Here is a 128,656-nt window from a genome sequence, read left to right as displayed (position 1 = left end):
ATATACTACGTATTATGGCTTTCCACTAAGGTAAATAATTTGTCTTTATTTATTGGTGAGGTTCGGATATTTAAATCAATATTGCATACAACGTAGCAGTCTTATAGTAATCCATATGAATGCTCTTACAATCTGCGGAAGCATTAGATTCAATATTTATTTTAATCATATCTTACATAGAAGCCAATCTGTAGTCGAGCTAATGACCATAGTAGTCCACTCCATGCGGACGTAAGACATCTCGAATCCTATCCGATTCCGTTTATTTTACCGCCATACCAATTTATAACAGATGGCATCAATGATATAAACATGCATACAACTTAGCAATTTCATGAATTGATTTATAAGTTTTAACCTGATTCTCGCCAGCGGGTCACAAACGTAGCAAACTTGTCTACCTGAGCTTGCCATTGACAAAGGCTGTTTGTCGATTACAATGAAGAATATGGTGAAAAATACCCATGGGACTTGGCATGATGTTTAGTTTTTATTATATCTTACCTTCCGTCTAGTGTGATTGCATCTTACCTATGAAACGAAAATGTTCATATGACTGGAAGTAGCCAACCCAAGCTTCTCCTTTCAAAGCGATGTTGTCTATAACTCTCATTCTTGTTAAATTTACAGGAGGGACGGCAACAGTAAAATTGATTCTGCTATTGTTACAATGGTGTAAGGCTGTCTTCCAGGATAATTGGTTTGGGGACTCGATGACTTCAAATACCGATTGAACTTGATCTGTAATGGATAGACGTATAGTTAGATGCAAAAATATCCCACTACTTTGTGTCGTTCCTCCTCTCAGCCCTGGTAAGATTTGAATCCTTGTGTTACGGCTCCCATCGCCCTGCTAGCACTCTCCAATCCACTTATCTACTAAACCATGCACCCGTGCGTATCCGACATGCCTACACAGTCATTAACTCTTCTAAGAATATGTCTTCACTCGAACGTACTCTTACTTCGACCAATTGAAACTATATTTTAAACAAAAGGCCTTAAAAGTGTTGGTATCCAGCAATTTGATATACCAGTACTGTTGGTGCATCAAAATATGATCCGCCCATAGCGCATTAAGAATCCAATGCCGCCCTTACGTACAAAAGGTAGTAAATAACATCGTCTGAATAATACTGAATTTTGACATATATCGGTCCTACACATAGTCGTGTTCCATGAGGAGCAGTCAATATCAAAGTTTCATCACATTGTGAGCCAGGAGCTGTCTCATCGAACAGAGATTCTCAGCTATTCTCCACATCTGCACGAATTAAACCGATTTGTCGAATCGTGTTCACCCCAAGTTCAGCCGTCGGTGTATATTCTAGAGCAGCATCTGATTGCTAATTTTAATATGAGTCTTAACTGTATCTAATTTATGTTTTTTCGTCTCAGATCTCCTTACGAAAAATTGACATGCCTCTCCTAATTCCATATCGAATCAATCTGTGCTAATGTTGTTAGTGATTAGCGGAATTTATGGAATGTACCACGTCAACTACATATGGATCACTGCAGAATAGGAGCGGAATAACAAGTAACTTCATTGGCTGAATTCAGTGGAGCCACTTCTTAATTCTAAACTGAATATATGAAAGTCGTTTAAACCTTACAGTCTAATTACTTCTAAGAACGCTTTGTTTTAACAAATCATTTCCTTAATTCCAAACCTTAGTTAGATTGTAAGAATTGTGAAATGTATGTTAATTGGCGGCATTGGGGCTTTAATACATATATATAAATATTGTTTCACCTGTAGGTTATTATCAAATATTGTTTCTATACTCTCTAAATGAGTAACTAATTTTTACTGAATAATCATTAGAGACGTAATAAAAAAAGGGGAAAATATAAACAAGACCCCTTTTGTAAATGACATAAACACGGTACACAAGTTCGTCGAAATCCGCTCTACTTTCCTTTCGAGATCTCTCTTTAATGAATAACGGACAAAATACGGGAAAATATGAGGAATGAGAGAGAAAGAGAAAACCAAGTAACCTACAAGAACACGGGTCTTCGTAACGGTTATGTGTATACATTAGAGTGTTCTCGATACCACTAATACAAAGTTGCTATCGCTAGATATTCCTTGGTTAGAAGGAACACACATACTGTACTATGTAATACTTATGTGTTAATCTTCTTTTTTATCAAACACATTAATAAGGTTCTACAAACATAATTTAACATTAAATTATCCAAAGGACTGTCAACCCATCAGACATTCTCTCCCAATATTTGGTGAGACAGCAGGCTAATCGACCAACAAAGAAACGTAAGGACGGGGTGAGAAATAAATACATGCCTTTATGGTAAGTCTCCCAACCCCCATCCCCATCCCACCACATCTCTCTCTGTCTCTCTGTCTCTCTCTCTCTGTGTCTGTCAGTATATCAGTTTTACCATTGTGCTATACAGAGGTTGAATTATGGTAGAGCGCACTTCCAACTTTTTATTATGAACAAATATGCATTTAGATCCATATTAAAGTTTACTATATAAATTGGCGTCCATGATGACACTGATTGGACCAAGTGTACCATTGCTGAAACTTAAGCCATTTGTCTCTAAGATGAAACAAAATATATTAAAATTGGCGTCCATGATGACACTGATTGAACCAAGTGTACCATTAAAGTTAAAGCCATTTGTATCTAGGATAAAAAAAAATATAATACCTTTGAGCACTAAAATAGGGATAAGCGCATACTCTTATGCATAATGTCATACTGTTGCACATGAAGTGATCAAGTGTTTTAAATCAAACTCCGAAAATTAATTAAGGAAGTAATGCCTCAAGTTTACTTATAAAGGGTTAAAATATTGCTCAAGTAAACGACACACACATAAACACACACACACACATATATATATATATATGTGTGTGTGTATGTATATATATATATTATATATATATATATATATATATATATATATATATATATATATATATATATATATATATATATATATATATATATATATGCGCATATAACACATTCTGATAGAGACTACTAGTATACAGAGATGTTGATAGGTATAAAACTTGTACGTAACTTTTAGCATTCACTCACTGGGGAAGCCTTCATGCACGTGGTGCATTGATCCATATTTACAAATTATAATCACTCTGTGTCTGTGGAAGATAAAATTGTATATGTTAATACGTACCATTTAAAAGAAGACTAATCGTGATGTACAGTAATCCCAAAGTCATTTTCGTTCCACTTTGTTGTGTACCAAACAACTGCCATGTAATGTTAATGCATGTTAGAGCTATGTACTTAACAACATTGCATGTATATGTCATCTTTTCCTGTACAATTACTGGTAGTCCTTACATGTCTCATGTCCGGCTGTGTTATTACTCAGATTTAAGCAAGAAGTAAAGAGCTCATAACTTTCTGGTGTTGTCTTCCGTTTTGTAGCTATACCTAAATACGACGTAGGGTTGTCTTTATATATGTGACAATGATTAGAAAAGTTCAATCCGGATTGTGGTAATGGAATGTTGTACTGGTATATGTATAATTGTATCAGTGTTTTCATGCTTAGATTTGCTCATGATGATGATAGAAATAATGATGATATTGTTGTTGTTGACGAAAATGATAATGAAGAAAACGATAGGACCAACGACGAAGACGATTATGAAAAAGTTTATCATTTACCTCAGAATGCGGCGAATGATATCAATATAGGTTTCTCACTCCATTTACAAAGCTGATAGTGATGCGTAAATACATAACGTACGTTTATGTATGTTTGTATTTGTATGTCTTGGGTAGTCTATCACCAGGTGGTGGATCGAGTGACCAATTCCAGATACGTAAATTATATTCCAGTGAGCCGTTGATATAGTATTATTCTCTTTTTTTTTTTTTAGAGATTATATTGAGGAGTTATAATCTCAGCGAAGTACAAGATTGTTAGGTACTGCTCTTATTTATTTAAATACTTGCATTGGGAAGTACCACAAAATTGTGTGGAGAAAAGATGGATAACGATTCAAGTGGGTGGATCTTTTAAAAAGGGTGAAGATGAAATTGCACATAAATAAGAGCTGCTCAAATATAAGAATGGTAAACAAGAAATTGTCATGGATTGAAACGTACATTATTTGTTAAACAAACATTTGGTCTCCAGTGTGCATGATAGTTTGTCACTCCTCCAGTTTATATTTGGTAAAAGGAACTCATTGTCGCAAATGTAAGAGAGAGCGAAAAATAAAAAACTTGATGGCGATGCGAATCTATTTGAATGTTAAGTACGATAAGGGCCGTTAAGTATCAGACCATTATACTTGCAAATTATTAATGTAATAAAGCTATTTCAAACACACCAGCACATCCTCTAATTTATTTTAGCAAGTACAATAATCATTCTGACATCATTTTCACATCGGCTTAATATATTTTGTTTTCTTTCATCAGTTTCTTAGTTTTCATCAGAAGATAATATTTACCGGCTTACAGCCATGATTGATTCCATTTGTTACATAATGATTTAGATGACTCACCTTAGTATACGACTCGTGCGGGAATTCTATTATGGAATCAACAAGCCTTTCAGATGAAATTCACCAGGCAAGACAATTCCAAATGTTACTACAACTGTCTGTGTTAAAGGGTTTTGTCAAGTCAATAAATATGACTACAAGGTGATTCAGCATAATTATGGTTAGAATTTATAGGTTACTGACGGCTAGGACATGGTCTAATGGTTATCGCAGGATTTCTGTGTTGCCCCTTCCACTTGTACAAGTGGACAATGGATTATACACCCAGTGTCCACATTGACTGGTACAGTCAGGAAATGTATGTGCCATGTGCGAGCTTTGTAGATAGTTGCTGGCATAAATTCCTCTCCAGGTACTCTGCCATTTGACAGCAGAGTTACTTTCTGTTTTATTATGCTTCCTCGGATTAGCAAGTGATTTGGCGTTTTTCATTTTTATAGAGTCGATCGATTACCTCTCCCCTGACAGATAGTTGCAACTTGGCTGTATGAAAGTGTTCTGCTCATCTTTGTAACATCTGTCTTTTTCAGTGAGCATTGTGTCCTTCTCAGTATTCAGCAATTGAGATGTTCCTCGGTTGTATAACCCGAAGAAGATTGCCCTCAAAGCATCAGAGAGTCATAGACGTATGCTCTGTTAGTCATTCATGTCTGACTTCTCGTTCAGCGACGATTCTGTATGATCTCTAAATTAGACTGGTCATTCATACTGAGGTTGCTGTATTCTGCCCATTTAGTTTGATGAAATAAGTCTTCTGAAAAATCCGTTTGGAGCTGATTTTTTTTTTTACAGTAATCACTGCATATGAACATCATTCTCATCAGAGCAATGTTTTTGTTAGCAAACCGAGGGTTTGGATGCGGCTGATCACAACGAATCTTTAAAGAATGATACGTTTTTTTGACATCCTCAGAGTTGCCGTCAATTCTTCTTTTTAGTGCAAAGTGCTTCGATAAATGCCTCTATTATTTCACGTTTGCAATATTGAGTTTTCTGAGCACTTTCTTCCTCTGTGTGTGTGTGCGTGTATACGTCCTAAATGTCTATCAAATATTATTCATATTTTTTCATATTATATACTTTTTTCACCCTTGGTGAATATTAACATATACATATTTTGTAAATCCATAATAAAATCACCCTTAATGATTATTAAGCATTCTTTTAGTTGCTTAATTTCTTAACATCCATCATCGTATTTTATACATTCATAAGCAGTCTTATTTGTTCAATGTCCATTCATTAGGTCTTATTGATTACTTGTTTCAGTTTCCAGTTAGTGACACTATCATTTCCTTCATATCAGATGTTTAATTCAGTGCGCATCATTTTGTAAAACCCATTATCGGAATTCATGCGCACCTTTTTGGTGTCAGATTTAATCAGTTTTCAATCAGATTATAAATTAACATCTCATTCGCGAGTTTGCTTTTAGTGTGTAGGTTATGATCAAATCCCAATTATCATCATCAATTTACCAATGACATCTGGCCATGTACGGTTGTATAATCTAGATCTAATATGTTGAAGTGACCAAGTTTGATGAGCTTATTTGCTTTTGGTAAGTCTGCGGTAAGAGATTCTATGTCTTGATGACGTTCGTCCTTGATCTCATTAGGATTCTTACTCTATGATGATTGTTGGATTTGTCCAGTCTTTGGAGACTGATATGCAGTAGCTGTTATTCACGACCATTGGGATATTTATGAGCATGCTAATTAACATCCCACCCCAACCTACGCGACCTTTACACTAACTGAGAGTGATTCACTTTACTTTACCCAGTATATCCGTGCATAGAGTAGAGGCCATATGAGATTCCAATCAAACATTTAAAGTGTGTATGAACAAGCCATTACCACTAAAGAAGCTGAATCGAATTTTTGTCTACTAGCAGATGTGAAAATCATGTATTGCAATCGTACTATTGACGGCCTTTAGAACCCATACATGATTGTTTGCAGACAAATAGTGCCAAACCCATGAAGGGCGCGGGCTTACAATCAAATATCACTCCCCTAATGATGCGTGTAGGTCAGCAGTCAAACTTGCCTACACGCAGCTGTGTGGTGCAGCATTTATAAGTATAATTTGCCCAGCCTGTGGATGAAAATGTTAAGCATGAAGCCGGATGTGAAAGTTGCAATTCGGCCGATGCTCCCGGTCAAACTGAGATCGATCTAAACATACTTAAACAATTTATGTTACTCCGTTTCATGATGGAGATGGCAAATACATTTCATCTTTCAGCGTGACGCAACTAGTATATGTGGACGCATACTTCAATATACCGCTTCAGACGGCATCACCCAAGTATGTTATGTATCGCATATTAGGGATATTATACCATTTACACGACCTTTCATTAGGCCCATTCGTAGTTTTAGGTCATGACTAAGAGGCAGAGACATCCTCGCTTCATTATGTGATGAAGATTCAGAACAGAGAAGTAGGTACTCAGCATTATGTCAGTCTAGGCATGTAATCATTATCGCGTATCAACATAACGTTTTCATTTAACATGCATGCTAAATAGGGTTAATGCGTTGGATCAGGCTTCAATCAAGAAGTTGGCGTTGGAAATTAATTAAGAAGCTAGGTGACGTATTATGCCAGTTACAGACGTCCGCCGAGGAGAACCCAGAGGTCCTCGACGAAGGTAAAGATAAAGACCTGAAGAAACTTACTTTTTTCGTTTAATGTGGATAATCAGTGTAGTGGGCGCAACGCATGCAAGGAAACACGTGTAGCAAAAACGTCAGACAATTCGGTTTGTGAGTCACATTTCGACTATGCGAGAATGGGTGACGAATCACCGAACCTCTAGGTGGGTACCTTTATTGATGCTTCCAGAATCAAAAAATATTCAAGCCGGACACCTTCCTTACCTGGACATTTTCCTGGCCAATGAGTATAAACGTGACGAAAACTGAATTGTCTATTCTGAACCTTCCATTGTGTCTGTACCCTATAGGGCATTCCGTCTCTTCACCTTGTTCCTAACCTAGGAGCATGTGCCGTCGATATGATTCAACCACTAGGAGGCAATGAGGCATACGCCTTAACGTCATCAGTCTTGATGATGAAAATAATTCAGGAAATAAGGACATAGACTGACAAATAGTTCTCATTTTCCTACGAACATGAAATAAAAATCTAGGATTAACGTGCGGCTTGAATGATGGACAGACGTACCTGAACAAGTAGTAGCGACCAACACAACTTTCAAAACGTCGAGATCGGCACTAGTGCATCTACGCCCAGATAATCCGGTTCTTCACACCTGGTCCATTTCAGGCATATTCCGAAAAGGCGTTTGTAGTTTTAGAGAGGGTCACAAGAACTAAAGATCCTCCACTTTGAAGACATATATGGGGAGACAGTTTGTTGAAAATGACTGGTGTCATCTCCATTACTTCACACCGCTCTCAGCTTGTATTATCCGTCAAATAACGTCTTTTTATTTCTCTATAAAGACACGAATGTATCCCCTATCACAATCGTGGCAGATAAATAATAGCTCCGCAATGTAATCACATACCTGCTGACCAATTTCGATATATCCACGTTTTCTCATATTCTTGTTAAATATAATCTCTCATGTCGTTTGACGTGGCTAAAGCCCTTTACGTTTGAATCTGAGTTGAATTAGTTTTTCATCTCACATAAACAGTTATCATTAAATCCTTTCCCAAGTTATTATAACGCTAGTTCAAAATGCAGAGTGAATGAGCTACATACAATACCAGTAGGTCCGCAACACATGGGTCTCCATTCTGGAAGTTTAGTCGTTATAGTTACGCAATATTGTTTCCTTTTGAAGAAAATGTTGCATTTGCCAACCAACAAATGAATATTCTCGATCTCTGCTCAATCGATCTATTGGGAGAAGTTCACCTGCATTACCTCACCAGTTTGCGCCCTAATATGTACCCCAGTTGCTTAGACAATATCTACAGCAGCACTACAAAGATCAGTTACGCTACTGAAGGCATGAAGAAAAACATAACCCAGAAGTGTAGGTCGCATGGTTAAGTTATTAAATCAATGTGCTTGGACCTCTCAAAAGATTAGGTACGACCAATGGAGACTTCAGCACACAAAACCACACAGCCACAGATATTCTGAAGTAGTTTACTAATGAAATTAAATGTCTTGATCTAATAATTTTATTGGCCTTCACAACCAATGGTTGCACAACATTACCTCATTTACTGGATCATACGTTATCCAGCACTTTCTGAATCTCTTCCATTTAATATATTTAGGATTGAGCTATGTCTTGTAATCATTTAATTTAGAACTTGTCGTTGGCAACTGTGCACCTTGGAGGAATTTGTCATTGTTATTCGAAATTTCCCATTCGATATAAGTATAAAGCAAGCATGGTGCTGGATGATTTAAACGATGCATATTATCTCGAATATATGGTCTCAAACAAGACAATAGGTTTTGTACAAATTAACACATAGAAGAATTATCTAACTTGAAACAAGAATATTTAAGAGGAACTACAGTATTGTTAACTAAAGGCACATTTATCCGAATGTTTTTATCACAATTCCCATTTAATAGAGTATTTCCAATGAATTAGAGAACATGATTATGAGAATGTACCCTGAATATTTTGAAATATAAACAAATGTTTAATCTCAATGGCATTATTCAAGGCACAATAATGAAATTGTTGCTTTTCTCAAGTAATATGAGCATTTGTACATTCAATACATAATTGAAATAAAGGTTTAAGCTGAAGGTAAACATAAATAATATTTAACAATCTGGAGATTGCTATTATAAGAAAATCAATATTTGGAAATCGGAAGTTAGGTATGAATATAAGTCTACATTTCTCTCAAATTATATCCATGCTCACAGCTCAACTATGAGGTGAAGACGCAGTTTAACCCGACAAGACAAACCTGATTACTTATCCTACGTGACGTAAACCGCAGTGGTTAATCACATGATTCAATTATCAAAAAAGAAAAAAAAAGGATTCTCCAAACTCGTAAACAGGTTTATTCTTGATACTGAAATTAAAGTTCTGGTCACCTTATTAAAAACCGTACCAAACATAGATCCTACAGATACGTGTCAAACGTCAAACATGAAAAATGGACATACATACACAAATACATACATACTTACATACAAACATACATACATACATACATACATACATACATATAGACGAGTACAACAAATGTGGATATAATAATAATAATGATAATAATAATAATAATAATTTAAAAGTATGGCAATAATAAATATATTATTATTGGCCTTATGGTATCGATGGAATTAACTTAACAATACGCCTTATAAAGACTAAGGCTTTCGTCATAATTGTTGTGCAGTCTTAGACAGCATAATGGGTTGGAATTGTTATGTGAATAAAATCCTCCCCGGTTATATTTGTATATTCAATACACCTTTGAAATTCCGCACATTTATTGGAAAAGTTAACGCATTTTAAGGCGAAAATATAACACACGCACTAACGTGAAACGAACCAACTTGATTAAAACGAAACATGAAAGCCTTTATCAAATCTTTTATTAAGTGGAAATTTGCGGATGTGAATCATCATACACCTACAGAGTTTAACAAGCTTAGCTGTATTCTGTTATATATGCAGGTAAACCTTTTTAAATATTTTTATTTTGGTTGTGTGCGTGCCAAAAATAAGGGAAATTTCTGCCTGTAATAAGGAAATTGATAATGTCATTGTTATAAAAATTAATTGCTAGATCCCCCCTTATTTAGTATGTAATTGTTTAGAACGAGGGTAAACAAGATAGAGGTCAAATCTATCCAAACATTGGTAGTTTATTTAGATCAATATACATCACCGCAGTGAGATGAATACGTGTTATTCATCTAGCACGCGTGCATCGTGTTACGACATACATCCTAGTAAATGAGCAATGTGCATTCCTGACCCTAATGTTTGATTGGTACATTTATTTTTAACACTGAAAATAATGTATGAAAGTACAAACATAGTTATGCCAAGAAGAAGAGAGTTACAAGACAACATGTTAAAAATACTTTCTGTAACAAGAGGAAAGTGTTTGGCCCAATAGGCTCATGGCATAATACAATTTTCACATGTAAGATCAAGGTGCTGCTAAGAGTGTATTTATATTTGAGGAATATAAGGGTATAAAATACTACTTTTACATCGGGAAGGATATATAAAGACCAACACAATAACTGGAATGTAAGGCCGTTTTATCACTGTTTAGATCAAACATCGTAGAAGCCTGAACGATGTTCAGTAAACCTTGTTTTAATTCCAGAGATGACTCCTCGCAGCGTGCCGTCCCAACCCCCAGTTCTAGCTCCTGACACTCTATCAAAATCAGACAAAAGCAGCCTTAATCGCGTGCTGTTGATATTTGCATCTGGTAGTACACTCGCTCGCAAAATGTAGGAATAGAAAAGGTAGCAGAGGCTGCTCTACTGGGAAGAAGTGCCATATATTCTGGACGGAAAATAACAATCAAGATGTTGCGAGAAAACGCCATCGACGCATGCGATATTGTACAAGTGACATATCATACAAATTTACACAGAGACGAATAGGCCCAGCTACGTATCTATCAAACAACTAAAGCAAATATCTGACATACTGGAATATAGAAGCATTGCTATGTCTGATCCAGTGACTGATGTCTGAAAAGAAAATACTATCATCAGATCGTGGAAATATGAACTTTCTGCTAGAGCAACCCTACACATTAAATATGACTCATAATATCCATGGACGGTGATATTTCTATAAATTTACAAGTCTTCGAGAAATGACATTAAAATGTTTTGGACATGTTTTAGCCTTGATTATAATTCATAACCAAACTAAATCAAGACATACTGAAGTGTAGTTAGAATATGTAATATCAACATCATGATACAGCGATCCGTATATCGTGGATCTGCATTGTTCATGCTCATGATATATTACAAAATTGCAATTAAATATACATCTAGTTTTCTATGATATTTTATTAGCAAAATCACACTTATTCGGACAAGCACCACTTATACTGTTTCAGTGAACTAAAATATAAACTAAGTACTTCTGCATTTATTTTGACATCAGGTGTGTAGATTTTATCTAAACATTATTTTGTGATTTTTATTTCCAGAATAGGTATATAATGATGCTTGTGTTGGCGCTTCTGTTTATATCATTAGTTTCTCGGCCCTGTATTATACGTGTTACGACCTGGGATTATGAACAGGTGACCTAAACGCCACATACTCAAAATGCGTAATCTGGATTATAAATAGTTCTGTTTTGTGTAATAAGCCATTTAACAGAAATTGTTGATATGTGAAAGCATGATAAAAAATGCAGAGGTTAAATTTACTGCATTCTGCGAATCCAAATGACAGCCTATCCCTGTATACGTCTCTTCTTTAATATCTTTATTAAATTTGCCTTCCCTTTAGGTTTATGATGTACTCGATACAAGTTGAACTCCAAAGCATTAATATTTGTTCGCATACAACACACACACACACACACACACACACACACACACACGCTATGCTAAAATGGTATGGTTTATGGACTGGCAATTTTGTATTAAGTTGTGATGCTATATGAGGCGAATCACATTTGTAAAATCTTTGCTTTGTAACTCATTATACCGACTCGATTTCTCTATTCCCAGACGTATATCATTGCTGTATATAACTTGTTCTTCTCCCATTTGTAAACGTTAAACGCCTTAACAATACAAATGACTGAATTTAGAGTTCCGTTGCTGAAACATTAGTCATTTACCTCTACAAGCTTTCTCTGAAAGATTAAGATTTGTGTAGTTGTAAAAAAAGATCGCATACTGCTTGAAATCTAATATTTAAAAAACAGAAAAGAAAGCAATGCCTAACGCAGCATTATGAATACATACATTCATGTATACATACATTCATGTATACATGCACAAATCAATCAATCAATACATACATACATAAATACATACATACATACATACATACATTGGCCGATTGGTCTAAAGCGCTTTCCGTTACGTATCACTGCCTTCTCACCTCTGTCTGCGTGGGTTCGAGTCTCGGATTCGGCTAATGTGGGTATGTGAGAAAGCTTGTCAGTAGCTTCTCTTGGGTCGGTGATCCTTTCCGGGGTTTTCCCGAGTTCTTCCTCCACAATTAATACTGGCCGCCATGTATAGCCTAACGTGTGCTGAAAAATGGATTTAAACCCTACAACAACATACATACATACATACATACATACATACATGCAAACAAACATACATACATACATACATACAAAAAAAAAACATATATACCTACATACAGGAGCCCCGAGTGGCCAAGTGGTCTAAAGCGCTCTCCGTTCCGGATCACTGCCATCCCATCTCTGTCTGCGTGGGTTCGAGTCTCGGATTCGGCCAATGTGGGTCTGTGAGAAAGCTTGCCAGTAGCTTCAAGAGGGTGGGTGGTTCTTTCTGGGGATTTCCCGGGTTGTTCCTCCAACATTAATACTGGCCGCCATGTATAGCCTATCGTTGCTGAAAAATGGCGTTAAAATCTACAACAACAACATACATACATACATACATACATACATACATACATAACATAACATACATACATACATATACTGATAGGCAGAGAGAGAGGGAGATGCTGCTTGTTACTTTCTCAGGTCAAGGCCACATCATTGCAGCCGACCTGACTTGCCTGTTTCTTGTATGGTATCCACAAGGCAGATTGATAGGCACATTTAACTAGGAAGGGTCGCAGTAATAAAATGCCGCATACATGTACATGCATATATGTGCTTTAATCCACGTGTGAAAACAAAATGAAAATCAGTCGGTGTCTATGAAGATGAAGTTTTAAAGATACCTATTTACTATTTAACGGAAGACCAATGGTGCTCTTAAAAACATTCCCTAGTCCTTTTCGTCCTACATAGTTGTGTAACAAACACGTCATACTGACTCAAGTAAAGTTAATGTGCTAAACAAAGGAGCGTGTGTATGTCGCAGTTTATTGGATAATAACCGTTATCACTTTCATTTAACATTTCCGCAGTGTTGTTACTCATCTTTAAACAAGGAAGAAAAGCGCTTTCGATGATTTAATCTGTATTAAGCGTATGGATATCTTATTGTCATTCTATGTATGGTCTTGTTCCATCCATTTCTCTGTATCGTGCATGACAGAGTAGATTAGGATGCATGAGCACATGAGAGGAAGGCAACATGCGCATTTGTTTTCATATACAAATGTATTAAAACATATAAAATCCAAGCCAAAGATCAATATTTTCCATTCTGTGTGATGTGATATGATCAGATCAGCCAAATCTGCTGCACTAGTGATTATACACTTGGATGTGTTGCCCTATGTTGCATATATAAATTTAATTCATAACAATGTTTAGTTGTGTTTTGTTCTATATGCGTGTGACTCTCAAGATCAAGCGAGAAAACTCCCCATTTCTTATCTGTTGACACCTCTCAGTCCCGTGCAAGCAAATTTAACTATAGGAAACCTTAGAGATCAAACTAATCTTTCCGAAATATCAAAGGTTTTATTGCTTATATACATTGCCATTTGTGTACTGGCAATTCCCGAAAAACAAAACATTACTTTCACTAGGATTACTGTATTATTGTCATTATACTGAGGTTGAATTATCTGCTGTTCTTTGTTTTGCCAAAGTGTGCATGTTTGACTAATTTTCCCATCTCCCACTAAGAAGTTATGATCCCAGTGGGAGTGTTTCCTTTCCCTTTATTATTGTGTACTTCAAGCCACACATTCGGTTACTCTGCCATGCTGCCATGCTGCAATCTCCCTCATCCTGTACGGCACATTCCGCTACCATCTTTTTTCCAAACTTGAGATCTTTACTCTACCGGTTTATTACGCTGTCTTCATGTACATTTCGTGCTATGATGCATGCCTGTTTTCATATTTGTGAGGCACAAAAGCCGATACAGTTGAAAATTTCCAAATGCCTCTCTTTAAGAAGGTAAAAAAACGGACTGTTTTCCCCAAGGCGAAACGGAATGAAAAAATAAATCGTTATTGGTACCCTACACCAGCCACGTACCTTATCACGAAAGATGTATTGAACTCCACAAAACTTTATAGAAAGAATAGGAATGAAAATCTCGATTGAAAATATACCTAACTGTAACAATTAAGACAATATTTTCAACAACATTTATGTAAAGCAGTGGATTCAGTTCGTGCCTAATGCATAGCTAGCTCAATCAGTTTGAGTCTCACATGCAGCGTGAATGGACTGATGGCTACCTCAGTGTCGTCCAAGTATCTTTCATTGAAATTTTGGTTTCAGAAATAGGTAAAAAAAATGGGAAAGATAAAAAAGATATAGTGTGTGACTACATATATCACGTTTCTACGTTATACGTATGTATTAAATTCACAAAGATATGTAGATGAAAGCGATCTATAACTTAATTTTTCCCAACACACGGTGTCCATAATATTTCAGTATGTTATCTTTCCAAATGTGCCTTTACTCAGCATCTACAACGATCACTTATCCATCTGAAAATAGCCCGCATACAATACCCTAGGTAGTACTGAAGGATACGTGACAAGGAAACCAACTCATACATACCCCACCCTCACCCACACAAAACCATTTTCTTCGCAACTGGACAATGCACATAAGCAAATCATCACTGAGCATCGAAGCAGGTAGTACAAGAAGATTCATTACGATTATCCAAATAGTGTTGGAGAAGGACATCTGAAGCTTAGTCAGAGAAGGATGGTCTGCCAAATCTACGTACGAGGGCAGCAACATTATCCCAGCGCTTCGCAGATGTTTGGCAGGGATTGTAAAAACGAAATACGCCCCACTGCCATGATTTGTATCGATTGTTTAATAAAAATCTCACTCCACAAATTAGGCCCTTAAGGATGATGATGGATGAACCAACTTTTTACACTTATGCTACGATTTATCGCCCCATCTGTGTCATCCAGAGAAGAACAGCGTATATTGAACAAGTTAAAACAAAACACCTTTGGAGTTATTGATACAAAAAGAAGTGAAAACTCTAAGTCATTGGAGTTATTAAAGACACACACTACCTTAATAAAACAAACTACCTTAATAAAACTACATACAAACGCAGGCAATATCAAGCACATTTTTAACATATCCAGATGAATTCCTTACAGCCAATTAGAATGCTACATCAAGAAAGCACGCACCAGCGATGTTCAAAAGTTTAGCACAATTATCATATCAAGATACTATCTAAATATAGTCTTAGTACTGTTCAGAGAGTAAAACTACCAGCGATGAATACATTAACAATGTTAATTCGGTGAAAATGGCATCAAATAAAGAAACATTAGAAATAAAAACATCCTAGTTCCCAAATTCGTTCCTTTAGATTGTGTGGTCATCACTCATTAACGATAGCAGATTTTATTCTTCATCCATATATATAGTACCAATAAAACGTTTTTCAGGATATTTTACAATTTTATTTGCAATACGTTCATTTGTTACATACCAATAGTTAGCATACTCCCTTAACTAAAACGTACCCAATAAAGATAAAAATAGCACTGTTTTATAATGCAACACATAAATAATTATAGATGCATGACATCAATAATATAAATCAATAATCCATATCACTTGTCACTATTTTAATTAGGGGCGAGAACATTCTTTTAATATTTTTATAAGAAATAATAAACATAAACAGGTTATCTAGCATACATGACCATACATGTATTTTACCCCATTAGTAACATTGCAGTCATTAATTATACTTGTTGTTAATTTGTACTCAGAAACGATAATGAATAAAGGAACATCGCACTTGATACTGAAAATGTGGAAAGAATGCAATATTAAACTAAAAGGACAAGCATCAGGAAAGTTCTCACTGTACATATTCCTGTCAAGGCGAAAAACACACACACATACACATACACAGACACACACACATAATCTCTCTCTCCCTCTCTCTCTCTCTCTCTCTCTCTCTCTCTCTCTCTCTGGAATGATTCTACATAATCGTATTCAGCATTAGCTCCAGCTGTAACAGGTGTTAAGTATCCACCCTGGTCATTTCCCGGTTATCTATACAATGCCGTGGAGGTGGAGATCTTACGGTGTGTATCTCGTATACTTCTGATTTGAATGCTGAGCGCAGCGGATATAATGTCATATATATATATATATATATATATATATATATATATATATATATATATATATCAACTTCATGTGCCATCTGATTTGCATGCGATAGTTCGGTAGTACTTTCCTTTTGTATAATGAGAGAGACGGTGCACATGATTCTGTATATACTCAAATATGCATTCTTCTAAATTATTATCATCATACTAAACGATTACAAATTTATCATACATGAACATTTAGTGTTGTGAAATATATGGTCTTTACAATTCATGCTCAGCTATCAGCTTTTTGAACAAGACAATTTCTTTTTAAAAAAATGCTACATATCGGGAAGTGTAGATTATAAAGTGCAAAAAACATGTAATCATAACATTATTCTTCCTGATCTAATACTCTAAATGTATTTCACCCGGTCATAGCATGAAATTTATTATAGCATGTACACATTGATATAGTGTATTTATTTGCAGCATATCTACATTAACTTTATGATCACCAGAATATCTGATGATGAATCTAAATGTTTAATGCGATATCATCATATATATTATAAGATCTAATACTGTTCGACTATCATGTGTTGTATTTTATTGCGTTAATACAACATATGCATTTGTTCATAATATGTAAAAAATAAAGTGATAGCATGGATATATTTACTGTCAATTGTTTCACCTTTTTGGCAGAAGATAGGAAAAAGCTTATATATTTAATAAATTATATATACAACTATATCAAAGTTCATCAATTTAGATCAGTTAAAGTGAAATAAAATGCTCCAATATCATGAATCCACTTAGATAATGTAATTGGTATAGTGTGTCAAGCTGCCAACAAGTGCAGGGTCTTGATTTTTCTAGCTGTTTTTGATATAACAAATGTAATATGTATTAATGTATTAGAGGTCAACCGTGTGACATGTACTACACGGCGCAGTAATTATATTTTTTTAGCTTGTTTGAATGGGAATCATTGAGCTCGGCGAAGTATCGTGTAAAACGGATTCTGGAGTCGATGGTGACGTTATCTCCGATAAATGAGTTGGTGTACTCGCAATGAGGCTCAAAGGTACCGAGACAACGGGTTTATACGAATAAGAAGGCTTTCAAAATCCTTTCTAGCAGCCATGCGTTGTCGCTATTTGACGAACACAGCGTAACTGGAAATTCGTCGTGTTTATCAAATGAACGCCACAAGATACACATGTTCAAATATATAGCCAATATGTTCAATGTCACTATATAACTTAATTCTACAATGCGATGTCGCTATTCGACGTAAAATTAATAAGACATAAATGTGACTTGTGGATGAAACAAATATTAGTCTTATCACGATTCGAGATACAATCATACATTGTTCATATCTGTGTATACATCTGTATATTAATTATCCATGGTGATCGATCAACATATTAATCATTAATTTATTGCTAGAATGTGAATCAAGTCTCACAGATTGCCACCAACGTTTACCGCTTTTCATAAGTTTTTCATAAGTATTCAGTTTTTCCTTACTTTTATATATCAATGTAGTCTTCACACACATCTTGATGATCATACCCGATACAGTTTTATATCACCCTTTGTTATAGTTAAAAACTATTTTACAAATTTAACAATATCGTAACATAAGCCATGTTTCGTATCCTTTATGCTCAGACTTGGGTGCGAGTGTCGGTGCATGCATACTTTTATGAAGCTTCTACTTAACCTTTAGAAATATATACTTCGAGCCCTGCAAAATGATGAAGCGTAGTATCCCAGGGATGCCCATAGTTGTTACGAAATATATATATGTCGTATGAGTTATACATCACACAGTCGAAATATAGAGCTGGAAATACTTTATATTATATACCTAAATATCTATTCAATATTCCTCTGATATTGTAATAAGAGTCTGAATAAAACAAGTTTCCAATATAGTACTAACATTTTGGCCATTCAATCAATGCACGATTCATAACCTCACCACCACAAAAAGTCAGTTAGTTTCAATTCTCCATGTTGCCTGTATATACGATTGTGCTTTAGAGGGGAATATGGTAGAGTTTCCTTTTTGTTCTACCTGTGATTGCGGTTAGATCCAGTGTGTTCTCATTGTCTTTTTGTATCATATTTTTGTGTAACTGGCGTTTTCTAGATTAATGCTAGACCTGCATTCCCCTTCTGGAACTGATAATGATTTTCTCAGATATAAATCTTATTATTTCACCTAAATGTATAACCTATAAACATGTTATGTTATCTTTTGTAAAGTGCATAAATTCAGAGAAAAGAATACGTATTTAAGGAAAGTGCTATGTTAATTAGTACACCTGATTGACTTATTCGTTTGATTCGTTTAGTTATAGGCCTGGACTGGAAGAACTTTGGGAGATAATATGGTAAATAAGAAACGCAATTAGAACAACACTAACCACGTTTCGGGATCAATCGAACAATAAAAGCAGCCACTGAGGTGTTCCCAGGCCCCACATTTAAATTAATTAGAAACATTATAATATCACGTGTAACAAAAAGGCATTTCCAACTAGGCTTATATCATCCTGCTGTGACAAATAAAATAATTCTTACAGATGGAATATATTAACCAATAGTTAGCCGACACGTTTATCGATTGGGTTTACCATAAAATAGTCAGAATTTGATAGTGTTTATTTGGCCCATACAGGGTGGTTCTCGCATATCGAGTTCGTGTGTCTTTAAATCTCAAGGAGTTATCAACATTTGTTAGATTCGCTATGTCTTTAAATTTCAAAGAGGAGAATCAAAGTGGAGTCGACCTCCACAAATGGTATTCTACGGCCCGATTGACCACAAAACAGATCGTACAAAATAAAAAGATTTACCGTTACTGTGTCCAAGGTATAGAAACATAAACCGCGGTACGAGATTTTTTCAAAGACGATACGACCCCAACTCAATCAAACAATAAAACGACTATTGAGGGGACACACCCGACGCCGTAATTATTTCGAAACATAATAATAAGAATGCATATGATAGGAAAGAATACATGCAAATGGTTTCTCATGGGGAATTACTGGAAATATGGCAGGCGGCATTAATGGAAATTGTTAGATACACGCCGAAAGTGTACGAGAGGTGGCGGTCCTGATCCATGTAACCCATGAGGGTTAGTGTGCGTGGAGAAAACTCCATTGTGTAACGTGCAGGGGTGGGGGTACGTGGGCGAACTACGATGGAAACCCTGGCATGAAAATCCAAACTGGCGATTCATCGATTGGGGGAATGCTGTTAGAGAAATTGATATGGACAAGAAAGTCCCTCATGAGGTAAAATTTCTAAAAGACTTTTTCAGACCTGCCTCAATATTTTCTTGATGCAAAAGGCGCATTTAAAGTTGATGGCTCTTCCAACAGTGAAGGCGACGTTGTACATTGACCAGCGGACGCCAAGTCGAATCGATGTCGGTCCTATGAACGATGCACGGGCTTGCGGTATTACTGATTTGGTGCCTTCCACAGTAGACCCATTCCCAAAATTAACTTTTATCGCTAGCATCTGCGACGAATAGGCGAAAACATACGAGATGACTCCAGTACGTGAAGAAGGAAAAAAATGTTATTATGTTGACGTCGTGGTCGTCACCTGCGGTTTTCAATGGCACCGATGATGTTTAATACAACAATGAAATTCACTCGCCGCGGATTTTTATTGAAACTACGTGGTGAATTAAACTGAACTTATGATGTACTAGCCCAAATGTTCGCTGGTACAATTAACTGCGTGGCCTCGTGTATTTCTGAGCATTTCTAGTGCAGTACATCGGAGTGGATAACGAAAACAGCGCAGCGCAAATATATCGCAATAGGAAGCTTATGTGAGGCACGATGGCGCTAAGCTCAGCGACGTTGCCGCGTTGGAGCTCTCATTGGAAACTCCAATTGTTCGTAAGATAAAAACCGGAGAAGTTATTCATGATTCTGACATACGTCGGAATAATAGGGGGTTATAAAACTTATCGAACATAAGGCACATGCGTGGTCTTCTGATCTAAAATACTAGTTACGATGCAAGGTTACCTTTTAGGCCGGTGAAGTTTACGAGGCAAAAACAGAGGTCATAAACGCAATCCAGTATCCCGACTGGCTGTCTGAAAGTGGAAAACCAGAAATAAAAGTGCATATATATAACAACGAAAAACAAGATGGCCGCTATCGCTTAACCGGCTTGAAGCAGCTGTTCCGTTTTTTAGTGCCGTTTTCATGATATTTCTGCTTGTTGCATGTTTTTATCTACGTTATTTTGTTCACTATGTATTGGCTGTTAAATTCGTATGTGTTTCTTCATCTCCTTGTTTTGGAAATGAGAACAATTATAATTTTTCTCAGCTGTCTTGCTCCACTGTTTTTGAACAAACCGAAATCACGTGATACTCGCCAGTCAACCCGTTTAAGCTACGACGGACCCTCATTAACTGCTTTAAATGATCACTCCTTGGCTCTCCATACCACATTGTGTTATAGACTAAACGACCTAGGACTACATTCATCATTACCTAAATGTAAGCAGAAGCGGAAAAAGAAACGTTGTTTCAAAGCTGAACAGGAAGAAGAAATCCAGTTATCTCCCTTATTTCGGCTCAACAATTTTAAAAAGTTCGACCGTTAATTTAGATAACTTAATTCAAATCCAAATTAATTTGTCAACCTTTGTGTCAACTATCCAAGAGATACCTCTGCGTATTGCTTATTTCAATGCCCATTCAGTAGGACCACCGGAAAAGCGCACAGAAATAGTTAATTTTATCAACGACCACACTATTGACATAGTTTTTCTGACATAAACATGGCTAAAAGCATCAGGCGATGAGCCCAAGTGTGTGTATCTAACACCCACTGGTTACTCCATCAAGTCGTTCCCCCGTATTTCTCGCTGAGGTGGAATTGCTCTCATCACAAAGAATTCCATGATAAAACGTCTTAACCACACCACAACATTCAAGTTCGACCACACATCGTTCTAACTAGTCCAAACCACACTCACACTGGAGCAAATGTCAGTTCATTTTTTCTGCTTATACCGCCCTCCTCCTAGTAGAAAAAACAAGCTGGTTGATTCTCTCTTTTTTGATCAGTTTCCGAATCTCCTGGACTATGGGAATTCGACAGGTGGCAACCTGATTATTCTTGGAGATTTCAACTTTCACTTTGACTGTCCCGGAAACCCAAATACATAAAAACTCATAGATTCCATTCATGTTTTCAACCTGAATCAATCAGTTAACCAACTCACCCAGAAACATGGTCACAATTTAGATTGGATTCTTCACAGACCTAATGATAACATTATAAGGTCATCCCTGATATCCCATGACCTTGGATCATATCACCTCTGCATTATATGCCATCTTGACGTATCAGTCCCTAACCCTATAAACAGAACCAAATTAATGCACGACATCCAAGCTAACCTAACAACTTGCTTACCACCTACCGCAGAACAACATGATACCTGCCTGCGTTCATTGCTTGACAAATATGCCCCAGCTACGAAGTCCAGAGTATCAATTCAAAAGTGTTCGCCATGGTATTGCATTGCTAGGAACCAGCTTCGCACTGCTAAAAGAGACCGCCGTAAAGCTGAAAGGCTTTGGCTTTCCACCAGACTCACTATTCATAAGCAAATATATGAAGCCGCTAAGAAGAATATCACAAATATAGTCAATGCAGCAAAATCAGCCCACTATACTACTAAGGTCATAGAAAGTTCCAGCTGCAAAGAGCGCTTCGAGATTACTAACAAGCGAATGTCAAGGAACAAATCTAAACTACTTCCAACTGCCTTCTCTCCAGTCGACCTTCCGGACATGTTTGCAAATTTCTTCCGTGACAAAGTACAAACCATTAGAGATAAGCTTGACACCACAATTTCAATTGACTCGTCGTAACCATACAGTTGGGATACAAAATTTGAGCGGCAATCATTAGCAGCATTTGAACAAGTCCATATGGACTTCGTACGTACAATCCTGATGAAGAGTGCACCAAAGTCATGTGCACTTGATCCAGTTTCAACATCACTGCTGCCTGAGTGCTTTGATCAAGTATTGTCTTCACTAACTGATGTTATTAATAACTTTCTCTTATCAGGGGAATTCACATCATTTTTCAAAACTGCCATTGTAAAGCCTCTGCTGAAGAAACCGACACTAGACCATAACGATTTAAACAACTACGACCCCGTTTTTAATCTCCCATTCATATAAAAAATCTTAGAAAAGGTTGTTCTATCTTAGCTTATCTTTCATCTAAATTCAAACTGTCTTTTCAACAGTGTACAATCTGTATATCGCCTTTGCCACAGTACTGAAACTACTCTTCTAAAAGTAGAAATGACATTCTCTCTGCGTTGGATAGCGGAAAGATTATAGTCCTCACCCTCCTTGATTTGTCTGCAGCATTTGACACAATAGACCATGATATATTACTTCACCGTCTCCATCATGTTTTTGGCATTCATGATACAGCCTTACTGAGGTTCAAGTCCTACTTGGTCAACAAAAAGCAAATGGAATACACTCCAGCCCAGTTGATCTATGTTGTGATGTTCCACAGGGGTCTGTTCTTGGACCTGTTCTCTTCATTCTTTACACTCAGTCGTTCTCAAGTGTCACATATTATCCAGTATCTCACCAATTGTACGCTGATGACACTCAAATATACAAATCTAGCCACCCAACTGAAGTTGATGCTACCATCCATGGTATAGAGATGAATTTATGATGTGAAATAATGGATGACATGTAACAAGCTGCAGATGAATGATAAAACTCAGGCCATTCTGATCAGAACCCAAAGACTTTCTCATTCATATCTTTTACCTCAAGAACACTAAATATCAGCAACATCAACATTAAATTTACACAATCACTACGATACCTAGGTGTTACTCTAGACAGTACTCTCAGATTGCACCAACATGTCATGAACATATGCAAGGCTGCATATCTTAAGCTGATACGCATCAGCTCAATTCGCAAATATCTTTCAGTTGATGCCACTATAACACTTGTGTGCTCATTAGTACTTTCAAGACTGGACTATTGTAACTCAGTTATGTCTGGTTCATCTCAATATCTGCACCAGAAACTTCAAAAAGTTCAAAACACAGCTGCTCAGATCATACTTAGAGTACCACGATCAGAGGACACCTGTCCGCTGCTCGGTACCCTACACTGGCTATCCATTCGATCCAGAATCAAACACAAAATATGTTCTCTCTGCTACGTTTCACTGTCGGAATCTAGTCCAGCATACATATCCGACCTCTTCCATGTACACACCAGAAAGAAACTTACGCTCCTCTTCTGAAAATCGTATACTCATTATTCCCACTATGAAAACAAAGTCATCTGGACAGCGTGCTTTTGCATACCAGGGCTCAGCAACGTATAATGAATTGCCAACCGAACTTAGACACAAATATACAGAGATCACATTCAAGATGGCTCTCAGAACTCACTTATCTCGACTGCAAGATGAAACTTAAAGACCTAATAATGTTTCCTACCTTAAATATTCTCAGCATGTTTTTTAATGTTTTCTTATTTCATGATGTTTGTTTTTGTAATCATATCATTATATGTTTTTTATTTATTTTATAGGTGTTGTCTAATGTTGTAAAGCGCTTAGTACTTCTAAAGATTATGCGCTATACAAAGTCCTCATTATTGTTGTTGTTATTATTATTATTATTATTATTATCATTATTATTATTATCATTATTATCATTATTATTTAAAAATATTTTAACCTATTTGGACGTCTCAAAGGAGATTGTTACAAAAACGAAGGAAATTAACAATAAGTATATGCGATCTCATTGGCTGCACGGATTATGTAATTCGCGATCTTTGTAATACTGATTACTGCCCCGACGACGTTTCCGTCGACATTGGTGAGTGTTCCTATGACAGTCTTGTTGGTCGTGGTGAATTTCTACCATACTTCGGAAAGTTCGGTCACTCAGCACATGAAAGTACGCTCGTGCGGGTCATCATCATATTAATCCAGTATGGTTCAGAAGGTATTTTAAGGCGCCCAGTGTCGATAAATATCCACAGGGTACAATTTAAAAATATAAACATGGATGGGCTTTTTATTGTCATCTGAAGATTTATGTTCGTCGCTCATGGTAACAGGTTTAATCGTGTCTGAATCATTTATCACATACAAGCCATAACATCAAGTCCGGTTTCCTGAGTCACCCGAGTATATAAGTTACAGACGCCAGGGATCTCGGGAGTAGAATCAAAGGCACATTTCGTCCAGATGTATCATTGTATTACAAATGTCAGAGTAACCGGCTTGTCATCATCTCACCTTTGACTATATACACTCTAGAACACTTTTTCTCGAAAATCACTGCAAACACTGAATACTTCAATGGTGATATGTATATATGTAATTTTGTAATCCCTGGTACATGATTGTATTTAAATTTTGTAATCGAGAGGAAAGACGTGTGTTTTGACTGCTCAGTGGAAGTAGAAAGTGCACATTATTTGACCAACAATAGTATGCTGAAACTATTATGTATTATACAAAGGAGGTATAGACAACGCCATATTGAAAAAGTCACGATTCTTGGCGGACCAGTACATTTCCGGTTTTGAAATTTATTCTGACATTTTCTTTTATTTGGACCTTCATAGAACTTTAGCAGGATTATATTAGGAAGTAATAAACCGGTGATTTAAGACTATATCCTATTTTTTATTATTCCGGCGTACATAAAACCATCAATGATATATATATATATATATATGATACAATGCTGCACGTATATTCTCAAAGTGATCTGGGTCAGCGCCAAGGTTATTTGTCCTCAAGTGGTAGGCTCAACACGCTTATACATATTCATACGACATAGTGTTCCGGCGACAAGAATTTTAAAACTAGTTTAAAAAATTTATTTTACCATGCACAAGCAGCAATACTGGTGTTTTGTTTCCATATCAATGTCGACGCCGGGCAATACCAGGTTCTCCTCTTTAAGATATATTCTACGAGATAACGGCGACCACGTGAAATGATATCTATAACAGGACTTCTACCGAGCTATGAATCGCCACGATGCCGTTGAGAGGTTTCCTACATAATTTCCATCGTAGCTCGCCCACCACATCCGCTTTGAATTGCTCACAACCCCACATTGATTACGTGGAAGAGGACATAAACACCATCTCGGCATTTATCCAAGAATATTCATTAAAACATTGATGAACAAAAAACGTGAATTCCCTATGTACAACAATTTTTTTATTCTTTCCAATCGTATGCATTAATATTGTAATGTTTGCAATTTATTAAAATGTTGCGACGTAGACCCCTCAGTGTATGCTTTTATCGTTTGATTGATGTATGCACGGTTAATGCTCTAAAAGATTTATCCGATATATATATATATATATATATATATATATATATATATATATATATATATATATATATATATATATATATATATATATATATATATATTTATATATATATAGGAACAGAGGGGGCGAATCCCACAACATTTAGAAGCCTCCAAACGCCGAAATAAACCCTTTACAAAAACGCGTTGACGCTGTAAACGTAATTGTCGCGGAGTTTTTGTTGTCGTCGTCGTCAGAAGGGGCGCCGCCTACAACTTTCAAACGCCGAAATAAAACCGCGAGGGTGCTTCGCTGTAAACGTAATTGTCGCCGTTGTTGCTGCGTGCTGTTGTCGTCGCCCCCTCTGCTGCTGTGAATTAAAAATTTAATTTAACAATAATGGCCAACACCGGAGAAGCACATTCCGCTAGACTAGGTCGAGAGCGACTAGAAGCAATAAAAAAATTCTTCCTATGAGAGATTCTGTAAGACAAAAATTACAAGCGCGGCAAGAAGCACAAGTTGAATTTGCGACATGTGTGGAACAGTTATTTAAACCCGTTACAACAGCTACTGAGAAAGCTGCGGCGGTCACTGAAAGAGCTTTACTGGGAGATCCTAGCGACGAAACAAAAGGTATTCTTCCAGTTCTAAAACAAACTGTCGCGCAGACTGAAAAAATTGCTAGAAGAACTAAAAAAACAAAAACACTTTTACAAGACGTTCCAACTGACATAGCTGCAGCTCAACCCGGCGAATAAATACTTGAAAGTATTGAACAAATTCGTACTGGACTCGCGTTTAAACCAATAAAGGAAAATATTGTACTGATTGCAAAATTTAAGAAGAATTTTATTGAAGATATTAAAAATACTAAAAGAGAAGAATTGCCTGAAAAAATGTTAATTAGTATATTTGATAAATTTAATATCTTAAAACCCGGTTCTGAGAAAGTAACCGACGACAATCTTATTAAGTGAATATATCGCATATATTAAAACAAAAATCAGGCCAGAGATGATGATTTAGAATACAGAATTCTTGATGAAGAAATAAAGAGCCTTTATAAACAAACACTGAAACACTCCAGCAGGAACCTTCATATCAATTTCCTCCACCTTTGCAACAGATAGAACAACAACAGTCTTCTTCGCCGGAACTTAGAAAAGAGGAGTTTCTTAAAAAAGCAAGATCCTTATCTAAGAAAAGCACAGCAGAAGAAGGAGCAACTGGCAGTGGTTTGGGAATTACTTGTCCTGATAATATCATCAATGATGTATCACGGTTAGAAGTTCTCATAGGAGGAGCGCGGGCTGGAAATAACTCGCCAGAAATAATTAATGAAGCAGCTGATGTCTGTCAGCGATTATTTCAACTTGTTGACAGCGATTAGATAAATAACAATTAAATAAGATGATCATACATGACTCTCATCATATGTCTCAACTAGTCAGAGTGGTAAATTCGCGGTGTCCTGTTTACAGTGCATATTATGGAGATGGACTTGGAAATGTTATTCAAGGATTGTTTACAAGAATAGCTCCAAAGGCGGGGCCAATTGCAAAACAATTATCATCAAAAGCTATTGATATTATTAAAGATACAGCTCCTGGAGTAATCAGTGATGCTGCCGGCAAACCGTTCTTGGCAATCAAAGATAGACTAGCACGACTAATACGCAGAAAACCTCAGATGGTAAAATTACCAAGCACCGCGGACATGTCCGCAGATGTTAGCAAAATAATGAACGAAAATGCAAATCGAAAACAAGCGCCGCTGATACCTTCCAAAGAAATAGAAAAAATATAGCTTCAAGTTTAATAGCGGGAAGTGGTCTTCGTTTTAGATAATAATACATTACAATAAGATGTTTCAACGCGTATCCAACGTAGCATTTGATATGGATAAAGCAGTCTGAAAGGATGAATCCTTGCGCGATTATCAATATTATTCCTATGACGCAAAGACACCCAACGCGCAGGGGAGAATTGAATTTCAAATTCATGATACAAGTATATAGTTTCTGCCCAGTGAAGCTTATATTGAAATTGTAGGTAGAATCGTAAAAGCGGATGATGCTGAACATGGGATAGGCGATCGTGTTGGTTTTGTTAATAATGGTGTGATGGCGTTATTTAACAAAGCCACATATTCGATTGATGGAAAAGATACTGAGTCGTGTTTGGACAATGTCGATGTTGCCACGACGATACTTGGTCTTGCAAGATATTCTGATGATTACACAAGATCATCTTGTCCAACAATGATGTTTGTGAAGGATACATCTGATCATCCCGAAAATAGAAATGTAACGATGAACGCGGCTGGGGATACAGTTGCGTCCATGAACGAAAATTTCAACTTGGGTTTTGCCGCGCGTCGAGCAATGCTGAACGGCAACGAAGAGTTTTCCTGCGCTATTCCACTATCTCATATTTTTGGATTTTGTAGAAATGTCCAAAGGGTTATATTTGGTGCCAAGCATACAGTAGTGCTCGTCAGAAAAAAACTCTGATAATGATGCAATATGGCGAGCTGATGGAGTTGATCCTGGTAAAGTAGTGTTAACAAAACTGTCTCTGTGGATGCCAACAATGACTCCATCAGTCACTGAAGAACAACGGTTACTTTCTTTTATGGATCAAGGTGGAAAATTGTTGTTATCATGGTTAGCAATGACAACAGATAGCACTTCTTTTAACGCTGCTGGATTGTTTACGTGGCAACTGGGATCACAAAAGGGAATATCAGCAGCGCGACATATATTTATCGCGTTTCAGGCAAATTCTAGAACAAATAACCAAGAAGCAAGTCCAATGATATTTGACACATTTGGAGTTTCTGAAGTTTCATTAAGAATAAACGGACATCAAGAACCTGCTGAGAACATTAATCTAAATTGTGAACAAAATGATGTTGTACGGGCATATTATCGATTGATGTCTTATGATGGGCGTGATCAAAACGTTGACACTGGGTTGCAGATATCCTACAGTGATTTTACAACGTTGTATCCGATCTGTTACTTTTCGCTAGAGTATTTGGATTTATTCAGAAAATCTGTCGTTGATATAGTTATTCGGGCTCGCCTGGCTCGAGTTCCAGCAGCAGTAGTTGGTCCACCAGCAGTTCCTGGAGGTGCTAGAGCAATCGCGGTCATCCTCAGTGACAAAGCAATGTTACTTGAAGGTGCTGGTGGTCGAATGAGAGTCGTTGATGCACCAGTGGAAAACATGTAGACAATTAGATCAATCGCAAAGTTGTAAGAAATGTCATACAGTCACATTAATGTCACTCTGACTCCTGGTCAGGCCAAGAAATTACTCGAAGAACGCGAGCACATGTGGGACAAAAATAACAGTAAAACATGATCAAATCGCTAATGGCGGTCCAAACAAGTTGTCGCTGACTAAAACACAACTTAATCTTTCAATAAGGCAAAGAAAGCAGCGACTGGAACTCAACTTGATTTCTCTCCTGCAGCTGTCATGAAAATGGTTAAAACTGGCGGTATATTTTCTCTTCTCGCGGCAATACCAGCGTTGATAGCCGCTGATGCCCCAGGTGTTGCCAAAGCCGCCGCTTTAGGAGCTGTTGGAACCGCTGCGGCAATATCACTAAAGAAAGCCACAGGGAAAGGATACAAAAAAAGGGACGCGGGCTAAGACTTCCAGGAACTCCACCATCATGGTACCCAAAACGTTCTAAGTGTTTTTACTCCAATTTTGATTTGCCTGATGCTGTTAAACAATTAAATATAAACAAATTCAGAGGCGTCTTTATGCGAGATGAGCTACGACGACAACCGAATAATCCAGAAACCGGAATTATTAATCTTGATAACAGCGATGGTCCAGGAACTCACTGGGTTGCTTACGCGATCGATCCACGTGGAATTATCTATTTTGATTCGTATGGGTTAGCGCCGCCAGTTGAATTTCTCCGATATACAAAAGACGTCCCCACGAAAGTGTGGTACTCAACTCTACCAACACAAACACTGACCAATCCTCCGATATGTGGCCAACAAGTATTGAATGTCCTCGATGCGATATCAGCGTCAACCAAACCACCTCACAAAGTTGTTCACAAGTATACCACGGGTCGATTTGAACAGTTTCCTATCAAGTAATGGTTGATATTTACGGAAGATCTCTTCTCAACAGAAAAGTGAAGCGCACCGACGTGGATTTTTCAAAATATGCCACCAAAGATGTAATCGATAATCTGTTAAGTCTGACCGGGATAGACCCAGATGAGGTTGTTATTTTTCAGGACCGACACGGAAAACTAAAAACCAGTGATATCAAATGGCATGAAATAATTCGTAGGGTTATTGGAGCTACTCCGAGTAACATCCCTGTGTTCACTGACAGCGGAAAAATCAGAGATTCGCTGATATCAATTGTGGCGCTGCGAGATGATATGCAGAAAGTTTCAGTAAAAAAGACCGGTGATACATTGACAGGTGAACTCAGCATGAACGGCAACAAAATAACCGTTTTAAGAGATCCAACATACCCCTAAGATGCCGCAAACAAACAATATGTTGACGCGCAATTTACAACCGTCAGAGACATACTCAATATTCGTTTAAGAAATACCGGCGACACAATGACAGGTGAACTCAATCTCAACGGAAATAAAATAACCGTGTTAGCGGATCCAACATCCCCGAAAGATGCCGCAAATTAACAATTTGTTTACACAGGCGCTATCTCCATTGACGGTCAACTAACAACGTTGCGGGCCGAGTATGATGTTCATGTAAACGCGTTCACAAGATTTCGAAGAAACTTTCAAAAAACTAATGAAACCGCAGAGGAATTCTTTGGTACTCCGCACACCGTTGACATAAAACTTTCTGATATCAAGACCAAACAAACACAGCAGGATATCGTAGCGGGGATTCCTGATATCGTTAACAAAACCAGTTTGATTAAAATACCATCTGGAGTTGCCCCCAGGCATGTTACCAACATAGTATACGAGGTATCATCTGGATTTGCAACATGGTCTAAACAAAATAATACTATCAAATATACCGCAACAGTCACTGGAGTGTATAGGCTGTCTGTGTTCAGTGCCGCTAAATTTGAAATCTGCACAACATATCCCTGGCGACATTCCACCGACAAGTATTCCGAGGTTGTAACTATCATACCATTGGTTACTGCGTAAAATAATAAAATGGCATCGGATGCGCAACAATACAGATATGATCAAGTACGCGAATGGCAGAGTTAAAAAATACCATCAACGAATGCACAGCAGAGGTAAAAAAATACAAGCGGTGCGTAACCATGTTAGATACAATAATGTATTCAGTGTCAGCGTTAGTTGCATCTACGGGAGTATTATTATCAGCGCTAACACCAGTGACAACTGCAATCACGGTCACAATTACAGTTTCAACATCAGCGACAATTGCAGGAGTTGCTAATATTATCGAGAAAAAGATATCCTCGTGTGCGCTAACAAAATTGCACGAATATGAAAAGTTAAACAACGCGGCCACGAGCACCTACTCGAAATTGTCGCCGCTGATATCATCCAGTCTTGACGATACAACAATATCATATTCTGAATTCGCCGAAATGGCAAAGATGTATGAAGACTACACTCAGCATTTGAAACGACAGCAGATAAATAATGACGGAATTACTTCAGCAGATAGTCGCAAATACAAGCCCAGCGCGAACATCTTTGTTAACAGTAACCTCAACTAAGCCAGAATTCAGTATTAATTTTCCAATTGCGATTCCAGTAAGCGAGATCGCGTTAGCACAATTACGAGAATATCACAGTTGGCCCAATATCAGATCAAAATCGTTTGGTGTTTGCATATAAAAATAATCCTGGTGCCGATGGCACTAATGGCACACCAGACTGGAACGTCATTGGGTTACCAACCGGGTCTTATCAAATCGAAGAAGTCAATGAGGAATTACAAAGTCGAATAAAAAATATCACAACAAAGGAATCCAAAATAGCAATAACTGTTCATGAGCCAACGCTGTCTTCTGCCATTGAAATAAACACCCCAGACTACGCCGTGGATATATACAAGAGTTCAATCAGAACTGTGTTAGGATGGCCGGAAGTTGCTCCACCAACGCCACCAATACCACCAACGCCGATAAAGTCTGAATATATCACTGACAATAAGTCATATCATGAAATTACACCATTATACAAACAACGTCTGGAAGGTATAAACAATGCAACGTTGGGGAGTGATTTTGGCTTCTACCGTGAGGACCATATTCGGTGTAGTTTTATTTATGAACAACTTCTCACAGGAGGAACTAAATCCGTTTTTATTGACCTAAAAGATATTATTGACTATTTTAAAATCATTAATAAAACACAACTACAGCAACTACGGCAGCGCTTCCAAAAACATCTTTTTGATGTAACATGTTCACGCAGCGAAATCATCACGGGGATTGAAATATTAAATCAGCTAGTATCCGACATGGAATATATTAACAGGCAAGTAATCGAGGCAACAATTGATCACACTGATAACATAAATCGCTATAAACAACGATTTCTAACCAATTACTCGCTAACAGAAACCACGCTGCCGAATTTTAAATTTCCCGGATACAACGTGCCGGAGCTGAAGAAATCTGTCAATGATCTAATCAATGAGTTCTTTGATGACATACTTGCAAAACACAGGCGATCACTGCCCGTGCCAGCTATCCTCAGACACAACAATGACCCTGAAGGGCAAGGCCGGCATGAATCCCCGGGCATCGTAAATATAACCGAAGTGGTCGCGGTCAATCTTGTGTGTGATGTCATTGATGGCAGTTACAGCACGGACACGACATTATCAAATCAAGCCCATCAAGGATTTATTCTTTATTCATTTACTCCGAAAGATGTACCAACTGGATTTCTGATTGTGCAAGAGCCGATCAATTCGGTCTATCTACGATGTCATAATCCGTGTCTGACCAGATTAATTTTCGCGCTGACAGACCAGCGTGACCATGTTCTTGATTTTCGAGGTGAAACACTACATATTAGTCTGCTAGTGAAATCGTAAACAATTTTCAGTCTTAGGACTTTCAATCGTAAAACGATTTTCAGTGAAAAAATATATTTCATATATATTTTGTGCACACTGTCCGATTTGCTAGGTGTTTACTAGTAAAAGGCAAAAAATTATACTTTTTTACTGAAAAATCGTTTACGATTTCACAATTAATCAAGCAAGTATTATATAATGTATCACCGCGTGAAATGTTTCATACATAACAAAGAACTTCTTGATGAAGCTGTCAAAACCGGAAAAGTTACCCCGGAAAAAATAATTGTTGATGAATACGGCAACGACGATTTTATACTGACTGATACGCAACTACAGCAACTAGCAAAAGATCATATTGTGATCGCGCATTCTGTATACATCAAATCCTCGAATATATACACGTATTTAGATCTTAGATTAGATTTATATGTACCACCACACAGACGTTTTCGTGTATGACAAACAAGCGCGCGAGCAAGCCGTTAGGGCTGCATTTGCACAAGAAGAAATTAACGTTAAATTCATTATTGACGAATACGGAGACGAAGATTTCTTACTAACACAGCAACAGCTAGATAGTCTCACACGCGAGCATATTATTTCAATTATATGCGACATAGATCAAATTCTCAATTATGCACACTCCTGCATTAAACCCCACCGACTCAGGAAAATACTATCTCCTTGATGAAATCAAGGCTGATGCAAGTAAAAAATATATGTCACGTTTTTTTACTTTCAATTTCATTTCCAAGTCCTTGATTTAATCAAGGTGACTTAACCAAAGTGAGATATTTACTTCCTTGATGCTTGGCTTTGTCAAGGTGAGGTATTTACTTCCTTGATTTCGTCAGCCTTGATTTCGTCGGCCTTGATTTCGTCTGCGGACATACAATCCTTTAATCTTCTCGCACGAGTATTTATTATCTTTTTTATTTCATACTCTTGAGCTAATTTCAACCTAATCTTTTCAATAGCACGAGACAATGAAACAAATTCATTTATTTGTGCTTCTTCTACTGTAGCCAGCGAACAAAATTTTCTGAATTCTTTTTATAAATCGATACTGAGCAGGAAGAATATAATGCCCTGCGCATTTAGCTTCATGTAGTGATTCAAAATCAGACATAACTGTTTCAGGATTTAGTGATATATTAAATCCGCGCTCTTCTAATTTTTTTAATGGCAACAATCACATCATTGATATTTTCGTAATTCATATATATAATATTATATATTTAAAAGAAAACAAAAATGGACACCACATCTCCTTGAGTCTTTAGCTTATCAAATGATAAGCTACCAAACTCAGGATCGGAAACACGACCCCCATGTGAGCCCCTAACCTGTCAAATAACAGTCTAGAGAGCCCAGAGGGTGTGTTTTCGAAAGACAAGACATTCCCCGTGTTCAGCCCCTAGCTTACCTAAATGATATGCTAGCAGGTTCATATAGGGACAGTACAACATATAGTATTTACACGTATTTACACTATTATACATAATATTTACATGTATTTACATTTGTAAAGCTTCTAAAGTGCCACCGCATTTTAGCAAGCTTACAGTAGGACAGCACAACATATAATATTAACACTATTTACAGTAGGATATAGTATAGTAACTAAGGACAGCACAACATATAGTATTGACACTATTTACAGTAGGATATAGTAGAGTAACTAAGGACGGCACAGACAGATACGGTGTTATATTCTATGCCCAACAAAGTTGCACACCCTCCCCCAAAATCAATCCCGCGGAGTGGCAAAATGTCACCCTGTCAGGGTGATAACGCGGAAAGTTGTGCAACTTTGTTGGGTTTCGAAACCCCGTGCATAATTCGGACGCTATAGTATATAAACCGACTGATACTTGGAAGTTCAAAAATAGCTCACTTTGTTTTTTGTATTTGTTTTCTTAAATCTAATCGCAGAAAAAATACAGATGAACCAGAAAACAGAACAAATGTAATAAAATAAGGATTTTTTCTCTGAAAAAGAATATTATTTATTGTAGACCCGCCCGTGCCGACAGTTTTTGACGAAGTCACCTTGACGAAGTCAAAGGGGAAGTAATTGGAGACCGTGTTGTGATTGTATAGGTAACACGGAGAACTGTTTACCTGTTTGTAGTATATATCGTTAACAAGTTCTGAACTAAATTTAAGTTCTGAACTGGATTTTAACACAGAATTTGAAAAATACCTATACTTGTAAACGCGGAAGTGTTATAGACTGTGACGCAATTGTTATACCGCTCTGGGTATTACACAATCTCAAGGAGTGTTGCACAATCACCTTGACAAAGGGAGGGAACTAATTCCATGAGATATGCTTAACGGAGTTATCTCCCATTTACATTAAAAATGTTCGGATTTTAGGAAAGTAAATAATGAAAAATAATTTTCTGCTTATATGTTTTTCAGATGGCAGACTTGTATATTTTATCTGCGACTTTTCGTAATGAGGGTTCACAAATATCAAAATATTTGCAAGCTGAGTTCATCGATTGAAATATTATTTCTTCATTCGTATCTAAGTTTATGGATACAACTCTCTTGGCGCCCTTATTACTACAGCCATTATTACCAGACCTACAATTCTGGCTTTGTGTGACAACCCTCAGATTGGATAAACTATTGTCGGTTGTCACACCATTCATGTGATGTATCACAAGATCGTCTTGGATCTTTCCAAAGGAACACTCGAACACAAACTTGTGATTATGATACTTCTTTTTTCCAGCAGTAAATCTAAGATAACCAGTATTACTAACAACACCAACTGGTTCTTTCAATCTACAGTGTCTGACTATTCCAGTACGATTCGCTTCGTAATTCTTAATGATAGGATGTGGGACAAATTCTAGGTTCATTTATATAATAATGTATTTGCCTAATTTATAATTTGTCTGAAAACTTTGTTAAATAATCACGCTCACATTTCAGCGCAACGTCGTTATTTTTTTTTTTTTGTTATAATATCGCTTGAGTTCACGGTATCTCTTTCCTTCGCAACTTGCACATTATTGTGTTTTACCCCTGACCCCAACACCACATCGCAGGCAGGATATTGATCCTAAACTCCCCCTTCGGACGCTTTGGGAATGGTTCCCGCAGAATTCTTTTCTGCAGGATTTATTACAAGGAATTACGGATCCAACTTGAAGCCACTTCAATTATTCATTATATATAATATTTTCTTGTTTAAATGTTTGTCTTAAATATAATATGGAGGAGTTTGAAATATTATCTGCCATTGGCACCGGGAAAGCTTCCAGATTCGATCTTGACAGACTAACCCCTGACTCGCGGAGACGGGCCCTGACAGATCTGTTTGATATTATCAGGAATGCCAAAAAAGAATTTCGCGACGACGGTGCATCTCACGTGTGTTCGTCATTTAAAATTATACCCAACATTGACGAAGTCAATGTCGCTGAGTCTATCAAGGACGCTACAATGAATGACGCACTAGCGAAAACAATTATCGATTATCTCTTTTATAATCCGAAATAATTTTTCAGAATAAAATTTATTGTGCAAGCAGATTCCGATATGCGGATTATCCGTGATAAACGTGATCCTGTTCTTGCTAGCGGAAAAACCATTCTGTTAAGTAAAGATTCCAAACCAGGAATGCTGACTGGGATTGATAAACCATATTACGCTCGAGCGTATCCTGTGACCGCAGTCATTTATGGAATCTATCCGATAAAAAAAAACAAAAATCAATAAACTCACCTTGATGAGATTGTCAAGGCTGAATTGTGTAGCCAAGCGAGTAATGTGACATTCTAAAAATGCGATGCGCGGAAACGGTCTAACTGCGTTAAGACAGGTCAAGATAGCAGCGTGGGCTGAGCAAGTCAAACACACAGGAGCATCAATAAACGATGTCGCCGAGCTAGAAAAAACATTAAGATTTCCCATAACCGTAACAACGATAACAGAGGAAGTATTATACAAATCGAAATGTAATCGATACGGAGCTCCAGTAAATATCATTGATCATAACGCTCACGCTTGGACTAGCGCAGTTACGATATTTGCGCGGGATCGTGTTGTGAAATATTTTCAGGGGAATATATTTGATTTTATTTATCAAATAAGTTAAAATGATCCCGTGTCTATGTTACTGTTTACAAGTTCCGAAGATGGCCAGTATGATCAATTTGTAAGATCTAACGGTGAATTATACCGGACGGAGTCCCTGCAACAACAAATGAAAAAACTCGGAGAGAAATATGTGAAAATCGAAGATTTTAAAAACACTGAGCAGTTATTAACTAATTGTTTTACAGTTCCGAGTGTTGCCGCTCATACCGCCGGAGAAAGAAATTTGTGGAGGCCAACCCGAAGTGAGTTTCTCGAGGATATACAACTGAGTTGTGTCGAGTATGGACACGGCAGTTTGTGGAATACAAGTATGATTACAGCGAGATGATTTCCGTGGACATGATTGCGTGTTATCCGGGAAGCTTTCTCGGGATGGGCGAGTGTAACGAATACTTTAAAAGATTTGGACATCCCACGAACTCGATGACATAGTTGCTATAAACGATCCTTTACCCGATTTTTCCCTGACAGGATTTGCTCGTGTAACATCGTTAGAATTTGCTGAAAAACTTCATTCGTGCTGTTATGTTTGGTTTGGCAGACATTTTAGTGAAAAGCGTTGGGGACCAATAGTGTTATTGCGATATATGCTTGACAGCCGAATACTGGTATCGTTGACGGTCAGTGAAGCAATCATATCATATCGACCGCAGACTTCAGTTTGGTTGCCAACACCGGAGCGTATCAGTCTCGATGAAGTCATTGAAGAATATGCACGAGAGAATCCAAATACTCCCATGGATGTCATTATTAAAGAAGCTCCTAAAGTTCTTAAGATTAAACACAGCAATAGTGAAAAAACAGCAAAAGATCTTGGAAGAAGAATAATCAGTAAATTTCCTCAAGGTGGTGCATATAATTATAAACTACATCACTCACGATTGATTATCGATGACGCTGAATTGACTTTTATAACTACTAATGCCACTGCGAGAAATATATTTTGTAATCGGGAGGACGCGCTCTTGTCCGACGGGAAAACGTTAGGCACAATTGCAAGTTATATTAGCGGAGAGTCACATCAATACACACATTTAAGATCTTCGATGCTGGCTTATGTTTCTATAAACTTGCTTTCAATGATAAATCGATTTCCTGACACTGCAGTTAGAGTTGCAACGGATTCATTTTATATCAGTAAAATATATTCAGAATCATTGGCTCGTTTTACAAGCAACGCTGAATCTTGGAGTTCGTGGAGAACAAAAAAGGAAATGTTACATGGATATTGTGAATCCGCTGATGTTGAAATTAAGGATGATTATTGTAAATCAGAATTATCAGAAATGTCGAACGTACCATCTGTGTATGATCCAATCACTACATACAAAACCGTTTATTTGAGCGGACCGGGTGGGTCTGGTAAGACAACTCGAGTGATTGAATTATTTCGAAATTCAGATATGATTGTGCTAACACCTACTCACAGACCAGCTAGGGAAATGAAACAACGAGGAGTCAATTCTTGTACTTATCACAGCTTTTTCAAATGCAGCGGCGGTGTATGGACTCCAGATCGAATGGGAACAAAATATATTCCTGGGAAAATAATTTGGGATGAGATAAGTACGGTACCTTTAGATATATTAAAATTGTTCCCGGATTGGCTGCTAACAAAAAATACTGCAGTGATAATGTGCGGCGATCACGGTCAGCCACCACCCTTTGTTGGTTCATCTCCGCATTTATTGTTAAAAGATTTTGTTGATTATTATGAAGAAGTGTCTGATGATCATAGAGCACTTGATGCAATGTTGAAGGAATTTAAAACATTAATCAGATTACAACCGAATAAAATTCAATGCAAAATTATGCGCGAAATGATTCCTGAAACTTCAATGAGCGACTTTTGGAAAACATGGAAACCAGACGATTTGATAGTGGCAAGTAGAAAGATAGTCAGAGACACTTCAACAGCAGTTATTTCAATTACAGCGGGAGAAATTTCCAATGTTGGAAACGCCGCTGTGTTATAGACCAGCTGATACGCGGTTACAGAATATAGATGTTGATATTCCTGGGACAGAGTCAAGGAAACAGAATTTAGTATTGAATGATATTGTGCTAGTTGACATTGATGCTGTCAAAGACGCACTAAAAATGAACAAATCCCCGTGGACGCTAGGATACGGAATGACGATACATTCATCTCAAGGACTGACTATCAGTGATACAACTGTCTGGATCGTTGATGATCGAATCGAGTGGTCAAACTTGGTTTACTTGGATGTGTCCAGAGTCAGAAGAATATCTCAACTGCGAAGAATTGTCTTGGAAGAGTCAATAGCTGATAGCGACGAGAACAACAGTGACATAATAAGAAAAAAATTAGCCGGTTACAAACAGATAAATAAATGCGATTTCGACCTTGATGTTGAATTTATTAACGCGTTAAAACAAGAGCAGAATAATCACTGCGCGAGCTGTAATTGTATAATGTTATGGCAGTATTCGAGTAAACACCCAAAACAATTTACCGTAGATAGAAAAGATAACAATCTTGGTCATACACGACAAAATGTGATTCTGACCTGTCTTGAATCTAATCGATGTAGAGGTGCCGGTGCTAGTTAAGTGATCGGGGTGGTAATTGTGTGTCCTCGGGAATTACTTGTAATTGCTCACGTGTGAATCCACGTTGAGGAGCAGTCGAATCCAGCCTGTAGATTGCTGGTCTACCGGTGGATCTAGTTATGTTAGATATCTTGTGTGCGGTAATACTCCAGATAGGATCAGTCGCTCTTTTTTTGCCACCTTCAAGTTCACCTGGTTCATATAAATATCTCACAGTGACATCACCCAGCGCTGGCTGCGCTGAAATACCACGTCGTTGCACAGGTATATGTTTTTTAGTGACCGCGATGGCAGGTTTCATGTTGGTTGTTCGAGTAATTTCATTATTTAGCGCAGCTATCACGCTTGGTAATCTTGCGTGATCTTTTATCTTGAATAAATTCCTTCGCGTACTGATATCCAAATAACCACTCAGCAAGTGTTCGATTAAATCGCTCAACAATTGCCTGATCACGGTGAATTGCAGTATGTCCCCGCCTGATGGCGACATTATGTTGCTTCATCAACGACGATACTGCGCCTTGTAATTCTTTACCAGGATCAACTTGTAGCAGCTGTGGCCATGGCAGACCACCTTGTGGTCCAGGTCCTCGTTGATAAATTCGTTGAAACGCAGAAGCAACCTCAGATGCTGTTTTGGTCGTTAACGGCTCCGCATCTTTGTATCTACTTGCAATATCAAATACAATTAACGCGTACTTGTATGTTCGACGTCGAATGGTATCATGTGGCAGAAATAATATATCAGCCTGGTGAACTTCATTTGGCACACTAACATCAAAATGTGCAAAGTTAATTTGTTTAGGCGGTGGTTGGTAAATGTGCCATATTGCCTGCTTGGATAACCAATTTTTAGCAGTATCACGTGTAACCGCTGCTGCACTGGCAAGTTTACTAATTGCTGCGCTACCTCTCCAGTATCCTCTTGGGGAATAATAAATTGACTCCATTATAATTAATTGCCAGTGCCTAATACAAGCTTAGATTTCATCGCAGATTTTATTAACCAGCTAGCTAACTTTTCTTTGAAAGATTTATCAGTGATGCCATTTAACGCGTGAATTAATTTCACATCCGTGAGATGGCGCTGTTGCAAATCCTTACTTCGGTAAGCTACATCATGAACATGGCATGTTTTATCGATAGCATTTATCGGATACTAACCTGGATTGGGTTGATCTAAGGCATCAAGTCTGATATCAAGTCGGGTTCCAGGACCACAATAATTATATCCTGGAAGATGTTTTTCTCCTGGGTATTTCGCCCACGGAGCTCCTGGTAATTTTCCTAACTTGGCTGTGATATCACCCCCTTTTTTATAGCTGACTTTGATTTTAGCACTGACTTTGGTTTCGACACTCCACCTGACGAAATAAATTTAAACTTTTTTGTGCCGCATCGTTCACATTTGCCTGTAAGCGCTTGTCGATTATTTTTTGTTGTAGTGGTTGTTATGTCTGCAGTTGGGGTACTTGTTCTACATTTCACACAATATAAATCCATGTTATTTTATAATATATCTAATGGAGATCACTGACTTTTCTGCTACAAAACGACGAGTGCCAATCAAACATAACTTAGTGTTACCAAATTCAATTCGAATGATAATGATAGGCCCATCTGGGAGCGGTAAGACACTGTTGTTACTTAATTTAATAATGAAGTGGATGAAGTGGGATAAGTTGTATTTGGTGGCTCCATCTGTGGACGATCAGCGATGCTGCAGCTTTTTAAAGATTTTAACGAGAATGCAAAATCGATACGTGGCGGCGATGATGTTGTTGAATTTTTCACTGACATCGATGAAGCACCAAGTATTGATGATATTGACGGGAGCATCAAGAATTTAGTCGTGTACGATGATGTGATGTTGGATAAACAATCAAACCCTGCCAGGATATTTTCACGCGGGAGACATAAAAACGCTGATGTGATTTATGTAACCCAGCGATATACAAAAATCTGAAAAGTGATCAGGGACAACTGTAACATTCTTGCGCTGTTCAGCGGCGTTGACACACACACGTTACGAAATATACATCAGACTTGGTGCAGTGGTGATATGGATGTAAATAAGTTTAAACATTTCTTTAGTCGTGCTCAGGCAAAACCACATGGATTTGTAGCGATAAATTTACATGATCCTCGAACACGGTATCGAGTTGGGTTAGATACAGTTTTCAGCTAGAGAGCAGCAGACGGGGCGACGACAACAGCACGCAGCAACAGCGGCGACAATTACGTTTACAACGAAGCATCCTCGCGTTTTTATTTCGGCGTTTGGAAGTTGTAGGCGGCGCCCCTTCTTACGACGACGACAACAAAAACGGCGGACAATTACGTTTACAGCGTCAACGCGTTTTTATAAAGGGTGTCACGGAATGGTGTAAATGTTGTTAATTAAATACATGTACTCGGTTTTCGTTTCTTTTCGCTGTAGAACGATACCAGAGGGTGATTATTTATATATGGTCTATTGTATTTCGAAATCGTGAGTACGATTTGTCCTATGCCACACGTACAAGGTGCTTTCGATACGGCAAAACGAAAAGTCTAAAGGTATATATAAGTTACTGCATGTAAAGGGTCTTTACAATACTAATGGTTTTGTCATCAAGCGGCCTGATTAAAGGATTCGCACAACTCCAGCTGTAGGGGTAGGTAATTTTTCGCTCTTAAGTGATAACTAGTGTATTACCATATTTACCTTTGCATGTTTGTTATATAGTTTTCTTTATACAGCATAATGCGTGCATTTTTTTTATTCTTGTTGCAACGTAGTACAGGATTTATGTTGGTAATGTAAAGCTACATCTTTTATAAAGAATTGTTTTACTATAGTCTCATCGAGCAGGGTTAGGTTTACTATCGAACTTACCATTTTGTAATTACCATAATAATATAAACTTTATAACTTACCATGTATGACGTCCTTACGTTATTATGTCTGTATCAAGTTTAGTACACTGTATCGGGTATATTTTCAGCTGTTCTGAGGGTAGGAATATCCGGGGATGTCCGGTGTTGTCTGAGGGTAGAAACGTCCGTTTGTCCGCAGCGTTTAAGGTGCAGGAATGTCTAATGTTTAGTGTCCGGAGTGTCTAATGTCAAGAGTGACTAAGGTGACCCAGCTGTAGAGCCATCAAAGGACCAGGGTGTCCGCAGGGTCTAATATTTGGAGTGTCAGGAGGGTCTAATGTTCCGAGTGATAATAGTATTCCGAGGGTCCGGAGTCTGTGGCAGTTGTGAAATTGATTCGTAGGAGCTGTGGAGCGGATATGGTGCACGGGTAACGGAGTGTATCTCCATACATGTATTTTATTAGCTGTATGCTAATTTTGGGTTAGTAAGACCCAGTGTATCATTCAGGACTGGAAAGATAGATGGTATATCCGTTCTTGTGTTTAGCAACATAATTTCGCTACCTGAGCGAATACCATTTTGCTATGAGTAAAAAACTTACATCGTTTACTATTTGAGTGAACTATATTCATCTTTCCATTATTGAATCATTTGTGAATCATTTATCCTGTGCTTTTTTGTGTTACTGAGCTAATTTATTCGTATTTTTATTTCCATCTTTGAATCTGTGCGTTTTATGTTAAATAAATCCAATATTTGGATTATAAATACGCACACATCTTCATAATCTACTGCTCATATAAATCACCACATTAAACCATATATACGTGTCTTCAAAACGTGTTTTGTTGTCAATCCGAAATATCCCACCCGGTTATCTTGTTACAAATGGTGTCAGAAGTGGGATCATTTCATATATAACAGAGCACTGAAATTGTTTTGTTATATTTGTATGCTTTTTCTGTGTTTCAGACGCGCTTGACAAAGCATCGAGGTTAGGTAGATACCTAATATTACTTTAACTTTTTGTATTTATTTAATATTTATGTTGCATTTCGAGAAAGAAAGTACGGTTTGTGGTAATTACGTGTTTTGTTTAAAACTGCATTTTAAGGTTGGTCACCACCAAACTTTTGAAATGTCTTCTATGAAAGAACTAGTAGAACTGGGGAAACAGTTTGGTTATGAGGGGGAGTCCCTTAGAAATTTCGTTCGTGAAGAACAAACCCGGGAGAGGGACCAAAGACTAAAGGAGAGGGAATTAGAAAAGGAAAAATTTGAAAGGGAACAAAAAATAGAAAGGGAAAAAAGGGAAACCAAGAAGGAAATGATAGAATTAGAGAAACAGGCTTAGAGGGAAAGGATAGAATTAGAGAAGGGTAAGATTGAACTAGAGAAACAGGCTGAGAGGGAAAGGATAGGATGGGAAAGGGAAGCAGGGAGAAGTTAGAAGGGGAAAAACAGGTAAGGTTAGAAACTTTGGAGATGTAAGATAGAAATCGGCAGAGGGAATATCTAAGAAATTCTGAGCTATTGCAAGCTAAAAGAGGGGGAACACGATGTTAAACTGAGAGGTCCAAAATTGCCCCCATTTGAAGACGATAAAGATAATATGGATAGTTATCTAAATAGGTTTGAGAGGTATGCTACGGTACAAAAATGGAAGAAAGACGATTGGCCGTTCCATCTTAGCGCGTTATTGAAAGGTAAAGCGTTAGACGTGTATTCGCGTTTATCCACAGCCGATTCGCTCAGTTACCTCTTGTTGAAAGAGGCACTTCTCAAGAAATATGAACTAACCGAGCAAGGGTTTCGCAAGAAGTTTAAGTATAGCAAACCCGAGAGAGACGAAACTATCACCCAGTTCGTCAATAGGACTTGCAATTATTTGCAGCGATGGGTGGAATGTGGTAAAGTCGTCAAGACATGTGAGGGTCTTATCGATTTTTTACTTCGTGACTAATTGTTAACAACTTGTGGCAAGGAGTTATATTTATTCTTGAAGGAGAGGTCCTTCACAAATATACATGAAATGGCCACACAGGCGGATTTGTTCGCTGAAGCTCGGGGAGGTTCACAGAATGTCATCACGCGAGATGTCAAAGGTGGGAATCGGGTCAAAGACAGAAAACCCAGGGAACCTGATAAATCTGGTAGAAGTAACCATTGGAAGCGGAGTGACACGCAATGTTTCATTTGCAAGGAAGTGGGTCATATCTCCCACTATTGTCCTAAGCGGAAGGGACCAGTCCAGAAAGTCGCGGTAGCCATTAGAGGCAGAAGATCGGTAAATGGAAAACTCAGTGTTTCCAGCAAGTTAAGCGGGAAGAGGTGCGTGAACCGGTGGTCCGTTCAGAGACCAGGCGCGATGTGATCCAATCAATCGGCACGTGTATTTTTCCAGAGGCACGGGTGCCGACCGCAAACGGCACTGTAAACGGACAAGAAGTCACCGTTCTACGAGACACGAGATGCACTACTGTAGTCGTGAAACGGAGCCTAGTCCGCGATGATCAATTGCTTGGGTTTAAATCACCTTGCATGTTGCTTGACCAGAAAATCGATCACGTTCCAGTTGCAAGGATAATGATAGATACACCTTTTTTGACTGGGACTGTGGAAGCTTTATGCATAGACAATCCGATCTATGAACTTACGATTGGAAATGTACCGGGTTATAGACTCCCAACCATAGCAGATTTCCGATTCCCTATCATCCAAGCAGTGCAAACTAGGGCTCAGGTAAAAGAGGAAAATAAACCTTTGCGTAAGTTAAAAGTAACGGAAGCCATTACTGATATACCCCGCGAAGAATTTTAAAATGAGCAAAAACCTGACACGACTTTACGTGCAACCTCTGAGAAAGCATTAACCGGTACCGTGAGAAAATGTAAGAACGGGGGTTCCTCTAAATTCCTTACTCGAAAGGGTTTAATGTACAGGGAATACTCTACATCGGATAGGAAGTTCTTGCAGCAAGTGGTTCCCCAGAAATTCAGATCACATGTACTAAAGGTCGCGCACGAATCGAGTATGGCAGGTCATTTAGGCGTAAAGAAAACAACGGATAGGGTATTAAGAAAATTCTATTGGCCTGGCGTCAATAGCGCCGTGGCGCGGTTCTGTCGCTCGTGCGACGTTTGCCAGAAGATGATCTCTAAGGGTAGGGTAACTAGCGTACCGTTAGGTCAGATGCCCTTGATAGATACTCCATTCAAAAGAGTAGCCATCGACATTGTAGGACTAATATTTCCACATACAGATCGGAAAAACCGATACATCTTGACACTGGTAGATTACGCTACCAGATATCCTGAAGCCATAGCTTTGCCATCAATTGAAACCGAACGTGCAGCCGAAGCGCTCGTAGACATGTTCAGCAGGGTCGGTGTGCACGATGAGGTTCTTACGGATTGTGGAGCGCAATTCACCTCAGATCTCATGGCAGAAATTAGTAGGTTGTTGTCCCTTAAACAGTTACGCACAACACCTTACCATCCTATGTGCAATGGATTGGTCGAGAAATTCAATGGGACATTGAAGCAAATGTTGCGGAGGATGTGTGCGGAAAGACCGAAGGATTGGGATAGATATCTAAACGCCCTTCTGTTCGCATATCGTGAGGTTCCTCAGGAAAGCTTGGGTTTCTCCCCGTTTGAACTATTGTACGGTAGGACAGTTCGTGGTCCTATGCGCATTCTTCGCGAACTGTGTGTGGTTAGACGAGGTCGCGGACGAAGAAGTTAAGGCCACATACCATTACGTAGTTGATTTGCGCGAAAGATTAGAAAGTACTTGTCGAATGGCGCAAGACGAACTCTCGAAATCTAGTCGTAGGTACGCCAAGTACTACAACCAAGGAACTCGGAGTAAAAAGTTTGATGCAGGCGATCAAGTGTTGGTGCTTCTCCCAACGAATAACAACAAGCTGCTAGTCCAATGGAAAGGGCCATATGAAGTCAGACAGGTGATAGGCGAAATGGATTATATCACTGATGTGGAGGGGAAGTCCAAGACATTTCATGCCAATATGCTTAAACTCTACGTAGCGAGACCTGGACAAACGATTGATAAAGGGATTTTGAATGTAGTATGCGTAGCGGTGATAGAGGATAGGTCTGGTGACGAAGCGGAATTCGTCTCCAGCACAGAAATGCCCCTTGAATACCCCATGGACGTTGGTAAAGAAAGTATTGACCAGATAAATGTATGCCCTGATTTATCGGAGGATCAACGTACACAGATTATGGAAGTTTTGTCCAAATATCCAGATGTGTTCACGGACAGACCAGGCCGTACGGGTCTAATTCGACACGAGATCAAATTGAATACCACTGAGCCTATCAGGATTAAAGGATATCCGACACCCTTTAATGCACGGGAGACAATCAGCGAAGAAGTGATGAAAATGTTAGACCAGGGAGTGATCGAACCTTCAAATTCCCATACTCGTCCCCCGTGGTGTTAGTCAGAAAGAAAGACGGGACCAGCCGGTTTTGCATCGACTTTCGGCAATTAAACAAGATCACCGTACTTGACGCAGAACCAATGCCAGATATGGAAAGTGTATTTTCAAAATTGGCAGGTCATAAATACATTTCCAAATTAGATCTAAGCAAGGGATATTGGCAGATACCCATCGCCGATAATGTCCGCGAGTTAACGGCATTCTCGACTCCCAAAGGACTTTTTCAATGTAAAGTTATGCCTTTCGGTTTAGTCAAAGCCGGTGCGTCGTGCGTTCGTCTCATGCGCAAACTGTTAAATGGAACGGAAAACGTCGACAGCTTTGTAGATGACATCTTTGTTTACACGCATACATGGGATGAACATGTTAAGGTATTACGGGATCTGTTCGATAGACTTCACACTGCAAATCTTTCAGTTAGGCCTACTAAGTGTAGCATAGGGTATTCCAGTCTGGAATGTTTGGGACATCTGGGTAAGTGGACTAGGCCGGTTGCAACCTGATCCAGATAAAATAGGAGCAATCAGGGATGCCCCTAGACCAGAGACAAAAATCAAGTAAGATCTTTCCTAGGTCTAATCGGGTTTTACAGGAAATTCGTGCCCAACTTTTTTGCTATTGCTAGCCCATTAACAGATTTGACTAGGAAGGGGCAACCGAATAAAGTTTCATGGGGTGTATGCCAGGAAAAAGCGTTTAACGCTCTAAAACGCAAACTGGTAAGTGCACCAATTTTAAAGTTGCCGGAAATAGATAAACCTTTTGTACTGAGGACTGATGCATCCGATACGGGTCTTGGGGCTGTTTTGCTACAGGAGCAAGGGGGGATGAAATTGCCCATTGCTTATGCAGGTAGGAAATTGCTCCCTAGAGAGAAAAAGTACTCCGTGATTGAAAAGGAGTGCCGAGGTTTAGTATGCGGAATATGAAAATTCCATACGTATCTTTTTGGGAGGGAGTTTACCTTGCAAACGGACCATCAACCGCTTTTATACTGAATAAAGCAAAGGTCACCAATGCAAGATTGATGCGTTGGGCGTTGTCTTTGCAACCATACAGTTTCCGAATCGAGGCAATTCGAGGGTCAGAAAATGTGGGAGCTGATTTTTTAAGTAGGGTGTAATTATCAGATCATTTCGTTCGGTCTGAAAATTTGGATTTTTAATAATGATTCATTGTTCACCTTCCATGATTGTTCTAAAAGTGATACCACTTTTTTTGGGGGGGGGGGTGGGGGGTGGAGGAATTGTCACGGAATGGTGTAAATGTTGTTCATTAAATACATGTACTCGGGTTTCGTTTCTTTTCGCTGTAGAACGATAACCGAGGGTGATTATAAATATGGTCTATTGTATTTCGAAATCGTGAGTACGATTTGTCCTATGCCACACGTGCAAGGTGCTTTCGATACGGCAAAACGAAAAGTCTAAAGGTATATATAAGTTACTGCATGTAAAGGGTCTTTACAATACTAATGGTTTTGTCATCAAGCGGCCTGCTTAAAGGATTCGCATAACTGCAGCTGTAGGGGTAGGTAATTTTTCGCTCTTAAGTGATAACTAGTGTATTACCATATTTACCTTTGCATGTTTGTTATATAGTTTTCTTTATACAGCATAATGCGTGCATTTTTTTTTATTCTTGTTGCAACGTAGTACAGAATTTATGTTGGCAATGTAAAGCTACATTTTTTATAAAGAATTGTTTACTATAGTCTTATCGAGCAGGGTTAGGTTTACTATTGAACTTACCATTTTGTAATTGCCATAATAATATAATCTTTATAACTTACCATGTATGACGCCCTTACGTTATTATGTCTGTATCAAAGTTTAGTACACTGTATCGGGTATATTTTCAGCTGTTCTGAGGGTAGGAATATCAGGGGGTGTCCGGTGTTGTCTGAGGGTAGAAACATCCGGGATGTCCGGTGTTGTCTGAGTGTAGAAACGTCCGTTTGTCCGGAGCGTTTAAGGTGCCGGAATGTCTAATATTTAGTGTCCGGAGTGTCTAATGTCAAGAGTGACTGAGGTGACCCAGCTGTAGGGCCGTGAAAGGACCAGGGTGTCCGGAGGGTCTAATATTTGGAGTGTCAAGAGGGTCTAATGTTCCGAGTGATCATAGTATTCCTAGGGTCCGGAGTCTGTGGCAGTTGTGAAATTGATTCGTAGGAGCTGTGGAGCGGATATGATGCACGGGTAACGGAGTGTATCTCCATACATGTATTTTATTAGCTGTATGCTAATTTTGGGTTAGTAAGACCCAGTGTATCATTCAGGACTGGAAAGATAGATGGTATATCCGTTCTTGTGTTTAGCAACATAATTTCGCTACCTGAGCGAATACCTTTTTGCTATGAGTAAAAAACTTACATCGTTTACTATTTGAGTGAACTATATTCATCTTTCCATTATTGAATCATTTGTGAATCATTTATCCTGTGTTTTGTGTTACTGAACTAATTTATTCGTATTTTTATTTCCATCTTTTAATCTGTGAGTTTTTGGTTAAATAAATCCAATATTTGGATTATAAATACGCACACATCTTCATAATCTACTGCTCATATAAATCACCACATTAAACCATATATGTGTCTTCAAAACGTGTTCTGTTGTCAATCCGAAATATCCCACCCGGTTATCTTGTTACAAAGGGTTTATTTCGGCGTTTGGAGGCTTCTAAAAGTTGTGGGATTCGCCCCCCCCCCCCCCCGCTGCTTATATGTATATGTATATGTATATGTATATATATATATATATATATATATATATATATATATATATCGGATAAATCTTGGAGCATGAACCGTGCATACATCAATCAAACGATAACAACATGCACTGAGGTGTGTCGACATCGAAACATTTTAATAAATTGCAAACATTACAATATTAATACATATGATTGGAAAGAATGAAAAAAAATGGTTATACATAGGGAATTCACGGTCTTTGTTCAACGATGTGTTAATGAATATTCTTGGATAAATGCCGAGAATGTATGATGGTGTTTATGTCCTCTTCCACGTAATAAATGTGGGGTTGTGCGCAATACAAAGCGGATGTGGTGGGTGAGGTACGATGGAAATTACGGTAGGAAACCTCTCAACTGCATCGTGGCGATTCATAGCTCGGTAGAAGTCCTGTTATAGATATCAATTCATATGGTCGCCGTTATCTCGTCGGATATATTTTAAAGAGGCGAACCCGGTTTTGCCCGGCGTTGACATTGTCATGGTAACAAACACCATTATTGCTGCTTGTGCATGGTAAAACTTTTTTAAATCTATTCCTAAAATCCGTGTCGCCGGAACTTTTTGTCCTATGAATATGTCTGAGCGTGTTGAGCCTACCACTTGAGGACAAATAACCTTGGCGTTGACCCTGATCACTTTGAGAGTAGACGTGTAGCATTGTATCATCTAGATATCATTGATGGTTTTATGTATGCCGCAATAATAAAAAATAGGATATAGTCTTAAATCACCAGTTTATTACTTCCTAATATAATCCTGCTAAAGTTCTATGAAAGTCCAAAGAAAAGAAAATGTCAGAATAAATTTCAAAACCGGAAATGTACTGGTTCGCCAAGAATCGTGACTTTTTCAATATGGTGTTGTCTATACCTCCTTTGTATAATACATAACAGTTTCAGCATACTATTATTGTTCAAATAATGTGCATTTTCTACTTCCACTGAGCAGTCAAAACACACGTCTTTCTTCTCGATTACAAAAATTAAATACAATCATGTACCAGGGATTACAAAATTACATATATACATATCACCATTAAAGTATTCAGTGTTTGCAGTTCCTGAATAAATAAACTCATGTAATGTGATCTTCTGTAATGTATCCTATATATATATATATATATATATATATATATATATATATATATATATATATATATATATATATATATTCCGGATACAGATAATGCAATTGTTGCTTTAGATGTTGTATGCGTCCGCATAGTCTTTGCTGGCACTAATGAAGTTATTTCAGGTGACGTACCCTTCTTCTCTGATACCGAGTTCTACATTTTCTTTCCTGCCTGAGAACAAAAGCAAATCGAAATAATTTATGTGCATGTACTGCAGTTGAGTTATATGAATAAGCTGAATACATTCCATGAGAAATCTACATTATGGGGATTTGGTCTCGTCTGTTGTATCTGCTACAATTCAGGATACATTTCAGAACACATTACATGAGTTTATTTATTCAGGAACTATCTCGTTTTGGTGTAGAAGAGATAAAGGTAGACAATTGCTTTTATGGAGATTGTGAATCTTAAAGAACTGTGAGTTATGTAACTTTTACAAGTTTGAATAAGTTCTAATTTTTATTTTGCCTTGCTTGAAGTGATCTTATGTGAGGATTGAAATTCTAAAATATATCGATAACATATCTACATACCCGGTAATCAATATAATATTGCGTTTAATACATGTTTGCTACACGGGTTAGTTTTTAGTTCATGCAATGTCTCTAGATGGAGTACGTTACCACAAACTTGCATTGCTCTCTGTTGTGGGACAATCATTATTGCACGTTTAGTAAGGGTCTATATAAGCTAGTATTACGCCGTATATCAGGTACAATACCTAACTGGTTATCATGTCTTCTATTAAAATACGTATTATTCAGTGCAGAGAACGTTATAATGTTGTGCACGTTTCGCGCATGAGTTATATATGCAAGATAGCTTGTAAACTATAAGCACTTCTCCAATATAAGGACAATCTTATAGTTTGTGTTAATTTTGAAATATATGAGGAACAACATAATTTAGAAAATATGTACAATACAGAACTTATCTTGCACATTTAGCAAATACATATTATGGCTGCGTAATTCGTTGCGGACCACACTTACAAAGAAACACGCTGCAAGCGTGTGGACTACATATGAAGTTTCCTATCATTTGTACTACATTGTCACCCAGCGAGTCTGGCGCACGAATGACAATAGCTCACTTTCATGTACACTGGGCCACGTCCACTTTTGACTCAATAGATATTAGACTAGGTCTCTCTACCTGAGTATAAATATGAATAATTCACTTAGTTTTATATTTTGGTCTCAGTAAAAAGAAACTGTAAAGATAACACCAATTCTGGTAATGAAGAAGAAGAAGAGGAAGAAGAATATCTACCAAAACACAAAACGCAAAAGCAAACGATTACAAATAAAGTTGACAAGACTTGATAAATGAGCACCATTAATGGAATAATTTAGCCTTTTTCGTTTATTGTCGTCTGGGAAAAACTTCATGAGGTAATGTGTTTGATGGAATATAATGTGTTCGAAATACTTCGTAACATTTGATAGCCACTACTGGAGCAAATATGAATACATTGAATTAAGTCTATGGTACAAAGATAAGTATCAAATTAATATAATGAATATATAATTTGCTGACGGCACACAAATATGTTGCATCTGGAAATTGGGAGAAATGCATATCTGTCATCATTTATCTATATCTACATTATTTAACAGAGACATGACTGTTAAGTGCTATCATGTATTTAGTCAAAGAATATATATATATATATATATATATATATATATATATATATATATATATATATATATATATATATATATCGAGACAGAGAGAAAAAAAATGAGCAATGAGATTCATTTCTGATTTAGATTCCCTGTTTTTTTTATAATTGTATTATCATTCTGAAGATTTATTTCATGTTGTCTTTGAATTTTGTTTCCGAGATGTTATTTTTTGACCTATTGGAATTACGAAGTGCTCATACGACTAAGAAAACATTTTGAGACTATTGCGAATTGATTCAAAGAGTTTCTTGACAATGCCATTGTGAGATATCAAGACTCTTTGCACTTCGGTACGATGAAGGCCTTTTGCACTTCTTTTAAACTTGTGACATAACTTCACCATTTTCAAATATATTGATATAGCAGCACATTCAATACTTTAGATTGATTGGGAGCACTCTACTGTTTTGGACTTGTGATAGAAATTTTGTGATTATTTGCCTTAGTTCATAGTATCGTAATTTTTAAAATTTAGATGATTACATTTTTGTTAAGTGTTACAAAGCGTGTCAAGTTTGCTTTTTTCTGTTAATTAGTTTCAGACCATATGGTTGTAACATGCATACATACATACATACATACATATGGTGACAGACGGACTGTTAATATCCCCTTTTGGTCAGTCAATAATGCAACTATACTATTTTTCGACCTAAAACATAATCTGTCGGAGATTTTTACAATAATATTATTTTACATACAAATGCATTCCTAATAGTTTTACTAGCAATGTCATTCACATCAATATTAGCTAAACTTACACGAAACCAAATTAGTCAAAATGTATCATAATTTTGAAGGGGTCGCATAATATATTTCAACGGTGTAGGATATATATATATATATATATATATATATATATATATATATATATATATATATATATATATCAGCGGATCGACCCTCACGCAACCAAATTCACTGGAATCATTTATATGATCTGAACCCATTGTTAGATAATGGGACAAAAGCTTCGCTTTTTTATACTGATTTCATTATCAGGGATTCCTACTGCTTAAGCATTTATACTGTATATTTGTCATTATATTTAGAGGCCATCCGAACCTTGATGCGCATATTGCAATAAATCATATGACAGGAATAGTTCACACAAAACCTGTTTACCGATATATCCCTGTAATATACAAATGGAATAGCACAGCTCTGGTCGGTTTTTTTTCTTCCGATGCTGAACTGGGTATATACGGAGGATTCTGATACTTTTAGAAGGACACAAACTGAAAATCAAAATACAAGTTGTATGCATTTTTTATGTTCAGTAAACAATCTCAATCGGGAAAAATGGACAATATCCAACTGGTTATAAAACAACAATGCAAACTATCGAATAAATCTTATACATTCGGAAACTACTACAAAAAGTTACCACTAGATTATTTTACGTTCAGGTGCGTGTGATACAATAGGTGATCCCAACACCTGATAACATAATGACAACATTATCAAGCAACAAGTGTATTTATTTACGGTCATTTCATCAACTAAACCGCGTACTAACACTTTCATGTGCACAAACAACGAAGAAGAGACACGGCAAAAGATGCATATACGACTTGACATGATTTATAATATTTATTATATCGTTCCTTCTCGAAGAGATAGTATCTTACCTATGAAAAGAAAATGTTCATATGACTGGAAGTAACTACCCAAGCATCCCCTTTCAAAGCGATTTCTTCTTTTACTGTCACTGTTGTTAAATGTACAGCTGGGACGGCAAATTTCCAATTGCTTCTGCTACTAGAACACTGTTGTAAGCCTCTATCCCAGGAGAGTGGGTTTATCGACTCCATGACTTTAATACTGAGGGAACTTCATGTATACACATGCATACATACATACATACATACATACATACATACATACATACATACATACACACATACATACATACATACATACATACATACATACATACACAGATAAATGGATGCAGAAATATCCCACTATTATGTATCTTTTCTCGCCTTGAGTTGTGTTCAGTGCCCACCTTCACGGACCACAGCGATCTCAATTCTATCTTTGTCGTTCGATTATCAAGCTAGGCCTATAAGGATGTGTCAGAATGTTTGCCAGCAGCTTCCCGTGGATTAGATTGTTTTCCGGTGATGTTTCCATATTCTTCATCCAACAGTTATATTGGCCGCCATGTGTAGCCAGTCATGTGCTGAGAAATGGTATAAGCCTACAACAGCAAAATCGTGAACATCAACAACATAAAGGCAAACAATTGATTGCCGAGGGTCACAGACACACATCAACATATTACAAACAATTAAAGGCGTGTGCGGCTCTTTTATAAATGAAGATGCCTTGAATTATACGCATACACTCGCTTTTCACTTATTTATCTAAAAAAAAGTTCAGAAAATATCTGGGAACACATGTTTACTTATGTTGTAAAATCCAGATTCAATGTGTATTTGTCAGCTAGTACAGTTGCATATGATTGTATATGGGTAATGCTGTAATTGCAAATTTGTATCTGAGATTTCAGTATCTTGCTCGTAATTTATAAGAAGGCTAAGAGTGAACAACCCCATGCTCTATATAAGATAGTACTTCTTCTTATAGCGAAATAAATTTGACAGCGGGGTATGAGAACATGTTAGAACTTTCAAGGCACAACATGAGTTCATATGGGAGATCTTAGCTAGGATTTACATCTTGTAGAGAGTCGTTCTCTGTGTAATGGCATGGTTCACAATGCACATCACCTAAGGCATGTATTCAGTATTTGCAGCAGGGAGTCTCTAAAGCCTGACATTGTATTGTTTAGCAATGTTCGCCCATTGATAGTGTTGTATTAGTGATGACTCAATACTGACGAATTTTATTTTGGAACAGCTTTTTCTGTTTGTCATTCTATATACTCCATTTCTATATTTTCATTGACCTGGAATATCGTTATATAAATTAATCCTCTCATTCGGTTCTTGATTTTTCTGACAAAATTCAAAATGTCACTACTTCAGTAACAGTCGTGTTGTCTCTGACGGCAGTCCACCGTCACCACCCACGGGTAGAAAACAGGGACTTCACTGAGGGTGGAAAAAATTGTTGTAGCCTAAATAAGAAAATTTACAAGCCCGTTAACATTTGCCCCACCCCCAATCAAGTTTTGCCCCCTCCCATCAGGTTTTGCCCCCCCCGAAAAAAGTTGAAATGACGTCCATGGCTACTTAGAAATATATAAATACTAATTAGGCTTGACATAGTCAAATTTTACATCTGAAATTAATTGATAACCCTGATACAGAAATGTGTGGCCTCATTTGCGTGGTTGAATATTTTTTAAATGTATAACTCTTCCATTTGTAATGTGTGGTATACTCGTGGACACGCTCGTTCTGGTCTGAACACTATATTGGTTCCAAAACGACTATGGTTTTAAACATATTTCGGGCATTTTATATAGACCCTCGATATTTGTAGGTTTCGTTCTCTATATAAACCGTATATTTAAAATCGCATGTTGTTGGAAAAATAAGACACCTTCATCAATCCACGTAATTAAACATGAACAAAATATATTTCTAACCCAAAGCATAAAATTACTTATGAAGAATAAATGATAAAATTGAGGTACATTGAAAAGTAAATATTATTTAAGATATATGTACTGGTTCTAATATGTTCTTATCAAAGAGTAAGTCATTTTTTTGGGGTGGTCTTCTTCCTGGAACTTTATGCTGTTATACTAATGTGGAAATGAGTATTAACTCATAATAAATCTCCAAGGAAGAGGAAGAACAACAGTATGGTTATGTTCGCACTGGTATATATACATATGGGTCCATTACATGTATCTGCTTAATCAGATTTAGGAATTTGTATAGGTATTAATCTACGCTGACTTCAACGATCATTTCGCTGTCTTCTTTCTTTTTTTCTGCCAGACTTCACCTCTGCGCTCTTTCTCTCAATATTTGTTTCATATATTTGCTAATGTTTACCAGCTAAAAGTAGAAGTATCGTTCCAAGATCCAACAGAGACATCCGTTGAGATTCGTTTCCGGGTCCACTTGTTACAGTACCCATCGCGTGACTTGCACTTTCCAATCCACTCTCCAATCCACTTATCTTTTGAACCCAGCGCACGAGCGTAGCAGACATGCCTACGTTGTAATTAACGCTTTAACTGTTCTCAAATGATTTTTCAATCAAACTTGCTTATACTTCTATCATATATATAAATGACGTTTATTTTAACGTGTTCGTATACAGCAATTTTATATAGGAATGCTACTACTGGTGAATCAAAAGGTGACTGGCCGATGGCACGTTACTGACCCAACCAGTTTGTTAAGTGCAAATGTCATATGTGCCAACTAAGCTGAATACAATCAAAACTTAGAAGACATTGGTCGTACTCATCGTTGTGGTCCAATAAAACCAGATAATTCGTACGCTTCATCATATCATGAGCCATGTAATATCTCCCTTAAACAGATATACCCTCCCATTTTCCTCGTGTGTACGAATTAACCCGATGTTCATCAGCGACAATCTTAGCTCAACCAATCTTAATTGAAAGGTTGAAGACAAAAAATTGTTAACGTCAACTTTGTAAACACAAGATTGTCTTCAGCCTATGTTTGCCCTTCAATGTACATTCCAGCATATGAACTGATCCCCTATATTAACATGGGACTTATTTGTATCTAATGCATGCTTTTTCCTTCCCAGATCCGCTTTGACAAGGGGTCTGTCGCTCTCTCTCTCTCTCTCTCTCTCTCTTAGTCAGTTTTACAACATTAGTATATACAGGCAGACGAATGGAAGACGGATGGAAGAGTGGTCGTCCGAAATTGTAAAATGACAAAATATTCATTGAGACCCATATTAATAGTATTTTAATATAAAAAATGAGGCAAGATATACTATCAAACAAACAATTAATTAAATATATTACAATATGAGTATTCTTCCTTACAAATAAACTGAGCAGCTCTATTTAGGTCAGCACTGCTCATCCCAGAAAGGAAAGATGCTAGATAAGGTGGCCTAAACATCTCCTCTCCTATAAACTAACTGGCTGGCTAGCCGCGGTTGGCAGTTAACCCTTAATGCGACCGACACCATAAGCATAAACAAACGAAACTCAATATCGGTACATGGAACGTTCGCACACTCATAGACAAAGAAGATACACCCATGCATCAGAGAACAACAGAACTCATAGCCGGAGAGTTGGACCGATACAAGATTGACAGCTCTTAGCGAGACACGTCTAGCAAATACATGATCTGCGAAACCGACGGTGGTTAGACCATCTTCTGGAAGGAGAAAACAGAAGATGAACAAAGAATCCACGGACTCGGATTTGTCATTCGTACTACACTTTTGCGTCAATTCCCAGTGGTTTCTACGCAGGTGAACGAACGCTTGATACAACTACGCGCCCCCCTCTCTAATTCAAGGTATATCACCATCAACAGTTCGTATGCAAAGAAGAATATGAGGCCTTCTACGAATGTATCGATGCTCTCGTAAGAGCTACCCTAGCTTGCGCCAAACTCGTCGTACATGGCTTTTTCGTCGCCCGAGTGGTCCACGACTACGAAAGCTTGATTGAACGGACCTCTGAATCAAAGTCGAACCATCTCAAGGACATGTTGAGTGTGTCTGCGAAGCTCACCATAGGACCCAAAAGAAAAGTTCACCAACACAGGTTTGATGAAAATAACGAGGCCAGTTTAGAATGGCAGAAGGACGTTGAGTAAGTCTCATAAGGTCATCACTTCAAACACATGCAGAGCAAAGCACAGAGAGAATTCCGTAGCATGCTAAATAGCTGGTGTGACCGCAAAGCAGATGAGGTTCAGCATTATACAGACACTAACAACTCGAAAGAATTTTTCAGGCCCCTAAAAGATGTCTATGGACCGTCGAAATACCGCAGCACCCCACTAATCTCTCTGACCGGACCACTCTTCTAAAAGACAAAGAGAGTATCATCGAAAGGTGCAAGGATCACTTCTTCAACCTACTGTACATGCCCTTCACCGTAGACGCAATAATCCTGAAGAGAACTTTCACTGACCTGGACATGACCCCTACCACGGAAAAAGTTGAGCGTGCCATTAAAAGGATCAGCTCTGGCAAGGAACAAAGCGCGGATGGTATTCCTGTTAAAAATTTCAAAACAGCTGGCCCTAAGGTACTTGAGGAACTGCACAGAATCCCGATCCGCATTTTGCAGGAGCAATCCATGCCACAGGAGTTCAAAGAGGCAATGATTGCCACCATATACAGAAACAAAGGGAACACAGCTGACTTCGGCTACTATCGAGACATATCACTCCTGTCGATTGCAGGCAAGGTTGTAGCGCGCGTCCTTCTCAACCGTCTGATCGCTAATGTTTCAGAAGCCATACTGCCGGAGGATAAATGTGGCTTCAGACCAGATCGGAGCACAATCGACATAATCTTCACAGTGAGACAGATACAGGAATAGTGCCAGGAACAAAACATAAATGGAGTCGTCATAGACTTCACACAGGCCTTCGATACGCTCAACACATATGCACTATAGGTCATCTTAGCACCACTCGGTTGCCCTATGAAGTTCATTATGATGATTTAACGTTTCCATGACGGCATGACAGGACTTTTTCTGTACAACAGGGATGTCGCAAAGCTATTCAACATTTCTAACGGCGTGAAGCAAGGTTGCGTTTTCGCCCCAGTATTATTCAACTTATTCTACAAATGTGTCTTGAACCCTGCTACACGTGATCTCCAGAAAGAAGTGTACATAAAGTACAGACTGGATGGCTCTCTCTTCGACCTACTCCAACTGAATAACCGGTCCAAAAATATGGAGAAACTTATTCTTGACGCACTTTTCGCGGATGACTGTGCTCTCATGGCACAGACGGAAGCATCATCTTTATATGTGTGTGTGTGTGTGTGTGTGTGCACACACAAAATGCATTATGAGAGAAGCTTCTAGGATACAAGAGAGGGAGATATTGATGCATTTATCTAACGTAACTTTTAACATTACCCACTGATGTAGCCTTCATAAATGTAGTGCTTTTATCCATGTTTACAAATTACGATCACCTTGTATCTGTGAAAGATGAACTTGAACAAGTTAATACGTATTGTTTAAAAGAAGAGAATTAGCATGTACAGTAACCCCATGATCCTTTTTGTTGCCATGTGTTGTGTACCAAACGACCGCCATATCATGTTAATTCAACTTAGGTACACGCCCTTAACATCAGAGAATGTGTATGTCGTCTTTGTCTGAGATTACCGGTAGTACTTTCATGATTATGTCCGGTTGTGTTATTACTCATATTTAAAAAAGAAAAGAAAACTAATAATTTTCTGGTGTGTATGTGGGGCAATCATGAGCGACCAGTTCCAGATACGGAAACAGGATTTCGGTCAGTCGTCAATAGAGTAATATTCTCTGCGTGTGAGATCTTCGCCTAACCAATATTATTCATAGTGTTATTCACTGCTTGCTATATTTACTTTCATTCAATGCTGCTAATAATATGTGCAATTTAATGGTTTTGTTTATATTGACCTATTCGTTTCTTTTAGAAATTATTTTTAGAAGTTGTTATCTAAACGAAATAAAGGATTGCAAGGTATTGTTCTTATTGAAAAACTGACATGGCGAAGCATTACAAAATTATGTCTTAAAAAGAATGATCAATAAACCAGTGAGTGAGTATTTACCAAAGAACAAAGAGGAAAGTTTGAATAAATATGAGCTTCTAAAAAAATTAAGAAAGGAAGCTGTCAAATTGGATTGAAACGCACAGTCTGTTAAACAATTCATTTGTATGAGTTGATTTAAGACACATTTTTTAAAACAATGAACCAGCCGATGTAATCAAATATCCCCAACGATATGTTGAGAAGGAAAAGAGGTGATTTAAAAAACACAATATCGAGTAGAATCTATAAAGTGAACTCAAACAGTGTATGCCGTTTCCAAAAAGTAATTTCAGTTTATATAAACGAGCTAATTGTTTTAGTTATTTTAACTACGAAGGGGAATTACTCACTCCAATAGAAATAAATTTAGTCTCTATTGGTCATGATTACTTGTCACTCTTTCGGTGCATAACTGGTGACAGGAACTAATTGTCAGAGCGGCTACTAAGCGAGAACAATGCATACCTTTCTGCAGTTCGAATCTATTAGAATACTAAGTACGCTAAGGAAAGTTATTCGCGCAAATTATAAAAGAAGAAAGGAAAAACAGTATTTTCAACACACGCACAGCCATGAACGATTTTTTTAAAACAAATATTCTAATGCTTTTGACTCCATTGTCACATCTGAATTAATTGTGTTGGCTTTCTGTCAACTAATGCATGTACTTAATTTACGCGCATAATAATACTGAATACTTCCACTCAAACACATTTTCAAAATTAATCAAATGCGATAATGAATATTCCTTATCCAATGTAAGTAGCAATAACTACACTGTGGGTAATGTGAACATTTACTATGTATATGGCACCTTGAAATAAATTGTTCAAATGGTAATTGCTCCATTCAAACTAATATAATAGTACCCGTTATGTGGTCACAAATGTCTCCATTCCAAATGCTGGTGAAACACAATGAGTTCATCACTGCCGAGAGTATATATAGAAAAAACAAATAACATATGCTCTCCAGTACGAAGAACCATCATATCATCAAATGCAAGTTAAACGATCAATGTAAACTCGGGTACTGTTATAAAGTTCTCTGTTCAATTATTCAATTGACCATAAGTATTTTACACATTTCTCCATCAAATACATTGACATTGGACTCTGCAGCTCTTGGATAAAGTATAGGCTGAAAGACGAACAACATCACTCGCTATTATAGTATATATATATATATATATATATATATATATATATATATATATATATATATATATATATATATATATATATATATATATATATATATATATATATAAGAGCATACAAATGGAAGCAACGCTTTTAGGTTTACTACATTATCATCTCGCTAGTTTACTACCCATTTACTGAAATGTAACACGTTTTCAACTTTAGACGTATACACCAACAATTTGAAAGTATTGCCTTTATAGGTTGAACTATCCATTTGTTCTTTTAGTGGCATGGTACGAAAACACTTTATTTTATATAGTGCATATAACTTATTGGTGAAATTATTCAGTTTTAATTTTCTTGTTGCAATCATCGAAAAACTCGTTAATGTCAAGTGTGATTTCATTTCCTAGAATACTTTTTCACCATTGAAACTTTTCGGGCGCCATATCTTTTTAATATGCAGACTTCTAAATGGTTTCATTAACGCAAATTATATTTATTAAAACAATATTATGCACACACCTGTTTATTTGACTTCTTCTGCTCGTTTTAAGAATAATCTGACATTCAAGGCAATATGGTCTGTGATGTTATCAGAAGAGTGTGAATGCCTTGGACTGTCTGTTTTTAGGAGTACCTCTGAGCTTGTGGCCTTTTTCGTGCCATGTTATTCCTCAGTTTTCTCAGGCAATCCATGTGAAAATTGTTAAGATTCTCTTTATGTCGTCTGTACATTGTTCAGGTTAAGGTTGAACACAGCATGTTTGACAAACACATTGCTTTGTAAACTTTTAAATTTTCTTGCAGACTAATGACGCTGAGCTTCCAAACATGTACGTCTAGTCTGCCAAATGTCACGCTTGTTTTAACAGTTCGTGACACCGTCTTCAAGAAATTATCGAAATTGCCCACAACAATAGAACATTTACCGTGATGGGAGATTCCACGTAATGCTTTCTTGTGCTGGTTGTTGCATCACATCTGCCCTTTTGGTACTGAGTGTAAGACCAGAATTATCTCAAGTTGACGAGATATCGTCTAGACCCTGTTACATCTCACACTCAGATTTGACATTTTGGGAACATTCTTTTTCAAGCAGGAGATGACGCAAAATCATTTCCTGTAACGTTGCCTTTATATCTAGTCTCACGAAATTTAAGATCTGTGATTGATCTATGATGTATTGTCACCCTCGGTATCATAGCACTGAATGTACCAGTACACATACTTGAGACCATCATACGTGAATTTGGTACGGTTTACAGCCTTGTTTGACTCCATTTCTGGATGAGAATGATTCAGATGACTCACCTTATAGTACGCTTCGTGCTTGTATAACATGATGAAATTAAACAAGTACTAAAATGAAATGCCCTGGCAAGAAAATTTCAAAGGTCTGTTTGTCATTCATTCGTTCCTTCTTGCTCAACCATAAGTCTTGCAACTCCATGAATTTGCATTGGGCATTTCTTATTAAAGTTGCTGTGTTCTGCCTTCTTAGATGACGAAACGCAATCTTCTGAACAAGCTGTTTGGAGCTGAAGTTTCTTATTCATTATAGCCTCTGCATATGGAAATTGTTCACATCTGACCAATTTTGGTGTTTACTTATGGTGGAGCCGATGCCTTTGGATGTCGTTCGTTAAACGGAGCCTCTAAATAACGCTAAGATGTCCTAACCATCAGAAGAGTTCCCGTCCGTGCTTTTAGTTGGGTGCAACGTTCTTCAGTAAAGGCTTCTACTATTGCAAAATTGACATATTAAAATTTCGGGGTACATTTATCCTTTTGGCGATCTACTAGACATAATCTGGATATGGAGTCTACTCCTGCGGTCAGATAACTATTCCTATATACGTAATTCGCCCTTGATAAATATTCACGGATTCATAATTGTGTAAATCCATAATTTGATAGCCCTTGTTTGTTTAAGTCTTGTTTATTGTGCTTACTTTCTGAACATTGATCATCAATGGAGAGAGATTCATTAAGTCAGTCATATTTGTTCAATTTCCATTCATCAGTTTTGTTGATTACTCGTTAAAATTATATAATTTGTTCCAGTTAGTAACACAATGATTTTCTTTATATCAGTTGCTTCATTCAGTTAAATCTATTGTAGGAGTAACGACCAGATCTTTGGTCTCAGATTTAATCGGTTTTGAATCACATAATTAATAAACGCCTCATTCTAGAAATTGCTTTTGTGTCTTCGTCAGAACCTATTCCCAACCCGCATCATCAAGTTAAAAATGGCTACTGACGATGTTTGGTTGTCTGTGCATAGACACTGATGATTGTAGTCCTTGGAGTATTGGTTGGGACATTTGTGAGACTATTAACTAGCAGTGAATTACCTTACCTTTTTCCGATGTATCCATGGCCAGAGTAGAAACCACAGGTGATTCCAAATCAAACATTGGAATCGTGTACAACCAGATCTCTAAATATGCTTCATCACAGATTTTCTATTAATAGACATAATTATTATATTGCAATCCTATTTGCAATAAGAATTAGAACCCCAAAATGATGCGTGATCATCGTAAAACAAATAGTACTACACCCATGAGGCGTGGGGGCTTGCAATCAAATATTAATCCGGCAATGAGGCGCGTAGGTTCGCAGTCAAACGTGCTTACTCCAGCTGTGAGGTGTGGCTTTTAAAAGTATCACGTAACCAGCCTGTGGAAGAAAATATTATGTAGCAAGCTGAGTGTGAATGTTGCAATTTGCAGATCTAACTAATTTTAGACAATTTATACTTCTCATTTTCAAGATGGAGTTGGAAAGAACATGTTGCCTTTCAGTGTGACACCAACAGTAAGCGATTAGACTCAACATGTACGACTCGTACATGCGTGTACCGATTCATACAGCAACATCTAAATAGGTTTTGTATTGCATAATAGTGATACTATGCCATTTACACACTCTTTCTTTAGGCTCATTCTAATGATTAGGGCTTGAATAAAATATATAAACGTCTTCCTCATTCAAGACAACGTCTCTTGAAGACGCACTACAAATAAATACAAAGATAGTTTGCTTTGCCATGAACGGTCATGCTTAGCATATTATGTGGTACATAATCAACACGGATAAGTCGGTCTTCTCGCTTCTCAGCATGTTGTCCATTTAAGCATGGAGCAATTATTATGCAACAACATAACGTCCTTGTCCAGTATGTACTGAAATTGTTTTATCGGTAAGGTTTCAATTTAGATGTTGGCGTTGGACGTTCAGTAAAAACGAGAAGAAGTCATATCCATGTTACAGACCTCCCCGGTGTAGAATGCAACTTTCCTCGACGATATGAAACACAAACTTTCGGAAAGTATGCTTTTGGATAATTATTTCGATTGAGTAGATAATGTAGTTGGCGCAATGCATGCAAGGAAATATGTGTCCTGATCATGTCCCATAATTCGAGCGATACACGTGGACAATGGGTGTATGGATGACGAATCACCGGACCTATACCGGACGCCATGTTGTTTGCGTTATTGATGCTTCCAGAAACAGGTAATATTTAAGTCATTGTTCTAATTGTCTGTAAATACAGACAGATCGACGCCTGTATTCTTTACGAAAGATATGAATTCCGAGGTAGTAGAGAGTACTCATAGTGTTCACGCACTCAGATAACTATTACGGAAGGAACAAAAATTATAAAAACAAAATTGCTTTGCTATGTATACATATAATACAAATGCACGAACAACACATTTATATTCGAATAAAAGAGTCACATTACCGTTAACAAGATGGATAGCTAAACCCGAATCAAATTATAGTGCGATGGTGAATTGCATACGGTCTTGTATGAGTTACACAGAAGTGAGAAAAATTTAGCAAATATCGTATGGCAATGAACACGCTGACATGTAATGCAATAGTTAGTATTATATATATATATATATATATATATATATATATATATATATATATATATATATATATATATATATAAACATATTATATATATACATATATTTAGTGTTCCCTCATGTATAAATAGTTTTGCGCACTGAAAAACTCAAAATATAAGACCACTTAAGATAACATTTTGATCCTGATAACTTCTTACATATATATATATATATATATATATATATATATATATATATATATACATTTATATCAAGCTTGTATGATGTCCCGTCTATAGGCTTAAAGTAAGTAGAAATAAAAGGTTAAAGGCTACAAGATTAAATTTACCTATATTATACATTTATATCCCCAAAATACAAAAGAAAGTGAAAGAATTGAAACGAACTTACAATGTATAAATGTCTAGATTACCATAAATTGTTTTAAGAATTTCACATTATTCGATAAACGATCAATTTAACAGAAAGGCAAATTGACTTTCGCACCGATTTTGTAACTCTTTATTTGGGAGAGACGAATCATTCACATGTAATTTTCATTTTCATTATGTTTATGTAATTAATTAAATTGTTGCATTTTGCATCCGGGAGACGGTGTTATTCTATTCTACATATCTGCCTCGCTATATGTTATTCCATCCATTTATTGCATATCTTATTTCATTGTTTGCTCGAAACGGTCAGTAACACCATGGCTGATCATTTCCTAGATAATGATAAACAAAACCATAAAGAAAGGGGGCGATAATTAATCACCACCGCCTCTTGACATATATTCGCTGATGTATACATATTACCTCATCACTCACAATGTAAATAAACTCCAAACGACATTATGTTAACTTTTTGAGTGATCAGGTAACACATAGCACATCGATTCATACCTAACCGTGATAATTTAATCCATTTTTAGATCCATTCTGAAATCATATTAATAAATTTCATCAACACATCATTTATTTTATCGTAGCTTGAAGTCTTATTTCATTACTTTCTTCACTGCGACGGAATACGTAGCTCTATCTTCGCAACACAAACTGTATAGGATGGATCATAATGGCAATATCGATTAACAATATACCTTATTTTCAACAATTAAGACAATATTTTCTCCAATATACCTGGAGAGGAGTGGATTGAATCCGTACCTATAGCATACAATCAGTTCAAGTCCTACAATCAGCTTGCATGCAGTGATGATTACCTCAGTATCCAAGTATCTCTCTTTCAAATGTATGTTTACAAATATTTAGTAAAATGAGGAAGCTGATAAAGTCAATATATTTGTCTATACATCACATGTCTACATTTTATACATGCATTTAATGGTCGAAATGTGCAGACTAAAGCGAATTAGAACATAATTCTCCCCAAAATACGTTGTCCAATATATTTCAGTAAAATATATATTAAGATACGATCTTACTTGGCATCTACACCAATCATTTTTCCATCATGAAAAGTCCAAATGAAATAAAGCAGGTTGTATTAAAGGAGAACCGACAAACTACTCAAAACCATCAAAAAGGCTTTCTGCACGACTGGAAGTGTTAACAGAAACAAAACCTTAATGAGCATCGAAGCAGTTAATACGAGAAGCATCATTACAATCGTCCAAACAGTGTTGGAGAAGGACATCAGAAGCTTTGTTCACATAATGACTGTAAGCAAAATTTACGCGCGTAGGCAAATAGAATATCTCCGCTCTTCGTAAATGTCTTTCAAGGATTAAAAATGAAGTGCGTTCGTGTGTCATGCTTTTTTCAATGTATTAATCGAAATCTCACTACACAGATGACATCAATCCGGATGATGATGGGTGAACAAAGTGATTACTTATAGACTTAGATTTATCGCACCATGTGATGAAATATGTGTTGAAAAAATAGCATGTACTCAGAAAGTTAAAACAAAACGCCTTTGTAATTATTAGATACACAAACTATCGTAATACCAAGATATAATGCAGGCAATATCACACAGTTTTAAACATATCAAACTTAGTTCTTTATACATAGTTAGAAAACTAAACAGAAAAGAAAATACTAGCGATGACGAAATAATCAACACGATTATTCAATTAGGAAATTATTTAAATATAAAGTCTACATATTGTTTAGCGAGTAAATATCTAAGCAATGCATACATTATTAAAGGTAATAAGGTAAAAACAACATTAAATGTAGAAAATATAAAAACATATAATCCCAATTCCCAAATTCATTCCTTTTGATGTTGATGTGGGCATCACACATTTACAATATCATGTTATATTCCCATTAGATGTGTATAGTACCAATTCAACGTTTTCAGGATCGAGTAAAGTGTTAATAACCGCTCCGGTGACCTAGTGGTTAGAGCGTCCGCCTAGGATGCGTGAGGTCGTGGGTTCGTTCCCCGACCGAGTCATACCAGAGACTTACAAAAATGGTACTAACAATTGCCTCTCTTGGCGTTCAGCATTAAGAGGTTAGCGTTAGGACTGGTCGGCCTGGAATCAGGATAATGTGACTGGGTGGGTCATCATGCTACATGTCTGCGGCATGATGATCCAGTGCTAGACATCACTATAAACTGCCACATTGCAGACATCGTAGCGATATGACTGAAAAATTGTTAAACCTACCTAAAAAATCAAAATCACATCACACGTATAATGGTATGTGCAATATGTTATTATTTTGAGTAACAATAAAAAGCAATAATTTCAGGCCTACAACATTTCCATCCAAATAATCTTATCACAGTTGTTATAATGGAAGAATAAGATAATTGTTCAAACATGGCATCTGTAATGTATTAATCATCTATGTGACATGGCACCATTTGTATTAGCGGCGAGGAGACTTCACTTTGAAAAGAACAATACCAAACAATACAATCTTATTAGGCATGCATGACCATACTTACTTCTAACCTCATTAGTAGCATTACAGCACATAATTAGATTTATCGTAAACGGGTATTTATGACAATCTTGAATGGTCCTGAAAAGTTGGAAACTATGAAATATTAAGCCCAATGGTCAAGCATAAGATTAAATCTCTATGTTCGGATTTCCATTAAGGCAAAACTCTCTCTTTCTCTGTTTGGAATCATTCAAAATAATCGTATTCAACATTAGCTCCAGCTGTAACGGGTGTTAAGTATCCATCATGGTCTTGGCCCGGCAATGTGTACGATGCCGTAGAGGTGGAGATATTACTGTGTATCTCTGGTATACTTCTGATTTCAGTGCTGAGTGCCACGGATATAGTGTCATATCTCTGTCCTTCAACTTCATGTGTCATAGGAGTTACATACTGTATTTCATTTGTGGTCTCAATTTGCATGCTAAAAACGACAGACACATTATATATATATATATATATATATATATATATATATATATATATATATATATATATATATATATATATATATATATCGGTATTTGTGTCAAACAATTCCAGTGAATTAGTTCATAATTTCTCCCCAAATATGTTGTCATTATCAATGAAATATTAGAAAAAATACAATTAATTTAGGTCAGTGTGAAAGATTAATAAACAAAATAAATGGATAATATGAAAAATAAAAAACGCGCGTTTGGCAAGATGCCTGAGCTAGCTTGACCAATATGTTGTTCTAGCTTATGAAGCAAAATTAAACCGATATTAATGTTGAAGCCATTTTCTAGAAACATAGTAGCAGATTACAAGTGTTATATAGGTGGAACTATGGATCCACAAAATAGATTAAGTCTATTTATAGAGTAAATACACTTGGTGTTATCACACTGCCATGGGTTTTGCCAGGAATAAAATCTGGTTTTTAGCAGTTCCCAGCTGTAGGGGAAATATAAAATTCATTTATTTTTGTTGCCATTTTGCATGTGGAAACCACATGAAACCGTCTCATTTAGGCATCACCAAGGTATGGGATGGAGATCTGCACTGACATTACCAGGCTAATGTCAAACAATCCCAGTGGCATCCAAAAGAAAATAAGAGCGAATGTGCCGAAGCTGAGGACATTGAAGAGATTCAAGTACATAGGTGCTAAAACTTCAAATGAAGGCTCAAAACCTGAAGTTCTTTCTAGGATTGCACAGACAGCCAATGCACCAAATAGGCTGAAGCCTGTTTGGTAGCACAGCAACTTTAGGCCTGGGTCCAATATCAAGCGTGTGCGTTCTCTCGGCAAGTTCGTATTCAAGTGCACATGTGGGGTATGGACCCTGACATCGAACTAGATGAAATAATCAATGCTTCAGAGATGAGATGTTACCGAATGATCCTGAACATCTCACACTTAAGCCATGTATCTCATGTGTGCTATTATACTATATGAAGATCTGTTTAAACCCTAAGGAAACGCAAACCTAAGATGGTATGGTGTCGTGTCACGCTCATCTGGTATGTCAAAGACAACCTTACAGGCACAGCAAGAGGTAAGATAACCACGATTATCGCATTGACATCAGTGTTAAATCTGCAGCCAGCCATGTTACGGAAGAAATTAATGAAATAAATCAAATTTTGTAGCGAGTCAGACATGTTAAATGACTATATACGTTATGCTATTTAATATAATATATGTTAGCTTTTTATAAAAGAACAGACAAATTGAATTTAAAAATAGATTTCATGCATTAAAGGATGAGCAGTGTTCGAATTCTTATAAGTCAGTTTGATTATTCTTGTAGGACTAAGAGTCGTACACGTACGTGATTATTATAATAATTGTTGTTTGCATAAAATGACTTAAAGCGTAACGAAGAAAGTTCATGAGAGCGAATGTAATGTATATTAGTATGTTCTTGCTAAACTGTGTTTCGTGTACGTCACGGCACAGTCGTTATAGTTTAGCTGTTTTGATGGGGAATCATATAATTCGGTGCGTTGTCGTGTTGTGGACCATTCGACGACCACAATGCAACCGGAAATTCATCGTGTTCTTCACATGGACGCCACAAGAGACACATGTTCCATAATTGAATCAAGATTATTCAATATCACAGTATGAGTTAAATCAACAATCAATTAATAAATCTTGTGGTTGAAACTTCTTATATTCTTATTTTGTATCACGGTTGGTGATACACTCATACGTTGTTTATAATGTTTATCAGCTCTGTACATTTGTCATCCATGGTAATAGATCCACCTATTAATTATGTTAGTTTATACGTTCCAAACGTTCTTCTCGTCAGATTACTTGTTGAAGTTATATGCAATGATTTGTCCAATTTAGGAACAATATCAGTGACTTGTATCAACCGTTGAACTCAGATCAAATCATTGTGTTAAATCAATTGTTGGACGAGTGTTCTGTCAGATACTTGTATGACTCGAGTACATTGTAAACAAACATCTCATTTATACAATTGCTGTGAATTTCTTATCTTGATACAATTGAAAACCGGCTTCATTATTTTACAACAATTGCACATGATAAATGGCATAATTGAATTACACATGTTGCGTCCGGAGAAGAGAATATTTTCAATAAATGATCTTAATATCCACGCACTGCAATCTTTGTTATTCAAGTTAACTATGGCATGAAAGTCAAAAAGCATGATATACTCGTGGAACATGTATTTTGCATAAAACGTTTATATTTATTACATCTTACCTTAGCCTCTTTCTGATAAAGTAGACATTCAAGAGTACACTGATGACAAGTAGACTCGTTGATGGAACGCCAACAGCAAGGACAAGGGTAATGTCTACAGTCGATTTTGAAAAAGTAAATATAAATAACATAAGAAAAATTGGCATTTGAGCATAACATTAATAATAATAATAATAATAATAATAATAATAATAATGACTTTGTATAGCGCCTAATCTTTAGAAGCGCTAAGCGCTATACACAATTGGACAACATATAATGATAGGATTAAAACAAAACATCAAATTAGAACACGGAAAACGTGCTGAACATATTTAGGTTAAGAAATCATTATTTGGTCTTTAAGTCTGTTTCTGCAATCGAAATATATAAGTTTTAACAGCGCTCTTGAATGAGATCACTGTGTCTTTGTGTATAAGTTCAATGGGCAATATATTCGTTTCATATTGCTGGGCCCTGGTATGCAAAATAACGTTGTTCATATGACTTCATTTTCATAGTGGGAATAATGACAATACAAGTGTCAGAATAAGAGGATAATTATATTGTTTGTGTGTACACGTGGGTGAGTTCGGCTAGGTATGCGGACTGGAGCCCGTGAGTAAAACGTAGCACAGAGAACAAATTTTGTGTTTGATTATGGATCAAATGGATATAAAGTGTTAAGTACAGAGCAGGGGTACGTGTGCTCTGATTATGGTACTCTAAGGATGATCTGAGCAGCTGTGTTTTAAATTTTGTGAAGTTTCTTGAGTAGATAATGAGATGAACCAGATACCATTGAGTTACAATAGTCCAGCCTTGAAAGTACTAAGGAACACAAACGTTTTTAGTGGCATCAACTGAAAGATAAATGCGAATGGAGCTGATGCGTCTCAGCTCAAGGTAATCAGCCTTGCATATGTTCATGCCATGTTGGTGCAATGAGAGAGTACTGTCGAGAGTAACTCAGGTTTCGTATTGGTGGTGTGAATTTAATGTTGGTGTCCTTGATGTATATTGCCTGAGGTAAAGGATGTGAATTAGAAAGTCTTTGCGTTCTAATCAGAATGTAGTCAGCTTGTTTCATATCATCCATGATTTGACATAGTCAATGCACCTTTCTACACCTTGGATGGTAGCATCAACTTCAGTTGGGTGGCTAGATTTGCATATTTGGGTGTGATCAGCTTACAATTAGTGAGACATTGAATAATGGTCGTTCAGACTTGCGAGCGGGTGATTGTCTAGAATGAAGAGAACATGTCCAAGAGCAGAACCATGTGGAACACCACAACATAATCAACTGGTCTGGAATGCATTGCATTTATAAGCACATCCTGTGTACTGTTGACCAAGTAGGACTTGAGTCACAGTAAGGTGGTATCGTGAATGCCAAACACATGCTGGAGACGGTGAAGTAATATATCAAAATCTAGTGTGTCCAATGCTCTAGACAAGTCAAGGAGGGCGAAGAAAGTAATATTTCCGCTATCCAAAGCAGAGAGAAGGTTATTAACTACTTTCAGAAGAGTAGTTTCAGTAAGATGATAAGAGCGATATGCAGACTTTAGATTGCTAAAAAGACTGAATTCAGATGAGATACAAGTTGGTATAGAAGAACTTTTTCTAAGATTTTGTGCATGAATGGAAGATTACAAATTGGGCGGTAGTTCTTTAAATCGCTATGATCGAGTGTTGATTTCTTCAGCAGAGGCTTTATAATGGTGTTAATAATATCACTTAGTGAAGGCAATGTTGGATCCAATCATACAAGCAGCAGTGATGTCGGAATCGGATAAAGATCACATGACTTTTGTGTAGTCTTCATCACGATTGTACGTACTAAATCCACAGAGAGAGAGAGAGGTTAAAATTTTTGCTAACGGTTACTGCTGAATTCTGTATCGCAACTGTATGGTGACGACGAGTCAATTGAAATTTTGTTGTCAAGCTTATTTCTCATGGTTTGTTCTTTGTCAAGGAAGAAATGTACAAACAGGTCCGAAGGTCGACTGAAGAGAAGGAAGATAGAAATGGTGTACGTACGTTCCTAGACATTAGCTTGTTAGTAATCTTGGAGAGCTCTTTGCAGGTTTAACTTTCTTTGATCTTAGCACTGTAGTGGACTGATTTCGCTAAATGGACTATGTCTGTGACATTGTTCTTAGCGGCTTCATACATTTGCTCATTAATAGTGTGTCGGTTGGAATGCAAAAGCATCTCACCTTTACGGCGGCCTCTTGTAGCAGTGAGATGCAAGCTGGTCCCATACATTGCTGTACCACGTATAATACCTTTTTATTGATACTCTGCACTTTGTTGTTGGGGCATGTTTGTCAAGCAATGAACGCAGGAAATTATCAAGTTGTTTTAATGTAGGAAGTAACTACGTTACGAGGGGTGCTTGGATGCCATGTATTATTTGGGTTCAATTTATCATTCGGGTGTTTCTCTTAGTAGCAGATAAAGGTGGAGGCTTAGGGACTGATATATTTATTGTTATACAATAGAGAGGGGATCTGATGCAAGTTTGTTGGACACCAGAGAGGTTTGTATAGCGTTATCATCATGTATATGAAGAATCCCGTCTAACATGTGACCAAAACATAACAAGAAACCATAGCTACATGTAGAAACCAGCTTAAAATCAGGGCATCATGTGATACTGTATATGGTGTTTGGGTACATTGGTATATATAGAAGACGAAGATATAACCCCTACTCTTAGTGTGGGAGGTGAAGTGAGACTGGCACAGACCGCTAGCAGTCCACGTTGGTAAATCATCGCTCATTTAATCAACTGCAATGCTAGCATTCTAGTAATATAATATGTCCAAACATGCATCAGATTATACATTTGACAGGGACGCTCCCGTGCTCAAAGACGAAGCCGTTCGCGATTATCAAAATTATTCATACGACTCACGTGTTCCAAACAAACGAGGACGTTTAAATCTACAAGATCGAAATACAAGCATATATTTTATGTAAGAAGAGGCATTTGTTGAAGTCAATAGTAAACTTGTAAAAGCTTATATAACACATTATGGTCCTGTCCATATAAGGAATTTAGGATCACTACACTATATTCGGAAGCCATTGATATCGCTGCTATTAAGTAGCTGAAGTACATCGAGACCATAGTGAATAAATGACCCGTAACAAAAGTTTAGATAATAATGTAATCTTTACTGAAGAATACTGACCTTTGAGTCAACGAGAATTTGACGTAAGTTTTCCCTAGAAAAAATATCACAAAGTTATTTATTCCCTTTGATATCATTGAAATCTTCGTGGCTCTTATTTGGTGTGTGACGGAGGCATCCATAGGCAGTTTGGAAGATTTGTGAAGAATTTACATCATATTTACTCACCCGCTATGCGCCTTGCACAATGCACAACCCCATATTGGTTATGTGGAAGAGGACCGAAACCTCGTCATACACGATGGGAACATATCCAAGAATATGACAAGCTACATTGCTAACCAAAGTTTGTCGATCCTCCACGTGGAACCATTTGCTTTTATTCTTTAAAAATCATATGTATTAATACTGCAGCCTTCGCAATTATTTTTAATGTGCAGAAGGCGGCGCACCTCAGTGGATGCTTTCATTGTTTCATTGATCGAGTTACTGTCTATGCTGGAAAAGATTTATCCCGGTTCGTGGCTAGTTATATTATATATCGATGTATAATAACTTTATCCTGGAGGGGATTATTTTTTCCCCATCAAATCCGGTGCTATAATGATTGTTTCAATAGTAATGGTGATTTATGCATATGCAACAAAGTACAATATCCTACAAGATAAGAAAACATTTTAAATCAAGTTTTACGCACTCACAGACTCACAGCTGATATAGATAGGTGGATTTTAATGGAACTGCTTTTGTGCACTTTATTCGAGTGCAATTGTTAAATACTACAGTACTACAACCATTATTATTATTGTTATTATTATTATCATTATTATTATTATAATTATTATTATTATTATTATTATTGTTATTATTATTCTTATTATTATTATTATTATTATAAATGCATGATTAGTATTCATAATGGGGATACTGAACCTTTAAGATCAATACATATTGCAAGATAAATAACATATTTGTTGTCTGCACTAGAATGTACCAAAAGCTTTGCCAACAATAGCAATCATATCCATTTGGAAGTACAAAAGGAATTGAACGAACATATACTTCAGAAGGTATTATAATGCATTATACGTCAATTTTTCTTTATAAACTATGAGTTACAGGTGAATTTGTGGTGTCAAATGACAAAAGTGGACAATTGGATTTGGAGAATGCTGTTATTCAAGCTCCACAAATTTACAACTGTACCACATAACAACACAATATTAGTCCCATCGGTGCAATATGTACATAGGAAACAGGTGTAAATATGTGGTTTGCTTGTTTCTTTGCCCAAGGCACACTATTGCAGAATGGTCAGGATGATACCCGAATCATTGCATAGCACTTAACTTTATCCACTGATCGCTTCGGAAAATTAGTGAACTGCCATTAATATTTGTATTAATTATTTTTATATTCTTGAGCAATCTTCAACTAATGATATAGTTTGGGAGGTTTCTTTTAGTTAGGAGTAGATATATTGGATGTTGATGACGCTATGGTACTTTGGACTAGAAACACCGGATGTCAATGACGCTATGTTACTATGACTAGATATACCGGATGTCAAAGACGCTATCGTTGTTCCAGGTGCTATGTGTGACATCTACTTGAAACAAACACCAGTATCTTCTGCCAAGCAGCTGTCATCCAAAACACTACATATGATAGAGGGCTCGACATTTCCACAACAGCGACTAGAGAAAAACTAAACATACATGGTCCAAAATAACGTGCAAAACAGAGAATGTCACTTATCTCATCACATGTAAGATCTATATTCTTCAGTATGTCGGAGAAACTGTAAAGCTACAAAAATGGAGCAACCTTCATAGATCTGATTAGATGGAAAAGAAGCTGTACAGAAACCCGATCGCAGAACACTTCTCCTCTCCTGGCCACACTTTCAGTGATATAACACGTATTGCAATTGCTCACAACCCCAACAGGAGTTCCCAAACCAGGAATGAAAAGGATTCTAGCTGGATACGCCGTATTAGAAAATTGAAACCAATCGGTTTAAACCAAGAAAACTAGAAAACGACAACCATGTACAAATAAAATTATCTTCTGCAGACAACATGTTTGCTTTTAAATAATTCTCTAAATTTCGTTACTAGCGAACAACTGCTATAACAATGAAGTATCCTGGATATAATTTGCTCTCACACAAAATTTACATAAAATAACAGATGTTGTTAAAGCTAATCAATATGTAGGTCAATACAAACATTTTCCAGTATCCTCAACAAGCTGAAAACAACTAGTTGAAACATAATAAAGTTAAAAGATTTAATACATGTTGAAACAGACATTACCGATTTTTCAGTTTTAATTTTTTGTCTTGTCTATGTTTGGTATTTGCCTTTGAAAAAGACTCATTTGAGAGAGGAAAGAACTCTAGCTAGTTAGATACTAGTTTCGCACTGTTCGTTGTCCGTTTACTGGCTATATCTAATCAATCCCTGAATACGTGATCCCTTGCTGGATCCAATACACTTTAAAGCATTGTCATTCGAGATATATATATATATATATATATATATATATATATATATATATATATATATATATATACGCCGCAAAATAGAAAGGCAAAATGTATTGCTACCGAAATTATTTTCGTTTGTTATCTGCACACACATGTGACGAATAAAATTGATGCAAATATGGCTGATGTGACATTGGGAACAAATTGAATTTTGCAAAGGAAAATTAGTCCAAACTGGCCTGTCCATAAGTACTAAACTGCAATGATGTTGAGTGTCGGTATATATAATGGTATTATTTGTTATGTTGCTCAGTTCAGGAATTAGTCATGATCTAGTGCCAGCATAGGTGCTTATCATTTATCATGATTCAGAGAGTGAAGAGTGGTTGAAATGCTGTTCATGGAAATATCTAACTGTTGTATTTAATACAGCTGTATGCATAGCAAATATAGATTTCCGCCTTTTATACGTACTCAGTTGTTCTTTTCAGTTGTTTACAACCAATGGAATCGAGAGATATTTCTCGCGACTTTCAATGTATGGATCCTCGAAACTGCGTCGTGTTAGACATATCAACACTGACACACATACACACGCACACACGTATATATTCAGAATGGTCTCAATATTTTCATTAATCAAGGGACGAGTTTACAGTTGATTCTTACTACGCATACTCGACGTAGTACATTGAATATGAGTCGCCATGTCTAAATCTTTATACTAGTATAAACGATACACAGGCTCGTGGAATTATCTATTGGCTCTCCCACATAGAGTCTTTCTCTGACTTATACGTATCACTAGCATTAAAGATGAATGGCTAACAAAAGTCAATATTGATCTAATCAGCAAACATGGTTAGTCTAGTATGATCGCTGAAGTCGTTATTACCGCATTGGTTGTTCACGGGCATCGATGATGTTTACTTCAACAATGCATATCTCATCAAGGTGGGATTATATTATATTTACGTGATATGAACAAAATAACTATTTACTAGTTGATCCTGCGGAAATTTTATTTGTAAAAATATCCGTGTTTTCGTATTTCGTACCTAAAACGTAATGCACATAAACTCGAAAACGTTTCTCGAATAGTTCCAACAATCCTGCATGGAATAAGGTAATGCACATAAACTCGAAAACGTTTCTCCAATAGTTCCAACAATCCTGCATGGAATAAGGTGATGATGGTCTTTGGAATACCGATTATTGCCAAGCTGACGTGGTTTCCGTCGACATGGTCGCGTGCTACCCAGCCAGTTTCTTGGACGTGGCTGATGGCTGTCTGTTTTTGAACGTGTAGGTCATCGACATATGAATTTACGCGCGTATCAATCAGGATTATCGTTGACATTGAATTGGCTGGATTTGCAGATATCAACAGTTGTAAATTAATTATCACATATAAACCGCAAAAACAAGTATGTCTTCCCGAGTCATGACAAGGTGCGATGAGTGTATCAATTTTAGATGCTAACGACATTGGGCATATAAGCATACGTAAACTAACCACAAGGGTATCAGAGCTCTTCAGACCATGAACAACATACAGTTTCTAACATCAAACACGAATCTACACTTCCATGATCGCCTATGCAAGAATTGACTTGTGATCGATGAATACTAGATTTTTCACCATTGCGGATAGAGTAGCCATGGATTCATTTTACATTGGTTAAGATCTCTTACCAGAACTATATAAACATCCTGTGCTAACACTGCCTGAATGTTCATGAAAGGAAATAACAACAACACTATGTAAAATTTCCCATATGGTTATTGAATAATTAAGACAAAAACAACTCCGATTTTCGAGTAAATTTCTTTTTTATAATGCGCAAAATAATTTTTCAACGATAGTAATGCTGAAATATCATTATCTCAGCCAACAAGTGGATTTAGTAGTGAGTCACAAACTTGGTTATCTGAATCGTGTAGAGGGTTCTAGGAAAACATCACTGTTATTAACCTGTTTAGAAACTGTTCTGATGTGTTAACGCCCACACATAACTTCTTCAACGACATGAGAGAAACCAACCATGTTAAATTACAAATTTATCATAGTTTCTTCAGATAATGGGGTGATTCCAGCTTTGATCCAGTGAGGATGAGAGACAAGTACTCCACGAGTGATAATATGAGATTAACTCTTTCCTGAGCCAACGGAGACATTATGAATGTTTGGACATGGCTGAACACCAGGGCGAGATGAAAGACTAGGTGTAAAGAGCAATGCCAGTCATCACATATGGCTGATAATTCTCTATAGTATTGGATCCGCGAATGCGCTGATTATTATGAAGAAGCTAGTCGGTTACATCTCTGAGAAATTCCTGTCCTGGAAAAAGTTGCAAAATATTTGGTCAATTTAATTGTCAACGCATGGATATGCACCAGAATGCGTTTGCGACTTCAGTGGCTGTTTAGATGAAAACAGTTCAGTTTCTTCGTATCGACCGCATATATCGACGATAGTCAAAGCGTATTTGTAGTGTGCGTGACGATTGGGTGCTAGCCCCTTGTGTTTGTTCGTAAGCATAATATTAGTCGATGAATAAGGCTGCCAAAAAGGTTTTAGCACCAACCGATCGTTGGCAAATTTGTTTTTATCACCACGAGCGACAGCAGCTAAATTGGTGATCGCTTAGTTTCCTTTCCAATGACTACAATGGATATACTAATCGGATTCCATTATGAGAATGCTAACACTTTAGATGCTATTCCACCAATAATGTACCCTCATAATGGCTGTTATTAAAGTTGTCCTCTCAGCGGGGTTACCTGCTCCGGTGAACGTATGCCATTTGGCGCGTCAATCAGCAATATGTCGCCCCGCAGGGTCAATTGTACAGTGCAAGAGATCATTACGATAACAATCGGTGTCTATTCCGTTGTTTGGATTTTTGCCTGATCATGGAAGTTCACCAGGATCCCATCGAATATATTACCTGGGGAAAATGATGTGATTAAGAATCAACGAGGCTAGGAAACCTTTCTTGGAGATATAAACCACCCACAAACCCACATCAGGTACACTCTGACCCAAATATCACGGCAGAAACCGGCAGCTACAACATAGCTGCTGACAGGAAAAACGTCAGCGAAATACAATACGTTTTGCATTCAGCGAGTACGCTCGCAAGGCTATTCAACTCCAGGGTGTGTTAGATAATGATATCCGTCAGGATGATCGTTTAGAAATCCTCATGGGAAGTGTACGCGTCTACATCATATTGAACGAGGAAGTTAAAGAACTAAAAGCAGACTGTTAGTGGTTGTACATAACCTGCGTCAGTGAATCTATTGTATATATATTGCTGGTCAACGAGATAATTAGTGGTGTGCACAGTGATTGATAAATCAATCCACCTCGACGAAATTTGAATACAAGTACTTCAATACGGATGCCGCCTCTGCAATCATGACTTGACATGACATCATAATGGAAAATACAACTCCGAGCACGAAAACTGTTATCGGTGTCGACGACAAAACTGGAATTTGATGTTATATTTCCCTGGTGCAAATCCGTGTCTGTTATAGTTGGTCTGATATTATAACAGATCTAATTGGTTGTTTATCGCCTAATAATCTACTTTTGTCATGAAGAAAGCGCCCGGATGGTATGCCTGACTTTCATTTTCACGGGATCTCCGATGGCGCTTACGAAATCGAAGCAATCACTGATGAGTTTCAATAGCTGATAGAAACATATCACATGACGAGATGTCTAAGATCGCAGTTATTGTCCACCAGCCGACGCTATGTTCAGCCATTGAACTATTCACTGTGGAGTACGAGTAGATACTGGGGCATCATTGATCAAAAACTTGCTTGGACATGAACACCGTGAGTCGGCGTGTTAAATACGGACAAATCTACGGGACGCGATAACCCCAGGCATCGTTGAAATTAAATCAACGTCCGGTGCAAAACGATACTGTTCCTGACAGTGATAGAGATGCACATAATGATGTCACTCCTGGCCCATTTGCGCACTAGAGATATATCCCTTAGAGTTTTTCACCCTACCCCATCCGCCGAAAGAAAGAACGGTGGTAGGTATGGTGCGATATACTTTAGCATGTCTTTGTCAAATTCTAACCCCATTATGTTTCATCTGTCGGTTATGTCTCTGAGAAATTCTTGTCCTGGATGTAGTTACAAAAGATTTGGTCACCTTAATGGTCCACGGACGTATATGCGTTTACAACTTGGGTAGCTATTTAGATGAAAACGGTACAGTTTCTGCGTATCGACGGTATATATCGACGATATTTAGCATATTTGTAGTGTTTGGGGTAGCGCCTGGTGTTTGTTCGTAAGGCAAAAATACATAATATTAGTCGGTGAATGACCATTCCACGTAGCTTTTAGCACCAACTAATCGTTGGCTTCACTCGCTAATTTAGTGATCGATGAGATGCCCTTTAGATAGCAACAGAGACTATACTAAGCGGACTCCATTAAAGCTCATGGAGCATACTATGGTATTGCTTATAGAGTATAGGATCACAACTGTATATTCAAAAGACATTTCCATGAGGTTGTCATTGCAAACACTATAAACGAATGAGTTTAGGATCAGTACATAATATTCGTAAGCCATTGCTGACGCTGCCATTACTATATAAATTCAGAGCGCTGCTAGCCGATCTGGACAGGTTCAAGGAAATGAAAAACAAAATTATGCCAATGCATTGTCTTCCGAGATGTCAACATCAATGTCATTCATTTAGTAATAAAAAAATTAATGAAATCCTTCCCTGGTAATTAGGTTCCTTTTGTTGCCGTAGAATATTTAAACAAACGTTGCGTACATCTCTGCGTCTATACAATTTTTCAATTGCACGAACCGTCGTCGAAGTATATTTCGTCTATCATATTTCTCTCTCAGTATTATACGAGCTTTTTGACAAAAAGTGAGAGTAGAACTAATTACTGTACGTCCACGTAGGATTTCTCTTTTATATGATCAGTATTCAGTTTCGAGTGATGCTGATAATTATCATTTTCTAGATCTTATATTTTATCAAGAATCTAATATATTCCCACAGCGTTCATGTTTTTATCCCTTTCTAACATTTATAGCAGAGCCCAAACTGACTTCTCAATCGGTATTTTCTTGAGGTCAATACACACACACACAGAGCCATCTTAAGCTTTTGAATATAAGTTGTTTCCGTCATACGACGTGTATCGATCAATTTTTATTATTTGGTGTCAATTTTCCAAAACCCAAACGAGCGCATATGGTGTCAACTAACATCCATGTGAACTCAGAGGTTAAATCAGACATGTCAACGGCAATTCTCAAGGAATTATGTATGTATAGTGGTATAATTAATATCAATCGACACATGCATCGAACTTGTCTTTCCATTTTATTTACAACTCAGCAAACCTCTCCTCTCTCCCAAATTAATACGGAAAATATTTGTCCTCCCCCCTTCTGTCGAACCAGCAGTGTATTTCTCTAGCACTGTACCGACAGCCAGCTAACTATGCACACCACGACTACAGTTATACTTAGATAAAAAAATATAATATATAAAGTTAATCGTGCCCATGGAAAAGGCGTCATACAATTTCCCAAATGCAAACAAGTTTAAAAAGAGATCCATACGAATTTATTTTAATATTGGTGGGGGACTTAGTTTGGCCAAGTCCTGATCGAATTTAAGAAATCCTTACTCCTTCGTGTGATTTAAAGGCACACGTAATCGATATGCAATTTTCTACCAGTCCTGTGTTTTAGTCCAAACGTAGTTACATAATTTCCAATCAGTCTTTGTTAAGTTAGACATGAGCAATATGTTCTAGAATAGCCTATCTATTTTGGTAGTCATGAACGGAATTGCCATAGTGTATAGTGTATGTCACTTGATGACTGTATTCTAACATTACTTTATTGCATCTATCGTTAACGAAATGTTGGTGCAATTTTTCCCATCAGAAAGTATCATGAAGTCGTTTATTCGCCTTGCTTTTCGCTGGATGAAAACGTTGAAACTGAACCTGTACCAAGTAACATACAAAAAGTGCGGATTATCATAACGGTATTGGTACACGTCCCTTATGATCTATCTTCAGTATTCATATCATCAGTGTTACAAACTTGCATAGGCTTTATGAATAGACGTTTGTTACATAATTGTATAAATGCTTGAATTTATTAAATATAAATACTCATGTTTTTGTTTATTGTGTACGACCATACCGGAGGGTGATTTATGTATATTGTACAATATTTCGAAACAGTGAGTTCGGTTCATCATATGCCGCACGTGCGAAGGGCTTTCGATTAAAAGTACAGAATACTTATGCGCACAGACGATGTAAGTCTAAATCTACACATTACGGAACGTTTGGTCCGTGAGCGGTCTACTTTAAGGACTGGTTCATCTTCATATGTAGAGGTATGTGAATTATTTATTAGTTTCGTGTGTATATGTTATAACTGATGTACTAGCACGTTTAGTTTTGCATATTTTCTAGATAGCTTCGGCTTACGTAGTATAATGCAAACATTTTATATTCTTGTTTGTCACTTAGCAAGAGATGTATATTAGCAATATAAAGTAGCATTTTTAAGAAACCTTAGTACCGTAGGATTATTATCGGGCACGGGTAGGATTACTTCTTAAACTGTGTATTGTTTTGTGATCATTGTGCCGATAATGTTATATGTAAAACTTACCGCATACAACTTCATTACGTTTTATTGTATATGCCAGTGTCATGCACAGTACACATTGTTAAATATATTTTCAGTTGATCGGAGTCGCAGCTGTAGAGCTGATCGATGTCGCAGCTGTAGATCGGATCGTAGACGACGTGATACCAGCTATATACTTAACAATAGAAGTTGACTTTATCAGCTGTAACTCTGAACATAACAGCCGTAGAGCTGAGTGAACTGTGTTTTTGGTCGAATAGGAGGTGATCGGGCGTTGATGACCGAACTGTGGGCGCTGATTGCTTGATTGACCAAGGCATTGAACGGTGGTTGGTAACCTCCTGGAATACTAATTGCTTGATTGACAAGTGTGAATGGTAACCAAGTGATTTGATGACGGAGTGTGTGACTCCAGTTTTTGTGTCAATGACTTATAGGATTTCTACCTTTCCAGAATGCGATCGTAGTTTCCTACAGACTGCGTGAGGTTGGGTGAAATTGCTTAATTCGTCGTAAAATAAATAGTGAATGCTGTCACATGGGGTCTGTTGCGAAGTATGTAAAGAGAAACTTAGGCAATCAGACTGATTCCAACTTTTTCACCTGTTGGGTTCCTGTTGTAAGTCAGAAGACGTATTTTATGTTGTACTTATATATTTGTCGAGTGGAAACTAATTTTGTTTGGACGGTTCAGTGGAAAATAAAAAAAATTACTGAGTCTTTGGACTACAATGTGATACTGGAAATGTTATTAATTATTCGAAAGAATTATGAACATCGCCATCCTGACCACCTCACGTTGATTACGAAGTTCATGTACCTTTATATGGACTAGTTTGGATTCATTTCATAATTATCTAACTCACTCACATTTTTGATTTATAACTTTCATAATTAAATTGTTTTTTAATTCTTTGCAAAATTTGTTGATTTTGCTTTTTGTCTTATACTTTATTTTGTACCTATTGAGTCATAACAATATATAGGTTTTTAACCGAACTATGAATTGCCACGAGGATTCATGACATAGTTTTAATCGTATGAGACCATGCACAATGTAGTTTTTCAAGCGTACCAACCCTTCGTTGATACTTTAATCGTTTCATTGATGGAAAGACGGTCCATGCTGGAAAAGATTTTCCCCGGGTCTCCGTTAGCTTTTTTATACATCGATCTATAATAGCTTTAGGCGGGTGGGATGCGGGGGAAAGAGATGTTTTACGCTAAATACGATTATAAAGTGCTTCAACATTGGGAGTGATTCGTGCATGCAACAATATACATTCAGTATGCTAACACGAAGCAAAACAATACGCATATCATAATAAAACAAACTTAAAAGCGAACGTATTTACACTATGTAAAGAAACTATTGTTCCTGATTAGTAAGTGTTATTTCGTCAATGCTTATGCCTAAATGCAAAGAAAATGGCTATTATTCCCTACAAACATTGATTTTGCGATCAGGACAGTGATATTTTGAAATTTACATATTTCTAATGAAAAAGGGCTAATTTGTGTCTTTTCTTTTAAATACAGTCTGAAGAAAAAAAGCACGAATCAAAATTAACATGTATTTATATTAAATTAAAACAAAAATGACCACTAAAGATTTAGAAGTGAGATTTCTCGGGATTTACGATTATACTGTAAATCACTTTCACGAATCAGCCCCCAAATGTAGTCTCCCATCATGTTCTCGTTATATTATTCTTGTTTGCGCCATTCACAGTCAAGTATCTCCTAGTTGAAGGGCTCGCTTTGCTCCTCCGGGTATGCACCCATGTTCTCCTTGAATATAGACTCTGAGGGACATCCTGCAGCCCAGTGTATCATAGTTATCCACTAGAGCATCAACCAGTTCCACACATTTTTTCTTCTTTGTGATTGCCCAGGAAGTTCTCCGCACCACTATGACAAAGCTGTTCTCAGCCGCTTTCTCATTACTAGTGAGCTTCTTTGAGAATTAATTACACTCCAAGATCTTCTTTATCTGTGGTCTGAAGAAGATACCTTTGCCTCAGACAGGTTCGGGAAAAAGTATTGAAGGCTGCTGATTCTTTATCTTGAGCTCTGTTTCGAAAGTCCCAATTTGACGTGCTTTGGTTGCATCAGCACCTTCCGTGGGTCCACCAGTGACTCCAACTTGCTGTTGTTCGTCCCCACAGAGGAATCGGTCCGCTGTGGCCTGTACTAACTGTGGTAGTGCGAATTGGTGTCCTAAAGGCAAACATAGCAGGGAATTTTAGAAACACCTCCTTTGAGATACATCGGGAATGCTACCTTTTTAAAGTTTCCGATGACCTCCCAGCTTTAATCTTCATAATTCAAGGCGTCCAGCTAAAGGAAGAGACGGGTACTTGTTCCCATTATGGAGCAGCACGGTTTTGATGCCCCTGAATGAGCTGTCAATAAGTGTTACTCATTCTGGTTACAGGTGATCCGATTGTCTCGAAAAGACTCGTCACATTGTGACAGAAGTAGATCCCATCTTGACGGGTGAAGAAGCTGAAAAAAGCTTGGAGACGATTCCTCTGATCTGCGACTTGCATACTTTCATCCAACAGCTTCCAGTGCATGAGCCTAAACGTCAAATGCTTGGCAATTAACTTGGTGAGTTCTTTTTGATTGGGGTAGTTTGGGTTTCTCTCCTCAGCTCTACTTCAGAAATTGCCATCTGGATATTCAACGTCTTCCTCGCTCTCAGACGTGCTGCTCTCTTCTATAGAAGGCTGCTCTCTCTCCGGAGGAGTGGGTACGGCGATTTCAGGGCAGCGTGGCACCGTGGCGATGGACGACGGAATGTCTGGGTACGTGATAACACGTGCATTCGTGCCAGTCTGACGTTTGGAAGGGTCTACCATGCATAAGTAGCAGTTCTTTGAGTGGTCAATTGATTCCCGGAAACTTTGTGGGATTACGAACTTCACGGCTCACTTTCCCTGCTGTACCATCCTACAATTTTACATTTATTTCACCCATGACTAATGTGAAGGAGATTCTCGCATCAATTTTCTTATACAGTATATTTTTTCAATAACATTTAAAATTGTAAAACATTTTAAAATTAAAAACATATGCAACATTAAAATATTTAACAAATTTTATAACATTAAATTCCGAGCAACAATTTTCCATCTTCCCTTCCATAATTTTTTTTTTCGTTGCACGCAGGTGAAACGAGGAACACAGGGTTTGTATTAATGACCGACAGGCATGCTGAAATATGCCTCGCATCCCTGACACCTTTTAACAGATGATACCACAGAATACGTCTTGATAAATGGGCCGCAGACAAAAGCAAAATGTGTCTACCGGATGGTTGCAGCGTCTTGATGCAATCGCAGAAAAATGCAGATATATATCCACTTAGGCCACCGAAACTAAACTGAACTGGTTGGATTAACGACCCTGTATTTATATTGCTATTTATATTGATGAAAAGTTCTAGAAGTTATTCCAAGTTTACTCGGCACTGAATATATCTGGAATGTTCTGGAAAACAGGTGGATTTCAAAATATCACTGCCTTAGACACAAAAGAAACGTTTGTGTGGACTAATAGCCTTTTCCTATACTTTTGAGGCATAACAAATTATGTATTACGACTAATTTATAAACGTTGAATACGGTTTTACTGATAATATTCATTTTACCGTTAATCTCATGCAATTAGGTCACTATCATAATGATCTTGTGTGGCTATCGGTGCGTTACTGCGTAATAGTCATGAGGAATTGTACTGATAATGTCAACCTATATGTTCTGTGATTGTAATGTTGATATGTAAGTTGATCAATGGTGATATTGTAAAACTCCTGTTTGTTGGTCTCAAAAATATTCTTCTCAAGATTCTATTTTCAAAAGAAACAATTTTTGATCTTTCTATATAATTACATTATCTGAAAACGTTTTGCATATTTTCGTTGGATAAGTATGTGCGTTCTAATTGAATATATATTTGAGCTGAACCTACTACATTAGCGAATTCTAATTTCATACAATTCGTCCTTTAATAATCTGTGATATTTTCATTTACTCTACATTGTTGTAGTAGAATGAATAATTTTCTTTAACAATTTATGTAGATGTCACTTTAAAACAACCATAATTAGGTTTGGAAAATTTGCTTTTCTTCTTTTTTTAGCTAATTAAAATCACGTTTTAGTCAATCACACTGTTCTTCTTGAAAATATAAATCCTTTCTCTTATTTTCTGAACCTCTGTTTATCAGTTCATATTGTTTACCCTTGAACTATTGCGACTGCGTTTTCTTTTTCTTCCAAACACTAATATATATAAGCTCAAAACAAACTTGAAATGGACATCTCCATCATCCTTGATCTAAGCATCTACCTAGAACTATTCACCACCATTTGCCACAGCAGATCTATAAGTATCATACTGGTACCTTATCTAATTATTAATTATATTACTAGGAACAGATCATGGTAAGTAATTGTAACTCCATTTATGGTATGTATACATTATCATTAATAGATAATCTACTTTGCACAGTAATACTGATCACAATGTTGCATATAATATTATAAAGACACACTCATCACGTTGTCAAATATTCTCACAACATTAAAATGTTCTTTGCGAAATATTTACCAGTCTATTACATTAATTTGGATTCAATTATCTACTCAGCACGTTCAGGAATTCTTAAGGATTATAAATAGATACGGAACAAACGATATGCATGCCTACCTGTTGTAACGCTCGTACTCGTGGCTATCTTTGAGGTAATAGAAGTAGTTGTTGTACCAGTTTGTATTTTGTTAGTCGCTGTTCTTGTGGTTTCAATAGGTGTAGTAAATGATGTCGTTGATTTATCGGTGCTAGTGCTTTGGAGGTCTGGTATACAAAAAGATAATAATGGGTCATTAAGGTAAAGCTAAGAATGAGCTTAGCTGGAAGGATGTACAATATTACAAAACAAAAATACATTTTGTTATCTTGTTGATGATAATATGATGACGTCTTGAATATAATACAAATCGTATGACGAATAACACTCCCTTCAAGTGCACTACATCCAGTAAGGAATCACGTGTATTATTAATTCATTAAGATAAATGCAATAAACTAACAACGAACAGTTAAAACATGTATCTAACTAGCCTGAACGCTTTCGAAGTCTTTTTCAAAAGCAAATACAAAACATAGACAAAACAAACAATGTTCTAGGGCAGCGTATCCAGTAAGATTCTTTATCTTTCCTGGTTTCGGAATTTCAGCTGGGGTTGTGAGCAATTATATTTTGAGCAATTTAAACCAAGAAGACTACAAAAAGACAGCCGTACACAAATTAAATTATCTTTTGCAGCCGCCACATTTTCTTTTAAATATTTTCTAAATTTGCTATATAGCCCATACTTGCTAACTACATCTAAGTCATAAAAGCCAGTTTTCATATGTTCCCGATATGTCTCATTTTCATTTTACAACATTTATTTTCGGAGTGGTGTCCCAATCCATACATAATTCTTACTAAAATGATCTTCCAATTGACAATATATTTCCTTGATGATATAACGGAAACATTATCATTTAAGGATGAAACCAGTATGTAAATGTTTCTTCTAAACAATGTCGGATTACCTTCTTGTTAAATATCACATAATACAGAAATCTAATAAAATATTTTGTTTCTTCACAGTAATATCTTCGGACTTGTAAACATTCGTTTCCAACGGATGTCTCGATGCGTCAGTATATACTCTGTTCAACATGATTGTTCATCATTCAGTTTGATGAAGCTGAATGTAATGTATGCAAAGTGTGAAAATATTGAAAATAGATTTATGATTTATTATGTATATCTATATAATGTGCACCCTTTGCTACATGATTCTATCCGTATTGTGTGTAGTATGAATTCGGTCATAACTGTAAATTGTAAATTGTGTTAGGAGTCTATGCTCTTAGAAAAAGTAACAAACATGTGAAGGACAACAAGCTTTGTAAACTTTAACAATTAATTTATTTCCCTAGAATAAAAAGTGAAAATGACAAAAAGGAACTTACTTAATTGGGAATTAAATCACAAAATAATTCAGGAATTACAGACAAAAGTCCTAATAATACAAGTCCTGAATAAAACTCAATACAGGTTCCAAGAGATCCAAAAATGAAGGCGATGACGTGAGTGTTATAGCTTATGGAGTTCTAATGTGTCACCAGTCTTTTGTTTTGTTTCTTTCTGTTACTTTCTTTATGCCTATAGAGACCTAACAGAATTTGTTGCAGGTCGAATATACGAATTTTGTAAATAGTTCAGAGAAAAACTGGAATTGTTTGAAATACATGATCATCTTTCTTTACCCAAGGTCTATTGATTTTCATAGTAAGACGAACATTTTTTCTCAATATCATCTAGGGTGGAGTGTTTTGTTCAATATTCCGACCGATATAATGTTTAAGCATTTGAGGAACGATGAGTAGATGAAGCTTGCCAACTGCTATTCTCATTTAGACGCATAATTGTCCTTGTTAAAGCAGGAAAATAAAACTATTTTCTTTAACTATTTTGGAATCTTTAAACATTCAGCTGCACAAAGACGAAGATGCTTATGCGAAAAGAGGAAAGAGAGAAAGAAAATTCAAAAAGAGCAAAGAGAGACATAACATTTAAATACAGGAAAAAGAGAGAGAGAGAACAATAAAAAATGGAAAGAAATTCAAATGCAAATTCAGAAATAAGGAAGAGAAATATAATTTAAAATTTAAAAAAATAGAAGGGCAAGACCTGCAAAAGCTAATGGAATTGCCTTAACATAAAAAAGGTCAGCTTAAAATGAAATTACAAATTCCAAACGAAGAAAGAGGAACAGAAATGCAATCGAAATAAAAAGAAGTAGAACCGGCATGTAAAATCCATTCCCCTTATGAATGTCAGTATTGATGTCACCACAAATATTATATTAGCACACTCTTGTAAAGAAAATATGTTGATCAATATTGTTTGCACTTTGATAAATATTGCAAGTTAGAAATGGACAATAGAGCACTGGACTTCGTTATAACAGGATGTACATATTGGTAATGCTCCTGAAATGTATGCATCACTGTCAATAGAAGTAAGTGCTGATTATGGTTACGTCACGAATAAGTTTTCAATCATTACCTGAGACATATCGAAAGAGGTTTTGGAATTGTCAAAAGAAAGCTAGCCAAGCCCATGTTGAGCTTGCTAGGAAAAGTGATGCACCAGGTTGCAAATATAACTAATCTGGATGCATTGTCATAGCATAGCGAGATTTTGTGAAGAATCTGTCCACATTACGGATGGCATCCTGAACAAATAAAAGGCATTTAAACAGGTACGGATTGTGTGTTACAAACTACATAAATTAACCTATCAAAACAATCTTCAACTGGAGAATTATCTAAAACATTGAATTGTATTATTTTATCACTATCCGTGATAAGTGATACTGTTCGTTCACTTATTGTATGTTCCAGTGTTCATTATAAACCATACAGATTGTTCGACCTAAGTCAAATAATGGCATTCTACGAGATATACTCTAGTCAGTTTCGAATTATGCGTTTATAAATGAACAGACTACTTCAATTCTTGTATACGATGCATACGTTAAATTACTAGAACATGTTAGAGTTCATATAATCAAGTGGAATTATTCTTGCCGGATACAAATTATTGTACAAATAAATTTATCATACTAATGCTCTTTTACAGTAGTTACGATGAAATGACTTAATATGTAACGAAGCAAATTCATTATTAACTGATATCATTGCATTCGTACTTGACCGTGTCTCGTGTACAACACGGCTCTAGTCATTATAGTTTTAGGGGATTTTGAATCGGGGTTAGTATGACTGGGGAGGTAATTGAACCCGTATGCTGCTGATTGTGATGTCAGTTCGTAGGACGGAACGACTATCTCGTAGTGGAATCATATCTTCGGAACACCTGGTCTGTAGTGAATAAGATCTAGAGGGTTCCTTTAGGAGACTGGGAGGGACGATCCATGCTTCGCGCACACTGACCAATCGAAAAGAGATGTGGAACCGAAAACACTTCGTGACTCTCAGCTAGATATATGTTCCGTTGTTAAATCAATATTCAGTATCACTACAAGGGTGAAAATCAAATAAGTGTTCCCTTGTTAAATCAATATTCAGTATCACTACAAGAGTGAAAATCAAATAAGTATGTCTTGGACTTCTGGATGAAATATTATTTATATATTTGCACAAATTCTTTGAATTGGCGACCTAATTATTCATAGTAGTGTAGATACTCGGGGTGTAATGATAAACTTGTGCCACGTATCGATGCGATTGGTGATACGTAGAGTGCGATACAATACATATCGATACACATACGAACCTGATGGTATTTTCATCTTTGGAAAGTAGGTGGTACCCTTTCATGTATGCTGACATTCTTGGTTTTGTTTCCAGTATGCAGACTACAGCTTCATATATAGTTATCATGTATTTATATCCAATTCTGATTGATTAGAAGATAAGAACAATACCTTCAAACAGATTACCTGTTTTTTGCAATAAGCTATATCTAACGGTTTAGGATATTTGATGGTGGCTACATGTAATTCCCTTTGTTTTGTACAACATGAATGATTTGAAAACATATTACCAATTTCGTGTCTCATTTACACTTGGAAGACATTATGATGTTATCTTAAAAACAGAAGAAATAATGAAATTTCCTTGTGCAAAGAAAATCTCATCTCGAACAAATTTGGTCATAGGAGGACGGTTACATACCAACAGAATATATCACACTTTATTTCCTACAAATGCGATATGACTGCCGCAGCAATAGGTGTGTTATTTGTTGGTGAAGCAGGTAAACTATTGACTACACCAAGTTCTATTTTACAAATTGCTTTTAACTTACACAAGGAGATAAACCTGGGCATTTCTAAATCTGCCCCATCGCTCATTCTGTGCTAATTTCATTTATTCCATCAGCACCTTCATTTACTGGTTAAATGTATCTGCATAAAACGATAAATTCAAATTTTATTTTCCATTTTCAATGTAAGAAGAGATGATGAAGGGTGACATTCCCATTTATCAAACTAAAAAGGAGGGGAGGAAAAATGGTAATAAGTCAACATATATCTAAACTTCAATAAGTCTCTGTATCTTCCGGTTGCACTTTCCTATAACTCTACTAAATCAACATCTTTGACAGATGTCATCGCTAGTTGTAAAATCATTTTTATGTTAATTATTTCTGAGCATACTCTGATCCTTTTCTTTTCATCAGTATTGTTAAGTGCTTATTTCTGAAGGGGCATATACATAGATATCTTTGTCAGCTTGAATATGTTGGAAAATTGATCTTTGTGACTGTTATATGCAATTTTCCAGAGTTCAGAGATATTATCCTTTGGATACATTTACTCCAAAATAGGATTTTTCTTCCTTTGTTAAATGAGTAGTTTACTGACTATTATGCCAAATTTGTTACGTTCTTTGACATTAGCATGTTTTCTTTACTACTAAATTGCATTTTGACCTTATATTATTCAATATATTTTAACCCTGATATGGATACATGCACATTGTTTTGTAGCATATGATGCGCAATGCAAAAGTGATTAATTGATTACTAAGGAAAATTGCATTATACTTTTGAATTTGTCAGTATTTTAATTACGTTCGGTATTCTGTACCTTTTACATTTAATTTTGAGAAACCACTGAAAGGGTCATGACGTCTACTTTTTTTGTCCATCCAGCATGTACATCTGACTCGTACTTAAAACCATTTTGGGCTCACAATGTCTCTATTAACTCTTCTCCAGCTCCAATAATATAATATACTTTATAACTTTAAAAATTATGTTCATCATCACTATCATTATCAGATGTGGAACACAATCGTTACGAACCACGCTGAGAATCAAATATTTTGATATTTTCTAGGTAGCCCGTATTTTAAACAAGCATTTGTAAAACGTTCTTCATGAAAGGTTCAAACTACGCCATACTTTATATTCCTGGGCCCGTTGTTCTAATCAAATTTAGTTTAACAACCATTCATGTCGTGCTTAAAGAAACCAGATGTAGAACAGTTGCTATCCGAAAAACAGATGTCTCGACAATGAACGTTTCAAGAAAAATTGTATACGTCGCCAAGTACATTCTTATATGTGGGACTTTCAATGAATTTACTGGAGTTCTCGCTTTCTGTCTGTGCGAGTATGTAGGTACGTAAATATTTTAGTTGGTAGGTTGTAGACTACAGATAATGCAATCATTATTATTTAATTAGCCAAGTTTACAATACAAATGTAATTACCTTAGCATCAAATCATATTAAAGGCAATGACACTGGGTGCTTGACTGTTATAAAGGACAAAGAATATATAACGGAAAATGTCAATTGCAAACGTCAACATCGATATCCATGCTAAACTCAGCATAGTGAGTTTTCCACATACTTTTTTCGCCTACTGGACATCAGTTTTTATAATAAATGTCCCTTTTTCGTATTTTCTTCAACACCGAATGATAATAGAGGAGATTTAGTATAATATAAATTCAAACTCATTATAATGCCTCAATATACACAACGATTATGGCAAAAAAGTATGTTCGTATAAGTAAACTGTTCTAATAATAAAAACAACAGAGAAATCTGTATTATGTGGGATTTAGTTTCAAATATTGTAAACCTATTTTGCTATAATGTAGGCTACGTTACACTTGATCACTTTACATGCTTTAGTTTCTTCAAGAAGTATAACGTTCTAGTGTGGAAAAATTAGAGGAAGACTTGTGATTTCCTGGGGAGTGTGAACCTTATATAAATCTGAGTGATGTAAATTATGCAAATTTAAATGAGTTCTATTTGCCATGCTTGAAGTGACGTTACGCGAAGATTTAAATTCTAAAATGTGCGGATAACATGTCTGCCTGTACTTGCGGAATCTGCTGGTAATCAACGGCATATTGCGTCTAATAAAAGTTTGCTAGACAGGTTGGTTCGTTTTAAGAGGATGCTATGTCTTTATCTATGGCACTTTACTGCAGAACGTAAGCACAAAAATGCATTGCTATATGTTGTGGACATTCATTATTGCTGGTCCCGTAAGGGTCTATATAAACTGGTGAAACGCCAAACATCAGGTAAAATCCCTAAACTATTAACACGTGTCTTTGATAAAAATTTCTTAATATTCACTTCAGAGAAAGTTATATTGTTGTCCATGTTCCGTGCATGATTGGTATAAGAATGATACTTCGTTGATTCCGTCACCAGGGATAATATAACATAGAGGTGTTAAAAACTCCCATAATCGACCAGATACTTTATCTCATGTACCTTTTCAATTGTAAAGGAGGTTCCCAGTGGCCGGGTCCGAAGTAGGCTCTAAGACTTTCTCGAATAAAAGTGTAATCTTATAGTTTATCTTATGCAATGTATGAGCAATATAGTTTAGAAAATACGTAAATTAAATGAACGTTTCGTGTACATTTAGCAAATGCACGTTATGGCTTTATAGTGCACTGAAGCCCTCACTTACATAAAAATCCGTTGATAACAACTGCACTCGATAAGGAGTTTCCTGTCACTTGTATTTTAGTGTCACGCATCATGCATGATGCACGCATAACAATAGCTAACGCTCATGTACACTGGGCTCCATACCCGTTTGAATGCAAGGATGTTAGGCTTAGGTCTCTATCTTAATTTAGATATGAATAGTGCTTTGATTTTATTATACTTTGGTCTCAGCAAAAATAAACTGTAAAGACGGCATACATTTATAGTGCAGCACGAAAATCGTACAAACCATCGAATTGTGTAAATATTTTATGTAAAGCATTTGCAGACTTAATGATGGAGCTGATATTTGAATATCAGTCATAAACTATATAATTCTCGTTGAGCAAGCCCATCACATGACTTGACTTTAAAACGACCAGTATATGTAACACTCTAAACTATTTGGGTCATTTGTTATGCGCATCTAGCTACTGGAATTTCATTTGCAATGTACCTTAGTAAATTCATGATGTGTGTTGATTAATCAAACGCACCCTGAGCCACCCTTCATCAAAAACACGTGATCGATTCCGTTATATCATGATGAACCGATTGGTCTGGATATATCTTTTTCCGACATTATGAAAAAGATAGTCAGCGTGACATTCCGATGTCGATCATTAGCCAACGAATGCATATGTTACCTTTATATATGTCCAGTTAATGACACTTATATAGGTATTTTCTGCGGTCGATACCTACCAGTGCGTTTTTCACTATAACACAATGATCAATGTGTTTAAGATTTATTCAAGTCAACTATCTGCATGCAAACAAATGCAAGCATAAATTCAGTGGAACTCATTTTAATTTTATCTCAGAAAGCAAAGCTAATAACATCAAAAACACAAGGGTTTTTACAACACCTGTTTATACTGCTACTATTACTGTTGTTATTATTTGCGACATCATCTTAGATCTTTCGCATAAATTCAATGGAACTCATTTTAATTTTATCTCAGATCGCAAAGGTAATAACATCAAAAACACGACAACACCTTTTTATACTACTACTACTACTGTTATTATTTGCGACATCATCTTGGATCTTTCGCGGAAAATACGAGATTTAGTGATACTTATAATGAGTGGTTTTTTAAGATAATACACCATTAATGATACAGATTTTACACACTGGGGTAGTATGTGGGTCTTTTGACGTTCGTTGTCGTTTTTGAATGCTGACCAATCATGTAAGATGTCGGATCATGGGATTGTAAATATATTTACAAGACACCGCCAAGAAAAGTGCAGCTAATTTAATGTATGCTACAATAACATTATTATCGTATTGATACTTAAGTTTTCTTCCCCACCTCTTTCTTGTTCTTGTTCTTGTTCTTCTTCTCTTTCTTCTTCATCTTAGTAGAATCATTGGTGAGAGAGGAATATTGGAAAGCTTGGGGGTATATATATATATATATATATATATATATATATATATATATATATATATATATATATATATATATGTATAGACATAAACAAGATATGAATTATCACAGCAAAATCCATTTTAATTTTACCGTTGTACTTCGTCGACAAATTTAAAATAATTAACGGGAGTCATATTTTCGTCTCTCAAGTGGAACGTGACTGAATCAGGTTTTCAAGTGTACCTACCAGACATACACGCTACGAACTTCTTCCTTGAATTGTGCCCTGCATGAACAAATTCTAGTCTTATTCCTTCATCACTGTTTTTCAAGAAGCCTTCAAATAAAGGTGTTCCTTGTATTGTCCTAGCTACAAAATAAAAATATATGTTCAGCCCAATTTTGTATAAGCTTTCTTATGATCTACAAAAGTGTTGAACATGTCCATATAACAGTTTCTTTAATTTTATGTAATGAGTCAGATGCTGTTATCAAAAGATAGGTTTATACCCTGAATAAGTACCTTCTATAGAACCTCAAACCTTCTGAAATCTCAATAATTATTCAACATATCTCAACAATTGTAATATTTCATCTACTGCCAAACCCAAATCACGTCATTACATTAAACAATGAATTTGTCCTAATATACCTCATTGAAACTCAGTTTACTTCAGTACACTTGGTGAAGTATTAAATAATGATTGTATCGTTCTTCTTATCATATGGCGGCATATGTGCCCTCTAATTTCTCAGATGTCAAATCATCCCATAATTACAGGCTGCTTTTTAATACGTTATTGTAATATGAACATTGGTGTCATGTAATCAATAAAAGTTTATACTCACACTCTGAATAATTCTGAATTACAAGATCTCGTACAACGCTTGTCCACCACGATCCAGAAGCGTTAGGGAATAGGAAATTTGTTCTACCTCCAGTATATGTTGTAGGGCTCTTGCCAACCCTTGCGCAATCTCTAATTGAATGCACCCATTGGTCATGTTCTGGACTCTCCTCCAAAATTTGTCCTAATATGTGGAAAATTGGAAGACAATACAGATGTCATTGGGTGGAAGAAATATTATGGGCTACATACATTAATGTTATGCACATTTCTGATACTTCATTAATTAGTGTCGTACCAATGTCCACCAATTGTGATTTGCTTTTCATGATAATTGGTTTCAATTGGTGTATTAAATAAAGTTTAGTAATGTTTAGTTGTAGGATTATCAAAACAATAATCTTTCTTCTCCCGATATTGTTTTTCGTAAGACAATAAATAGTGAATTAAATAGTGCCATTGGTTTTAACATCACTAAGATAACGGACATGCTGTCCTGGTAGTATTATTGGAAAAGGGGATAAAATTCTGAGGTCCAGGGCACAATGTAATTTTGAAGTTTTTCAGCAGATTTCGGCAAAACAAAGAACATTATATTATTGTTACTCTTACAAACTCACTAAGAAATTTAACAAGTGTTTACATATCATCTTCAACATATTAACAGGAAACTAGCACACATTTTCTTCATTTATACTGCATGAATAAAACTGAGGGAACACAATCATTTTGTTGAATTATACTGCAAGAAAAAAATTGACGCCACACAATCATGCAGGAAACCACAGAGAAAAGAGAAGAAATGGGGACAAAAAGTGTGTCGCAAATTAACTCTTATACAACTTCAATATGCGGGAAACTTACCAGTCAAAGCTTCGCACAGATGTCGATAGCTACTTCTGCAATTCACTACAGACATTTCATATTCTTCGTTCTTTGTAAATATGAAACAGCCACTGCCATTGCCTTTGTTATCACTTGATGATATGGAAACTACACACACACACATATATATATATATATATATATATATATATATATATATATATATATATATATATATATATATATATATATATAACTGTCTACAGGAGCCACCCATCGGTAAAGGCAAAGGTTTCCTTTGCAGGCAGGTGACCTCTGAAGGCAGGTTTATCTCTCAAGCTTGGTACTTGGTAAATTAATTTCCATTCTGCGCATGGATACTCCATCCTCACATGATGTTTGTCTTTCCAATGACAAGAGATGTTACCGTCTCTTCTGTACAAATAACTGTATGCATTTATTAACACCTGTCTCTTCTTATCATGTAACCTGTCATAAAACTAATAGGATTTAAATACATCAAGAAAAATACAACTTTGCACATGCACACATACATAGATCTATCTCCCCCTCTCTCTCTCTCTCACACACACGCACACAGAGACACACACATACACACACACGCACACACATACAGGCATACACACGCACACACATACACACACACTTCTAAAGGGAAGTACTATCTAACATCATGTCTTTAATTGTGAAACTCTCGACTCACTTTTGTTAGGGCAGTTGTATAATTCGCACTTCATACAATTTATTGATTAACCAGTTTCAAAGCTAAATGAGATCAAAGGACAGTCTGCTTTTCTTTGTGACGTTTGATAATTAGGCAATAAAAAGAAACTTTGCTACGGCTTTTGTTAGTGGCACCTACACCGTTAGCCGCGATTACTCTGGCCATTACCACCCCAATTTTGATATTTTTAATATTTATGGTGCGGTGTAGGGCCTGAGTCAATTGTCTAACGAAAAATAAGAATTAGCCGCCACCACAGAAAGTAGCCGCTTCCCAACGGGCCTACCATATGTATACAATGCTACGTCAAATCATCCCTGCATGAAATCGATATGAAAAAGATATATTGTTCAAGAAATGGAGAATATTATAATCGCAATGTATTTGATACGCTAATAGACGAGACAAAATTACAGAGTTGATGAAATGTTATCTGGGACGCACTATATGCATCTAAAGTCACATGACTACACTAATCTCGTAACTTATTATTATGAAGACAACGAGCAGAAATGCATAGCTCTCACAGCAACTTGGAGAAAGTGAAATTCATGAAGAATATAGCACGTGTCTACCGCTTAATATCACTGTAGTAGGGTAAATTCATTTGAAATATGACACGTTTAAACATCCTTCCCCGTAATTTACCTTCGGATGTAATATTCTTCGCTCACCAAACAATAGAAGTGTAATTTGCCTGCTTGTAGCGGTCACTGCTAATACATGGTAACGACTGCATAAGGCAAGGTGAAACCACTGTCTGGTTATGAAACAACTGGCCCCTGGCCGCAGAAGACAAGTGACCTCTGATTATATGACAATTATTTTGGAATGTTGCCGGAGGGAAAATAAAATGTCCGCGTTGACCAGGTAGCCACTGAACACAAGTGACTGATAGGTCAGGTTTGATTGTATACATGTACAAGCTTTGAATTTACATCTAAATTTTGTTTGGAAGAAATATGTATATCTAAATATTTATCCAACATTACCTTAATTACTACATACTTAACAACCTACCTACCAAGTAGTATACTTCCTACCTACCTACACGCGTATATACATCTTTCCAACTCCCCACTTAACTACCTATTTCTTCACATGTCATTATCAAGCTAAGGATTGATTGATTGTCGATATTACGGTATACCAGCCCTGGACTCTAAATAGCGCCATATGATAAAAGGAATAATCATTGAAATGTACATTATCCCAAAGCCTTAAAAGTATGAAACACAGCGATGATATGGTTAATTTATATGAGGGATCCCGATCAAAGGAGAATGTAAATTTTCTTTGTAAATATTAATAATATAAGAATAAATATGCTGATAAACAGTAGGAATGTTCGTTACAAAATAACCAAAAAAAAATACGTTTTAAATAAATGTTAACATCCTTCAAGGAATTTTAAATGTAAGATATATTTACCGTATCATAAAGTTCCTTTATGTGCAGGACATTGTATAAACAATTAGGCGCTTGTTGGCGATCAATTCCTAAAGAACATAGTTGGTTAATATTAAAGAATGTGAACGTATATTGTTTGTTTTGCGACTGGTTTTCGAATTGAAAAGTATTTTCGTTTTATTTTATTATGAAGTGCATATCCGGTGTACATTCTCTTTGGAAAATGGCACCACATTCTGAAGACAACTCCCTGATTTATTTTAGTTTTTTAAGACATGGTACGCGTAGTATATTGCCCTACGTACTTGTAGTTTCCGCACCAGAAATATCAATCGTTCCTCAGATTTGTTATCGTATAGTAATTATATGCAATTTGTGATAATTTGCACTAATTAGACTGCTAGCAAGCTATAAAATGTAACTTTATATTCCTACTCGCTATCCGGTTTGATCCATTGGAATATTTGTATATCAATTTTACTTTTCGTATGGGAAACTCGCATGCTGATTCAGTCTGATTTTGCATATCTATGTCGTTTATACGTAATAGTTGCCGGCTCAGTGGCGTGTCGTAAACGTCCTTGTAGATCAAGTACCTGCACAAGTAAACCGATCTAGCATGTGTTGATAACGGTTCTACGAGGATACTGAAGACCGACATTCCATGTCTGTAACTGATTTTCATAATGTTATTTGCATTATATTGTATCATCATAAGATATGTGGGAGCCTGGTTCTGGCTGCTTCAACTAATGTTCGTGTTAAATGTATCAAGTTGTTAATAGTGTGAACCAAGCTGCAAGGGATATCGTTTGTCTATTTTAATTCATTTACTTTTATTATACTTTCTGCACAATGTTTGGTCAGTGTTTTTGATACAAAAAGTTGAAGATATTAATATTATTCTTTTTATCATTATTATTATTATTATTATTATTAATTACAAATATGTTCCGTAAATTCTTTTTTAACTTTGGGTATTTAGTTGTTTCAAATCACATTAAGCCTTAATCGATAACATGAAAGGGAGTTACCTGGCACGTGGCTTAGTGAAAGAATTGATACGTATTTGTTTTTTGTTTTATTTTGTTGCATGAAATCTATACCTACCTCAGGATTATGCAAACGTTAAAATAAGAAGATAAATATAATTGCAATGCCAGTAGCTGGTAAAGGAAAGTAACATTTACACTGGTCAGAATGTTACCACGTGATCAAAATGAATTGCGTTTATTTCTGTATGAACTGTAAGGAGAACTACTTTTCTAAGAATACACACATCGATAAATAGAGTCACGTGTACAACATAAGATAAACACTGCCAGTGATGGCAGACACGAAGTAATCATTAAAGGAAAAGAATATTCTAACAATGTTATATAAAAATATAATTGAATAAATTTGCATTCCATTGACTGAAGGACTGTTATTATCATGACCTAATTACCATCAAGCAGGACAATCCCAAGTGCTTTAAATAGCTACGTAACAGAACCCCACCCCAAAATGTATTACTACGCTCAATTAAGATTTATGTTTTTTAATGATGCAAACGAAATAACATAACGAATAATCGAAATTTCAATGATAAGAGTTTAATGTTTTGTTTGAGTTTATCGTGGTATAAACAATCAGTTACCGACTCAAACAGCTTACATAACTCTTAATTGAAAACAAGATATGTATTTGTAGTTATACTTCAATTTACAATCTACCTAAGTTATAAACTAATTCTTTGTGTCAGATGTCCATGGCAATAACGTTTAATTGTACAGTGCAAAGAATACTTGTAGCAATTATGCACAGACGACTATTTGATTAATGCTACTAGCTCATGTATACGTTTCGTATCGATGTTCTTTATTACGTGCGTTCATGTTCTACATCTTTATTATGTGCCGTAATGTCAGTTATCTGCTCAAGTATTAACTTGAAATGTTGCCGGTCATCAAATAGGAACTGTGTAGGCAGCTCCATGTCAAACTTATAATTATCCCAAACCTTTTCGATGAAATGGTGGGATTATGGTATCAAACCTTGAATGCGTCCGTATGTGTTCTTAAATATCGCAAATTGTCCTCAGCAATGTAGGACTAAGATAAAGAGTTGAAAATTGGGATCTAAGAATGGTTTGGATATTTTAACCATTTTCTGATTGCATAGGTGAAGTTGTTGAGCAGTTAAGAACTTATATGGTTATATGGGTAAGGGTAGTGATGACTGAGTCAAATGTGCTTATCGTGTCTGAGCAATTTATTATTATGAAATATACATGATTGACAGTTTTACGTTTGCGGTTATTCACATCATGTGGAGATATATATGTCTATCTATCTATCTATCAATATATCTATCTATCTACATATCTATAAATCTATCTATCTATATATCTATTTATCTATCTACCTACCTACCTACCTACCTACCTACCTATCTATCTATCTATCTATCTATCTATCTATCTATCTATCTATCTATCTATCTATTTATCTATCTATCTATCTATCTATCTATCTATCTATCTATCTATCTATCTATTATTTGATTTTGTTTTTTTGTCAGCAAGGCAATTGCATTTTCATCCGGTTTACCCTTCATATAAACTGATATGTTGTTGTATCCTTGATGTCCACAAAGCATTCCATTTCCACAAGGTACTGGTTTCTCACAGCTGCTGTTGAAAATTAGGGTGTCTGGGGTGGAAAATTTCCTTGTGGCAATACAATAACAAAATTCACCCTGAAATGCACCAAGTACACTGACATAAACTTTTATATATAACAAAGTACATTTATTAATTATTATTAGCTTCTGTATGATGTGGATAAAAGGTTATATTTTGCAAGTGGTTTAATATATTCAAATTGACGTGCCTTTTAAAAAAAGCAAATTAATGTACTCCTAATTTGTATAGTTCACAATGATTAGCATTCAATAGGCATGCTAAAAGTGTTGAAAACATATTTATTCCCACCTAACACAACATTCAATACATAATGATCTCAATTTATGAAAGCTACAAATTAAATAATGAATAAGCTTCAAGCGTGTCTAAAGTTGACTCTGGGATATATTCACAAACAAATCAAGGCTAATAAAATATATATGATGAAGACGTATTAAAATCATTTCCTTTGCAAAGTAACGGACACTGATAATTATTTCTGGTATTCCTATAAGAGTATTATCGTGTTTTTCAAATGTGGAGTACCTTTGAATGATTGTTTTCTCCTACCTCACACTAGTTTTCTTATCCTGACTCGTGGACTATGTTGATCGTCTGCTGTTTCTATAGCATGCACAAAGTGGCAATGCCGTCCAAATTGTCATTATAATGTTAAAATGATTTCACAGTAATCAAGATAAACATTAATTTAAGCAAGTTTACGTACTATAGCGAGCCTCACAAACAGCCAGTTTCGCAATGATCGAACTTGATATGTACTGCATACTGTATATATTTTCGACTTGATAAAGCCCGTTGCTGTAATTTTGAAAGGTCTTTTCTCATTAATCTTTCCGAATTTAGATCCATTCTAAAACAATAAATAGAAGATTTTGCCTTATGTTTTATTTGTCTCATCTATTGATACGGATTCCTTTCTGCCTGTTCATATTTGTATCATTGCGTCAGCTATCTTCATTACGTAATTCTTATGATGCACAATGACACTTCGATTACCGTTTCGGTACGGTTATTTGAAGGCTAATCTGTGCTAATACATCATGTAATGTTTTAACTGATTGTATCAGTGTAAATCTAACTTGGTGAAGCTCTGTTTTGACATATATACACTAAACTCTTTAAGATGCACAATGCACCATTTTTACTTCGAGCCACAGTTTACGTTCAGAAATGTAAGTGAAAATATCATATTTCTCCTTTCCTTCAAAGATGCATAAGAAGGATTCAGTTAATGCAGGTTCCTTGTTGTTCCATTGTAAGTATTTGCAAACAGAAAAGTAAAGTGGAAATTCATTTAGGTGGCTGTGAAAGCTGATTCCTTGTGTGTTTAATTTTATTGATGAACAGCATAATGCTTCATCAGTTACAGTTTATACATCTTGGATTTAAAACTTTCAAATGACTGAACTCTACTCAGTCAGTCGATATATTTGCATACATAGAGGTATAACATACAACTACACTAACACTAAATGCAAGACCAGTGTTTACAATTGCTTCATGATATCACAGTAATGCGTGCACTAATTTGCTTTGACTGTCATGTGTTAGCAGTCAGACGATTTGAAAGAGCTTCATGACTAGGTCGGAACCTGCTCCAATCAGTGCAGTCTCATAGAAGCAATCCGAATCTAAATGAAATGCAAATCTCATGTGTACGAATCTCGTGGACTCATTATATTTCCTCTGACTGGAGGGTCCATTGAGTAATGTGTAGGGGCTAATATTAATAACATATATACGATGGAAATTGTTATGTATAATTATATATTTTTGAAACTCTTGGTAAAAGATTTTATCGATATTCTGTTTAATTTTCATTCATGTTTATAAATGTAATCATACTTAGTCATGAAATTAGGTAGCATATTTTTGCAAAATTATTGTTTAAGACATTAAAAGTGAAGATTGCATATGATCTATAAATAGCTGTTGATGTAGGTGTTGTCAACCGTTAATAATGATATTAATAATAAGACCTGTTTACTATATTGTGGTTAATTTACGTTGGAGGGATTAGTTAAGTGATGTTCTTCGAAGGATTAATTTATTTCCCATTGGATGGGTTTGGTCACATGAATATATATTTTGATATATTGGTTGTTGTCGTTGTACTACGGTTTAACGCCATTTTGCAGCACAAGATAGGCTATACATGGCGGTGGAGGAAGAACCCTGAAAACCCAGGGAAGAACCACCGACTCACGAGAAGATATTGGCAGGCTTTCCCACATACCCACGCTAGCTGAGCCTTGGACTCGAACCCACGCAGGCAGAAGTGTGATGGCTGTGATCCGGAACGGTGAGCGCTTTAGACCACTCGACCACTCGAGGCCACTGAATATTGGATTGAGCAGGAAGACCTGTCGCTAGGTGTATATGACGACATATATTTATTTTTAATAGATTTTAGATCCGTGAACTCATTATGTTTTTTTTAATTGGTGATGTATATTAAGTAACAGGTTGAGGCTGATATTATTAACATATTTACGATGGAAGTTGTTGCGTATAGTCATGCATTTTTGTAACTTTGTACATGATTTGTTGTACACAGTATGTGTAGTTTTCATTCATGATTATACTTTCATATTATCTTTCGGTAGTTATTTGTTTGTACAAGGGTAGAAAAGTCTTGTGTAAGACTTTAAGAGTGCAGATTGCGTGTGATCTGTAAGTAGTTGTTGGCCTTGGTGATTAAGACCATTAGTAATGATTTTAATAATAAGATCTGTTTACTTGTGGTCTTTTTCGCCATTATAATATTTAGATCAGTTGTGTTCTTGGAATGATTAGTGGACATGAATAGGGATTTTGAAAATATTATATTAAGTAGTAACATCTGTCACGTGGGCATATTGCAAAATATTTTCATAATATATTTTTGAAGTTGTGTATATATAACAGGACTGAGCAATCAGTATTCCTATTTGGATTCATTACAATTTCGGATTCTTATTTCTTATGATGAAATCAATCTGCAAATGTGTTTCATACTGTAGTTAGATAGTTTGAGAGTAGAAATTTCTTAGGTTTATTCATTGCAATTACAAAGTGCTCACTGGACTAGAACATTATTCATGACTATTTTGAATCAATAAAATGAACTCTGGACAATGTCATTGTGACATACGCAATCGAGGAAATAAAATCAAATTGAATATTCGATTTGTTTATACTTGAATATAGCTTTTTAGGATTATCTTTGATCATTTCATTATACTTCAAGATACTTTACATCTTCGCTTCATAACTTGATAATGAAAGTTTTTGTTAACTTGTAAACACAAAAACTGTCTGGTTCGCTTCTGTATGATGCTTAGTTTATGAACAATGCTACGAGTGTATCCTTTTACAATTTGTAATAGAAATGAGTGCAGGCAATAAGCTTTATACAGTTTAACAAATAATGTACTTCCCTAGAACACAGAATGAAAAACAAGAACATAGAACTTACAGTATTGTGAATTAAATAAAAAAATCCAAGAATTAAAGGCACAATTCCTAGTATTAAAAAGTCATAAATGAAACTTAGATGAAGCCCCAAGGCGACCCAAAAATTGATAACGATGACGTGTCTGTTATAGCTTAGGAGGAACTGATGTATCGACATTTTCTTGTTGAATCACAGTATAATTTTTCAAGCATGAATTTAGTATAACTTCCAACGGATGTCTTTATCCAAACATTTTGTCAGAGCACTTTTGTATTTCCAGAGAATATAATCACTTGAATTTAATAATTTGAAGAAATAAAATTTAACCCAAACTATTCACAACATAATACAACTTAAAGTGCCAGATGATCAAAAAAGACTGGTAAAATTCCCACAGTCACAAGATTATATAGTTTTCTGCTTGACATCAGGTAATATAATTTTCTAAAAACAACCATTACCTAATGGATAATACCTTTCTAGAATGATGCAATGAACATTTTTACTTACAACAAAATAACCCATACAATTCGCATGGGAATCTGTAAAAACCCTGACCCTGGTTAACATATTTACCACCTTTTATTTACCTGAATAATAATTTGGTTAATAAGCTCATACACTCAGAGAATAATGAAGCTATTATTAGTCGATTACATAAATGAAATAAATTCCAGAACTAAAACTTTGACTTAAAATTCTTAATTTTGTTGTCAAATATATTTGTATTCTACCAAATGGTAGATTTCAGTGACCTACAAGTTCATTTTCCACCCGAATCATTGATTTTCTTTCCCTGAAACAAAACATAGACCAATTTGTTATCATTGAATATGGGTATATTATTAGGATCACTACTAAAAGAAGTACGCATGTTTATCTTGGTCTGAGTCAAGGACAAGGTATTTACTATGTTCTTGTACTATAATGTTAAAAACAAGCCATTTAATTATAACTAAGACTATATCTTGTAAACATTTGGAACCTTCCTGCATGATATTTTTTTGATTAGGTATTAGTTTTTTTCGAACGTGTCAATTTTAACCTGAGATCAAGTAGAAGCCTATATAATCTTATTAGTGAAACCATTATTCCTTCGTGCTTTAATATCTGACTAGAATCATTTGTATGACTATTGAGTCCAGTACATCATTTGGGCTGGAATTTATTTATTCAAATTATTTAGCTTATTATTAATTTATTATTCTTCTTGAGATATAATGTGGTAAATAACATCTTTTTGGAAACAGAGAGAGGGATTCATTATATAATTCAAATAAGCAAATACTTTTGGATTGTATTATTGTAATTCACCATATTGCTGTTGGCACATCACTGCAACAATTGTCACCACAGGCAAATCAACACTTCAAGCGTTGGATTTATTTTGGAATATCGCAAAAGTTTATTGATAACTTTACTTTTTTTTTACCAATGTTAGAAATTGTAGGATATTTGGGATTTAGTTTGTAATACCATAAGTTCTTTTTACATTTTTCATTTTGTATTCTTGGCAATTAAAGTATTTGTTGAATTTTCAAAGCTTGCTGGTTCTCACTCTTTTACTATTACCTGTTTCAAGACCCTAGACTCTTGATATATGTTTCTGTTATTAAGCTTTACAAGTTCTTAGATGGTCCTAGAAGCTTGGATAATATCTTAGTTGCACTTATCACCATCTTATGTTGGTTGGACCACTCCTAAATTGATGTAAGGTTAAGGCTTAGTTTGCCTTCTAGAATATAGATATTGGTAATTGCTGAACAAAGTGTTGCGTCATCTGCAAACATGTCAGTACTTATTAGTTGAGTACAGAGGGGATTCCACTGCAAAATCAAAGAAAGTGTAGGGGACCAAGTACAGAACCTTCAATGCAGTGGTTAGCACTATAGTAAATATATATATATATATATATATATATATATATATATATATATATATATATATATATATATATATATATATATATATATATACTCTTCGTCGTAAGAATTCATTCATGACAAGGCCGATCAATAAGATCAAATAAACAATTATGCAGGTAAGAAATGACACGCGAGTATGAATTGGGGTCACGTAAACAAAGCGCGTAATTCTTAGTGCAATGTATATAGCCAAAACACGCTCTAACATTTGATTAGTGTAATGAGAGGTTAAGTTCAGAAGAGGACTTGGTTCACATGCAAACTATTGTGAAAGGAAATAATACGATTTATATTATTCCCGAGATAATTTTCAATCAGAGATTATTTATTTGAAATGCAAATTAACACTATAATAACGAACCATAGTCTTTACTTTTTTCACTATAATGCAGGTTTTCGTGAGTTCTTAGGAGTCATTGGAAGGAAAATAGTGATTTATAATTACAAGTTTGTTGGTATAGCTGAGTGCTTGATCATTAATGTAAACAGTCAGTACTTCGTGATTATATTCAAGCACTTGAATAATTCATTAATTCAATCGGATTATGTGCAACGTTTCATTTAAGATGCACCATGTTGGATAAACACTTCAACGGGTTTCTAACACAATGAATAATCATCGCTTTCATTTAAAATGATATTGAGATATTCATTATTTTCTCTAATTTCAATACATTTTAATACAAATAATCACTCTCTACTCGATTTTCATTTCATGCCAATAGATATTGTGGATATAGACATGAATAGACTTATAAAAGAAAGTTATTTGATTCATAAGTTTGATTCTTTGTATCCAAACGGAATTAATACCAAGGTACTTTATACAAATGTATAAATTATTAATTAAAAAATTGATACGTTGTATATCCTTTATAAAAAATATTTTTGAATGTATGACTGTTTGTCTGTTTTATTATTTTACTATCTCCTTTTAATACATTTATAATTTGGAAACTTACTACTTGTTTATGGCTTTCCATAATCTAGTTATTTATTTTTAAACCATTTTATTTATAAAGACAGGGAGAGAGATAGCAGGAGAGAGAGAGAGAGAGAGAGAGAGAGAGAGAGAGAGAGAGAGAGATAGAGGGGAAGAGCTAAAGAGAGTGCTTTTTGATCTATTGAAATTACAAACTGCTTATACGACTAAGGAAATATTTTGGAACTATTGTGAATTTATGCAAAGAGGTCCTGAACAATGACATTGTGAGATATGAAGACTGTTTGCAGTTCAGCACATTCATGGATGTTGGCATTTCTTTTGACCGTGCGATATAACTTCACCATATCCAAGGATATTGAAATAGAATCACATTTAGGACTTAGGATTCACTTAGAACACTATAGTCTTTTGGATTTGAGATAGAACTTTTGTGATTACCTGTTCTTTACTTCATACATCGTTAAGTCCCTGTTAATGGTTATTTGTTTTAGTTAGAATATTTAATTATTTGTGAAGTTTTGTAAAGCTTGATGGGTTTGCTTTTTATGTTATTTAGTTTAGGACCATATATTCGTAACATCCATCAATCCATCCATCCATCGCCATCCATCCATGCATGCATGCATTCATGCACGCACGCACGCACACACACAAAAACACACACATACATACATACATACAGACAGGCAGACAGACAGACAGACAGACATACATACGTGCATACAAATATACATACATACATACATACATACATGCACGCATGCACGCACGCACGCACGCACACACACACATCCATCCATCCATCCATCCATCCATCCATACATACATGCATACATACATAAATACATGCATACATACATACATACATACATACATACATACCTATTGTGATAGACTATTAATATCCCTTTGTGGTCACTCAGTAGTGCATTTATACATTTTTCGACCCAAATTAGTTATTCTTGTTAACGCTTTTGATTCAGATTCAAACTTGTGGAAACTACCACCAATAACGAAATATTCATTCATTTAACTAATCATTTAACTGTTATAATTTGCTCATCTTAAAAAGGAATAAGTCACGAAAGAAAAACATTACTTGCTTTAGTTCTCAGCTGAAGTGTTCTACAATAATATCATTGTATATACAAAATGCATTACTAAAGAGTTTTAATAGCAAAGTCATGCAAACCAATTGAAGGTATACATCGAAGAAAAATAATCAAGACGTTTCATAATTTTGAAGGGGCCCCAAAATGTATTCAGGAGTGGAGGATATAAATCTATCTGAGCTGATTGTCCCTGATGCAATCAAAAGTCAATATAATCAGATACTCTCTGAATAAGTGTTGTATTATCTGACCAAAGTTTCATGTTTCTAAAACGATTTCATAGCTAAGGATTCCTACTGGTTAAGCATTTGCAGCCTATATTTGTTATTTTGTGTGGGGATCATCTGAACCTTGATGCAGATATTACAATACTTTACATGACATGAATAGTTCATACGATACCTGTAAACCGATATATCCATGTAATCCACACAGTGAATAGCACATCCCTGGTCGGTTTTCGGTTCCTCCAGTGCTGTACTGGGCCGACACGCTGGATTCTATTTCACTTAGAGGGACACAAACTGAAAAATAGTAGAAGTTATATATATATATATATATATATATATATATATATATATATATATATATATATATATATATATATATATATATATATATATATATATATATATATATATTCTCTTCACAAAGCAATCTAAATCATGTATTTCCAGCTTGTATAACTCTTCAGTAAGATTTGTTTTTAAACACAGTAGTTATTGAGGGGATTAACACTTCGATTGTTATTATTATATGCATTTTACACTAGGGTAAACTAATGGTTTGAGTATGCACCAAAGTTTAAACGCTTAATGAAAGCGGTTTCCAGTACTTCAGTGAAGATAAAAGGATATGCGGTTACACATCCTATTGTTTAGGACGTTACGCATATTGCTGAAAACGAAATATGGTGATCAGCTTTGGAAGCATCACTTTAAACTGATGGTCTCTTTTACGATCCACTAGCCTCCCAAACCGTGGAAAATGACTCATGCATGGATTGTTACAGTCAGAACGTGAATGTAATTTAATATTTGATTGACGGTTTCGAAAACTATATGGGGATTAGAACTATCCAACGACACGAGTAGTCTCGTGTGTTTCTATTCATTTGGTTGACCTTCGACTGCTTAAGAAATTCGTTTCCAGATAGACTAGACTTAGCTAATACAGAAAACTACACTCTTCCATTCATTTATAATGCCTATACTTTCCAAAACATATTGAAAACTGTTGAAGAACTTTAAAAAATGAATTGCCGAAATATTCAAAAAAGTAAATGCAAGACTATGTTAGTCTACATGTTGGTGCGTGTATTATATTAGGTGCCCCCACTAGATAGCATACTAAAGGCATTATCAAACAGAGTATATTTATCAATGTTACGTTCAGTGACTAAACCTCGTTCTGACAATTTTACTAGCACAAAGCGGATTTGTTGTTGTTGTTGTTGTTGGGTTGAACGCCATTTTTCAGCACACGATAGGCTATACATGGCGGCCAGTATTAATGGTGGAGGAAGAACCCGGGAAAACCCCGGAAAGAACCACCGACCCTCGAGAAGCTACTGGCAAGCTTTCTCACAGCACAAAGAGGAAGAGGAATATACTAAGTATTATGGCTTTCCACTAAGGTAAATAATTTGTCTTTATTTATTGGTGAGATTCGGATATTGAAATCAATATTGCATACAACGTAGCAGTCTTAGAGTAATCCATATGAACGCTCTTACAATCTGCGGAAGCATTAGATTCAATATTTATTTTAATCATATCTTACATAGAAGCCAATCTGTAGTCGAGCTAATGACCATAGTAGTCCACTCCATGCGGACGTAAGACATCTCGAATCCTATCCGATTCCGTTTGTTTTACCGCCATACCAATTTATAACAGATGGCATCAATGATATAAACATGCATACAACTTAGTAATTTCATGAATTGATTTATAAGTTTTAACCTGATTCTCGCCAGCGGGTCACAAACGTAGTAAACTTGTCTACCTGAGCTTGCCATTGACAAAGGCTTTTTGTCGATTACAATGAAGAATATGGTGAAAAATACCCATGGGACTTGGCATGATGTTTAGTTTTTATTATATCTTACCTTCCGTCTAGTGTGATAGCATCTTACCTATGAAACGAAAATGTTCATATGACTGGAAGTAGCCAACCCAAGCTTCTCCTTTCAAAGCGATGTTGTCTATAACTCTCATTCTTGCTAAATTTACAGCAGGGACGGCAACGGTAAAATTGATTCTGCTATTGTTACAATGGTGTAAGGCTGTCTTCCAGGATAATCGGTGTAGGGACTCGATGACTTCAAATACCGATTGAACTTGATCTGTAATGGATAGACGTATTGTTAGATGCAAAAATATCCCACTACTTTGTGTCGTTCCTCCTCTCAGCCCTGGTAAGATTTGAATCCTTGTGTTACGGCTCCCATCGCCCTGCTAACACTCTCCAATCCACTTATCTACTAAACCATGTACCCGTGCGTATCCGACATGCCTACACAGTCATTAACTCTTCTAAGAATATGTCTTTACTCCAACGTACTCTTACTTCGACCATATGAAACTATATTTTAATTAAAAGGCCTTAAAAGTGTTGGTATCCAGCAATTTGATATACCAGTTTTGTTGGTACACAAAATATGATCCGCCCATAGCGCATTAAAAATCCAATGCCGCCCTTACGTACAAAAGGTAGTATATAGCAAATCGTCTGAATAATACTAAATTTTGACAGATATCGGTCCTACACATAGTCGTGTTCCATGAAGAGCAGTCAATATCAAAATTTCATCACATTGTGAGCCAGGAGCTGTCTCATCGAACAGAGATTCTCAGCTATTCTCCACATCTGCACGAATTAAACCGATTTGTCGAATCGTGTTCACCCCAAGTTCAGCCGTCGGTGTATAATCTAGAGCAGCATCTGATTGCTAATTTTAATCTAAGTCTTAACTGTATCTAATTTATGTTTTTTCGTCTCAGATCTCCTTACGAAAAATTGACATGCCTCTCCTAATTCCATATCGAATCAATCTGTGCTAATGTTGTTAGTGATTAGCGGAATTTATGGAATGTACCACGTCAACTACACATGGATCACTGCAGAATAGGAGCGGAATAACAAGTAACTTCATTGGCTGAATTCAGTGGAGCCACTTCTTAATTCTAAACTGAATATATGAAAGTCGTTTAAACCTTACAGTCTAATTACTTCTAAGAACGCTTTGTTTTAACAAATCATTTCCTTAATTCCAAACCTTAGTTAGATTGTAAGAATTGTGAAATGTATGTTAATTGGCGCCATTGGGGCTTTAATACACATATATAAATATTGTTTCACCTGTAGGTTATTATCAAATATTGTTTCCATACTCTCTAAATGAGTGACTAATTTTTACTGAATAATCATTAGAGACGTAATAAAAAAAGGGGAAAATATAAATAAGACCCCTTTTGTAAATGACATAAACACGGTACACACTTTCGTCGAATGTCACGGAATGGTGTAAATGTTGTTAATTAAATACATGTACTCGGGTTTCGTTTCTTTTTCTCTGTACAACGATACCCGAGGGTGATTATAATATGGTCTATGTATTTCGAAATCGTGAGTACGATTCGTCCTGTGCCACACGTGCAAGGTGCCTTTGATAAAGAATAACGAAAATTCTAAAGGTATAAATAACACTGGTCAACAGTGAAATCATTACTGACTTGAAAAGGCCCTAATCTGTAGTATTTTGGTGTGCCGAACACGAATATAACCGTGAAAAATTTGTATTGGCTCTCGTTTTGAAGATATTCATATACCTCATTTTCTATGTTTCACTGTGTAAATTTCTCCAGTAGGACTGCAGCAACATCCGGAATAATGATGTAACATTGCATAATACCATCTTGCTCACATCATCCACAGTTGATTGCATCATTTTCTGATGCAATGCAATACTAATGCCATGCGGCTGCTGAAGTAAGTTGACGTCAGCAGTGTACTATACATGTGTAGGCCTATTATACTAATGCCAGGCGGCTGCTGAAGCTGACGTAAGCAGTGTACTATATAAAGCCCAATCAGATAGGTTCAGCATTTAAAATATTTTAGACGTTGTGCGAGACAGTTCAAGCTACTGTTACATAAAACTTATTATTTTATCCATTTACGTACAATAAAGAACAGTAATGCCTCGAAAGTGTGTTAATACCGCGGACAATTTTTGCTATATTTGTGGGGAAGTGACATTTGCCAACCAGAAGAAAAGTATCAATTCTCAAGTGAAGAAGGCATATCATCTTTGCTTCGGATGCAAGGTTGGTGACCAAGACAAGCCTTGGGCTCCGCATATATGCTGTGCTACATGTACAACACAGCTTTCACAGTGGTTGAATTGCAAAAGGTCATCAATGCCGTTTGCAGTCCCAATGGTGTGGAGAGAGCCAAGCAACCACCTAAATGACTGCTACTTCTGCTTGGTTCCTCCTCTTTCCGGCGGAATAACGAAGCGAAAGAAGTCGAGAATAGTCTACCCAAACATTCCGTCTGCATTGAGACCAGTTCCACATGGTGAGGGACTTCCTATTCCAGAACCTCCAGCAGAATATTCTCTTGATTCATCTGACGAAGACAAAGGTGAGTCGACCTGTTCTTCTCCTGGTCCATCAGCATGCAGTGATCCAGATTTTCACTGTGGTGCATCATCAACCCCACACAGAATAACACAGGAAGAACTAAATGACCTGATTCGTGATTTGGACTTATCAAAGAACAAGGCAGAATTGCTAGGATCAAGACTCCAACAATGGAATCTTCTAGAAGAAGATGTCACAATTACTGCATATCGAAAGCGCCACCAGCAATTGGAGCCTTTCTTCAGAAAGGAAAGTAATCTGATATTCTGTTCCGATATTGAGGGCCTCATGAATGCTTTAAAAATCACTCATGACCCACAAGAATGGAGACTATTTGTGGACTCTTCGAAACTGAGTCTCAAGGCTGTGCTTTTGCACAATGGAAACATTCTTCCATCTATTCCAGTAGCGTATGCTGTCCACATGAAAGAGACATACGATAACTTAAGGCAGCTACTGAATTCCATTGAGTATAACAAGTACAGCTGGCACCTCTGTGGTGATTTGAAGGTAGTTGCCCTTTTAATGGGACTGCAGCAAGGATATACAAAATACATGTGTTTCTTATGCGAGTGGGATAGCCGAGCAAGGGAAATGCACTACATGAGGAAGGAATGGACTCACAGGCAGAATGTAGCCATTGGAGAGAAGAATATCCAACACCCAGCTCTGGTTGAGGCTCAGAAAATCTTGCTACCACCCCTTCACATCAAACTAGGTTTGATGAAGAACTTCGTGAAAGCCATTGACCGAACTTTGCCAGCATTCCGATACCTGCATGAAAAATTCCCTCGACTCAGCGAAGCAAAGATTAAAGAGGGAGTTTTTGTGGGTCCTCAGATTCGAGAGCTTTTCAAAGATGACCGGTTCAACAACTTGCTGGAAGGTGACGCGAAACAAGCATGGAATGCTTTTCGCCTAGTTTCTACAAACTTCCTCGGAAATGTTAGGGCAGAAAACTATAAGGAACTAGTAGAAGACATGTTGATGAAGTATAAGAAACTTGGCTGCAATGTGTCTCTAAAGATTCACTTCCTTCATTCCCATTTGGATTTCTTTCCTAGCAACTGTGGTATTGTTAGTGATGAACACGGCGAACGTTTTCATCAAGATATCGCAACAATGGAACAAAGATACCAGGGAAAATGGTCCACTACAATGCTGGCTGACTACTGCTGGACACTCCTCAGAGATGCTCCCGAACAGCTGTACAAGAGACAGGCGAAGAAATCTAAGATGTAGTCAATGACTTGATTTTTTATAGGTAGGCTATTACAGTTGACCTTTTACTATTGGAATGCATTTCGTTATGTAAACATTAATTTCTTGCAGATTACAAAAAAACTAGAGCCAATTTTGCAATTTGACTGTCATATTCGTGTTCAGCACATAAAAATTGAGAAGAATTGACTAATTTTATTTCAGTAACATGACTTTTGTAAAAATTTGTTGTCCAGTGTAATTTACTACATGTAAAGGACCTTTACAATACTAATGGTTTTGTCAGCAAGCGGCCTGCTAAAAGGATTCGCACAACTCCAGCTGTAGGGCTGAGTTTTTGATGGTAGGAATATCCGGGGTGTCCGGTGTTGTCAGAGGGTAGAAACGTCCGTGTGTCCGGAGCGTTTAAGGTGCCGGAGCGTCTAATGTCTAGCGTCCGGAATGTCAAGAGTGACTAAGGTGACCCAGCTGTAGAGCCGTCAAAGGACCAGGGGGTCCGGAGGGTCTAATATTTCAAGTGTCCGGAGGGTCTAATGTTTCAAGTGATCATAGTATTCCGAGGGTCCGGAGTCTATATTGGTTGTGAAATTGATTCAGAGGAGCTGTGGAGCGGATATGGTGCACGGGTGACGGAGTGCATCTCCACACATGTATTTTTAGCTGTATGCTAATTTTGGGTTAGTAAGACCCAGTGTATTATTCAGGACTGGAAGGATAGATTGTATATCCGTTCTTGTTTAGTGACATAATTTCGCTACCTGAGCGAATACATTTTTTTTACTATGTGTAAACACTTACGTTGTTTACTATTTGAGTGAACTATATTCATCTTTCCATTATTGAATCATTTGTGAAATCATTTATCCTGTGTTTTAGGGTTTCTGAACTGATTTATTTGTATATTTTTCCATCTTTGAAACTGTGCGTTTTTTATGTTAAATAGATCCAATATTTGGATTATAAATACGCACACATCTTCATAATCCACTACTCATATAAATCGCCATATTAAACCATATATCTGTGTCGTCAAACGTGTTCTGTTGTTAATCCGAAATATCCCACCCGGTTATCTTGTTACTTCTGACACCATTTGTAACAAGATAACCGGGTGGGATATTTCGGATTAACAACAGAACACGTAATGACGACACATATATATGATTTAATGTGGCGATTTATATGAATAGTGGATTATGAAGATGTGTGCGTATTTATAATCCAAATATTGGATCTATTTAACATAAAAAACGCACAGTTTCAAAGATGGAAAAAATATACAAATAAATTTAGGCCAGTAACCCTAAAATACAGGATAAATGATTTCACAAATGATTCAATAATGGAAAGATGAATATAGTTCACTCAAATAGTAAACAATGTAAGTCTTTACACATAGTGAAAAAAATGTATTCGCTCAGGTAGCGAAATTATGTCACTAGACAAGAACGGATATACAATCTATCCTTCCAGTCCTGAATAATACACTGGGTCTTACTAACCCAAAATTAGCATACAGCTAAAAATACATGTGTGGAGATGCACTCCGTCACCCGTGCACCATATCCGCTCCACAGCTCCTCTGAATCAATTTCACAACCAATATAGACTCCGGACCCTCGGAATACTATGATCACTTGAAATATTAGACCCTCCGGACACTTGAAATATTAGACCCTCCGGACCCCTTGTCCTTTGACGGCTCTACAGCTGGGTCACCTTAGTCACTCTTGACATTCCGGACGCTAGACATTAGACGCTCCGGCACCTTAAACTCTCCGGACACACGGACGTTTCTACCCTCTGACAACACCGGACACCCGGATATTCCTACCATCAAAACACTCAGCCCTACAGCTGGAGTTGTGCGAATCCTTTAAGCAGGCCGCTTGCTGACAAAACCATTAGTATTGTAAAGGTCCTTTACATATAGTAACGTCTTTATACCTTTAGAATTTTCGTTATTCCTTATTGAAGGCACCTTGCACGTGTGGCACAGGACGAATCGTACTCACGATTTCGAAATACATAGACCATATTATAATCACCCTCGGGTATCGTTGTACAGAGAAAAGAAACGAAACCCGAGTACATGTATTTAATTAACAACATTTACACCATTCCGTGACAATACCTCCCCCCTAAAAAAAAGTGGTATCACTTTTAGAACAATCACGGAATGTGAACAATGAATCCTTATTAAAACTTCCAATTTTCAGACCGAACGAAATGATTTGCTAATTACACCCTACTTAAAAAATCAGCTCCCACATTTTCTGACCCTCGAATTGCCTCGATTCGAAACCTGTATGGTTGCAAAGACAACGTCCAACGCATCAACCTTGCATTGGTGACCTTTGCTTTATTCAAATATAAAAGCGGCTGATGGTCCGTTTGCAAGGTAAACTCCCTCCCAAAAAGATATGTATGGAATTTTCCTATTCCCCATACTAAACCTAGGCACTCCTTTTCAATCACGGAGTACTTTTCCTCTCTAGGGAGCAATTTCCTACTTGCATAAGCAATGGGCAATTTCATCCCCCCTTGCTCCTGTAGCAAAACAGCCCCAAGACCCGTATCGGACGCATCAGTCCTCAGTACAAAAGGTTTATCTATTTCCGGCAACTTTAAAATTGGTGCACTTACCAGTTTGTGTTTTAGAGTGTTAAACGCTTTTTCCTGGCATACACCCCATGAAACTTTATTCGGTTGCCCCTTCCTAGTCAAATCCGTTAATGGGCTGGCAATAGCCGAAAAGTTGGGGACGAATTTCCTGTAGAACCCGATTAGACCTAGGAAAGACCTTACTTGTTTTTTTGTCTCTGGTCTAGGGGCATCCCTGATTGCTCCTATTTTATCTGGATGAGGTTGCAACTGGCCTAGTCCACTTACCAGATGTCCCAAACATTCCAGACTGGAATACCCTATGCTACACTTAGTAGGCCTAACTGAAAGGTTTGCAATGTGAAGTCTATCGAACCGATCCCGTAATACTTTAACATGTTCATCCCATGTATGCGTGTAAACAAAGATGTCGTCTACGAAGCTGTCGACGTTTTCCGTTCCGTTTAATAATTTGCGCATGAGACGAACGCACGACGCACCGGCGTTGACTAAACCGAAAGGCATAACTTTAAATTGAAACAGTCCTTTGGGAGTCGCGAATGCCGTCAACTCGCGGACATTATCGGCGATGGGTATCTGCCAATATCCCTTGCTTAGATCTAATTTGGAAATGTATTTATGACCTGCCAATTTTGAAAATACACTTTCCATATCTGGCATTGGTTCTGCATCAAATACGGTGATCTTGTTTAATTGCCGAAAATCGATGCAAAACCGGTTGGTCCCGTCTTTCTTTCTGACTAACACCACGGGGGACGAGTATGGGGAGTTTGAAGGTTCGATCACTCCCTGGTCTAACATTTTCATCACTTCTTCGCTGATTGTCTCCCGTGCATTAAAGGGTATCGGATATCCTTTAATCCTGATAGGCTCAGTGGTATTCAATTTGATCTCGTGTCGAATTAGACCCGTCCAGCCTGGTCTGTCCGTGAACACATCTGGATATTTGGACAAAACCTCCATAATCTGTGTACGTTGACCCTCCGATAACTCAGGGCATACATTTATCTGGTCAATACTTTCTTTACCAACGTCCATGGGGTATTCAAGGGGTATTTCTGTGCTGGAGACGAATTCCGCTTCGTCACCAGACCTATCCTCTATCACCGCAACGCACACTACATTCAAAATCCCTTTATCAATCGTTTGTCCCGGTCTCGCTACGTAGAGTTTAAGCATATTGGCATGAAATGTCTTGGACTTCCCCTCCATATCAATGATATAATCCATTTCGCCTTTCACCTGTTTGACTTCATATGGCCCTTTCCATTGGACTAGCAGCTTGTTGTTATTCGTTGGGAGAAGCACCAACACTTGATCGCCTACGTCAAATTTTTTACTCCGAGTTCCTCGGTTGTAGTAATTGGCGTACCTACGACTAGATTTCGCGAGTTCGTCTTGCGCCATTTGACAAGTACTTTCTAATCTTTCGCGCAAATCAACTACGTAATGGTATGTGGTCTTAACTTCTTCGTCCGCGACCTCGTCTGTCCACAGTTCACGAAGTATGCGCATAGGACCACGAACTGTCCTACCGTACAATAGTTCAAACGGGGAGAAACCCAAGCTTTCCTGAGGAACCTCACGATATGCGAACAGAAGGGAATTCATATATCTATCCCAATCCTTCGGTCTTTCCGCACACATTCTCCGCAACATTTGCTTCAATGTGCCGTTGAATTTCTCGACCAATCCATTGCACATAGGATGGTAAGGTGTTGTGCGTAACTGTTTAAGGGACAACAACCTACTAATTTCTGCCATAAGATCTGAGGTGAATTGCGCTCCACAATCCGTAAGAACCTCTTCGGGCACTCCGACCCTGCTGAACATGTCTACGAGCGCTTCGGCTACACGTTCGGTTTCAATTGATGGCAAAGCTATGGCTTCTGCATATCTGGTAGCGTAATCTACCAGTGTCAAGATGTATCGGTTTTTCCGATCTGTATGCGGAAATACAATGTCGATGGCTACTCGTTTGAACGGAGTATCTATCAAGGGCATCTGACCTAACGGTACTCTAGTTACCCTGCCCTTAGAGATCGTCTTCTGGCAAAACTCGCACGAGCGACAGAACCGCGCTATGTCGCTATTGACGCCAGGCCAATAAAATTCTCTTAATACCCTATCCGTTGTTTTCTTTACGCCTAAATGACCTGCCATACTCGACTCGTGCGCGACCTTTAATACATGTGCCCTAAATTTCTGGGGAACCACTAATTGCAAGAACTTCCTATCCGATGTAGAGTATTCCCTGTACATTAAACCCTTTCGAACAAGGAATTTAGAGGAACCCCCGTTCTTACACTTTCTCACGGTACCCGTTAATGCCTTCTCAGAGGTTGCACGTAAAGACGCGTCACGTTTTTGCTCATTTTAAAATTCTTCGCGGGATATATCAATAATGGCTTCCGGTACTTTTAACTTACGCAAAGGTTTATTTTCCTCCTTTACCTGAGCCCTAGTTTGCACTGCCTGGATGATAGGGAATCGGAAATCTGCTATGGTTGGGAGTCTAGAACCCGGTACGTTGCCAATCGTCAGTTCATAGATCGGGTTGGCTACGCATAAAGCTTCCACAGTCCCGGTCAAAAAAGGTGTATCTATCATTATCCTTGCAACTGGAACGTGGTCGATTGTCTGGTCAATCCGCTCTACTTTCCTTTCGAGATCTCTCTTTAATGAACAACGGACAAAATACGGGAAAATATGAGGAGTGAGAGAGAAAGAGAAAACCAAGTAACCTACAAGAACACGGGTCTTCGTAACGGTTATGTGTATACATTAGAGTGTTCTCGATACCACGAATACAAAGTTGTTATCGCTAGATATTCCTTGGTTAGAAGGAACACACATACTGTACTATGTAATACTTATGTGTTAATCTTCTTTTTTATCAAACACATTAATAAGGTTCTACAAACATAATTTAACATTAAAATATCCAAAGGACTATCAACCCATCAGACATTCTCTCCCAATATTTGGTGAGAGAGCAGGCTAATCGACCAACAAAGAAACGTAAGGACGGGGTGAGAAATAGATACATGCCTTTATGGTAAGTCTCCCAACCTCCATCCCCACCCCACCACATCTCTCTCTGTCTCTCTGTCTCTCTTTGTGTGTCTGTCAGTATATCAGTTTTACCATTGTGCTAGACAGAGGTTGAATTATGGTAGAGCGCTCTTCCAACATTTTATTATGAACAAATATGCATTTAGATCCATATTAAAGTGTACTATATAAATTGGCGTCCATGATGACACTGATTGGACAAAGTGTACCATTGCTGAAACTTAAGCCATTTGTCTCGAAGATGAAACAAAATATATTAAAATTGGCGTCCATGATGACACTGATTGAACCAAGTGTACCATTGAAGCTAAAGCCATTTGTATCTAGGATAAAACAAAATATAATACCTTTGAGCACTAAAATAGGGATAAGCGCATACTCTTATGCATAATGTCATACTGTTGCACATCAAGTGATCAAGTGTTTTAAATCAAACTCCGAAAATAATTAAGGAAGTAATGCCTCAAGTTTACTTATAAAGGGTTAAAATATTGCTCAAGTAAACGACACACACATAAACACACACACACACACACACACACACACACACACACACATATATATATTAGTATACAGTAGATGTTGATAGGTATAAAACTTGTACGTAACTTTTAGCATTCACTCACTGAGGAAGTCTTCATGCATGTGGTGCATTGATCCATATTTACAAATTACAATCACTCTGTGTCTGTAGAAGATAAAATTGTATATGTTAATACGTACCATTTAAAAGAAGACTAATCAGGATGTACAGTAATCCCAATGTCATTTTCGTTCCACTTTGTTGTGTACCAAACAACTGCCATGTAATGCTAATGCATGTTAGAGCTATGTACCTAACAACAGTGCATGTATATGTCATCTTTTCCTGTACAATTACTGGTAGTCCTTACATGTCTCATGTCCGGCTGTGTTATTACTCAGATTTAAGCAAGAAATAAAGAGCTCATCACTTTCTGGCGTTGTCTTCCGTTTTGTAGCTATACATAAATACGACTTAAGGGTGTCTTATAGATGTGACAATGATTAGAAAAGTTAAATCCGGATTGTGGTAATGAAAATGTTGTACTGGCATATGTATAATTTTATTAGTGTTTTCATGCTTAGATTCGCTTATGATGATGATATAAATAATGATGATATTGTTGTTGTTGACGAAAATGATAATGAAGAAAACGATAGGACCAACGACGAGACGATTATGAAAAAGTTTATCATTTACCTCAGAATGGGGCGAATGATATCAATATAGGTTTCTCACTCCATTTATAAAGCTGATAATGATGCGTAAATGCATAACGTACGTTTATGTATGTTTGTATTTGTATGTCTTGGGTAGTCTATCACCAGGTGGTGGATCGAGTGACCAATTCCAGATACGTAAATTATATTCCAGTGAGCCGTTGAGATAGTATCATTCTCTGGTTGCGATCTCAAGGCTTAACGAACATTAATAGTAGTCATTCACTGTCTTATATATTTTCATTCACTGAATGTTGTAATAATATGCAAAAATGTAATGTTTGTTTTTTTGTGTTTTTTTTTCCTGTATTTCAATCTATTAATATTGTTTTTAGAGATTATATTGAGGAGTTATAATCTCAGCGAAGTACAAGATTGTTAGGTACTGCTCTTATTGAAATACTTGCATTGGGAAGTATCACAAAATTGTGTGGAGAAAAGATGGATAACGATTCAAGTGGGTGGATCTTTTAAAAAGGGTGAAGATGAAATTGCACATAAATAAGAGCTGCTCAAATATAAGAATGGTAAAAAATAAATTGTCATGGATTGAAACGTACACTATATGTTAAACAAACATTTGGTCTCCAGTGTGCATGATAGTTTGTCACTCCTCCAGTTTATATTTGGTAAAAGGAACTCACTGTCGCAAATGTAAGAGAGAGCGAAAAATAAAAAACTTGATGGCGATGCGAATCTATTTGAATGTTAAGTACGATAAGGGCCGTTAACTATCAGACCATTATGCTTGCAAATTATTAATGTATAAAAGCTATTTCAAACACACCAGCACATCCTCTAATTTATTTTAGCAAGTATACTAATCATTCTGACATCATTTTCACATCGGCTGAATACATTTGGGTTTCTTTCGTCAATTAATTCTTAGTTTTCATCAGAAGATAATTTTTACCGCCTTACAGCCATGATTGATTCCATTTGTTACATAATGATTTAGATGACTCACCTTAGTATACGACTCGTGCGGGAATTCTATTATGGAATCAACAAGCCTTTAAGATGAAATTCACCAGGCAAGACAATTCCAAATGTTACTAAAACTGTCTGTGTTAAAGGGTTTTGTCAAGTCAATAAATATAACTACAAGGTGATTCAGCATAATTATGGTTAGGATTTATAGGTTACTGACGGCTAGGACACTGTCTAATGGTTATCGCAGGATTTCTGTGTTGCCCCTTCCACTTGTACAAGTGGACAATGGATTATACACCCAGTGTCCACACTGACTGGTACAGTCAGGAAATGTATGTGCCATGTGCGAGCTTTGTAGATAGTTGCTGGCATAAATTCCTCTCCAGGTACTCTGCCATTTGACAGCAGAGTTACTTTCTGTTTTATTATGCTTCCTCGGATTAGCAAGTGATTTGGCGTTTTTCACTTTTATAGAGTCGATCGATTACCTCTCCCCTGACAGATAGTTGCAACTTGGCTGTATGAAAGTGTTCTGCTCATCTTTGTAACATATGTCTTTTTCAGTGAGCATTGTGTCCTTCTCAGTATTCAGCAATTGAGATGTTCCTCGGTTGTATAACCCGAAGAAGATTGCCCTCAAAGCATCAGAGAGTCATAGACGTATGCTCTGTTAGTCATTCATGTCTGACTTCTCGTTCAGCGACGATTCTGTGTGGTCTCTAAATTAGACTGGTCATTCATACTGAGGTTGCTGTATTCTGCCCTTTTAGTTTGATGAAATGCAGTCTTCTGAAAAATCCGTTTGGAGCTGATTTTTTTTTTCTTACAGTAATCACTGCATATGAACATCATTCTCATCAGAGCAATGTTTTTGTTAGCAAACCGAGGGTTTGGATGCGACTGATCACAACGAATCTTTAAAGAATGATACGTTTTTTTGACATCCTCAGAGTTGCCGTCAATTCTTCTTTTTAGTGCAAAGTGCTTCGATAAATGCCTCTATTATTTCACGTTTGCAATATTGAGTTTTCTGAGCACTTTCTTCCTCTGTGTGTGTGTGTGTGTGTGTGTGTGTGTGTGTGTGTGTGCGTGTATACGTCCTCAATGTCTATCAAATATTATTCATATTTGTTCATATTATATACTTTTTTCACCCTTGGTGAATATTAACATATACATATTTTGTAAATCCATAATAAAATCACCCTTAATGATTATTAAGCATTCTTTTAGTTGTTTAATTTCTTAACATCCATCATCGTATTTTATACATTCATAAGCAGTCTTATTTGTTCAATGTCCATTCATCAGGTCTTATTGATTACTTGTTTCAGTTTCCAGTTAGTGACACTATCATTTCCTTCATATCAGATGTTTAATTCAGTGCGCATCATTTTGTAAAACCCATTATCGGAATTCATGCGCACCTTTTTGGTGCCAGATTTAATCAGTTTTCAATCAGATTATAAATTAACATCTCATTCGCGGGTTTGCTTTTAGTGTGTAGGTTATGATCTAATCCCAATTATCATCATCAATTTACCAATGACATCTGGCCATAATAATCTAGATCTAATATGTTGAAGTGACCAAGTTTGATGAGCTTATTTGCTTTTGGTAAGTCTGCGGTAAGAGATTATATGTCTTGATGACGTTCGTCCTTGATCTCATTAGGATTCTTACTCTATGATGATTGTTGGATTTGTCCAGTCTTTGGAGACTGATATGCAGTAGCTGTTATTCACGACTATTGGGATAGTTATGAGCATACTAACTAACATCCTACCCCAACCTACGAGACCTTTACACTAACTGACAGTGATTCACTTTACTTTTCCCAGTATATCCGTACATAGAGTAGAGGCCATATTAGATTCCAATCAAACATTTAAAGTGTGTATGAACAAGCCACTAAGGAAGCTGAATCGAATTTTTGTCTACTAGCAGATGTGAAAATCATGTATTGCAATCGTACTATTGACGGGCTTTAGAACCCATACATGATTGTTTGCAGACAAATAGTGCCAAATCCAAGAAGGGCGCGGGCTTACAATCAAACATCACTCCCCTAATGATGCGTGTAGGTCAGCAGTCAAACCTGCCTACACGCAGCTGTGTAGTGTAGCATTTATAAGTATAATTTGCCCAGCCTGTGGATGAAAATGTTAAGCATGAAGCCGGATGTGAAAGTTGCAATTCGGCCGATGCTCCCGGTCAAACTGAGATCGATCTAAACATACTTAAACAATTTATGTTACTCCGTTTCATGATGGAGATGGCAAATACATTTCATCTTTCAGCGTGACGCAACTAGATTATGTGGACGCATACTTTAATATACCGCTTCAGACGGCATCACCCAAGTATGTTATGTATCGCATATTAGGGATATTATATCATTTACACGACCTTTCATTAGGCCCATTCGTAGTTTTAGGTCATGACTAAGAGGCAGAGACATTCTCGCTTCATTATGTGATGAAGATTCAGAACAGAGAAGTAGGTACTCAGCATTATGTCAATCTAGGCATGTAATCATTATTGCGTAACGTTTTCATTTAACATGCATCCTAAATAGTGTTAATGCGTCGGATCAGCCTTCAATCAAGAAGTTGGCGTTGGAATTAATTAAGAAGCTAGGTGACGTATTATGCCAGTTACAGACGTCCGCCGAGGAGAACCCAGAGGTCCTCGACGAAGGTATGCCTTTGGATAAAGACCTGAAGAAACTTACTTTTTTCGTTTAATTTGGATAATCAGTGTAGTGGGCGCAACGCATGCAAGGAAACACGTGTAGCAAAAACGTCAGACAATTCGGTTTGTGAGTCACATTTCGACTATGCGAGAATGGGTGACGAATCACCGAACCTCTAGGTGGGTACCTTTATTGATGCTTCCAGAATCAAAAAATATTCAAGCGGGACACCTTCATTACCTGGACATTTTCCTGGCCAATGAGTATAAACGTGACGAAATCTGAATTGTCCATTCTGAACCTTCCATTGTGTCTGTACCCTATAGGGCATTCCGTCTCTTCACCTTGTTCCTAACCCAGGAGCATGTGCCGTCGATATTATTCAACCACTAGGAGGCAATGAGGCATACGCCTTAACGTCATCAGTCTTGATGATGAAAATAATTCAGAAAATAAGGACATAGACTGACAAATAGTTCTCATTTTCCTACGAACATGAAATAAAAATCTAGGATTAACGTGCGGCTTGAATGATGGACAGATGTACCTGAACAAGTAGTAGCGACCAACACAACTTTCAAAACGTCGAGATCGGCACTAGTGCATCTACGCCCAGATAATCCGGTTCTTCACACCTGGTCCATTTCAGGCATGTTCCGAAAAGGCGTTTGTAGTTTTAGAGAGGGTCACAAGAACTAAAGATCCTCCACTTTGAAGACCTATATGGGGAGACCGTTTGTTGAAAATGACTGGTGTCATCTCAATTACTTCACACAGCTCTCAGCTTGTATTATCCGTCAAATAACGTCTTTTTATTTCTCTATAAAGACACGAATGTATGCCCTATCACAATCGTGGCAGATAAATAATAGCTCCGCAATGTAATCGCATACCTGCTGACCAATTTCGATATATCCACGTTTTCTCATATTATTGTTAAATATAATCTCTCATGTCGTTTGACGTGGCTAAAGCCCTCTACGTTTGAATCTGAGTTGAATTAGTTTTTCATCTCACATAAACAGTTATACTAAAATCCTTTCCCAAGTTATTATAACGCTAGTTCAAAATGCAGAGTGAATGAGCTACATACAATACCAGTAGATCCGCAACACATGGGTCTCCATTCTGGAAGTTTAGTCGTTATAGTTACGCAATATTGTTTCCTTTTGAAGAAAATGTTGCATTTGCCAACCGACAAATGAATATTCTCGATCTCTGCTCAATCGATCTATTGGGAGAAGTTCACCTGCATTACCTCACCAGTTTGCGCCCTAATATGTACCCCAGTTGCTTAGACAATATCTACAGCAGCACTACAAAGAACAGTTACACTACTGAAGGCATGAAGAAAGACATAACCCAGAAGTGTAGGTCGCATGGTTAAGTTATTAAATCAATGTAATGGTTGCACAACATTACCTCATTTACTGGATCATACGTTATCCAGCACTTTCTGAATCTCTTCCATTTAATATATTTAGGATTGAGCTATGTCTTGTAATCATTTAATTTAGAACTTGTCGTTGGCAACTGTGCACCTTGGAGGAATTTGTCATTGTTATTCGAAATTTCCCATTCGATATAAGTATAAAGGAAGCATGGTGCTGGATGATTTAAACGATGCATACTATCTCGAATATATGGTCTCAAACAAGACAATAGGTTTTGTACAAATTAACACATAGAAGAATTATCTAACTTGAAACAAGAATATTTAAGAGGAACTACAGTATTGTTAACTAAAGGCACATTTATCCGAATGTTTTTATCACAATTCCCATTTAATAGAGTATTTCCAATGAATTAGAGAACATGATTATGAGAATGTACCCTGAATATTTTGAAATATAAACAAATGTTTAATCTCAATGGCATTATTCAAGGCACAATAATGAAATTGTTGCTTTTC

General features: G+C 36.7%; 2 protein-coding genes across 2 annotated transcripts in view; both read right to left on the bottom strand.

The window, feature by feature from the left end:
- LOC149791239 (uncharacterized) overlaps nt 1-3,394 on the bottom strand; it is a 90,581-nt gene extending 87,187 nt beyond the window's left edge. The window contains exons 1-2 of the mRNA XM_089969725.1: nt 3,178-3,394; nt 532-741 (exon numbers count right to left, since the gene is read on the bottom strand). Coding sequence (XP_089825851.1) covers nt 532-741; nt 3,178-3,316 — 349 coding nt within the window. The 5' untranslated portion in view covers nt 3,317-3,394. The remainder of the gene's footprint in view (nt 1-531; nt 742-3,177) is intronic.
- Nucleotides 3,395-65,709: 62,315 nt separating this feature from the next.
- LOC149791238 (uncharacterized) lies at nt 65,710-122,781 on the bottom strand. The gene is made up of 10 exons (XM_089969724.1): nt 122,598-122,781; nt 112,442-112,651; nt 110,707-110,828; nt 102,791-102,938; nt 98,084-98,212; nt 97,221-97,403; nt 96,619-96,741; nt 88,147-88,293; nt 71,128-71,221; nt 65,710-68,841 (listed from the first exon to the last, which is right to left on the bottom strand). The coding sequence occupies exons 1-10, from the start codon at nt 122,734-122,736 to the stop codon at nt 68,604-68,606; spliced, it is 1,533 nt and encodes a 510-aa protein (XP_089825850.1). The 5' UTR covers nt 122,737-122,781; the 3' UTR covers nt 65,710-68,603.
- Between the last annotated feature and the right edge of the window lie 5,875 nt (nt 122,782-128,656).

Source organism: Sinohyriopsis cumingii, chromosome 9 (genome assembly GCF_028554795.1).
Source record: "Sinohyriopsis cumingii isolate HCF-2022 chromosome 9, ASM2855479v2, whole genome shotgun sequence".
NCBI lineage: Eukaryota > Metazoa > Mollusca > Bivalvia > Unionida > Unionidae > Sinohyriopsis > Sinohyriopsis cumingii.
This window is presented reverse-complemented; position numbering and strand designations above follow the sequence as displayed.

What these genes read in the sequence shown, in the direction of transcription:
- LOC149791238 (XM_089969724.1), bottom strand. Translation starts at nt 122,736, where the DNA reads ATGACATATACATGCACTGTTGTTAGGTACATAGCTCTAACATGCATT. An exon ending in CATATCAGTTTATATGAAGG is followed by an intron (nt 98,213 to 102,790) that starts GTAAACCGGATG and finishes GTGTGTGTGTAG; the next exon opens with TTTCCATATCATCAAGTGAT. An exon ending in TTTATCAGAAAGAGGCTAAG is followed by an intron (nt 68,842 to 71,127) that starts GTAAGATGTAAT and finishes TGTCGTTTTTAG; the next exon opens with CATGCAAATTGAGACCACAA.